Raw genomic sequence first — 128,977 nt, forward strand, 5'->3', positions numbered from 1 at the left:
ACCACCTGCTGGTTTAGGCTCGCTCCCCGGGGGGATTGGGCCTAAGCTGGCAGACATCCCTCTGGCAGCCCGGCAGCCCTCGGGGGATGTCCACTTGCCAGCGGGGAGCAGGCCTAAGCTGCAGTCGGACATCTTTAGCGCTGCTGAGGAGGCTAGAGAGGCTCCCATCACCACCGCTGTATTGGTAGCCGGCAGCCTGGCTTGTGGCTGAGCAGAGCTCCCCCTGTGGGAGCTCACTGACCAGGGGACAGCTCCTGCATTGAGCATCTGCCCCCTGGTGGTCAGTGTGTGTCATAGTGACCAGTCATTCCCAGTTGTTCTGCTGTTAGGGTCAATTTGCATATTACCCTTTTATTATATAGGAGTGCCTGGCCAGCCTGGGTGAGGGGCTGATGGCTGTTTGCAGGCTGGCCACAGCACCTTGTGTGGCAGTCCCCACTGGGGTGCCTGGCCAGCCTGGGTGTGGGGTTGAGGGCTGTTTTCAGGCTGCCCACACCCCCTTCAGGGTGGGGGGGGGGGTGTCCTGCTGGGGTGTCTGGCCAGTCTGGCTGAGTGGGTGATGGCAGTTTGCAGGCTGGCCAAGCCCCCCTAGCAGGGACCCTCACCCCATGAGCGTGTGGCCAGCCTTGGTGAGGGGCTGATGGCTATTTGCAGGCTGGCCAAACCCCCCAGCAAGGACCCTCACCCCATGAGGGTGTGGCCAGCCTGGGTGAGGGGCTAATGGCTGTTTGCAGGCTGGCCACAGCCCCTTCAGGGTGGGGATCCCCGCTGGGGTGCCTGGCCAGCCTGGGTGAGGGGCTGATGGCTGTTTGCAGGCTGGTCACAGTCCCTTCAGTGTGGGGGTCCCCACTGGGGTGCCTGGCCAGCCTGGGTGAGGGGCTGAGGGCCGTTTGCAGGCTGGCCACAGCCCCTTCAGGGTGGGGCGTCCTGCTGGGGTGCCTGGCCAGTCTGGGTGAGGGGCTGAGGGCTGTTTTCAGGCTGGCTAAGCCCCCCAGTGGGGACCCTCACCCCATGAGGGTGTGGCCAGCCTGGGTGAGGGACTGATGGCTGTTTGCAGGCTGGCCATGGCCCCCAGCCACCCAAGCTCCCAGTGGAGGCCAGCTGGAGGCAGGTATCTGGGATTTATTTGTCTTCTATAATTGAAACTTTGTTGCCATGAGCGGAGGCCACAGCCAGCTCAGGGCAGGCGGGAAGCTTGGCATCCTCCATTGCCCAGGCAACCAAGCCTCCTGCTTGCTCCAGCTCTGTAGCTGCCGGCCGCCATCTTGGTTGGGTTAATTTGCATATAGTCGCTCTGATTGGCTGGTGGGCATGGCTTGGGGGTGTAGTGAAGTTACGGTCAATTAGCATCTTTGTCTTTTATTAGTGTAGATGTTACTTAATCCTTTTAAGAACTATGTCAAAATCCCCACTGTGCACATATTTTTAGGAAGGTAAGACATTTCCCAGATTACATAGCTACAAAATGTCAGGATTCAAACCTAGGGTGTTTGGCTGAACCACTAACCAAATTCATAGCAAGTCCTCTGAGTCTGGAGCAGAGGAAGAGTGTGGATGAGACAAGTTTGGAAGTGTTTGGAGAAATGCAGGAAATGGGGGAAGAGAATTCCAGTCTGATGGCCCCTTCTCTGGGATTGAGTCCCATGAATTGAAAATACCATCTCACTCCACTGCCTTCTTTCCTTCTGAATGAGGTCATTAAAAAGTTTTCAGCGGCCCTAACTGGTTTGGCTCAGTGGATAGAGCGTCAGCCTGCGGACTGAAGGGTCCCAGGTTTGATCCCAGTCAAGGGCATGTACCTTGGATGTTGGCACACCCCCAGTGGGAGGTGTGCAGGAGGCAGTTGATCGATGTTTCTAACTCTCTATTCCTCACCCTTCCTCTCTGTAAAAAATCAATAAAATATATTTTAAAAAAAAAGTTTTCGCCAAAACCGGTTTGGCTCAGTGGATAGAGCGTCGGCCTGCGGACTGAAGGGTCCCGGGTTCGATTTCGGTCAGGGGCATGTACCTTGGTTGCGGGCACATCCCCAGTGGGGAGTGTGCAGGAGGCAGCTGATCGATGTTTCTCTCTCATCGATGTTTCTAACTATCTCGCCTTTCCTCTCTGTGAAAACTCAATAAAATATATTTAAAAAAAAAGTTTTCAGCGTACACTGTATAGCTATATAAAGCGATGTTGCAGGAGCTTTTATGACTAGGAGAAATGCATGTGTTATAATGTAAAAGTGAAAAACTCAGCAAAATTGTATATACGGGATTTATTTTTTTTAAGCATTAAACAAGCCCTGGCCAGTTGCTCAGTGTTTAGAGCATTCAGTTGACAAAGTGAAGGATTGCAGGTTCAATTCCTGGTCAAGGGCATGTACCTTGGTTGCAGGTTTGATCCCCGGCCCCAGTTGGGGCATGTGCAGGAGGCAACCAGTCAGTGTATCTCACAGTAATGTTTCTCTCCCTTCACTCCTCCCTCCCTTTCACTCTTTCTAAAAAATCAATGCAAAAATATATTTTGGGATGAAGATTGAAAATAAAGCATTAAACGAGAATGGAAGGCTAACAATGGCTATCATTTGGTGGGATTATGGGATTTTTTTCTTTTCTGAACTTTCCACATTTTACCCAATCAGTCCATTTTGTAATAAAAAAAACTTTAAAAATATCTTAAGTTATTAACATATGCAGTCAATACAAATCACCTGTCTGGTAAAGATTTGTCCAGTGATCATGCCTCTGCTCCCCCAGATTTCTGGGACCATTCCCTTGAATACAGAGGCACCTATGTGATCTGGGCGGGGCCAAACTAAGTTTTTCCTGGAATCTTGCATATGCTCCTGCCGGGGTCCAACCCCAGCAGGTCCAGGGGTCCCCAAAGGTGTGGATGGAGTCGGCGAAGAAGGAATGACACGGAGACAGTGTTCAGTTGATCAGCAGCCCAGCCAGGATCTCTAGCCAGGATCTCCAGCCAAGTTCTGTTCAGGATCTCCAGCGAAGTTCTGCTTAGGATCTCCAGCCAGTTTCTGTGTCCATGTTCTCTTGCTAGGTTCTCCAGGTTCTCCAGCCAGGTTCTGTAGCCATGTTCCCTCGCTAGGTTCTCCAGCCAGGTTCTGTGCAGGTTCTCCAGCCAGGTTCGGTCACCAGGTTCTAGTCAGGTTCTCTTGCCAATTTCTATAGTCAGGTTCAGTCCAGGATCTTTTGCCATGTTCTCCCCAGCAAAGTTCTTCTGTCTCTAGAGAACGTTCTGTGAAGGTTCTGTGCCTCCTGGTTCTGTCTTCTGAGTTTTGTGTTGTTACATCTGTATTTATACCAGTTGATTCAAATCCTATCAATCTCTATTACAAAGGTTAGGGCGTTTCTTATCTCCATTCCAGGGAGTAAAGATTATGTAGCTTAAGCATGATTGTTCGTAGTTAAAGTGATTAATTACCCGCCTGGCACTTAGTTAAGAGGTATTATTCCCTCCCTAACTTCAGGGGAAAATCCCTACCTGGGGAAACAACCTTTCTCAGAGACCTTGGTTAAAACACATAGTGCCAAGAAGGTGAGCAAACATATTAAGAACAGTATGCCATATATGCCAGGTCCCTTGAAACAGCAAGCATGGACCGGCTCCCGGCATGCTCCAATTGCTATGTTGGCAAAGATGGGGAAGCCAAGCTTCCCACTGCTTAGAAAAGCCTGTGTAGGAGAAGAGAATGAATCAACACAGACTCAGCATTGAGAACAGAGGAGAGCATGATCTGACAGTGTATCAGTACCTGAAGCCAATCTTGGTTTTATGACTATATTCCTCTTTTTGGGCATAAGCTATGTTGAGGTGAGTTTCTAGTGCAATGTATTTCTCTGAACTGGCAGCCTTGAATTAAATATTCTAGATCTTATATGACTGAGAAATGTATGCCAAAGATCCCAGGATTCATGGTAAAATCCCTTGGTTGGGGCTTCTGCTGAGTCAAGATTCCCCAGCATCTCCTCCTGGCCCACCTCTCTGTCCTGGTTACATATGGTTATAGCATCCATTTTCTAGTGACTACTTTGTGCAAAGCACCACACACAGCTGTTCCGGAAAGAATTCTGCTGATAGACCTTGACCTCTGCAGAACAGGAGTAGGGACCACACAGTTCCATTAACAGCGAAAGAGATGTGGCCAGTGATTTGGACAATAATTACAATGTGCACTTTGTTTTCCTGTCTGCCTCATGCTATTGCTCTGTCAAAGGTGCTGTACTTAAAGAAGCTGGAGATAAAAACCAGTGAGGAGTCTTGGATTTTACAAATAAATTTGGAAAAAGGTGGTATTTCAAACTTCTTCATTCAGAGGGGTGGAGGGAATAATGAAGTTGGAGAAGGCAGAAAACCTAGTCCCACCATGTGCTTTCCAAATAGGTTCCTGGCTCCAACACTGAATGGACTGAAGTATAGGGTAGAGGTACACCCATGTTTCCTTTGTTGGTTGCATTCCTTGATTCATTTTTTCAATCAACATGTATTTTGAGGATCTACACCAGCCGTGGGCAAACTACGGCCCGTGGGCCGGATCCGGCCCGTTTGAAATGAATAAAACTATTGAAACAAAAGACCGTACCATTTTATGTAATGATGCTTACTTTGAATTAATATTAGTTCACACAAACACTCCATCCATGCTTTTGTTCCGGCCCTCCGGTCCAGTTTAAGAACCCATTGTGGCCCTCGAGTCAAAAAGTTTGCCCACCCCTGATCTACACTGTGCTAGGGTTTATTAGCTAGTGATAGGCAGTGAGATACAAATATCCCCTCTCCATTGCACACAGTTATGTGGAGGTATTAGAAACAACTAACTAGTTACAGTAAGTGCTCTTTTAGAGCACGCGTAACTCACTGTGGGGACCAAATAATAAGCAATCCAACGGGTAGAGGTAAATGTTGCTGTTCCTAGGAGAGGTGACACTTCATCAAGGACTTAACCAATGAATGAGAGTTTGCCAAACGAGTAAGGTAAAGTTTCCTAGGTAGAGGGATTAGCATGAACGAGGCACAGAGAAATAATAGTGGATGGGATATTAGGCTGGTGAGAGCATACATGTGTGTTAAAAGGGAGGAAGTGAGCTAGTTTTGTACAATGGTATTGGGAACCCAGCTTCACTTTGCCAGATTCATGTTTTCCATTTCTAAGGTTTCAATTCTGCGATAAACTGCTGAGAGATGTGAATTTTTGTTAATTCTTTTCCAGAGAGGAGTTGAAAATAATGATGAATGAACAAATGAAAGAAAAGCACATAAGATGTCCTAGGCCTTGTCAGTCAAGGAATATGAGTTGTAACAACTTAGGGAGGTGAGAAGAGCTATTACCACTACAGCTTTGGCCTCTTTCAAACTCCATCTTCTGTCAACTGTGGTTCAGGAAAGGATATGACACTCAGAAACTTTGGTACTTTCTGGAGCGTCCTCAGAGGACATCAAGTTTTAGCTTTACATGTGACCTTGCCTCTTCTCATAGAAAGCTTAATATCTGCAATAAAGCAGAATTTGTGTCTGAATGCTTACCCAGACTCTGCTCCAGACTCCATGACTCAGGTCAACCGCCAACCCAAAACGGGCAGCTGACCAAGGCCCAGCATTTCCTCCCGAAACCATCTGTATAAGAAGAAACCACAGTTGAGCAACTCAGGACTTAAAGGGCAAGATTATGTTCACCAACTTGCTGAATGAAAAGAATGATTGGAATATTTTAATGCATCTTAAATTTGTAATAGTAAGTACTGTTCAAGTTTCCTTTTCTATCCAGGGGAGAGGTGGTATCTGCTGGTCTTAATATAGATTCTACTATTTCACACAGGGTATATAATGTCTTAGTGAAGAGAAAGGAGAGCTCAGGTTATAGAACAGAGTTCAGTTTTGGATGTGGTGGGTTTAAGGTCTCTGAGGGGCACGCTGGTGGCAACATCCAATGGGTTATCAGCTATACATCAATGCCCAAGATTCAGATTTGTGCACCATCGTCATTTGAGTAGTTACTGAAACCTTAAGTTGTGAGAGATAATCTGAGAAAAATTTGTAAATAGAGAAATAAACCCAGAGCAGAAACCTGGGAACAATACTATTTATGGGGTTGATGAGGGAAAATGAATTATTGAGGAAGATGGAGAAAGAGCATCCAAGGAGATGGAAGAGAATGAGAGGTGTCTGTCTTGGTAGCCCTAGGAGAAGAGAATTTCAAGAATGAGGAAGTGGTCAATATAGAGAAGAGGACGAATAAGATAAGGACTGAAGTGTCCCTGTAGTTTAGCAACATGAAACTCTCTGGTGACATTGGAAAGAGCAGCTTCAATGGTGTAGAAGAGAGAAAATCCAGATGTCAGGGGATTGAAACTGGAGACCCTGGCACCAGTCCACATTGTTGTTATCTGTTTTCCCTTCTTCCTGTCTTTTATTCAGTGACTATCAAGTACTTACCATGTGATAGGCACTGTTCTGAGCCCATCAGTGAACAAAACATACCACAACCCCTGCCCTCAGAGACTTACAGTCTAATGGGGAGATACAGATAATACACAAAATAAACAAGTAAAATGCATATATCTCTTTAGGTAAAGTGGAAAATCCAAAGCTTGGAGTTGTTGTGTCTTTGACTCTGAGAAAGTTGTTTTGGCTTTTGAGTAAAGACCTGAAGGAAGTGAGGCACAGACCACACGGATAAGGGGAGAAGCATTCCTGGCCGAGGAAACAAGTCCACAGGCCTGTGGGCAGGAGCCTGGCGTGTTTGAGGAGCAGCAAGGAGGCCAGGGTGACAGAGAGGAGTGAAGGAAGGGGAGAGTAGTAGGAGAAAAGGTCAGAGAGGTGATGGGGCCTTTAGGGCATGGTGAGTTTTTACAGCTAATGGATGGGGAGACAAGGGTAGAAGACTTTAGTAGAGAACGTAAGTGACCTGACAGCTTTTAAGGGAAAGAGAGGGGTCAAGGATGACTCCAAGTTTTTGGGCTGAACAAACAAAAGACTTGCTATGAACTGAGATGAAGTCTGTTAGAGAAACTACTTTGTGGGGGTAGGGGGTGTTTTGGGGAGGAGGGCTGGAGAACAGGTGGGCAGTATTGGACATAAAAAAAGTATGACATCCATTTTGAGAGGTCAATAGACAGACTGATATTTGAGTCTGGAGTTCGGGGCAGAGGTTCTGTTAGGGATCTGTTTGAGAATCATTAGGATAGTGATGATATTCAAAGCCACAAAACTGGATAAGCCCACTCAAGGCTTCTTTTTGCTTTTACTTTGAAGACACTTTTCCTGAACTGGAGCAGTGCTTTAATTCATATCATTAGATCCTTTATTTAGAAAAGGACCGAGTGTGCCTGGTTGGTGTGGCTCAGTGGTTGAGCATTGACCTATGAACCAGGAGATCACAGGTTGATTCCCTGTCAGGGCACATGCCCAAGTTGTGGGCTGGATACCCAGAGGGGTGTGCAGGAGGCAGCCGGTAGATGATTCTCTCTCACCATTGATGTTTCTGTCTCTCTCTCCCTCTCCCTTCCTCTCTCTGAAATCAATAAAAACATATTTAAAAAGAAAAGGACCGAGTGTGCTGAAAATGAAGTGCAGCATTTCATGCCGGCTTGACTCCAGCTCTGAGAAGAGGATGGGGTGAAGCAATCTTGTTGCAATGTCACCTTCCATTGAGGCTAAAGTTTTGTTAGTTTAGTGAAGAAAAAATAACAGATATTTGATTATATCACTTTAGCTCAATAAATTCATCATTGTCCTCCTATGTATATAAAGTAAATAAATGGTTAAATATTCAAAGTACTACTTCACGCCTAATTTAAAAAAATTCAATGGCATTCTACTGGGGTCATTAGTAGAATCTTCTATTAAACAAAAAGTTTAATAAAGTTTTGATCTATTTAAACAAGCAGCTGTAACTTATACATTTGAGGTACTTTCTGCTTGTATTTAGTGCAAACATTTTTCTCAAACCTTTTTTGCCTTTTAAAACTCCTGTCCAGTTTTTATATTTTTGAATTTTAGTCTTCCTTTGAAGTTTCTTCTGTTGTTTCAAAGCTGACATTTAGCCATAAATATAAAACTGTTTATCCTACTTATATAGTGTTTCTACGACTGTTTTAAAAAATAATTAGTATTTTAATCCACTTTGAATTTATTTTGAAGTATAATACAGAATTTACTTTTATCCTCCAAAATTTCTTTCATTTACCTGAGTGTGCTATACTGAGTAATCCTCCCCCACTGCTGTGTTTGGGATGCTACTTTACTGTGTGTCTCATCAGGATTATATGTACACGAATGTTTGCTCAGTCTTGTTCCTTTCAGTTGATCTCACCTTCTATTTTTGGCTCTGGTGTCAGCCCAGCCCAGCAGAACCAACGGAACATTTTGCCCCCTGCAGGCAGGCCGCCCCTGTCCCCCAGAACCTGGAAGTGTGGGCAGATCCCCAGGGGCGCTCACCTCCGAACGCGGGTGAATGTGTCGTACTGTCCCCACGGGAGGATTTCGGGCGCCTTTGGCCGGCCTCCTTCTGTCCAGGTCTCCTGGGGCCTCGAGCTTCTCCAATCCCATGTCTCCTGTAACCAGTAGAGCCGGGCCTGTACCCAGCTGTGGGGTGTGGACTGTTCCCTGTGGGCTCTCCCCTCGGGCATTTCCACTTTCCTGTCCCCTAGGCTGGCGGCCGAGGGGTTTGACACTCTGCGTGGATTTCCGAGACGTTGCGCCTGGAAAGGGCGCTGGACTTCCAGCTCAGAACTGCTTGCGGGGCCCGCATATTTCCCTCCACTTCCGCAGCTGTCCTCCATCCTGCCCAGCAGTGCTGACGGCACCCACTGGGGGAAGTGTTGGAGCAAACACGGTTCAAACATGAAAAATAACAGATGTACACATACCCACTGTGTGTGCCAGAGACTATTGTCAAATGAGCCAGGCACTGAGCCTGCCTGGAGCGCCTAGAACCAACCCGGTTCGGTTGCCAAAGTCGAAATCAGTTCTGAGCATCTCGGAGATGAGTGGAGAGCCAGGGGGTATGGTCCTGGGAAGATCAGTGATGGGGAATGGAGGATGGGTTGGGCTTTGCGCCCGCCCCTCCACTCTCTCTATCTCCCCATTAAGCTGCGAGCCGCCCTGCGGAGGGTGAGGGACCGCATAGCCTGGGCCCCGTGTTGTCCAACCCGAGGCCGATGCGGTCCAACCCGAGGCCGATGCGTGCGGGCAGCGGAGCCTCAAGCGCTGCGGCCGCCACCGCGCACTGCGCGCCCCTCGTGCCCGAAGGCGGTGCGCTCCCCAGGTCAGGGCTAAGCTCCCCCGCGCGCCCGAGCGAGGGAGCTCGAGGGCAGGACATTCTGCGGGTTGCGGTGGCGGGTGACAGTCGCCCACGCCCCCCCCTTGCGCCCCCCCCCCCCCCCCCGGCCCTGGGGACACCATCCAAAGACGCTCACCCGGAGCGACCCCAATGACTGTATGTCGCGCCCAGCTCAGACTGTAACTCTTTGGACACGCGCTGACAATCTACGTCCGGAAAACCCGGTCATAAATGGAGAATAAAACTTTAAACACATGTGCATCAGCCAGTGGTGGCAGTATTTCCGTGACAACTCTCCCCGCCCCTCCGCCTGAAAAGCCGGGGTCCTCCCAGAGCCCTGCGCCCTGCAGAGCCCGGGCCCTGGGGCAGAGGAACGGCAGGCTGGACCCACTCTCTTGGAAGAGACGCTGGGAGATAGGCTTGCTGCAGGGACAGGGGACCCCTGCGATAGGAGACCCCTCTTAATACGCTCCTGAACCTGCACAGGCGTTTACTTTTTCTCTGGAGGACATGCATAACAACACCAAGAAGTCTCTGACTTCCGTATTTCTTTTGAGTGAATTTATATCTATCACAATCCAATCAACAGATTTGGAACAATAACGTACACATTGTATGCATCTTATGTAAGACATTGTATTTATTGAAGCCCAGCAAGATTCCTAAAGGGGGGCGGGGGAGAGGTACAGGGACAAGGAGGTGGGTCTAGAACTCAGGGGCTCCGTGGAAACCCTGAAATTGTCTCAAAAATGTGGGTCCATGTGCATTTTTCTGGGAAGAAGTTCCATAGCTTGTATGATGACTGAAGAGTTTATAACAGTTTGGTGAAGAAATGCTGGCCTGTCCATCAATGCTCAGTGGTTTATGGTTTCAGAACCCTTTGCACCAACCCTGAGGCTCCACTGAGGAGCCTGAGGCCCAGGAATCTGGACCCCGTGGAAGAGCTTGGTTATCCTGTGAGTGTCACTATAGCCCGGACTTGACTCTCCCTCCTTACAGACTCCCTCCCCGTCCAGCCCCCCCTCACAAAAACTCCATGGCATGGTGGGTTTCGTTTTAAAACCAAATTAGGCTCAAGTAGATTTACTTCTGCATTTCTCTGAGCTTAAATAGAAACAGATCTCTGGTGGTTTCCCCTCCCCCAAGTTAGTCATGCAAACGCTCTATGCTTCACTTACCACTCAGAAGTGCATGGGCCTGGCCCAGGACCCCTCTGCCTCCCATGGGAGTCTCTGGGGGAACTTGGGTGCTGACTTCACAGGGCTGGGATTTTCCTCAGCCAATGTGCCCAGGGAGCTAAAACATGTTCCTTTTATGGAAAAAACAATACAGGACTTTTTTTTTTTTTTTTTTAATTGTGAAGAGAAAAAGATTACAAAACCACCTATAAGCCCACTAATAGGCCTAACACAGTTACAAATTTTGTTTTAATATCAACTGTCCTTTGGTAGGTAATCACATTTTGCAAAATATAATCACATTTTGCATTGCTGTGATTATAGCGGTACAGTAATTTTATATTAAGAACTGTTCTGCCCTAGCCAGTTTTGCTCAGTGGATAGAGAGTCGGCCTGTGGACTGAAGGGTCCTGGGTTCGATTCTGGTCAAGGGCACATGCCCAGGTTGCGGGCTCAATCCCTAGTAGGGGCCATGCAGGAGGCAGCCAATCAATGATTCCCTGTCATCACTGATGTTTCTAACTCTCCCTTCCTTTCTGAAATAAAAAAAAAATAAAAAAAATAAAAAGAACTGTTCTGTTTTACAATCTACTTTTCTTTACCATACCATAAATATTTTGCTGTATTCATAATTAATGTTTAATGAATGCATACTTTTCCACCCTACAGGCACACTTAATCATTTCCCTTTGTTGTACATTTGCAGGAGTTTCAGGGTATTGGTGTGTGTGTGTGTGTGTGTGTGTGTGTGTGTGTGTGTGTGTGATATTGCCATGAATATTGTGTTCAGAGAGTTCATGCTGAGGTCTCTTTTCTCTGGCCAATTTCTGTTGTCATGATAAACCTTTAAGCTCCAGAAAAGCCATGTTTCATTCACTCATTCATTCATCCATCCAGTACATATTTAATGACTGTCTACTACATGACAGTCTAAGCACTGAGAAGACAGATGTGAAGAAAACAAACTCTCTGCTGCTATGGAGCTTGTATTCTGGTTAGGGAAGACAGACAACAAACAGGCAATGATAAGTCAACAGAGAGAAATGAAGCAAGATGAGGGAGATTGAGTGTATTCCTTTTTTCCCCCTTTCACGCTTCCCCACTCATTTCACTCCTGTCACACTGGCCTCCTTTGACATGCAGAGCATACTCCTGCCTCAGGACCTTTGCACTTGTGCTCCTCTGCCTAGAAAGTCTTTCCCAGAGCAAAAATGTTGCTTCTTCACTTTCTTCATGTTTCTGCTTAAATGTCACATCAAAAAGGTGTTCCCTGCCTGGCCAGCGTGGCTCAGTGGTTGAGCATCTACCTATGAACCAGGAGATCACGGTTCCATTCCCGGTCTGGGCATATGCCTGGGTTGTGGGCTCAATCCCCAGTAGGGGGCATGCAGGAGGCAGCCAATCAATGATTCTCTCTTATCATTGATGTTTCTCTCTCTCTCTCTCTCTCTCTCTCTCTCTCTCTCTCTCTCTCTCTCTCTCTCTCCCTTTCTCCCTGAAATCAATAAAAATACATTTTTAATAAATTGGTGGTGAATGGGGGCTGGGCAACAAAATCAGTCAGTTTCAAGGAGATCCTGCAATTGAGTACTCAGTTTTTGGACTTAGACTTTCAGCAAGTGAGACTTATTTTTAAAAAAGGAATATAGAGGCCGAAAACACAGACATGCAAATAAGCCAGCGAGTGGCTTGGTTTTGGCCTCCGTGCCTCTCTCCAGGCCTGTGAACTCCACTAGGGCAAGCCTGTGGTTACTGTCTGATTTCCAGATAGGACATAGTGCCTCCAGCTCCCAGCACAGAGTGGCCAGTCCATCAGTGAATATGAACCATGGCAACAATCTCTTGTTGGTCTCTCTGACTCTAGTTTTACGTGTGTTGCTAATTAAATTCAGCAAAGATTACTGGTGCACCTACTATAGGCCAGTATGTGCTGATTTTGTCTTCAGCCAGAAGTCTTCAAACTTTTTAGCTTCTGTATTCCCCAAATCAGTTTTAGAATTTGTATTATACTCTATAATAATAAAAGCGTAATATGCTAATTAGACTGGATGACCTTCTGGACAAAACCGCGGAGGCGGGGAGCCAAGCCAGAGCTGGCCGAGGCAGCAGCAGTGGGGTTGAGCCCTTGCACGAATTTCATGCATCAGGCCTCTTTCGAAGGTCCGGTTGGTGTGGCTCAGTGCTTGAGCATCAACCTATGGACCAGGAGATCAAGGTTCGATTCCCCATCAGGGCACATGTCCAGGTTTCGAGCTTGATTTCAAGTAGAGGCATGCATGCAGAAGGCAGCCGATTAATGATTCTCTCTCATCATTGATGTTTCTATCTCTCTCTCTCCCTCTCCCTTCCGCTCTGAAATAAATAAAAGTATATTAAAAATAATTTCAAAGGGTGTAATTTCTGGATTATTAATATATTATCATTTAAATCCTTTGTAACATTTTAATTTATTTATTTTTTATATATATTTTATTGATTTTTTACAGAGAAGAAGGGAGAGGGATAGAGAGTTAGAAACATCGATGAGAGAGAAGCATCGATCAGCTGCCTCCTGCACATCTCCCACTGGGGATGTGCCCGCAACCCAGGCATGTGCCCTTGACCGGAATCGAACCTGGGACCTTTCAGTCCGCAAGCTGACGCTCTATCCACTGAGCCAAACCGGTTTCAGCAAGGGCCATATTTTTATTCTTGGAAAGTCTGTTAGTGATTATGTTATTAGTCTTTTCTGTAATAAGAAAATACATATATATGAATTGAAATAAAAACTATCTCCTTTGATCATTAGATTATAGATGTTAAATTTCTTCTGGACTGAATTAGAATTTTTATAATCATTAGTAGTACATATTTGATCAAAACAATAGAAATGTTTTTATCAATTATGATAAATAATTATTAAACATGAAAAAATTTTCAATGAAAATGTCTCTCTTAATGAGGTGGATAGGTCTTGTGGACCCTGAGAAAGAAGAAACCTACTGAGAAGGACTTCCAGTGGCTTAACTGGGTTTACATTTAAAGAAACAGCCTATGCCCCAGCTGGTTTGGCTTGGTGGATAGATCGTTGGCTTGTGGACTGAAGGGTCCCAGGTTCGATTTCAGTCAAGGGCACATGCCTGGGTTGCGAGCTCGATCCCCAGTGGGGGGCGGGCAGGAGGCAGCCGATCAATGATTCTCTCTCATCATTGATATTTCTAGCTCTCTCTCCCTCTTCCTTCCTCTCTGAAATCAATAAAGAAACAGCCTAGTGCAGTGGCTCTCAACCTGTGGGTCGCGACCCCTTTGGGGGTCGAACGACCCTTTCACAGGGGTCGCCTAAGACCATCGGAAAACACATATATAATTACATATTGTTTTTGTGATTAGTCACTCTGCTTTAATTATGTTCAATTTGTAACAATGAAAATACATCCTGCATATCAGATATTTACATTACGATTCATAACAGTAGCAAAATTACAGTTATGAAGTAGCAACGAAAATAATTTTATGGTTGGGGGTCACCACAACATGAGGAACTGTATGAAAGGGTCGCGGCATTAGGAAGGTTGAGAACCACTGGCCTAGTGCCCCCTATTTCTACATAGGGGCCTCTCACACAAACTGCAGCCTGCACTAAACCACCCCCCTGCACTGTGTTCCTTCCATTTAAGCCAGTGCTTATAGAGGAGTTCCTAGAATCCTATTTCAACCAATAGGACTGAGGCTTTCCCCATCCAACTGGAGCTATATTCCCATCAGTATCTTCACCAACCAATCAGAGAGCCTCCGTTCTGACCAATCAGGACAGTACCTTTTGGATCACTCAAACTTCAAGGATTTGGAGTCCTCATTTGCATGGGAATGGACCAATCGGGGACCAAAGATGGGGACTTCTGTCTACTAAGCCAGTTCCCCTCTGGCTCAGAGAGTGCACTTTCCTTTCACCAAAAACTGAAGAGTGTGTTTTGCTTCCCAGGTCGCAGCTAAAACATCTCTAGGAACCAAGCTGCCTAGCCAAACAGGGGACCCAGGGCCTCTTCACAGCCGTGCTGCTTTATAATTGAGCTATAACATTACTGAGTTACTGTACAGCCATACTGTTTTCATGGCCGTGTTGTTTTACAATGGAGCTGTTTTGCACTGATACAGTTTCCTTCTTCGTCACACCCCAAGTTGGGGATTCCTGTTGGCGTTGAATTGGCACCAATGACCATCAACTGATAGCCTGTGTTTTTATTACTCCATGTGGTTAAATATTACTTTGTTCAAATAAATGAGAATGGAAGGAGTTCTGTGATTATAGACTTTCTCAATTACTTGAGCCCCTTCTGAGTGATATCCAAAAATCACACAGCAATCTATTATCAAAATTTATTTTTAATAATCTGTTGGCTGACAACTCAATTTTCTCTTTTGTTGAAAGCAAAGGAATTAGAAACCAACTGACTTTCAAAAGGATTTGTTACTCAGACTCACTCCCTTTTCAGTTTCTGGGAAGCATACCAAGAAAGGCTTTAGCAAGACTTAACAAATTAATGTTACTTATATCTTTTATTCCTTCATATAGAGGCACCTTATTTAACCAAATATACTCAGAAAAAATTTGGAACATAAAATAATAACTTTAGTATGCCTTGCTAATATAATTATTTAATGAAATGCTTTTATCTTAGTAAAGGACTATGTATAACTTCTCAAACTTTGGAGCTGCAGATTTGACTCATCCCATCTAAACCAGTGTATTATCAAATTAATTTTCCAATCAGGTTTCATTTTTTGATTTTGATAAATATATTGTGCCTGGCCAGTATTGCTCAGTGGTTGAGTGTCGACCTATGAACAAGATTATACCAGTAGTTTAATTCCTGGTCAAGGGCACATGCCTGGGTTGCGGGCTTGATCCCCAGTAGGGGGCGTGCAGGAGACAGCTGGTCAATGATCCTTTTTCATCATTGATGTTTCTCTCTCTCCCTCTCCCTCCCTCTCTTTGAAATCAATAAAAATAAATAAATATATTGTGTTTCCCGGCAACAAACATATCTCGTCTGAATTCTAGTTCTAAACTGAATGGCTAGAGGAGGCAGAGAGCCTTGCCCTGGGTTTACACCTGGATCGTATAAGGTGCTGCCCCTCTTGGGATTTCCTTCTGAACGTCTCTTTGCTTTGCTCCTACAGGATTCTGTTCCTGAAGCAACACATTATTTCACAGCATCTGGAGATGGAGGAAGGACTACAGCTTGTCGTTATTCCTTGGCCCCGCTCTATCATATGTCTACACGGGAACATCTCAGCAGGTGCCATCTGTCCCTGTTTCCAATGTGATGCACACACTTAACAGCAATATTGCACAAGACAGGGACAGACCGGAGCCGATTCAGGTGTCTTTTTAAAGAGATGAATTCCTATGCCCTGGGTCAATGTGTAATATAAAATTCAGGACGGGTGAGAGAGGGATCTTTCTTTTGTAAAGAGAAGGGGGATTGTGAAAAGGATGGTGGGAAATAACAGCAGGCATAGTGGTAACCCTGATTCCAGCCTTAGATCCATTTTAGGCAAAAGTACCTCTGGAAGTCAAGGATCCCCTTTAAATGGATCCCTTCAAACTGTCCATGCCTGCACACCCCGCGAAGCCCCAGCTTAAAGACCACTATCTTAAGTCACCCTTCTGATCACCACCTTGCTGGTTAGAAGCAACATGACAAGGAACAGAGGCAGTTTTAAGAGGGTGATTGAGGTTCCTGGCTGACAGCCATCAAGGAAATGAGGACCTGAGCCCTGTAACCACAAGGAGCTGAATTCTGCTAACAACCTGAGTCAGCTTGGAAAAAGATTTATCTGTAGAATCTCTAGGAAGGAATGCAGTCCCATCAGCACAGGATTTCTGCCTCTCTGGGCCTCTGCACAGAGGACTCCATTGAGCCATGCCATTACCTGGATTTCTGACCTGCAGAATGATGAGATAACCAGTGGGCGTGTTTTTTTAAGGCACTTAGTTTGTGGTAATTTGCTATGGCAACAATAGAAAATAAGTACAGCACTCTACAATTATTTGACCTTATTTTCTTTCATTTTTTTTTAAAAATATATTTTATTGATTTTTTTACAGAGAGGAAGGGAGAGAGACAGAGAGTTAGAAACATCGATGAGAGAGAAACATCGATCAGCTGCTTCCTGCACATCTCCCACTGGGGATATGCCCGCAACCCAGGTACATGCCCTTGACCGGAATCGAACCTGGGACCCTTCAGTCCGCAGGCCGACGCTCTATCCACTGAGCCAAACCGGTTTCGGCTTTTCTTTCATTTTTAATTAAGACTCTAGCCTGCCATTATAATTGTTCCCTTATAAGTATCCTCGGCCATCTTGTTCTTTCCCTTTTATTGCAGTGTTGCTCAGACTTGACTGGGCATAGCTAGCACCAGACCCACAGGAAGGGCTTGTTAAAACACAGTTTTTGGCGTGGCTCAGTGGCTGAGCATCGACCTATGAACCAGGAGTTTGTGGTTCAATTCCCAGTGTGGGGCGTGCAGGAGGCAGCCGATCAATGATTCTCTTTCGTAATGTTTCTATCTTGGTTACCCTCTCTGAAATCAATACAAATATTTTTTAAAAACCCCCACACAGTGTTCTGGCCCCACTTGCAGAGTGTCTGACTCAGGAGGGCTGTGATGAGGCCTGAGCACTGGCATGTCTTCCCAGTTTTCAATGATTCTGTTGCTGCTGGTCTGGAGACCCCACACGGAGAACCATTGCTTTGCTCCAGCTACTGTGACTGCATGCGACTCTGTCTTTTCTGCACCTACAACCAAGCAGCTGGATGCTGTTCAAGAAAAATTACCGACTGGGCTGCCTGCTTCCATTTACATGGGCCTCAATAGCTGCCTAGCGGTCCTCTCACATTTCCCTAGTAAGCGCTCTATCTTTCTCTACAATCTGCCTTTTCTCTCTCCACAAACCTCCAATACCTATTCTCTCCTCAGCAGATAACCTCGTCTCCCACCCGTCGGTGAGGAACTAGAAGCCAGGAGAAGGGAACGGCCTCATAGTCCCACTGACGAGGCTCTGACTCTGCTGGGAGCTGCTCCTGCCTCCTGTCCAGTGGAAGGATAGATCTCTGCCCATCTCCAGCAGCCTCTCCTCCCATGGTCTGCATCCTGCTCTCTCCTCTCCAAGAGCTCTACTTCTTTAACCCCTCCTTTCCCCCATGCTATTGATTGTGTCAATCTGGATTATTACTTGTATCCCCATTTGTAACCCGCCCTTGACCCTATATTCTCATCCAGCCACCATCCCATTTCTTTGCTCCCATTCACAGTAAAAATTATTGAAAAAGTTGTTGATTTCCCATTCATTATTTTTATTTTTTTTATTGACTGATTTCAGAGATGAGAGAGAGAGAGAGAGAGCGAGGGAGAGAAAGAAAGAAACACGAATTTGTTGTTCCACTCATCATTGGTTGCTTCTTGTATGGGGATGGAACCAGCAGCCTTTGAGTATCAGGACGATGCTCTATCGAACTGAGGGAGCCAGCCAGAGCCCCCTTCACTCTTTTAAGATATGTGTGTGGGGTGTATTTATTTATTGAATAAATGCTACATTGGATACTTGATATTTGCTGAGCATTGTTCTGTGGCCCTCGTTCTCAAGAGTTTGTGGACAAATTCCTAAATATGGTACTGAGAAGTACTGTGCAGAAAACAGAGGGATGTGGAGGTTTTCATGATTCATAAATTTAAGAAATACATATTGGGCACCCACAAGGCACCCAGAACAGAATCCATCCATGAAGAAAGTAGATAAAGGTTCCTGCTCACATGGAGTTTACATTTTAGTGGCAGAATATAGAAAATAAGCCAAGACAACAAAAAGATAAATATATATACTAAATAGTGATACATGATTGCCGGGGTCCAGCCCCAGCGGTCCAGCGGTTCCCAAAGGTGTGGACGGAGTCGGCGAAGAATGTGTTACATGGAGACAGCGTTCAGAACTCTCTAGCTCTCTTTAGTCTCCGTGGATCTTCCTGCGCCTGGCTGAGACCACAAAGAAAAGATCCCGAGGCAAGCTGAGCCTTTATTTTATAGTCAGAGGTAAACAAGGTAATGGTTACCATAGTTACACAGTTCTTGTGAGTTTCACTTGTTTTGACCATAGTTACACTTCCTGCACTTCCTCAGCCCATTAGCTTCCCAGGTAAGATCTAGGGAGTGTTATAAGGTCAAGCCTAATTGTGCTAAGAGGACTGTGCCCTCTAAGCTGGGACTTGTTTGTGACTTTGCCAACAGTTCAGTCCGAGGCTTAACCCTCTATCGGTTCCCCACACATGATACAAAGAAAAACCAAAAAAACCCCAACAAACAAATCGAGAGAGTTAGGGAGCGTGTGCGGGAGGGTTGTCATTTTACATAAGGTGATCAGAAAAGGTCCACTTGAAGGGCCATTTGAGTAAAGACCTGAAGGAAGAGAAGGAGGCAGCCGGGCAGATAGCTGGGAAAAGAACATTCCAGGCAGAGAAGACAGCAGGGCAAAGACCTCAGGGCAAGAGCATTCCTGGCTGGTCGGAATAACCTCAAGAAATGGCAAGAAATCACGAGTTTTCCTGGAGCCAGGTGCACACAGGGAATGTGCAAGGGTAGGAGATGAGCCAGGGTCACCAGGGGCCAGACTATGCAGGGCAGAGGTTAACAACCTGTTCTGAAAGGGCCAGAGAGTAAATAGTTCAAGCGTTGCCGGCCATGTATGGTCTTGGTGAGTGTTTTTTCTCTTATCTTTTATTTATTTGTTTGTTTATTTATTTTTAAATGTTTTTATTGATTTCACAAAGAGGAAGGGAGAGGAAGAGAGAGAAAGAGAGAGAGAGAAAAATATCAATGATGAGAATCATTGATCGGCTGCTTCCTGCATGCCCCTCATTGGGGATTGAGCTCACAACCTGGGCATATGCCCTGACTTTGAATGGAACCCCGACCTCCTGGTTCATAGGTTGATGCTCAAGCGCTGAGCCACACTGGCCAGGCTTATGTGTTATTTTTAAACAACCTTGAAAAGTGTAAATTTTCTTTTTGATGGCACAAGGATTTGCCCAATTGTTTGCCACCTCTGGGGTCTTGAGGCTGTCATAAAGATTTTGGTTTTATACAGATGATGTATTATAGAATTGTACCCCTGAAACTATGTAATTTTATTAATGAATGCCACCCTGATAAATTCAATAATATTGTTTTTTTAAAAAAGATTTTGATTTGCTCTAGCAGGTTTGGATCAGTGGATAGAGCATCAGCCTGTAGACTGAAGGGTCCCAGGTTCGATTCCGGTCAAGGGCATGTACCCTGGTTGCAGGCATATCCCCAGTGCGGGGTGTGCAGGAGGCAGCTGATCGATGTTCCTCTCTCATTGATGCTTCTAACTCTCTATCCCTCTCCCTTCTTCTCTGTAAAAAATCAATAAAAAAATATTTTTTAAAAAAGATTTTGATTTTACTCTGAGTCTGAGAAGAAGCATTGGAGGATTCTGAGCAGAGGAGTGATGACATCTCATATTTTATTTATTTATTTTTTATTTTATTTTATTAGAAATATTTTTATTGATTTCCAAGAGGAAGGGAGAAGGAGAGAGAGAGATAGGAACATCAATGATGAAAGAGAATCATTGATTGGCTGCCTCCTGCACGCCCCCTCCTGGGGATTGAGCCTGCAACCCGGGCATGTGCCCTTAACTGGAATCAAACCCGGTACCCTTCAGTCCAGGCCGATGCTCTATCCACTGAGCCAAACCCGTCAGGGGGATATCTCATATTTTAAAAGAATCTCGCTGGCTACTGTAGGGAGAAGAGGCTGAAGGGGTGTGTGTGAAGGAGGAAGCAGGGACACTAGAGTATACTATAGGTCAGGGGTCCTCAAACTACGGCCCGCGGGCCACATGCAAATACAAATAATGTATTTGTTCCCGTTTTGTTTTTTTACTTCAAAATAAGATATGTGCAGTGTGCATAGGAATTTGTTCATAGTTTTTTTTTAAACTATAGTCCGGCCCTCCAACGTTCTGAGGGACTGTGAACTGGCCCCCTGTTTAAAAAGTTTGAGGACCCCTGCTCTAGGTTATCTATTGGGGCAAAATAAACTACTCTATAACTTAGAGGCTTAAGCAACAAACTTTTATTATTACTCATGGCTCTGTGGACCGTGAGGAACTTGGCCTGAGTACAGCAGAGCCAGCAGCTCCTGCTGGGCCTGGAATGTCCTATATGTTCACAAACAGCTGGGGGCTGGCTGTAATGGCAACGCGGGGGTCATATTCTCACAGCTTGGTTCTTGCTGTTGGCTGAGTTTCTCGGCTGACCTCCAGGTTGCCTCTAGCCTCTCCCTCTTCATGCGCTCTCTCCAACAGGACAGCCAGACTTCTTATGTGGCAGCTCAGGACTTCCCAAAGTGCACACGTGGAAGCTGCCAGAACTTCTTAAGGCTTAGGCTATTCACTAGCAAGCATCCGTCCTGCACCTTCTCTTATTTAAAGCAGGGTACCAGGCCCGGCCAGGTTAGAGGAAAGGGGCCGCTCAACACCATGAACACAGAAGCTATAGTTCACTGCGGGCACCAATGTGGCAGCCCAACACCACTGAACGGAAAGCTCTTTCAATAATTAAGGCAAGACGTGATGGTGGTTGGGACCAAGGTATTAGCCATGGAAATTGTGAGCATTCACTGGTTTCTGGAATATGTGGTGTTTTTGTTTTATTTTTGGTTTTTTATTTTATTTTATTAAATTTTTATTGTTGAAGTTGGATATGTTTTGAAGGTAACGTTGGAAGGATTTGCTGGTGGCATTGAATGTGAGACAAGGAACAGTCAAGGGTAATTCTGAGATTTTCAGATTGAGCACCTGGAAGAACACCATTTACCGAGAAGCCAGAGGCTGAGGAAGGGGCAGATTTAGGGGGCTTATCAGGAGTTCTGCTTTGGAATTTTGAGGTTGAGATTTCTAATGGACACACAAGTGGAGAGATATCAAAGAGCAGTTGAATATGCAGGTTTGGAGGGTTCCAGCGTGGACATATAATTTGCAGGTTGTCAGGACGTAGATGAAATATGAAGCTATGAGACAGGATGACATCACTACGGCAGCTTGAAAGCAAGAAAGGGAAATTCTCAGGTGCCAGAAACCAAAAAGGAGCCCATTAAAATAAGGGCTAAACCAAGAGGAAGGGAGAATAGGAACCAGGAGACCAGGTCTTCATCACAAAAGAGAGGAAATCCCCAAAGGATGGTGATTGGAGAATCCAAGATGACGATGCCGCTGGCTTAGAGGACAACCAGTTCACATGGAGCAAGTCAGAGGCCCCGGGGAGACTTGTTCGAGTAGATGAAGAGGTAGAGCGCCTCACCGGAATGAATATGCCTGAGCTGGTGGGAAGTTTGAAGATACACTAGACAGTAGTCGGCAAACTGCGGCTCTTGAGCCACATGCGGCTCTTTGGCCCCTTGAGTGTGGCTCTTCCTAAGCCTTAGGAGTACCCTAATTAAGTTAATAACAATGTACCTACCTATATAGTTTAAGTTTTAAAAATTTGGCTCTCAAAAGAAATTTCAATCATTGTACTGTTGATATTTGGCTCTGTTGACTAATGAATGAGTTTGCCGACCACTGTCCTAGGGTAAGAAGAACAGAGAAAACTGAGCAAATAAAATTGTAGACTTTTTCAAAAGGGAAAACAAAATGAAAAATAAAAGTTGCCAATTGATTGTAATATGCATCATGATTTCAGAGATGTTAAAATGTGTTAGAATCAAAGCTCAGTAGTTCATTTAGTAAGGGCTTTTAAGTTATAAGAATTTCTTAAATTTTTTAATAATTTATTAAGATATAGTTCGCCATCTCACACCTGTCAGACTGGCTATCATCAACAAATCAACAAACGACAAGTGCTGGAGAGGATGTGGAGAAAAAGGAACACTTGTGCACTGCTGGTGGGAATGCAGACTGGTGCAACCACTATGGAAGACAGTATGGAGTTTCCTTAAAAAACTGAAAATGGAACTCCCATTTGACCCTGTGATCCCACTTCTAGGAATATATCCCAAGAAACCAGAAACACCAATCAGAAAGGATATATGCACCCCTATGTTCATAGCAGCACAATTCACCATAGCTAAGATCTGGAAACAACCTAAGTGCCCATCAGTAGATGAATGGATTAGAAAACTGTGGTACATCTACACGATGGAATACTATGCTGCTCTAAAAAGGAAGGAACTCTTACCATTTGCAACGTCATGGATGGAACTGGAGAGCATTATGCTAAGTGAAATAAGCCAGTCAATGAAGGAAAAATACCACATGATCTCACTCATTCATGGATAATAGAGACCATTATAAACTTTTGAACAATAATAGATACAGAGGCAGAGCTGCCTCAAACAGATTGTCAAACTGCAGCAGGAAGGCCGGGGAGGGTTGCGGGGCAGGAGGTAGGGGGGTAAGAGATCAACTAAAGGACTTGTATGCATGCATATAAGCATAACCAGTGGACATAAGACATTGGGGGGTAGGGGAGGCTAGGGGACTGTCTAGGGCGGGGGGATAAAATGGACACATATGTAATACCCTTTGTAATACTTTAAGCAATAAAAAAAAAAAAAGAAAAAAAAAAAAAGAAAAAAAAAAAGATATAGTTCGGCTGGTGTGGTTCAGTGGTTGAGCATTGACCTATGAAACAGATGTCACCGTTCAATTCCTGGTCAGGGCACATGCCTGGGTTACGGGCTCGATCCCCAGTGTGGGGCGTGCAAGAGGCAGCCAATCAATGACTTCCTCTCATCATTGATGTTTCTATTTTTCTCTCCCTCTTCTTTCCTCTCTGAAAATAATAATAATAAAATATATATATATCATACTTTCAATAATAAAGAATTTAAATATATATAAAGAAAATAGATACATTTCTTACATATTCACAAACAAGCAAATTCAAGCATATATCATTTAATCTTTTTTTTTAAAAAGGTTTGGCAACCTTTCATTTGAGCTGTTTCTTGAACCCAACTATTTTAAAATTGGTTTCTTTCACAGTTTCAGTAAATACTTACAGCGATGCCTTATTATTATTCTAGATAACATGAGATGCTTTTCACGGTTTTAGAAACAACAAAGCTCTTACTATTAAACCTCATTAGAGCTTTAGATGTGTGACCAATATCACCATAAACCTGGATATTTTAAACTAATTAAATCTATATGAAAATAAACAATATTTCATTAATACATATGTCAAAAATAAATAAATTGCAAGTTACACATATGAAATAGGAATAAAGAGGCATATATACTGTGTTCCTTTCAGTTCCATCCTAGCCCTAAATTCTGTGAACAGGAACCGCCTCTTCGACCAGTGCATGAGGAAACTCTCCCTGACTTCCCCAGGGGTGGGACAAGCTGCTAGGAACTGGAAGTGGCCATGGAAGGAGAGACAGCCCTGTCTGAAATCCTGGCTTGGACTCTCTTCATCGTGCAAAGCCCCCTCATACTGAGATGGGAAAGAACTTGAATCAGTCCCATGAATCTTGGTCAGAGACTCCAGGGCTTGTGTTTTGGTGGTTTTAGCACGGGCTCCTGGGCCCCATGGGAATTCAAATTGTGCAGGATCACTTTGGCCACCTGCTGGTACTTCAGGTATTTTTCTTTCATGAAATCTTTGGTGATGAGCTCCGTAGGCTCTCCAAAGACGAAGTGCTAGAACTCCCCAGACTTCCTCCTTGGTGGCACGGTTCCCCTTCAGGAGGATCACACCAGGACAAGTATCAGGATGCGATCTTGGGCACACCCTTTTCACCATGCAGCATCCCCTCAGAGGTGAGGCCCGTTTTGATGAGGAGGCCATAGTAGTGGATGGTGGGATTCACTCCCTTCACATCAAGGCCAAAGATCATCTCCATGAGCTCACAGGCTCTCAGAAAGACCTCAGCGAAGTGGTCTTTGTACTTTCTGGTGACAGCCTTCAACATATCTGCCTCACTTATTGGCTCTTTTATGAAATTCACCGACACACTCCTATCTAGAGCATCCATGGGCACATTCTTGGGGCCTGGTCCGGCCTGTGAGGTGCTGTCTTCCTCCTCTTGGCTACCGGAGTCCTCATCTGATCTGCTTGATGAGGTGGCTGTGATGGTGAAGAAAGACAAGCAGAAACTCAGAGGTATTGGGGATACCAGCATCAGGAGCCGCCTTCAGATTGCCAGGCCTTAAAAGATGGGAGAAGCCAGGTCTCCCCCAGAGCCTTGGAGAGCAGTGCAACCTCCAGGCCCAGGATCTCACTGTGGGTCTGAAGGAGTTGATGAGGTGAGCATTGTGGATTTTTCTGACGAAAAGGCATGACGGCTCTGTGTGTGGCAGTGCTAGACTCTTGTGGGTGGGAGTGTGAACAGGAAGGGGAGCACTGGGGAACCACTGCCTGACCGGGTCAGCACAGGGACTCTTCCCTCAGCTGACCAGCATCCCCTGGGCCTCAGATCAAAGCCTCTGAGCCCGAGTCTGCAGGAGGAATTTCTTACTTTCTATACCTGAAACTTCCCCTCCCCCAACATCCTTTAGTAGTAATTTGGCGGAGTGTAAATTTCTCTCATCCCTAAGGCTTTTTGTTCAACTCTGGGGTGGGTGGGGGGAGTCTTCAGCAATTTCTTTCTCTAGAACTCCTATTATATAAACATTTAAACCTTTGAACCTGCTTCCCATGGTTTTAACTGCTGTTTCTTTTGGTTCATCTCATGCAATATTCTGAGTGAATTCCTCAGTTCTCTCACCCAGTTCTCTAGTTTATCCTTTGAGCTTATTCATTATAGAGTTTCTTCCGTTTGTGGCCTTTTAGTTTTTAATTAGGGTATTTTTTCATTTCAAGGATTTCTAATTGGTTTTCCTCCATGTTAATTCATTTCGGCTTATTTTTGCTTAATAATTTCCTTTTGAAATGGAAGGTCTGAACATTTCAACCTTCTTTTTTAAAGTCTTTTTATACTTTTTTTCTGACTGATCGTTTCAAAGGCTATTTTTTTCACCAAGTAGGTTTTTCCATGTTTTGGAATTGTGGTTCACGAGCTCTTTTTGAGCGAGAAAATATTTGTTTTGTTTGATTTCTCTCTCTTACTTTCTTCTCACCCCTTTTCAGGGTGCCTCCATCTGTCCCTCTGGGCCTCAACCTGGAACCAGATCATGGCGCTCCACTCAGGATGCCAGGGATATGGCAGGCAGCTTGGTAATTCCTGCTAGTAAGGTGTTCTCTTTGTTCCTCCCCTCCCTGGGCTCCATGAAAGCCAGACTTCACAGACCGACAGCTGTTTTCTTCAGCTTCGTTTCACCAGCAGTGGAGCCCCATCAGCCTCTTGCATCAATCCGGGGAGCCCTTTTTACCCCCACAGGAGCTGAACTCTTGGCCTGCTGTCAGGGTCCAGCTTCCAGACTTAGAATCCACAAGCCTGTGACTTCAGCCCCACGGATCTTACTGGGTTTCTATTCCATCTGGTTCGTGGAGATATGGAAGAGTCCGGTTGTGCTTTTTGAAAATCATTTTCATATTTTAAATGTCATGGCTGGCTATGTGTTTGGAGCCAGGGGGTTTTTAGAGACGTAAACTCACTTCCTTGTGTTGACTTCAACCTCCTCACACCTGCTTTCTGACCCCACCCTTCTAGTGAAACCACCAACTCAAAGTCTCTGGTGATCTCTAGGTCACTAAACCCGATGGACATTTCTCTGTCTGAATCCTATTTGACTGCTCGGAAGCTTTTGGCGTAACTGCTCAGCTCTTTAAACATCACTGTCTGTTCGGCTACCCAGCATCCTCCTGGTTCTCATTCTCATTGTCCTTCGCAGCTCAATAGATCAGCAATTCTGAGATCTCCCTTTGTCTTCTGGCACTCACTGTTGATGAGTAGTTTGCTGAAGTTTGTTAGTCTTTTGTAGGCAGTCTCATCTTTGTTCATAAGTTGCTTTGAAGATTTTGTTTCTTATATTTGCTGTTCTCCAATTTTACCGCACTGTCTAGGTATGAAATTTTTATCCTTTGCTCAATATCTTGGGACCTGCGCCCGAAGGACAGTGTGAGCTCAGGTCCCACACTGATGTAGGCACAGGCGTGGGGTTCCAGATTAACCCAGATGACTCATATTCTCCTGGGACACAGGCCTGTGGCCAGCTTCCTTGCTCCGTCCCAAGCTGGTTAGCAGAGTTGTTCTGTCCTGTGGGGAGTAGACAGGACCTTTGTTCCAACTCCCCGTCTTCTCAGGGCTCAAGGCCTCATCTTCTGTTGCCACATCAACATTAAAATCCCTCCTTAATCCCTAAGACCTATCCTGTTTTAGTGAGGATTCTGTTCACCATGCTCATTTGGGGTTCCCTTTTGATTTTTGGCACTTGGGAATTTCCCTTTCTTGCTTTCAATCTCAGATATGTCTTAAAAAAAATTTATCTAGCATTCTCTTTGTGTGAGAGGCGAGTCCTGCTTCGGTTCTGTCAGCTTGTCTTGGTTTTGACACTATTGTGGAACTCAAAGCCAAGAATTGGACTCTTTCCTCTCACTGGCTTCTTTTGAGTCCCTTTCCTTGGTCAATAAACCAGATCCCTAAGATCTACTACAACTAAGTGGCCAAAATTGAGTTTCAGTCAACGGAAGCCAATTTTTATTTTTATTTTATTTTTTTACCACCCAGCCGGAAGCCAATTTTAATACAGTAGAGTTTGGGAATATCTGACCCTCAGGATAAAGTTCAAGTTCTGATCCTAAATTTGGTTTTAACTCTGTTTCCTGTTATATACCAATACCTTTTTAAAAAATAAATATTTTTATTGATTTCAGAAAGGAAGGGAGAGGGAAAAAGAGATAGAAACATCAATGATAAAAGAGAATCATTGATTGGCTGCCTCCTGCAGGCCCCCTACTGGGGATCGAGCCTGCAACCATGGCATGTGCCCTTGACTAGAATTGAACCTGGGACCCTTCAGTCCACAGGCTGATGCTCTACCCACTGAGCAAAACTGGCCAGGCTACACCAATACTTTTAACAAACCAAAGCCCTTGCTATTGTCTCTGTACCCCCTGAGCTTTCTCATACCTAGGACTTTGAATATGAGGCTGCCTTTAGCTGTAACACCTTTGCCAACACTGCAGGCCAAACCCAACCTGTCTTTCCAAGTCCAGCTCCACAGGCGTTCCACTGAAGCCTGGCTAACCTTTCAGCGTGAGGTCACCTGTGCTTTCCTCGGGGTTCTGTGCCTGAGGGAGGCAGTTGTGGGGCAAGGGACAGTCTGCCAGTTGATGTCAGGACCTGATTCTGCTACAGCTTAGTATGTTTCTTTTACCTCTCTGAGCTTCAGTTTTTCTTAAGCAAAACAGAGATGAAAATAGCTACCTCTCAAAGTTAAAGTTTCTTTCATCATTCTTGTGGTTTTGAGTTGACAGAAAACCCAAACCAAATTGGCTTTTGACAAAAGGGCACTTATGGGTTTATTCAAGTGAAAAGTCTAGGTAGGGGCAAAGATGGCTTCAGGCATGGGTGAATTCAAAGCTCAAATAATATTGCCAGGACTCTGTACCTCCCCTTCTCTCAGCTCTGCCTTTTGTCTTGTCACCTTCAGACTTGGTTCATTTTCTTTTTCCTTTTCTAAAAAATATATTGATTTTAGAGATGAAGGGAGAGGGAGAGAGAGAGAGAGAAGCATCAATGATGAGAGAGAATCATTGGCCACCTCCTTCACGCCTCCCACTGGGGATCGAGACTGCAGCCCCTGGCATGTACCCTGACTGGGAATCGAACTGTGACCTCCTAGTTCATAGGTTGACGCTCAACCACTGAGCCATGCCAGCCGGGCCAGTCTCCGTTCAAAGAGCAGCAAGATGGCTGGCAGCAGTCCCAGAACCAGGCTTTGAGCTGCTGTGCGCCTCAAGGCCTGAGGCGCACAGGAGTTCAAAGCCTGATGAGCTTGAGATCCACTTTGTCAGTAGCCCTCGCTAAATTCTGTTGCCCTCACTGGCCTGGAGCACTTGATGCTTGAATTTGCGGGGGCCCAGGAGACTTGTTCTACCCAGGACCCTGGGGTGCATCTGTGAGGGCAGCACATGACATGAGAGTGAGTGGGGGCGGGGGGGACCTTTCACTGTGGGCATAGGTAAGTCAGCTCTCCCTCTTTTCATAGGGGTGGGGGGAGGTACATTATTTCAGGAAGATGTGTCCTTGCATTGATTGATTTGTTGACCTAGCCAACCTAGGCCATTCAGAGAAAAGTCCTTCTGGTTTGTTTACTATTTATGTGCTTATTTAATTTCTGGTTAACGTTCCTCTTCCTGCCCTCACTATTAGGGGTGCAGACTGAATGAAACGGTTTCCCAAAGGCACTGACCATCAGGGTTGGCGTGGGGCTCCCTCCCTGAGGCCTGAGCTTCCAGGAAGTTTTGAGTTTAATGAAAAGCTGGAAGCCCAGCCAGGGAATCTGCTCTCGTCTGTGGGGTTGTGTTCACTTCTTTCTTTTTTTTTTTTAAGTGTATTTTATTGATTTTTTTACAGAGAGGAAGGGAGAGGGATAGATCAGCTGCCTCCTGCACACCTCCTACTGGGGATGTGCCCACAACCAAGGTACATGCCCTTGACTGGAATCGAACCTGGGACCTTTTAGTCCGCTGGCCAACACTCTATCCACTGAGCCAAACCGGTAAGGGCTGTGTTCATTTCTTTAGATTTCCTATTTGAACATGGAGCCTCGAGCTACGGGGGTCATCCAGGAGTCTGGGAAACAAGCTCTTAAAGGAGAGCGTCAAGGGCCCAGCTCGCCGCGTCTATAGGTGGCCCCACTCCAGAGCTGACGGGAGCTGCTTTGGGCTGTATTGCAGTAGAGACACTAACGCTTCTCAGCCACAGTGTTAAGTAGGAAAGGCGCTGTGGCTTAACACACAGAATACTGAGGCTGCAGGGACCTGGCAGTTTCAACCTGCCTCCTCTTAAATTGTAGCAATGATTCTATTCCTGGGACTGGGCCCTAGCAGGGTAGAAACAACAGGGACACTTTCTTAGAGAAGGAAAGGTCCCTGATCACAGGTATCTGAACAAGGACATAGTAAGCACTTAATTAAGTTGCAGAATCCTTGTTGGAAACTGTCTCAGCCCCTGTCCCTCGAAGACAATTGCTGGGGGGGGGGGGGGGGAATGAGAATCTCTAAGTGCACGTTGGCAGGTCAGGAGGCACCAAAGGAAAATCTGAGCGGGCCGTCCGCGGCATCCAGCCTGGTGCTCGGCAGGCTCCGCAGCAGGGCTGAGTGTGGCTGAAAAGGAACTCCCTGTTCACTAGCTGCACTTCCTGGACTGGGCGTCAAGGCAAGTTCCTTTCTGGAGGATATCCCTTGACTTCCAGGTCTGACCCTTTGGTGTCTCAGTCATTTCCTGGTGGACATCTTACCTCTCTTCCTGCCACTGGTTTCCACTGTGGGCCTCAGCAATGCTCTCACCACTCTTTTGGGATAGTGTCCCCTTCCCTGAGCCTGCCCTTTGGTCTCTCTTCCCCACAAGTAGCCACGGGTGCTCTGCCCAGGGACCTGCAGCAGCAGGGCCCCATAGAGAGCCACCCAGAGGCGAGTTCCAACCCTCGCTGTCATTTATTAACAGGGCGAGCGTGAGCCGCTTACTTCACCTCTCTGAGGTTCAGTTTCCTCATCTGTAACACGGGGATAATCGATGTGGCTGGGTTTCTATGAGAATTGATAAAATAAAGGACATAGGACAGTGAGCAGGCTGCCTCTTTGTAAATGGCAGCTCTTAGTAAGACTGAAGATCTGGACCTGGTCACTGTGGCTCAGTTGGGTGAGCATCATCCCAGGTACCAAGAGGTCCCAGGTTAGATTCTGGTCAGGGCACATACACTGGTTGTGGGCTCGATCCCCAATAGGGGATATGTATGAGGCAGCTAATCGATGTTTCTCTCTCTCTCTCTCTCCCTTCTTCTCTCTCTCTCTCAAAAACAAATCAATAAAAAAACTTTTTTTTTTTTTTTTTTAAAGAGTGAAGATCTGGCCCTGGCTGGGTAGCTCAGTTGGTTTAGAGTCCAGGGGTGGGCAAACTTTTTGACTCGAGGGCCACAATGGGTTCTTAAACTGGACCGGAGGGCCGGAACAAAAGCATGGATGGAGTGTTTGTGTGAACTAATATAAATTCAAAGTAAACATCATTACATAAAAGGGTACGGTCTTTTTTTTTTTTTTAGTTTTATTCATTTCAAACGGACCGGATCCGGCCTGCGGGCCGTAGTTTGCCCACGGCTGGTTTAGACTCTAGCGGTTCTCAACCTTCTTAATGCTGCGACCCTTTAATACAGTTCCTCATGTTGTGGTGACCCCCAACCATAAAATTATTTTCGTTGCTACTTCATAACTGCAATTTTGCTACTGTTATGAATCATAACGTAAACATCTGATATGCAGGATGTATTTAGGCGACCCCTGTGAAAGGGTCGTTCGACCCCCAAAGGGGTCGCGACCCACAGGTTGAGAACCGCTGGTTTAGAGCATCATCCCAATATGCACAAGGTTGAGGGTTGGATCCCTGGACAGGGCACATACAAGAATCAACCAATGGGCCCTGACCAGTTTGGCTCAGTGGATAGAGCATCAGCCTGCGGACTCAAGGGTCCCAGGTTCGATTCTGGTCAAGGGCATGTACCTTGGTTGCAGGCACATCCCCAGTGGGGAGTGTGCAGGAGGCGGCTGATTGATGTTTCTCTCTCATTGATGTTTCTAACTCTCTATCCCTCTCCCTTCCCCTCTGTAAAAAATCAATAAAATATATTTAAAAAAAAAAAAAAAAAAAGAATCAACCAATGAATGCATAAGTATAAGAGGAACAACACATCAATAATTCTCTCTCCCCCTTCCTCTCTTTTTTCCCCTCTCTCTCAAAATCTATCTATCTATCTATCTATCTATCTATCTATCTATCTATCTATCTATCATCTATTTTTTTAAAGAAAGAAATCTTTTTTTTTTTAAATATATTTTATTGATTTCTTTACAGAGAGGAAGGGAGAGAGATAGACAGTCAGAAACATCGATGAGAGAGAAACATCGATCAGCCGCCTCCTGCACATCTCCCACTGGGGATGTGCCCGCAACCCAGGTACATGCCCTTGACCGGAATCGAACCCGGGACCTTTCGGTCCGCAGGCCAACGCTCTATCCACTGAGCCAAACCGGTCTCGGCTAAAGAAAGAAATCTTAAAAAAAAAAAGTTCTGTGTGCCTGGAGCAGGCACATGGCACAAATACCAGCTTCCCACCTCACCACTGATAGCATCGACCAGGAGAGTCGGGTGTTTACCCTGCGGACAAATCCTGCAGAGATGGAGCCTCCACTTCCCCATTGGCAACCTGCTCTAATGTTTCACAATCTGTTAGTCAGGACAGTGTTCTCAACATCTCACCTAAGTTCCTCCTGCTACAATGTGTCATAGCACTTATTTTAAAATACTGTAACACACAAATAGACCCATGGAAATGAGCAGATTTTTCTATGAGTCAGACACATTCACAGGCCTTGAGTTTATGCTTATCTTCAAAAGACCAGGCCGGGGGAGGGGGGAGGGAGGAAGAGGGAATATTTCTTGTGTGACTACTGCAGACAGGGCTACTGGTGCTGGCTGTGCCGGGAAGCTGCGAGAGGTGTGACAAGACCCTCCTGAGACTCGTGTTTCGTTTGGACTAGCAGTCTCTCTCTCTTATTTTTTTCATTTGCAACTAAATGACTGATCCTAATGTATAAAGCCTAGCAACACAGCAAAGAAATTTAATAGAACTGATCACATTGCTGGCTAACCTGATAGCAAATTGGTTCTGGCAAGGATTGAACTGAAAATTGTGTGTCGGCTTCCGTCTTTTAAGCAGACGACACTAGCCAGCCTCGTGCAACAGCTATCATTCAACTGTGCAGGTGCACCTGGCAGCTAATCCTCCTTGCTGGGCGATCATTATGAATCACGAACCTTCAGCTATGTGGTGCAGAATGCGAGTGTCTCAGAGGCTCCTGTGGGAGGAGTATGTTTGCCTTGCCTGGCACACAGGCAGATGTCTCACCTTTCTCGTGTGCCCACTCTATGGATGTGCTCTGAGCCTATGGGCTGAGGGTACAATGGCGTCCTATCGATGCCTATTTTCTTTTGTTTGCTTGTTTTTTTTTTAGTTGAATTGGTTGCCCTAATCTAAAGCTTGATTAATAGACTCACATGATCCAGGTGTCAGGCTTTCTTTGAAAAGGGGAAGATCTGGCAACACTGAAGTTGCATTTTCTTACAGTAACATCTGGGTCTGAGCGGAGATGCTCCTTGTGGGTGGGACCACCACTTCCTACTGCCTCTGCCCTGCTCAGTTTACCTGCCTGGGCCCTGATGGCCTTTGAACTGGGGGCTCTAGGCCTGTGAAGTCCCTCCCCTGTGGTCACTGATAGCACAGCTGCCAGGGATGTGTTCCTTTGGGCTCTCTAACCTCCCTCCTTCCACCTGAAACAACACAGATCGGTGTTTGTGATTCCTGCAGATATGCCTTCCCTGAGTTTATATTTAATGCCACAGTTGAAGACATGGGTCATGCTACCAGTAGGTTCTTATATGGGGATCAAGGGGATCACTCTCTCTGAAATTCTCTGCATGTTCCAAGGTTCTTTAAAATCCCCGGGGCTTGCCCTAGCCAGTTTGGCTCAGTGGATAGAGCGTCAGCCTGTGGAACAAGGGTCCCAGGTTTGATTCTGGTCAAGAGCACGTACCTCGGTTGTAGGCTTCTCCCCAGTCAGGGCAACCAATTGATGTGCTTCTCTCAAATCAATATTTCTCTCTGTCTTTCCCTCTCTCTTCCTCTCTCTCTAAAATCAATGAAAAAAATATCCTTGGATGAGGATTAAAAAAAAAAATCCAGGGAGCTTCTGTGTGTGCAGAGGAAATCACTCTACAACTTCCAGTATAATTGATGCTCAGATGATCAAATATATATGCCTAATAAAACTTTAAAAAAATTTTCTTAAACGACATTTTACATTTACATCCTGATTACAAATTATATTTCTTTTGGGTGAAAATAACAGAAAGCCAAATGGCTTCAACAGTAAGGAAATGTATGATCTCACATATCCCCAAGCCCTGTGGTGGGACTGTGGGCGCAGGGTGCCGGCTCCAGCTGCACTGCTCGCTGCCTCTCTTGGTCCCGCCCTTCTCCATGACTGGCAGTGCCCTCAGGCTGGTAGCACTGTGGCTGCCGCAGTCTTATCATAGGAAGACACAACGATTCAGAGGAGGAAGTGGGACTCTTATTTCTCTTTTTTGGGGACTGTGGAAATCTCTCTCAGTAGCCCCACACTGGACTTTTACTCACATCTCATTGGCCAGCGCTGTGGCACGGCCCATTTCTAAACCAATCACCGGCAAGGAGAATGGGCCTGCCAGTTGGCTTTTCAGAATTGCCCAAAGTGGAATGAATGTTGGGGAGTCCGTCATATTGATCACTACATAACTTAAATTCCCATAAACAATCCAAGTTATAATCATAGGTCCCCCCAAAAAACTGATTCCTTGAACATTTCAAACATCCTACCACACCAAAAAGCAGACAGAAACATGAAAATAAAATAATCACAAAGGCTAGAGACACATTTAAATCTAATTTAAACATATTAAAACCATGGATGTAATTTCTCTTTCATTAACTCCATACTTATTCTTATAAGTAATATTAATGTCGACAGTTTTCTAGGATTACAGTAATTTTTCTACACCCCAAATTAAAATAACACCATCTCATACTGGCCAAGATTGTGGGTTGTTCATTTCAGGTTATTTTAAAATATATATATTTTATTGATTTTTTACAGAAAGGAAGGGAGACGGATAGAGAGTTAGAAACATCGATGAGAGAGAAACATCGACCAGCTGCCTCCTGCACACCTCCTATTGGGGATGTGCCAACAACCAAGGTACATGCCCTCGACCGGAATTGAACCTGGGACCTTTCAGACCACAGGCCAACACTCTGTCCACTGAGCCAAACCAGTTAGGGCCGGATATTGATGTAGATCGGGGTTATTGATAATGGGTTCTTGGCTGGAGCAGGGGATTTGGTGGGACCTTCTAAATCTGAGCTACATGCATCAAGCTGCTCACCCATTGTAGCAGCTTTCAGATAAAATTCACATAGCATACAATTCACTGTTTAAAGTACACAATCCAGTGGTTTTTAGTTTATTCACAGAGTTGTGCCACCATCACCACAATCCATTTTAGACATTTTTGTCACTCCAATAAGAAACCCATTCGTGGTCACTCTCCATTTCCCCCTTACTCCAAGCCCTAGGCAGCCACTAATCTACTTTCTGTCTGTATGGATTTGCCTATTCTGGACATTCCGTACAAATGGAATCATATACTATATGGAGGCTGGACCCCTTTTATCATTAAACTTTACTTGTTCTATCAGTGGTACTTGTCATACCTATAACTTTCAGAGATTTCCTGAAATGATGTTTTTTGTTTTTTTAAATTATTTTTATTATTAATTTCAGAGAGGAAGGGAGAGGGAGAGAGAGAGAGAGAGAAACATTGATGATGAGAGAGAATCATTGATCGGTTGCCTTCTGCGTGTCCCCTACTGGGAATTGAGCCTGCAACCTGGGTATGTGTCCTTGACCGGAATTGAGCCCAGGACCCTTCAGTCCGCAGGCCGATGCTTTATCTACTGAGCCAAACCAGTTAGGGCTGAAATAATGTTTTTTTTAAAGTTTTGCTCAGTTAGTATTATATAATTGGTTGTACTGCCCCTGTTTTATACTGACCCAATTGTTTGAAGTGACGGAAATATAAAATGTGTCTTATATATTAGGCATGCCCTCCCTCTCTCCCTCCCTCCCTCCCTTCCTTCCTTCCTTCTTTCCTTTCTTTGTTTCACAAATAAGCATTGAGCATCTTCTCTGCATCAGGTATTATACCAGGTGCAGGGATACAATGATGAACATGCAGGTGGGCCTTTCCTCTCCTGGGCCTATAGTTGGGTGGAGGTCCTGCCCCTTCTGCAGATTTGAGGAGGCCAGGCCCTGTGGGTGCTGCTAAGAAACGATTTAGCACCCTTGCTGGTTTGGCTCAGTGGATAGAGTCTAGGCCTGTGGACTAAAGGGTCACAGGTTCAAGTCTGGTCGAGGGCACATGCCCGGATTGTGGGCTCAATCCCCAGTGTGGGGGCGTGCAGAAGGCAGCCAATCTCTTATCACTGATGTTTCTCGCTCTCTCCCTTCCTCTCTGAAATCAATAAAAATATTTTTTAAAAAGAAACCATTTAGCAACTGTTCAGTGGGTGCCCAGAGTAGCTTCCTGTTCTTTCCCCATCTCTCCCATCATCTAACCCAGCGGTTCTCAACCTGTGGGTCGCGACCCCTTTGGGGGTTGAATGACCCTTTCACAGGGGTCGCCTAAGACCAGCGGAAAAACACATATATAATTACGTATTGTTTTTGTGATTAATCACTATGCTTTAATTATGTTCAATTTGTAACAATGAAATTGGGGGTCACCACAACATGAGGAACTATATTAAAGGGTCGTGGCATAAGGAAGGTTGAGAACCACTGATCTAACCCTTGACATACTAACTTCAGGTATATAATTACCGTCATTTATGCAAACTTTTCCCATACATGCTTAATTATCTTATTACAATAACAACTCATAAAATATGTATCAGATTTGCTTTGTTATCAATTTTTATTTGATACAACACTAAACTGTGCATTTAGTTTATATTTATACCTAGATTCTTCCAAAAAAGGATTACAATTGAAGCAGAAAACAGGTCATTTATAAATAGCTAAGTTATAGAATAGAACAGCTAACTGGAAAGTCTTTCTTACAGTTGAGCACTAAATTTATCTTGGGCCAAAAAAAAAAAAAAGAATGCAAACAAATTTGCATCAATGAAGAGATTTCGGAATGATGATAGATGATTTAAATAGAGATTTAAAGAAAAAGGTTACAAATCATAGATTTGGTGAGGAGTTAAAAATTAAGGAAATATGTGGTATACTAGGGAAGTATATTTTTATATTAGAACAAAAATAATTTAAAGTTGGATAAAAATGGAAAGTTTTGATGCAAAATGATGGGTTTAAAAAATAAAAATATTCTTCAGGTTTATCACCTGGAAACAACTTTACTCACTACCAAATTTATTTGCACACGCAACAACCAGATTTTTTATTCTAACATGCTCCTTAAAAAGAAAACAAAGCTTGTAAAAGCACAGCCAATTCCATGTCTGGGAACTGGGAAAAATCAGGAAGGGCTTGTCACATCAAAGAAAAAGGATGTTTTCAAAAAATGTTTGAAATAGTGTGTACAATGAAACCTGTATAACAGCATTTTTACTGGCCATGAAACAAAAAATTTTGAACATAAAAAAATTTTTGAACATTAAAAAAGAAAAAATAGCCCGGCTGGCATGGCTCAGTGGTTGAGCATTGACCTATGAACCAGGAGGTCATGGTTCGATTCCTGATCAGGGGACATGCCAGGTTACAGGTTCAATTCATAGTAGGGGACATGCAAGAGGCAGCCAATTAATGATTCTCATCATTGATTTCTATCTCTCTCTTCTCTCCCTTCCTGTCTGAAATCAATAAAAATATTTTAAAAAGGAAGAATAATTAAAGTTAATTATAACATTTGCAAAATTCCATGTGTCAAAGTAAAAAGTTTTGCCGAAACCGGTTTGGCTCAGTGGATGGAGCGTCGGCCTGCGGACTGAAGGGTCCCAGGTTCGATTCCGGTCAAGGGCATGTACCTGGGTTGCGGGCACATCCCCAATAGGGGGTGTGCAGGAGGCAGCTGATCGATGTTTCTCTCTCATCGATGTTTCTAACTCTCTATCTCTCTCCCTTCCTCTCTGTAAAAAATCAATAAAATATATATTTAAAAAAAAAAAGTAAAAAGTTTTGAAAAAGTATATGGGAAGGTAGTTATAATACAAAAGGAGGATAAATGTAAGATATATTTCAGTTCTTATTAATTTTCAAAGTAGGTGTTAATATTTTTGGCTGTTTTGCTTCTTCTGTTTTTTTATATGATGTTTTAAAATTTGTATTTATCTATTTATTTATTTTTAATTTATATATATATATATATTTTTAGAGGGAGTGGAAAAAGAGGGAGAGAGAAAAACTGATGTGAAAGTGTAACTTCGTTTGGTTGCCTCCTGCATGCACTTCAACTGGGTATGTGCCCTTGGGTATGGGCACCCGAAACCTGGGCATGTGTCCTGACCTAGAATCAACCCGCAACCTTTCGGGGCACTGGACAAGGCCGACTAACTGAGCCACACTGGCCAGGGCACTGCTTTGCTTCTTCTGTTAAGTACATTTTGTGTATGAAGTGCACACCAAAAGGTCTCAGGTTCAATTTCGGGCCAGGGCACAAATCCAGATTGTGGGTTCACTCCCCAGTTGGGGTGTGGGTATGTATTATCAGGGCACATACCCAGGTTGTATGTGTACAGGAGGCAACCGATTGATTTTTCTCTCTTTCTCCTTCAGTGTGCATACACATTTTTCTCTTTCTAAAATCAATATATATATGAATTAGCTCAGGAATGCGGGGCATGATGAAGGGAGAGTGGGCCTGAGAAGGGTGCTAGGAGTTGGGGCACTTTCTCAGCCTCTTTCACGAACCTCTCTTTAAGCCACTCCTTAAGTTTTGGTGTTTGCTGGGATTCTACGCTAGTTTTAGCTTACTTTCTACTTTCTCTTGCTCATCTCATCTACTTGTATGACACACCTGGGCTGGACATTACCCATAACCCTCAGACCACACTCTGCTTTTGACCTCAGGCACCAGGTACAAACCAGGCCCCTTTTCAGGCTCTGCCTCCCACCCTTGGTTTTGGACTTTGTTCACTTTCTCTGATTTCTGCAGATTCCTCTCCTCTCTGTCTAGTCCTTTCAGATTTCAGTACTTATTTAGAGGGTCTGCCTGGCTTTTGGATTTAGTTTCTCCTGAAAATCACCTTTCTCTTGGGTCAGCTTTCTGACTGCAAAGACCAGACTTCTTAGCCTATGTGTCTGACACCAGTTCTGATGTGCGGGTCTTTTTCTCACACCAAGCAAGTCTCCAACACCAGCGGGAGTCAGCTCTGACACTATCTGGCTGTAGCATCAGCTCGCACAAGGGAAGGGCTCAGTCTCACAAGACTGCCCAGGGCTCCAGATGCCAATCGCATCTAAGCACCGGTTATTATTATCTGTGCTCCTGCCCGACCGGCTAGAAATCAGAGGTTCCCAGGGCCAATCTTTGATTTGCTGGAGCAGCTCACAGGACTCAGGAAACCAGGTGACTTATTAGGTTACAAAGGATATAATTAAAGGGTAGGAAGGAACAGCCAGATGGAGAGATGCATAGGGGAGGTCCCAGACACAGAAGCTTCTGTTTCCGTGGAGTTTGGGGCCTGGCACGTGGAAGTGTTTGTTGTAATGTACCCCGCGAATCACAGAAGGACGCCTCAAGAAGTCGAATTAAAGAGTCACATTTATTGCAATCCAGGACTATGAGGGGTCATTCCCAAATCTCATAGTAATAAGATGGTTGAAAAACCAGGTTTATATAGGCAAAAATCACAAAGGTATTGATTACATCCCAGGGTTTGGAATGAGGAACCTGGTTCATAAAAAAGCAGTTTACAGAAGCAGAATTAAGCATGTTAATTACAGTTTTGGGTCCCCGGATCACTGAGATGATAGAAACATATTATCTGGGACCGCTGGGTTGACAGGAACACATTATCTAGAGCCCTTGGGTCTCGAGACCACTGAGTTGTCAGGAATTATAATTGTGCTGTCCTGTTTCCTAGGTACAGAAGAATGTGCTTTCTAAAACCAGTAAGATAACAATCAATGGGATAGTCATTCAATCGAATGGGATGATGTATACAATTCAGAAAATCAAAATAACTTTTCTATTGTTAAGCCAAACAGCAGGGTTAGTTAAACTACAGTTTCTACCTGAGATGGTTGCTACCATACTTCATGTTCAGTCCACCAAGCCAGAAGCTCTCTGTCTCGGATTTCTATGGAGGCTTCATTACAAGGGCATCATTGATTACGTCATTGGCCAGCAGTGATCGATCCAACCTCCAGCCCCACCTCCTCCCCAGAGGTCAAAGGGGTGGGACTGAAAGTTCCAACCCGTAGTCCTGGGTTACTCCCGTCAACCACCCCCACCCTTAGGTGCTTCCCGAAGCTACACCATTAACATAACAATAGACACCTTTATCCTCTCACCACTTAGGGAATTCCAAGGGGTTTGGGAGATCTGGGCCAGGAACAAAGATGAAATATATTTCCTATGATAAATCGCAATATCACATAATCAAAACCACCATTGTACATTCCTCCTCCTCCTTCACCTCCCACATGCTTTTTCCTCCCCTTTCTTTCATACTACTGCACGCGTCACTGCCTCTTTCTGGAACGCCCTTCCTTCTCTTCGACAGCTGCCCACGGATTCTCAAGACTCCACTCCGCCTCTGAGAAGCCTACCCTCATCGCTGTCCTCAGTGGGTCAGGATGACGGATTTCCATGCCTCAGATCTGGCCTTGGTGTTGTTACCAGAAAGGGGACCTGGCCCTAGGGGTCGGCCTCGGGCTGGCGGGCAGTGTGTGGCTTCTTGACTGTGCAGGAAAAATTTCATGAGTCCAGTTGAATTTTAGAGGATGTTTAGTAAAGCTGGGGACCCTGACACAAGGAAGGGCCCAGGGTAGTAGGAGAAGGACTAGGTGGGGAAATGAACCTAGGCTGGGCTGCTTTGGCTCACTAAGTGGTAGAGCATCCAACCGTGAACCAGGAGGTCACAGTTCAATTCCTGGACGGGGCACATGCCCGGGTTGTGGTCTCAGTCCCCAGTGTAGGGCATGCAGGAGGCAGCGAATGGATGATTCTCTCTCATCATTGATGTTTCCATCTCTCTTCCCCTCTCCCTTCCTTTCTGAAATAAATTTTTTTAAAAAGTCAGAGAAAAGGGGGCCTTGAGGACAGGTTCAGGGGGTTGCCCAAGATGAACTGCCACTGCCCATTGCTGCCCTCCCTGGTTGCAAGCCTTGTGGGGTCCCTTGATGGTTAGGAGATGCATGAATCCTGTGGGGGAAGAGGAGCAGAAGGGGGAGGGAAAGGCAAGGGCATGCCCCTGGGAGAGACCTTCATGTTGAGGGGAGGCCTTAGGGGGAAGGTCTCAATAGACTATTCATCAGTTTTATGCTGATGTGCCAAAATTAGATGTACTTCCTTAACTTCCTCTGTCCTTGGGCGTGGTTGGCAAATGGCACTAATTGCATTTCTGCTATCTGTCTCCCTGCATAGGGTGATTTAAGCTATTTACCTGCTGATTGGGGAGAAGTGCAAACCATTTACTCTTTTTTTTTTTTTTAAACACACACACACACACACACACACACACACACACACACATTTTAGAGGGAGAGAGCGAAGCATTGATGTGAGAGAAATATGGATCAGTTGCTTCCCGCATGCACAAAGCTCAGTCAACTGAGACACACTGTCCAGGGCCAAACCATTTCCTCTTAAGTGTCCTTGTGTTTAGGGAAAATGGTATTTACTAGCGGGCTGCAAACTGCTGTCTAACTATCTGTCTCGGTTTCCCTATTCTACTTGCCAAGGAATTTTCCTAGCTTCTTCCCATCCTGCCGCAGTCTCAGTGAAAGATCATTAAACTGGGATTTTCCGTAAAACGCTGGGCTCAGCTAGTGAAGTCTGAGAGGCTTTCAGAGTGAGCCCTGTCACACTGATAATTAAAAGGTCAGATTTTGCTGCTTTTGCATCTTGAGCAAACCACCCACCCCTCGGGCCTCAGAAGCTTTGTCCTAATCGGCATCAGAACTCAATTATTCTCCTCCTTCTTGCTCATTCCCACTGCCCCGCCCACTTGGATGGGCTTTAGTGATTACACGTTCACAGCTGTTATTTGTTCCTCACAATAACCCAACCCCGGGAGGCAGACAGGCCAGTTGAGGAGACTGCAATTTCACCTGGCTCTGCGGACACGCGGCAGCCCCGACTCTTGGAGGCTCTGCTTAAACCCAGGGGATGGGCTTATGACACTTCCTGTGGAACCAGAAGCTCCCTCTTGTCCCTGGGAAAGCTATGGGTAATGGTAGCAGTGAGGACGCTATCAGCTCCTGAGTGGCCAGTGTGGGGGACACCACTCCCACATCTGCCCACGCCAGGCATAATCGGTCAGCGTGTGTGCTTCTTGCTGCCAGATTGCGCCCACTGATTCCCGGGTATTTCAGACCCTGGGGGGAGGCAGAAGCTCTGCAGAGTTAACTGATGAGCCCAGAGCTCCTGTCTTATGAGGCCTCGGATGCTTGACCTCTCTAATTTCTCCTCCCAGCTCAGCATTGTTCTCCACACTCCAGTCATACTGGCCTTCCCTTGGGTTTCTTGACTAAACGGTGTTTCATCCAGGCTGTTCTTTGTCTGTAGGTTCTTCCTCGATTTTTGCCTAGTTAGCTGCAACCCACCCTTCAGGACTCAGACTCACTGTCACTCTGTTAGGGCTTCTGTCCCTAACAGCAGCATGTTCACCTGTGTACACTCACTTACCAGTGTTATGCCCAGATTTCAAGATTCCCAAGAGCCAACCAGGGAGCCAGCGAGTCTGATGCAAAAGCAAAGAGTCCTTCATTTCGAACTAGTTCGGCTCCCCGACCACACTCACTGATGCAACGGTAAGCCCAGTGGCAGAGAGAGTGAAGCCTGATGGGACGAGGAGTGTTATAGCGGGGTGGAGTAAGGGCAGGAGAGGGGACTGTGGGCCCCGCCAATTGGCCAGGCGTGAGTCGGTGTCTCATTACACAGGATGTGGTCATAGTGATGGCGTGCACTTCCCTTGATTATCATTGGTTAGTCCAGAGAAATCCTGGGTGTGGCTAGCAGAGGCTTCTTCCAGAAAGAAGCCCCGCCAAGCACATGGCTCTGCCCAAAAATGGAGGACCCAGGGCAAGATGGAGGGCGCAGTCCTCGCCCTTTCAACCAGCCCATACTTCTTTGCATCATTAGCAGGAAAACACAGGATAGTCTGAAATGCAATCCACAGGCGGAGGGGGAGGATGCCATTTATTTGTAAGACGCAGAAAGCCGTAAATGTTAGCCCTGGCTGAGCTAGTCCTGAGTGAAAGAGCATAGGCCGCCCAGCCCAAGGAATTACCTTTCAAACATAGTAGAGCTGCTAGTCTCCCATGAGATCTCCTAGAATCTCCCTTTTCTCACCCTCTGCCTTCACACTCTACAGCTGCTTTTCCTTTCTTCTCAACTGTCCCTTCCCCTAAAAAACCTGCATTGTGGTCTTTATTCTCTCCTCTTTTCTTTCTAATTCTCCATGACAAACAACAACAACAGCAATAACAACAGCCCTGGCTGGTGGCTCAGTTAGTTTAGCATCGTCCATGCACGAAAAGGTCGCCAGTTCAATTCTCTGTCAGAGCACATACCCAGGTTGAGGGTTTGATTCTTGATCGAGGTGCATATGGGAGGCAATGGATTGGTGTTTCTCTCTCATGTTGATCTCTCTCTCTAAAAATAAACAAAGACATATTAAAAACACACGCCAAAAAAACAGCTCAAGAACTGGTCTGGTTAGGTAGGACTCTTGTTCGAAGACAGGGGAGGGGAAGAGTCTGAGTAGGCTAAGCTAGAATCTTCTTTGATGGGTTCCGGAAGGAAACATTACCTTGCCACTGTTGTTTGGTTACCTAATGCTACATAACAAACTATTCAAAACTTAGTGGCATAAAACATGAATGCTTTTATTGGGCTCATGATTCAGTAGGTGGGAAGTCTGGGCAGGGCACAGAGGGGATGGTTTGTCTTCATTTCCCAATGTGTGGGGCTTAGCTAGTTGGCTCAAATGGCTGGAGATGGCAGGGACAGCTTGACTTGGGTGATATGTCTGGAGTTTTGGTTCTTTGCCATGTAGTGTCTGCTGAGACCAGAATGTCCAAGACGGCTCCTTCACTCATTTGTGCGATGTCTGGGCTGGTATGGTTGAAATAGCTGGGGTCTGGACAGCCTGTTCTCTCTCTCCACATGGCCTTTCCATGTGGGTTGAACTTCTCACAGCATGACATCAAAATTCAAAGAGTGGGAGTCCCAAGAAATCTTGATGAAAGCTGTAAAACTTTTTATGACTTGGCTGTAGAAATCCCAGGCTGTCACTCCTGCCAAATGACACTAAGTCCAGCTCATATCCAAGAAGAGGGGAATTAGACCTCACCTCTTGGTATATTATGCAGCGTGGATCTATGGGAGGGACACAGTTAATGGCAGGCATCTTGGAGACTATCCACCACAGTCCTCACCAGCTCCCAGCTACCACAAATCATGAACCTTTCATGGAATTCACTTGAAGCCAGTGCCTAAGGGCTGGTGTGGCTTGGTGGTTGAGTGTCGACCTGTAGACCAGGAGGTCACAGTTTGATTCCTGGTTGGGGCACATGCCTGGGTTGTGGGCTCAGTCCCCAGTGTGGGGACGTGCAGGAGGCAGCCAATTGATGATTCTTTCTTATCATTGATGTTTCTATCTCTCTCTCCTTTTCCCTTCCTCTCTGAAATTAATACAAATATATATTTTTAAAAAATCATAGAGCCTTTTTGTCTAATTGGGAGTGTATCTAAAGCATACTCTTCAATTTTACATCTGTTCCCTGAGCTGAAAAAAATCTTGAGGTAATTTTTATCCCGACGTCATACTTTACTTGAAGTGTGCCAAATTTAATCTTTGCTATTAGTCCCTATCCTGCTTTGAGAGTCTTAAACTGGGAGAGACTAGGGATTAGAAATAGGTCTATTTTTGAACTAGCAATTCTTGGCTCTTTTATAGTCCCTCTAAAGTCTTCCTGAAAATTGAACAATTTCTTCTTTAATTCAACTGACTTCTTGTATTTTGTCTTAGACAAACAGAAAAAGCCAGTGGAAAGCAATTTCAGCATTCTGATTGGACATCTCCTTAGTCACATCCACAAGATCATTAAATAGCCTTTCTATTTTTCATTAGATACCCTTTCCAATTTTAACATTACCTCAGGCAACACTGCTGTCAAATGTTCTGCCACTATATAACACGGGCCACCTTTTATCCAACTGTATTAATTTCCTTAGGGTGAATAAGATATCTATTTTCACAGTTCTGAAGGTTGACGTTCAGCCACTGAGGATGGCCCCAGTGATTTTTGCCTACTGGTATTCATGCTCTTCTGTAGTTCCCCTCCCACATTAACTAGGTCTGACTGAGCACTTAGTAGAATGTAGCAGAGATGCTGGTGAATGACTTTCAAAGCTGGATCATAAAAGACATTGCAGCTTCTACCCTTCTTTTTCTAGGATCACGTGCTGGAGGAGGGAGGCGGGGAGCCGGTAGCCATGCTGTAAGGGTACTCAAGTAGCCTGTGGGCAGACCCATAGGGAGGAACTGAGGCCTTTTGTGAACAAGTACTTGTGGGTGAATTATCTTGGAAGTGGATTCTCCAGCACCAGCCTAGCCTTCAGATGACTATAGCCCATACCCTGACTGAAATCTCCCAAAAGACCTCAAGCCAGAACTATGCAGCTAATTGGCTCCTAAATTTTGGACAGATAGAAAATAGGAGATAATGTTATTATAGCTTAAAAGCTGTTAAATTTTGGGGTCATTAGTTACATAGTGATAGATAACTAATATAAACTGTTAGGTTCCAAAGCACAGCTTTTTCCATGACATATTTTTAACAAATTGGTTTGGATTATGAGGATGGATATGGTGGAAGAAGTAGGAATTTGGGGGTTCAGAATGTCCTGGTTATGTGATTAAAAAAAAAAATTTGAAATATCTGTTTGGGCTTCTAGATCTTGAGAGAAGGAGGTGTGTCATCTAGTGGTGAAGCTGAACCTTGGGAATTAGGAGGGTTTTTTTTTTGTGTCACTACCCAGGGAAAGCTGAGTTGACATGAAGAAAATCAGAGGTTAAGTCATGTGCTTCTGCTAACTAGCAGACTTGGGCTGGATTTGGGGAAGAAAACTGAAAGAAACTGTATTCTGGCAGGTCAAGTGAAGGACTGACAGTCCCTTTGCTTCTGCCCCTTCCCTTCAACTAGGCTATCCTCTCCTCTGCCTCCCTCCCATCCCCCACTCCCCCACCCCCCCATGTTCCCTTCGGCCCCAAGCTCATCCAAGCAGCCCCTTCCTTTCCTGCTCTTTTCAAATCCCTTTTCCTTATGGTGCTCTTTTCTGTTTTTATAACGTACGTATGCACGTGTGCAGTTAGGAACACAAAAGAGGAAAAAACCCCCAACTTTTTCTGAGAACTGTCTCCTTTTGCAAATTCGTGGTATTTGTTCTCCTCTCCATATTGTTCAGATTTGGTCTTGGATGGGAGAGGTGAGGCACTGTGCCTGGTGACCTAATCAGGCTGGAACCACCCAGCAGTAGTTATCCTAGCATGCAAGCACCGTAAGAACCTTCCCAGGACATCCGGCAACCAGGTTCATGGAGTACTAGTATGTGGGACATTTGGAGCACAAAGAGCTCAAGTTGCTATTAACAGGCATTAGTGGAACCGTGACAAGGACGCCTCTCTTCCGAAGTTGGATAAGTTTAAAAGCTCCACCCATTCTGATTAGTAAGATAGGCGGAGTGATTGGCTGGGGTCCTCGAGATTTCATGCAAGCTCAGAAACACCAGGAAGAGCCCCATAACCCAGGTCAAACCCTTCCTAAATTGCAAACTGACCTTCAGTAGTTGAGGGTTAAAGGAAAGGTTGCTGGCCCCAGCCGGTTTGTTCAGTGGTTAGAGCATGGCCTGCGGACCGGCCGAAGGATCTCGGTTCCATTCCAGTCTGGGCACATGAGGGAGGCAACCAATGGACGTGTGAGTGTGTCTCTCTCACATTCATGTTTCTCTCTCTGTCTCCGCCCCTCCCTTCCACTCTCTAAAAATCAATGGATCGGGTGAGGATGAACAACAGCAACGACTTCTAAACCCGCTTTATGCCTCGTCTCTTGCCCCAGAGCCTACTACCTGGTAGGCATCCAAAAAAACGTTTGTGAAATGAATGAATCAACTTCCCTCAGAAGCCCTTCCCTGTCCCCCCCCGCCCCCCAATCCTCTCCCTCTAGGGACTGCACTGGCATTTGAACTCCCGCCGGCGACACTTCGGGGTCTTGCCTAGTCCCCTGGTGACCTCGCCCCGGGATCAGGACCAGGCGCCCCCTTTCACTGCGGGGCGCCGCTGGAACCGGGCAGGGTGCTCACTCGGACTCTCACATTCTCCCTCGGGATGGAGGCTCTGGTTGGAGGGGCACCCGAGCACCAAAATGGCCCGAGCTGGCCTGGGGAACACTCGGGGGCTGCGGGGTGCTGCTCCTGGCTCCCGCCGGGACGGAGGGCCGCCCCGCACGCCCGCCGCAACCCGCGGCTCCGGGAGGGCGCCCGGGGGGCGGGCCCCGGCGTGGGCGGGACCTGCCGGGGTCAGGTGACCGTCGCGGCGGCGGAGGCCGAGGGTGTGGGACGCGGAGAGGCTGGCAGCGCAGGCTGGGCAGTCGGGGAGCACGGCCGCGGCCATGGGGGGCTTGAAAGACGAGCTGCTCAAGACCATCTGGCACGCGTTCACCGCCCTGGACCTGGACCACAGCGGCAAGGTGTCCAAGTCCCAGCTCAAGGTGGGCGCCCCGCCGCCCCTGCCCGGGCCTCCCGGTGCGCGCTCCTCCGCGGGGTGGAAGCGGGGTCCGCCGGGATGACTCCCGGGAGGGGCGGGCGGGCGGGCGGGAAGGCAGCCCCGCGGCCGGCGCAGGGTTCGTTTCCCACTTGCCCTCGGGCAGGTGCGCTGCGTTAGTCCCCGCTGGGCTCCCGGGGAGCCGCGTGGGGTCTCTGAGCCGCGAGCCCGGGTCTCTGTTGGCGCGGGAGGCCCCCAGAAGTTTCAGACTCGCGGAGGGCGTGGGAAGCCCCCTTGGGGAACCGGCCCAGAATCTACCCCTTTCTCTGGGAGAGGAAGGGACTTGCCCACGATCACCGGGCAGAGACTTTCCACAGCGGGGCTGTCCTCAAACCGGTCCGCTGCGCCCAAGGCCACGGCGCAGTTCCGAGAAGGCAGTGCCCCAGCGCCCGGCCTCGGTCGGCCCCCTCCTCCCTCGGGGGGCTTTGGCGATGGGGGGCGCTGTGTGGTTTGTGCGGAAGAACTCCCCACCCAGCGTCCTCGGGTCTGGAACTACTCGAGCGTGCGCGGTGTTCCCCAGGGACCTGAGCTCCCGGGAGAGCGCTGATCTTTCTGGCACCCTGCAAAGCCACTGCTTTTGCAGACTCTGCGGCGACTGCCAGATATCCCATGGCTAAGTGAGAGTGTAAGGTATAAATAAAGGAATGCTTGTAAAGCGAGCCACCCCCAGCAGGGGAAGTGGCGCTGGGCCAGGAGGCTTTGGCAGCGCCTTGAAAGTGTAAAATATGGAAACGGACAAGAAGAACCATTCACAGGCGTTTTCAAATATACACATTTTGGATCAGAAGGTCGGGTTTTCTTAGCCTCTTCTGGGAGTTCATGTCTGAAGGTTGGGTGTGCTTTGTATAGTCTGTGCAGTAGTCGGGAGGTTCTATGAGTAGTGGCTTTTGTGCCGGTAGGATTTAGCATTCTCCCTGGGTTTCTTTCGCACGCCTCTCTTCTTCTCATTTATAAATTCATACTCTGAAGGATCCACGGAAGTCTGGGAGGGTCCACAGAAAGCATCCAGTTAATCTTTATTTTACTTGCTTTCTTAAATTAACACAGTAGAATTGACATTTTTGGTGTATAGCTCTGTGAGTTTTAACACATATAGATTTGTTTAACCCCTTCCCAAGTCAGGTTGCCATCAGTCCTCTTATCCCAAGAAGCTCCTTCGTGCTGCCCCTCACCCTCAACTGCGGGCAGGCAGTGATCCGTTCTTAATTGCTGTAGTTTTGTCTTTTCCACAGTGTCATATAAATGGAGTTGTACAAGTATGTAACCTTTTGACACTGGCTTTTGCTTTTTAAAAAATATTTTTATTGATTTTTAGAGAGGGAGGAAGGGAGTGGGAGGGAAACATTGATGTGCAAGCCGAACATCCATTGGCTGCCTCCTGCAAGCTCCCTACTGGGGATTGAGCAGGCAACCCAGTCATGTGCCCTGACCCAGAATGAACCAGTAATCTTGGAGTGCTGGGGAGGACACCCAACCAACTGAGCCACACGGGCCAGATGGACACTGGCTTCTTTTTCTTTAAAAAACCCCCAAAACACACCATTTAAAAAATTGATTTTGAGAGCGAGGAAGGGAGAGGGAACGAGAGATAGAAACATTGATGAGAGAATCATCTATTGGCTGCCTCCTGCACACACCTCACTGGGGATAGAGCCCACAACCCCTGGCATATGCCCTGACCGGGAATGGAACCATGACCTCTGGTTCATAGGTTGAAGGGAGCTCAACCACTGAGCCACACTGGCTTCTTTTACTCAGTGTAATTCCTTAGCGTTTAATCTATGTTGTTGCGTATATCAATAATTCTTTTATTGCTAAGTAATATTCCATTGTATGGATGTACCATAGTTAATCCTGTCACCCTTGAAGAACATTTGTATTATTTCTAGTTTTTGGTGATCATGAAAAGAGCTGCATTTTGCTCTTTACCGGTTTTATTTTTATTTTGAGAATACTTTTATGAAAGCTGGGACAGTGAAACAAGGAAGGGCTTACGATAGAAGAAGCTACAGGAGAGAGAGGCAGGGTCACTGATAAGTCAGAGAAAAGGGGGCCTTGGAAACAGGTTCAAAAGGTTAGTCTGAAAGGAGCTGTCGCTGCCCATTGCTCTTCTGATTGCAAGTTTCATGGGGACCCTTAGAGTTTAAGAGATGCTCACCTGAGAGGGAGGGAGAGCATGCCACTTTTTACTTTTAATTTACCTGAATCCCTCTATGTATGTGTGTATGTGTGTATGTATGTATGTATGTTAATCCTCATTAGAGGATCTTTTTCCATTGATTATTAGAGAGAGTGCAAGGGAGAGGGAGACACACAGAGAAACATGGATGTGAGAAAGACACATCAATTGGTTGCCTTCCCCAGGTACCTTGACTAGGGTTGGGGATTGAACCTGAAACTGAGGTATATGCCCTTGACTGGAATCAAACCTGGGACCCTTCAGTCTGAGTACTGACTCTCTATCCACTCAGCCAACCAGCTAAAGCTGTGCCACTATATTTAAAGTAGTTTGCTGTAGATGTTATATAGTTGGGTCTTGTTTTTTAATCTATTTGGATAGTCTCTGTCTTTTAATTGGTGTATTTGGACCATTTACATTTAATATAATTATTGATATGGTTAGATTTAGGGCTACTGTTTTATTGGTTTCAGTTTGTTTTATCTTTTTTATCCTGTTTCTCTTTTCCTTACTTTTATTATTTTATTTTTATTATTTTTTTAAAAAATATATTTTTATTGATTTCAGAGAGGAAGGGAGAGAGATAGAAACATCAACAATGAGGGGAAAAAAAAAGAGAAACATCAAAGATGAGAATCATTTATTGCCTGCCCCCTGCATGCCCCCTACTGGGGATCAAGAGCCTGCAACCTGGGCTTGTGCCCTGACTGGGAATTGGACCGTGACCTCTTGGTTCATAGGCTGACTCTCAACCATTGAGCCATGTGGGCTGGGCCCTTCCTTCTTTTAGATTATTTGAATATATTTTAATATTTCATCTTATTATTTATTTATTGGTTTTAGAGAGCAAGATGAAGAGAGAGAGAGAGAGAAAGAGAAAGAGACAGAAAGAGGAACATCAATTTTGTTGTTCCACTTATTAAAGCATTCCTTGGTTGATTCTTATATGTGCCTTGGTGTATCCTTGGCGTATCAGGACAACCCCTAACCAACTGAGATACCTGGCCAGGGTTTAGGATTCCATTTTAATAATGAGTTTTTTACTATTTTTATTTGTATAGCTTTTTAAATAATTGTGTTAGGGATTATAATATATGTACCTAACTTTTTATAGTCTATTTAGAATTAATATTTTACCACTTTAAGAGGACGGTAAAAACCTTATCACCACATAGGCCACTTTTACCTCCCTGCTTTATTTGTTGTTATATTGATTAATTTTCATACATTGAAAACCACATCAAACGATGTTAAAAAATTTCAACCATTGTTTTTATTTTAAAGATCTTTCAAGAGAAGAATAGTATTTTTTCTCCCAGATACTCCCAGATTACTTCTTAATTTTATAGATAAGATAGATAAAGTTTCTGAGATGTTTGGTGACTTGCCCAAAGTCACAGTTGTAAGTAGTAGCTAAATTTAGAACCAAGATTTTCGAACTCTTCTTCATTTTTTTTCTCTTCCAGTTGATTGCACATGAGATATTTTCGGTTACGTTTGTTACGCTCCTTAATTGTCCTTGTGGTTGCTATTAGAAGAAGTGTTCAGATTATTCTTTTTTTTTTTTTTTAAATGTAAACCTACAGCATTTGTTTTTTGTGTGTGTTTTTTTTAAATATATTTTATTGATTTTTCACAGAGAGGAAGGGAGAGAGATAGAGAGTCAGAAACATCGATGAGAGAGAAACATCGACCAGCTGCCTCCTGCACATCTCCCACTGGGGATGTGCCCGCAACCCAGGTACATGCCCTTGACCGGAATCGAACCTGGGACCTTTCAGTCCACAGGCCGACGCTCTATCCACTGAGCCAAACCGGTTCTGGCTTCAGATTATTCTTGACTGCAGGCTTGGCAGGAAGTATTCAAATCCCAGTTCATAGTTTTCATCCACAAGATGCTGATAATGCAACTGTGCAATTGTATTTTTTCTCTTCCTGTCTACTTAACTGAGAGACGTTGGTATTGATTTAGTTCTGTTCATCTTGCTAATGTTCCTGGATTTGAACATATAAAAAGAACAACAACTTTTATTTATGTCTTTATTTGTTTTGACTGTGACATTTGATGTTCATTGATATATTGGCTAGGCCTAGGGTTTTTGCCTTAATTTGTTCATTCATTCATTTGTTCATACAACAACCTTTTGTGTGTTTACTCTGTGTAAGGTACCATGATAATTTCATAAAAAGATTAGTATTTGTGAGTTATTCATAGTTAATATCTCCTGGGAGGGTATATAGTAGGGCCTCCCCCCAACTCCCATCTGTGGTTTAACTTTTCATGGTTTCGCTTTCCATTGTTTTGGTTACCAGTAGTCAACCATTGTCCAAAAATAGTAAATTAAAAATTCTAGAAATAAACAATTCATGTTTTAAGTTGCCTGCCGTTCTCAGTAGTGTGATGAAATATGATTGATGTCATGTCTCTCCCCCCCCACCCCATCCAACCCAGTTCCTCCCCCCACCATCCAGCCCAGTCCTGCCCTGGACATGAATCTTTTGTTTGTCCAGCATGTCCACGCCATATACACTACCTACCTGTTAGTCCACGTAGGCGCCATCTTGATTATCAGATCAGTTATTGAGAGAGACCACATTCAGAGAACTTTTATTACAGTACTGTTGAAGTTGTTCTACTTTATTATTAGTCATTATTAGCTGTTCTATCTTATTATTATATATTTTATTATTCACATCTCTTACTGTGCCTAGTTTATAAATTAAACTTTATCATGTGTATGTTTGTATAGAGAAAAACAGTATATATATATAGAGTTTGGTAGCATTCATGATTTCCGGCATCCACTGGGGGTTTTGGAATGTATCTGCTAATTACAGGGACTATTGTAATTGTTTCATAAAATAACAGACTGAAAATTACATATCCAAAATGATATTACATATCCATTTGATCACTTTGGAAAAACTATGGGCATTCTAAAATAGTTTGACACTTGTCAATTTTTGACACAATGAATGGATACATTTACTAATTATTTAATGAACATTTAATGTGCTAGATACTGTGCCGAATGCTAACTGTAAAGGTGGAGGGAAAATAAATAAATATTCACCTTTGCCTTCAAAGAGTTTAAATTTGGTAGGAAAATGATCAACTAATAGAGAATGCTAGATATTTATAGATATAGATAGATAGATATCAGACAGTTACCCTATCTTTAAGAAATGTAAAGTCTGGTTATAGAGATAAGAACTACAGAAATATTGCCCTAGCTGATTTTTTAAAAAAAATATATTTTATTGATTTTTTACAGAGAGGAAAGGAGAAGGATAGAGAGTTAGAAACATGATGAGAGAGAAACATGGATCAGCTGCCTCCTGCACACCTCCCACTGGGGATGTGCCGCAACCAAGGCACATGCCCTTGACCGGAATCGAACCTGGGACCCCTCAGTCCACAGGCCAATGCTCTATCCACTGAGCCAAACCGGTTAGGGCTGATTTTTTGTTTTTTTGTTTTTTGTTGTTGATGATGTTAATTCTCACCAGAGGATATTTTTCCATTGTTTTTTTTTTTTTTTTAGAGAGAGTGGAAGGGAGGGGGAGAGACAGAGAGAGAGAAACATCGATGTGAGAGAGAGACACTTCGATTGGTTGCCTCCTGCATGTACCCCAACCAGGGCTGGGGAACCTGCAACTAAGGTATGTGCCCTTGACTGGAATCAAACCCGGTACCCTTTAGTCTGCAGGTCGGCACTATCCACTGAGCCAAATCAGCTAGGGAGAATCAGCTAGAGCACCCTGCCCTTGCTGGTTTTCTATATGATTTTTGTTTTTGAGGTCTTTGTTGGGTGGATATTTAACTGGTACAGGATCTGGTAGTTGAAGCTTGGAAAAAGGAGAGAAAAGATTCATCAGTGTCCTTTGGGGAATGGCTACAGTAGGTGGTGAGAGAAAGAATAGAAGATAGGGGACTAGAACCAGAAATAAGAACACTTTATTATTATAATTACTAGAGGCCCATTTGGCCGGCCTGCCCCGATGGATCGGGGTGGGGGGTGAGGGGGTGGGGTGGGGAGGGGCCATGTGCGGTTGGCCGGCCAGTCCTGCCCCTGGTCTGGGTGTTGGCGGCCCACAGGGGGAGGGGCCGGGGGAGGTTGACTGGCAAGCCCCACCCCTGATCAGGGTGTTGGGGGCCAATCAGGGGCTGGCCTGGTTGGGGGGAGGGCCAATCGGGGCCAGGATCAGGCTGGTTGGTTGCAGCAATGTGTGTCATAGCCACTGGTCATTCTGGTTGTTCTGCGTTCTGGTCGCTGGACTTTTATATATGTAGATTATATACATATATTTTGGAGATTGTAAAGTAATGAAATAGATTTTTCCTTGCCAAAGCTCATGAACTACATATTTCTTCTCTAAAAGAGAAATTGTGAGCCTGGCTGGCATTGCTCAGTGGTTGAACCAGGAGGTCATGGTTCCATTCCGGGTCAGGGCACATGCCTGGGTTGTAGGCTATATCCCCAGTGTGGGATATGCAGGAGGCAACCAATCAATGATTCTCTCTCATCATTGATGTTTCTATCTCTGCCTTCCTCTCTGAAATAAATAAAAATATATTTTAAAAAATAAAACAAAAGAGAAGTTATGAAAAGTTTGGGGTATTGGCTTCATCTTGGAAATAACTTTGGATTGTTGGAAGGCAACACATTTTATTGTCATTTGATTTGGTTTTAGTCTATTTTTTAGGCGGGAATACAGAGAATGAGACACTAAACTAAGTTATTGTTTTAGGTTAAGCTTTTTCTAATTGTGTCGAGATCTGGTTTTCACAGCTGCTGAAGTAGATAGCAATAGGCTAATGGTGGGGAAAGAAATTTTTAGAAACACATTCTTCACTTACTTTTGCTTTTATTCATGAATAGTCCTTCCTTAGAACAAACTATTGTTTGTTTTGAATACAATTTTGGTATATTCTATGAGAGTATTAAGAACTACTGAGAGATTGATGAAAAATTCAAAAAAAATCCATAGGAAAGTGCTAGGTAGCTGAGTAAATATTATTGAGTTTAATGTCAGAAAATTTTTTTTTAACTGTTTTCCTTGGTTTGGTTTTGGTGTTTGTGCTCTTGTGAGTGTGTGTGTGTGTGTGTGTGTGTGTGTGTAATGAGGATATGTGTGGATTCCATATTTTAGGAAACCTTACTAATATGCCATTTGAAATAGACATACTTTTAGGTTATGATATAAATTTGCAGAAGTCATAATGGAAATAGGTATAGGGCATATTTAAAGTAGAGACAATAATTATTTTTTCCACTGATGGTTATAATAATCTTGAAATTATTTAGAATTTTAGTATCCTTGCTGAAGGGTACTAAATCTCCAGTGTTACTCAGAAATACATGTAATTCCAAGAACATAAAAAGATGAAACCTATTTATTATTTAAACATGTACATAAAAAATAAACTTTTTGAAGAGTTTACATATCTACATGGTACAGAAATTCATAAAGTTCAAAAGGGCATTCACAAAAGTGAAAAGTTTCCTCCAACATCTGGCCCTCCCAGTTTCCTGTCCTGGAGGTAACCATTATTAGTAGTTTCTTATGTTCCTTTCAGAGATCAAAATGTACCTTAGCAGTACTCTTGCTATTGTAAGTGTCCTCATCCTCTCAAGTATAGCAAAATCCAGTGATATTTTTGCAACTTCTATTATAGCTTCACTTTGCAATTGTGGTTGCAGGGTGAATTACATGTCCGTGCTGGAAATGTCTTGAAATAATCTTATTGGCTCTGCACTTTATCCTGCTCTTTTTTAAAACCCAGGGTTTGGTTTTGTTTTGCCCTTTTGAAGTAAAAGGGCCTACAACGAGTGAGGATCTAAATAAAAAAAGTTTTTTTAGGAACAACAAGGGTAGTTTGAATCTTATTTGTTTTTCAATGATAGATTTTCAACGAAATGGTTTTATTCTTTGCTTTGTTGATGTTTTATGTATCTTGTGAATAATGCCCTGTGTTCTGTTCTCATGTAGGCATTTAGCCTCAACATTTTTTAACCTTGCTGGTTACAAAAGTAAACGAGCCAGGCCAGCGGTGAGTGGAAAACACAAAGGAAGCAAGAGGCAGTAAAGAGCTTTTATTGTGTGAAGCACAATGTAAAAGATATGGTTGATTTTTGTGAACTTGGCATGTATAGTATTCCCTCTCTAATCTTTAGTGATTTTGTTTCTGTTAACCCCTGCTGTAAAAGTGGTTTCTGTTGAGGAACGAAAAAATCTAATTTAAAAAAGTGGGGTTAGGGGATTGGAGTCATGAGTGAGCCATTACAAGTCTGTAAATATTTTTTTAAAAATATATTTTATTGATTTTTTACAGAGAGGAAGAGAGAGAGATAGAGAGCCAGAAACATCGATGAGAGAGAAACATCGATCAGCTGCCTCCTGCACCCAGGAGGCATGTACCGCAACCCAGGTACATGCCCTTGACCGGAATCGAACCTGGGACCTTTCAGTCCGCAAGCCGACGCTCTATCCACTGAGCCAAACCGGTTTCGGCTGTAAATATTTTTTTATATTTCACCGAAACAAAACAGAAAAAGATAGCTCTCCAAATAAAGGGCATTTATAAGAGACGTTAAAAACATTTTAAATAGTAATCATGGCTCCTGGGTTGTTTCCTTTCTCCATTTCTTACTTGCTGGAAACTTTATGTGGGAGAGCTTGGAAGTTTTTTTTTTTTTAAATACACATAAACTTTTGCTTTAATCAAAGGTAGTATGCAACCGTGAGGCGCTTTCAGTAGTGTGCAGCCCTGTCTTTCTACTCTTGTGACTCAGAGCTTGTAACCGTCCTGATCCCCATTATGTGTTTCCTCTGGGGTCTCCCTGCAGTCCCAGAGGTGCACAGCTGGAAGCTAGAGATGAAAGAGGCTTTGTGTGACCTTTTCCCACTTACCGTTCGCCCTCTCCATTGAGTAGGTACTCCTCATTCCCTCGCCACAGGAGGGTTATTATAGTCCCCTCAGTGGAATTCAGCACATGGGAGCTCGGTGGACCCCCACTTGCATCCTCAGTCCTTCTTACGTGTGCCCCATTCCCTCCTACCACATAAGTCTAAGGTAGCCTTTTGCCTCAGCTTTTTTCGTCTTCACAGAAGCTTCATTTCATAAATGTGTTTTTCTGCTCTGCTTTATTCTTCTCATTCTACTTTCAGGTTGTTTGTTGTTTTTTTTTTATACTCAAAATCTGTGTCTACTTGAAACTGCAATCCTCAGCAATTAATTAATTAATTGTAGAAAGGTATTTAGGAGTAAATCTACATGTACATGAATTTCTTAAAAGGGGATTTTGTAATTAGAGAGAGATTTCTGCAACATTAGAAGAACCAATTTTTTAAAAATATATTTATTGATTCAGAGAGAAGGGGGGTAGAGAGAGAGAGAGAGAAACATCAATGATGGGAGAGAATCATTGATCAGCTGCCTCCTGCAGGCCAATGCTCTATCCAATGAGTCAAACCGGCTAGGGAGAAGAACTAATTTTTTAAAATCTTAGGTCTCTCTCTCTCTCTCTCTCTTTAAAAGAATAGCTTATTGATTTTCAGAGAGAGAGGAAGGAACAGAGAAACATCGATGTGAAAGCACAGCATTGATTCACTGCCTCCTGCACAACCCCCACTAGGGATCGAGCCCGAAACCCGGGCATGTGCCCTGACCAGGAATAGAACAGGCAATCTTCTGGTGCACGGGATAACACCCAATCAACCGAGCCACTGGCCAGGGCCATCTTAGGACTCTTCTATGTCCTCTATACTGTTTGCTTCTGTAGGAATGATTAGCTTTATGACTATGTTGGCTTGGGACCAGGAGAGTGGTATATGTGGGCCTGGTGTACCAGCCAGAGTGACACCAGTTAGTGGTTCTGCTCACATGGATAACTGGCCAGATGGTAGAAGCTATTAATGCTTCACTGGAAAACAGCTCTGGGAGGATGGAGCAGTCTTTGCCTTACTAGGCAGCACATCCCATCACTTCTTTCAGCTCACAAGATGATGGATATCTCAGCCAGATTGCTGTTAATTGGGAGTTGAGAGCAGGAGCTGGTGGCCAGCTGACTTAACTCTCATTGACTTTCTTCAGTGATGATTGGAGGAAATGCTGTTAGGTAATGGGACAGCAGACTGTTAGTAGATAGAACTAGACTGGAATTCTGAGATTCTGTGCCTCGGTGACTTTGGGATATTTGCTTCTTGTGTGTTAAGATTATCTGTTAAATGGGAATAAGACGACATTTAACAACATGCATGCTTGCACAGATGCAGCTCACAACCTTTATGTGTGACAACAGAACATTTGCTAGCCACCTATTTCCTACCTAACAATAATGTTAAAGAAAATTGATCTATAAAACATTTTATGAATTTGAAGGTTTTAATTTACTGAGCACCTTTTGTTAGGGACTCTGGGGAAGAAATAAATATACAACCTTGTTCCTTACCTCGAGGAGTGTATGGCTTAATAAAGAAGATAATATATGAAATGACTCCAATAAGACAACATAGAAGCAAATTCTACAGAGAGTGGAAAACGAGTGCTCTAGACCCTGCTGTCCAGTATGTTAGCCATTAGCCACATTTTGCTATTAAACATTGAAAAGTGGCTGGTCAGCCCTAGTTGGTTTGGCTCAGTGGATAGAGCATTGGCCTGTGCACTGGAGTGTCCTGGGTTTGATTCCAGTCAAGGGTACTGCGTGGGTTGCAGGCTCAGTCCTCAGTAAGGGGTGTGCAGGAGGCAGCCAGTCAATGATTTTCTCTCATCATTAATGTTTCTATCTCTCCCTCTTCCTTCCTCTTTGAAATCAATAATATATATATATATGAACAGTCATCTGTTAAAAAAAAACAAAGAAAAGTGGCTAATCAGAATTGAGATGTGCTGTAAACAAAATATACACTGGATTTTAGAGACTTTCAGTACAAGGAAAGAATGTAAGGTATCTTTCAGCAGTTTTAAAATATTGATAACATGTTGAAGTTATAATATTTTGGATATATTATTAAAATTAATTTTACCTGTTCTCTTTTACTTTTTAAAAATGTGGCTATTAAAAATTTCTAATTTCAGCCATAGCTGGTTTGGCTCGGTGGATAGGGTGTTGATCCATGGACTGAAGGGTCCTGGATTCCGGTCAAGGGCACATACGTTGGTTGCAGACTCAATCCCCAACCTTGGTTGGGGTGTGGGTGGGAGGCAACCAATCTATGTGTTTCTCTCTGTGTGTCTCTCCCCTTCCCTTCCACTCAAAATAATCAATGGAAGAATATCCTCGGATGAGGATTAACAAAAAAATAAAACAACCATATATTCATAAATAAGCTTAAATACCCTCATAAACAGAATAAAAAGCCTCATTTCTCATTTGGAAGACAGAGCATTGTCTTTTTTTTACAACAAACAAACATTTTTATTGATTTCAGAGAGGAAGGGAGAGGGAGAGAGAGATAGAAACATCAATGATGAGAGAGAATCATTGATTGGCTGCCTCCTGCATGCCCCTACTGGGGATCGAGCCTACAACCCAGGCATGTGCCCTGACCAGGAATTTACCCTTGACCTCTTGGTTCATAGGTTGACGCTCAACCACTGAGCCACGGGGGCTGGGCGACAAAGCATTGTCTTTAAAAATTTTTTTAAAATTTCATATGTGTTTTGCATTATATTTCTATGTAATGCAATATATAAAGCTGCTGTAGAAATAGAGAAAGAAATGAAGACAGTTGTAGACAAGGAACGTTTCATGGAGGAGATAGAACATCAGCTGTTTCTGGAGGGAATGGGACAGATCTCTTGTCTAGTAGAGTCACAGAAGGATGGCAAGTATGGTGGTGGCTTTGTAGATAAGAGCAAGAGCCCAAATCCAGAGTATTTGTGAGCAGTGAGGAAATACTCTAGGTGTAGAATGTTTGTTTTGAGGCGTAGTAGAAAATATGGATTTATAGGGAGGTAGGGTCATATTTTAGATGTTTTTTTGTTCTTGCGCAGAATAAATTGTTAATATAGGGTGTCCTCAAAAAATGTATACACACTCTGAGTGATTATAAAGTCAGTGTTTATTAACATGCAGTTTATTTTAAAAATTTAAAAGTATCTACAGGAACGAATAAATTCTTTGTCAATGCCTGTTTTCAAACCGATGACCGGTCGGTCCAGGCAATGCTGATAATGCAAACATCAAGAATCATTTCTTTCTTAATTTGTGCACCCTCAATTTGCCAACTGGTACTAGTTTTGTACTGTAAACTTTATCTTTTGTGCATCCCCTTAAAAGTCTAGTGGATAAATTTTCTTTGTTCAAAGCTTAGTCTGACTTCACCAATTATTTCAGATCAGTTAAACCTGAAAAGGAGTGAAAATTAAGTAAGTTATCAGCTGTGAAAGTGTGTATACATTTTTTTGGGACACTTTGAATAATGTTTGAAGGTAGTTTTCAAACTTCCAGTAGTATTTTAGGATGAATTTTCTTTGGTCAAAGCTTAGTCTGGCTGAAAAGAAAGAAGCATCAATTGAATTATCAGCTGTTAAAGTGTGTATGCATGTTTTTGGGACACCCTGTATATATTTGTTGACCGACTATGTTAGAATGAGTAGTTCAGAACTGATCCTGTAAAGGGGAAGTTAAAATTTTGGGGTAGATATAGGACAAAGGTAGAGTTTTGAGATTATTTTGATGATGTGGGTGTGATGACTAGAGGTGAGAGGCTGGAGGTGGAGAGACCAATTGGGAGCTGCTATGAAAATTGAAGAGTAAGTTGACGAATGCTGGACTGGGATGGTGGTAGTGGGAATCAAAACAGATACGTTCCCTACCCTTATAGAACTCAGTCTTGTGAGCGATACAGACCAGCAGTTCACATATAGTGAGATGAGGCAAGTACACAGATGAGGCAAAAACCCAGAGGAGGGGCACCTACCTCGCCTGCGATGAAGATTGGAGGAGGTAGGTCAGAGAATGCTTCTAGAGAAAGACACATTTGTCACTGGCCTCAAGGGATGTGTGAAACTCCTCTGTAAGAACACTTAGGATGAAAGATTGGAAAGTAAATCGGAGGAACAAAAAAAAGTGTCAGGAGGGAGCACTGCTTGGAGAGCCAGGAGACTTGGGTGGCTATGGAAGTTATTTCTCCTTGCTGGGCTTCCGTTTCCTCATTTATAAAATATGGATAGAGGATGAGATCTTCAAGGTTTAGCCTTCTGATTTCACTTTGTTAGTAAGCTCTTTTTAAGAAGAGAATGAGAGAAAGAATCCAGGGCTGGAAAACTGGGCTTTAGGAAGTGTCCAGATCGGGAGCATGAGGAGGGCAGGAGGTGGCCCCATGAGGGCACCTTGGTAGGGGCAGGAGGAGAACTGAGAAAATAGTATGGCCTGGGACCAAAACAGTTCTAAGATGCGGGGATGACCCCGATGGCGAAGCGCCAGAGGTCTGGGAGCGTGCCTTGTTCAGAGGTGTGTGTCCTAGTTGCGTTCCTGGGAAGCAGAGGCTGAAGCAGTGTTGAGAATACCAAAGGGTTACTGGGGAGAAACACTGACGGAAAAAAGAGAGGAAGCAGGATTGGGAAAGCTGTCAAACCGCAATGTGTACTTGACAAAACTGGGAGCCCTGGAATGCAGATGGCCTGTTAGAGGACCCCGTGTTGGGGAGAAATGATACCACCACTTTGCTCAGTCCTTGGCTGAGGTGGGCTCTGGAGGCGCTAATAGCTGGCGCTCTCAGCTAACCACAGTCCTTGTAGCTGGGCTGCAGTTCCTTTTTGTTTGTTTTGTTAATCCTCACCCGAGGATATTTTCCATTGATTTTTAGAGAGAGTGGGAAGGGAGGGGGAGAGACAGAGAGAGAGAGACATATCGATGTGAGAGAGACACATCAATTGGCTGCCTCCCGCATGTGCCCAAGGTACATGCCCTTGACCAGAATCAACCCAGGGCCCTTCGGTGTTTGGGCCGGTGCTCTATCCACTGAGACAAACCGGCTTGGGCTGCAGCTCCTTTTGTGAGGAGGGGTCTGAGGAGTGCATCTGTGTTGGCCACAGAATCCTTTTGAGAAAGCAATTTCACAAGATTGATAGGGATAGAGCCATATTACGCCCTGCACTGGGGATCGAGCTGCAACCTGGGCACGTGCCTTGACTGGGAATACAACTGTGATCTCCCGGTTCACAGGTTCGTGCTCAACCACTGAGCCACGCTGGCATGGCTTTCATCTTTTTTATGGCCCACTAGTGTTCCATTGTATTTATTGGCCACATTTTCCTTATCAAGTCAAAGGAGACTCAGGTTGTTTTTATGTCTTGACTACTGTGAATAATGCTGTAGTGAACATAGGGGTACATATATCTTTACAAATACAAGTGTTTTCAGTATTTTTGGGTAAATACCTAGAAGAGATTTCTGGGTCATATTGTAGCTCCATACTGATTTTCATTATGGCTGCACCAATTTACATTCCCGCCAACAGTGTACGAGTGTTCACTTTTTTTCACATCTTCTCTAACACTTGCTATTTCTTGTCTTATTGATGACAGCCATTCGAACAGGTGTAGGGTGGTATCTCACTGTGGTTTTGTTTTGCATTTCTCTTATAAGTAGTGAAGTTGAGCGTCTTTTCATATATCTGTTGGCCATCTGCATATCTTACTTGGAAAAGTGTTTATTCAGGTCGTTGGCCCATTTTAAAATTGAACTGTTGTTTTTTGTTGTTGAGTTGTATGAGTTCTTTATGTATTTTGGATATTAGCCCCTTAATGGAGGTATCATTTGCAAACATCTCCTCCCATTTGGTTGCTTGTCTTTTTTGTGTAACCTATTTTTCTTAAACAGTGTGTTAAGGTATCTTTCCATATCAATGCACGTAGCTACAGACACCATTATTTTTAATGGCTCTAGACTAGTTCACTGTGCTGATGCATCGCGCTTTGTTTAACCATGTTCTTATCCACAAATATTTGAGATGTTTTGATGTTTTCAACCAGGGATGCTGCTGACCATCCTATAATACATAGGACACCTCCTCTTGCTCCCTGAACAAAGAATTATCTGACCCAAAATGTCAATAGTGTTGGAGAAAACCTGCTCTACACTTTCTCCAGTGTTAGGGTGTTGGCAATCTTTACTCCCCTGTGTGTGCTCAAACACCAGTAAAAAAGTAATTGCTTTTTAAATTGGCATTATTTTGATTACTAGTGAGGGCAAGCATCTTTTCCTATCTTTATTAGTCATTAGTTCCTTTTGTGAATTTTCTATTCCTGTCTGTTGTCCGTTTTTTTATTAGGTGTTCATTTTTTACTTAATAATTTCCAAGGGTGATTTGAATATTGGAGCCACTACACTTTTGTTGGTTTATGGTGTCTCTCTCTCTCTCTCTCTCTCTTTTTGGTGTCTCTTTTTAAAGGGAAGTTTACAATTTTTTATAATGTGAAATTTGGCAGTATTTTCTGAAGAGGGCTAAGTTAATGAGTTATCCAAAATAACTTAATAAAGGCGGTTCATTAAGTATGTAATCCATTGGCATCAACTGTAATTGAGAGGCATATATTCTGTGGGCAACATCGCAACAGATGGTTTTGAGTTAGATTTCTGCCTTAATCTGTCCGTAAGTGTTATGCTCCAACCAAATTCTCCCTTAGCTCTATGCTGGTCACTGTGAAGGGTACGGAAGAAAAATATTAGGCAGGGTTTCCTCCCTCACTGAGCTGTAGTTAGATATTTGAGATATCGCCAGCACATGAAACAATTTAAATGCTGAACAGGAATTCAGTGCACGGGGTGGGTGGTGGTGGGGCAGCGAAGGTTTCCCAGAGTTCGTGAGGTTTCCCAGTCGTGAAGGATATGATGAGGCAGAAGGGAATGTTTCCAGCACAGGGCATCATGTGGGACAGGCACTTAGGAGACCTGGGTTCTCCTCCCTGCTTCGGCACTAATCAGTGTGTGACTGAGGCCAAGTCTCAGACCCCAGTCTTTTTATCTGTGAAATAAGGAGATAGCAGTAGGCTGTTTCCTAAGATTGTTGTCATTATTAAAGTACTAGAGGCCCTGTGCATGAAACTCATGCACTTGGGGGGGGGGGGCGGTCCCTCAGCCTGGCCTATGCCTTCCCAGAGTTTGGGAGCCCTTGGGGGATGTCCGAGTGATGGCGTAGGCCCGTTCCCCACGGACATTCTTTTTTTTTTTTTAAGTATATTTTATTGATTTTTTACAGAGAGGAAGGGAGAGAGATAGCCAGAAACACCGATGAGAGAGAAACATCGATCAGCTGCCTCCTGCACACCCCCCACTGGGGATGTGCCCACAACCCAGGTACACGCCCTTGACCGGAATCGAACCTGGGACCTTTCAGTCCACAGGCTGGCGCTCTATCCACTGAGCCAAACCGGTTACGGCCCCACAGACATTCTTTGCGCTGCTGTGAGGCTCCTGCCACCGCCACTGCACTCGCCAGCCATGAGCCCGGCTTCTGGCTGAGCGGCGCTCCCCCTGTGGGAGCGCACTGATCACCGGGGGCAGCTCCTGTGTTGAGCATCTGCCTCCTAGTGGTCAGTGTGCATCATAGCAGCCGGTCGTTCTGCCATTTGGTCAATTTGCATATTAGCTTTTTATTATATAGGATTATGGCTTTACTGTTTATGGAGAATTTTTGGAATTAATTTGTTTGACATTTATTGAAAGTCTTCTGCATTCTAGATAGCATGTTAGGTGCTGTGGGAATGCAAGGATGGGTAAGGCATGGGCCTTTCAGAAATTTATAATCTTATGGGAGAGAAAAATTATGTGTGGTAGTGTAAAAAGAAATACAGAGTGCTTCAGAAATAATATTTGGGTGGTGGAGGCTTTAGAAAGGCATGGCATTTATGTTAGGTAGGGGTAGGAGCAAAGGGCTGGAGGAGGAAGGAGGGTGGTGCAGGGTTTGTTTGGGGTACAGTGGAGTCAACTTGTTTGGCTGGATTTGTACAGGAGGTGCAGAGGTTAGGAAAAAAAAATAAGGCTAGAAAGGTAAATTGGGGTTGGCCTGTTGAGTGAGTTAAATGTGGGGCTCAGATACTTACTTTGTCACTGGAAAGGGACCGAGCTGAAGTGGGTGTGTCCTGGCCTGGTCTGGAAGGTGTGGGTTCTTGACTTCGTGGAGGAAAGATTTCACGATTTGAGTCCAGGTAATTTTGAGAGTACATTGATTAAAGTTGGGGGCAGTGAAACAAAGGAAGGGCTTAAGAGGCAAGATCCTAGCAACAGGAGTGGGCCCACGAAACATGAGGAGGAGTTGAGTCTATGCTAGGTGCCTTGGGCCTTTAGAAAGAAAGTCATGGAGGCAGACGAAGTGCGCCAGCTGAGTTTCGTGGACTCTGGAAACAATTACAGAGGCAAAAGGAGGCCCTTGGAGACAGATTCAGGGGGTTAGCCTGGGACAAGCTGCTGCTGCCTGCTGCTCCCCTGCTTGCAAGTCTCCTGGAAGCTTTAAAGCTTAAGAGGAAGAAAGTGAAGAGACACTCCTGAGAAAAGAAGGTGCCGGGGAGGTGCAGGTGTGCTCAGGGGAGAATGAGCCCTGGCTTCTTTGTCTTAAGAGTTTTTATCTGTTTTCTAAAGGCGGGAATTTTATTCTCATTCAGAATATTCGCCAGCTTTCCAGCTGTGTCCTTTGATATACTGATGCATCAAAATTAGTGTGTGGAGGGATCAGGGTCATTCTCTGGTCAGTTTTGCCTTCAAGGAATGTCACTGGAGAGGGACCACCGGGATGTGGAACCCAGGCTGGTCTGCCCGGCAGGGTCTGGAATGTGTAAACCACTTGCTCCTAAGTGTCTTTGGTTCGGGAAGATAAGACCTTGCGATTTATGGTCTGGCTGTACATTGCTCAGCCTTGGTTAGTTATCTGTCACAGTTTCCCCATTCCCCTTGCCAAGGAATTTTCCCAGCTTCTTACTAACCTGCCTCACTTGGGTTTTACTTTTGTAGGCTTTTGATGAATTTTAAACCAGAAGGTAATGTGGTATAAACAGCAGCTGAAGATGAATTTGGTAAAAGTGTCTGGAATGGTGATTGATGGCATTCCCATAGCAAATAGCCTGAGTGAGCAATGACTGAGATTTCTGAGGCTGAATATAATAAAGATTTCAGGGTGGGGCAAAAGCAGGCTTACAGCTGTGAGAACGTGAAACACAGTGTTAGTATTTAGTAATTATTATACTAATACTGTGTTTCACGTTCTCACAGCTGTAGACCTACTTTTGCCCCAACCCAAACTTAAAGCAAGCAAGCAGGACTTAAGCAGTGACAAGCAGGATGAAGGATATGATCAGGAAAGGGAAAATGACTCCCTGAGATAAGGGGCGGGACTTCTGCGAAGACAATGCTCTGAAGGCAGGGCCTAGCAAGGGTAGGAAATGGGTCATTCTGGCTCATTGTTAGGAGGAGTTTTCTGGTAACTTGCCATTAGCTTGAAATTTTATAAATCAGAAAGGAATTTTCATGTTTTAAAAAAAGATTGCCCATTATGAATTATTATTCTATAAGTGTGTCCGTTCAGATAAGCTTGTTGGATTAGAGATCTCCGCCCCCCTCTTTTTCAGTGTTGAATTGTGCCCATTACGCACATCCTGTAAAGGGAAACTGTGACTAGGGGGGCACGTTTCAGAGAACCTTTATAATCTGTACATCTTTGGGAAGGAGGAGGGTAAAGATTATGTACTCATGTGTGTGAAAACACTGTTAGCTGTTCATCATTCTTGATTTCATTTTCATGATAGTTGGAGCAAAATGCTTAAGAAGGGTAAATGGCAAACCACCGAACAGGAACAGACCACACAAGCAGGGCTCATGCAGCTAATTAGTCATCTCTTGTCAGCCCAGTCCCTGCAGAGCAGCAGACAGCTAGGAAGGAGCTGGAGAGATGAATTTCTGGCATGGTGATGGATCTATTGTAGTAACAAGAGTTTATTCTTCAAATCAGGGGAATGAGAGCAAAGTTGCTTAGCAATCACGTGGGTGCTAAAAGAATGGCCTTTGGAGGAACAGGCATTTAAAGTGGGATATATTGCCCGGCTGGCGTGGCTCAGTGGTTGAGCGTGGCCTTATGAACCAGGAGGTCATGGTTGAATTCCTGGTCAAAGCACATGCCCGGGTTGCGGGCTCGATTTCAGTGTGGGGCGTGCAGAGGCAGCCGATCAATGATTCTCTCTCATCATTAATGTTTCTATCTCTCTCTCCCTCTCATTTCCTCTCTGAGATCAATAAAAATATATTTAAAAAAATTAGCATCAACTGCTGTTTAAGCTTATGGAGTGTTTGCTTCTTGTGACTAGATTTTATTCTGACCTTCAAGATTTTGGTTTTTTGATACATTTTACATTTTATTTTAGAAAAATTTGATTTACTGTCTAGGCTTGTTAAAAAATGCTGATAAAAATTTTTAAAAAGTTTTAAAGGTAGCACACATTTTTTCTCTCTCCTAGTAACAAAACCTTTTCAGTTACCTATTCTTCAGTTTGTTGTTTTGTTTGAAGAAGACTTCCCTATTCTAGGCCTTACTAACAATGAAGAAAGATGAATTTCTGATCTAAATTATAGTTCTTTTGTTGAATTCATGAAACATGTTTGGGTTGACAGTTAAGGATTGAGCTTTTAAAATTTTAGAGATGAGTCCAACTCATTTTGCAGTGAGTATACAGAGACCAAGTGATTAAGTAGCAAAATATTAAAATATTTAAAAAGGGAAAATGGCAAACCACTGAACAGGAACAGACCACGTGAGCAGGGCCAACACTCAGGTCTCCTCAGATAGGAGGTTGTGCTTTCCTCAGAATTTGCTTAACTAGATGAAGGTGGTTTAGAAAATTGTCACTGAATTCAGCTCTCCCTGTATTTAACGAAAGCACTGTCTTATTGTCCAAGGCTGAAGTCTGAAGTTCAAATCTAAATCTTTTTCAGTAAGGCCAGTGAATTGAACTACCTACCTACGAAAAACGATGTTCCATATTACTAGAGATTGTTGCACTAGGGATGAAAAAAACCTGCGTTTTAGTCTCAGTTCTGCTAAGTCCTGTAACCTTAGTCAAGAAAAACAAATTGAATCTCTTTGAATTTAATCTCTTTGGCCAGTACTCACCAGCTGTAAGGTAACAAGGGTGACAATATAGTGTTCAAGGCCTCCTGCCAAGACTTTAAGTATGAGGATCTATGAAACCCAAAAGCAGAGAGAGGGGTGGGCATGGGAGAGATTGGTGTCCCCTTTTTGTTTCCTGAGGATTTTGCATTAATCAACTGCTTTCTCATATTCTTCTATCTGGAAAGCCTTCTGATTTCCCCCAAACCTTTTCCTATCTAAAGCTCTCCTTATTTTAAGGCCCGTGTTACTTTTCACTTCCTCTAGGAAGTCACTGTAGCACACACAATTTCTCCTTTCTGAATTCATTTATTGCCCTTACATCTCATTCATCTGTTAATCATGGTTCATTGCTGTGGAATATGTCTTCCTTTTATATCTAATCTCTAGGGAGTAGGTTAATGTAGAAGAAAAAGTATAGATTTTGACGATAGATTTAGCTGTGTGATCTTTCTAGTATATATTTACCCTTTAAAATAGGTAGTATATTTTTTAACAGGTTTTTTTTCTTTTTTTGGACAATAAAAGGGCAAGGCACAGTGAAAAGTCATCTATCCCTAGTCTAACATCAAACTAGTCTTTCTCCCCTCTGTTAGTAGTTTCTTATATATCCTCCTGGAGTTTTCTTACATTTTCTTCCTTTTCCTTTTACATATAGAAGACACACTAATGCTTTTTTTCACCTAATTTATCTTGGAGATCTTTTCCTATCACTACACAGTGAGTTTCCTCATTCTTCTTAAAGTTTTATGGATGGACTATAATTAACCAGTGGTTGGGAATTTTTACTTGGGTAAAGCCCCAAATGATTTTAAAATTTGAATGACCTTTGAGCCTTATCTGAGAAATATACTTTTCATTTATTTAAAACTTATATTCCTGCAGTACATTACAATTTTTAAGCACTTTACATTCTTAAAGTTAATCTTCACAAAATCTCTTTGGGGGTAGATAATTACTTTATAGGTTTTACCAGATAAGTAGAGCTAGGAAATACTAGGGTTTTGCTGACTAGGGTGTAAGGTTCCTCAGTAAAAGCTTCACCGTGTGCTCTATTACAAATAGAGGGTTTGCTTGAGAAACACAGCCTGCTTTGTAGGGGCCGATAAAAGTCCTCATTACTTCATTTATAACCATTTGCGAACTTACTTCCTTTACTTTACCTACTTCCTTAAAACCAGTAGAGCGTGTAGAAAAGGATCTGCACAGAAATGAAGCTTTGAGAAGCAAAACAAATGTAGAAAGAAGCTATGCAAATACTCTTTTTATAGATTCAATTTTTTAAATCTTAAAAAATCCTAACTGAAATACATTTATGCAGAAAAACGTGACTTGCTTAATAGAATGGAAAGTCTTCTTTGAGATGAGTGTGGCTCCTTAAGTGATTAAATGGGTAGGGCTGAGAAGAACAGGAAATTTTAACCTGGGAATTAACACTTAGTAATAATCTCTGTTAAAGGAAGTACAGCCTTAGCTATGTAATTTGACCTGTTAAGAATGCACGGATGACATGAAAGGAATTTAAGTTTTCTTTTTAAATTTTCATTTAATGTGTAACAAGATTAGTGTTGAGATAGAGCCCAAACTGCTAATTCAATGGAATGTGCAAGTGTGTGACTTAGGCTGTCACCAAGGCCAGCAATCCTTTACATATGGAATGCAAAATATTTTGACCGTTTTAGTAACTCCTGAGGTGTTTTTGCTATGACTCTTTCCATATTTATAAACTGGGCCTTTGATGTCTTTCTCTTTTTACATTTACACTTTTAAATACTAACGCTGAAAACAGCGTAACATCATAGATTTTTAGAGATGTTTGACATTTCGAGATTACCAATTAACGTTTGTTATATTTGTATATTAACTTGGCCCTTCCTATGGAACAAATGAGGAAATGGCAGCCCCGAGAGGTTGTGATTGGCCGGGGCCAGGCACCTTGCCCAGAGCCCCAGCTGCAGCTGCCCAGTCAGTATGAGGTTCTTTCTTTATTTCTTTTCTTTTTTAATATATTTTTTATTGATTTGAGAGAGGAAGAGAAAGGGAGAGAGAGATAGAAGCATCAGTGATGAGAGAAAAACATTGATCGGCTGTCTCCTGCATGCCCCCTACTGGGGATTGAGCCCACAGCCCGGGCATGTGCCCTTGACCGGAATCAAACCCAGGACCCTTTAGTCCACAGGCTGACGCTCTCTCCACTGAGCCAAAGTGGCTAGTGCCGAGGTTCTTTCTTACAGCTCTCATTGACTGACCCTGCTCTCCTTGGGGAGAAGTTTAATTTTGAACACATTCTCTTGCTCTTTCCCCCCTTTTTCTTTCTAACGTAGGACAATTAATGAAAGACTACAAGTACTGTAGTTGGGGGTCTTGCATGGAGCCTAGCTCAATGTGGGCATGTAAGAGACTCGATTGAAGTGAACCACAGCTGGGGGAGGAATGAGAGACACTCCTGGGTAACAAGTGAGGAGCTGGCAGCTGAGCAGTATTCACCCTGCAGTTGCTGGTTTATTCTCCCCCTTCCTCCCCCTAGAGCAGGGAGCAGCCAGTTGTGTTCAGGCAGTGAAGGTGCCAGGAGCTGGTTCGTGGAGGCCTCTAACGCCGCCGTTCTCTCCCTCCTAGGTCCTCTCCCATAACCTGTGCACGGTGCTGAAGGTTCCCCACGATCCGGTGGCCCTGGAAGAGCACTTCCGGGATGATGATGAGGGGCCCGTCTCCAATCAGGGCTACATGCCCTATTTAAACAAGTTCATTTTGGAAAAGGTATGAGTCCAACCTCTTCTTGCTTACAGCGTTGTTTGATGTGCATATTTCAAGTGGGCCCCAGAGCCCCTGCTTGGTGAGTTCACTTGTGAAATTTTGTAGCAAAGATTGTCAAAATTAGTGTTTTCACTTATGAAGTACTCTTTGTAACTATATCTGTAATTTCCTAGCCAGTTCCATAATACATTTTCCTTGTAGAAATGATAACATTACCTTGACCATGCTTTAATTAGAAAAAAAGAGAGAGAGAAACCACACTATAATGAAATAAGATTTAATCAAACTCAAAAGCCAAATATTGTATGATTCCATTTATGTGAAATGTTCTAAATAGGTAAATACATCTATAATAATAAAAGCGTAATATGCTAATTAGACTAGACATCCTTCTGGATGAAGCCAGGGCTGCAAGGGAAGCCTGGGTCTCGGTGCCAGAGGGAAGCTGGTGCCGGCAGCTGGGGGAAAGAAGGCCCACTCTTGCACGAATTTCATGCATCGGGCCTCTAGTCTATATATATAAAAGCCTAAGTGACTATTTGACCATTCGATTGGTAGCTATGATGTGCACTGACCACCAGAAGGCAGACGCTCAATGAACAGGCATGGAAACATGGAACAGACTGATGAATCTCAGAGGGACCGGGGGAGAGGGGAGGGTGGGAAGGGATTAACCAAAGTTCTTATATGTATACTAGAGGCCTGGTGCATGGTAAATTTTGTGGAGTTTTTTCAAAAGATTAAAAATGGAACTACCTTATGACCCAGTGACTCCACTTCTGGGATTTATCTGAAGAAACCCAAACCCAAAACACTAATTTGAAAGAATATTTGCACCCCTATGTCCATTGCAGGGTTATTTATAATAGCTAAGTTATGGAAGCCACCCAAGTGCCCATCAATAGACCAGTGTATAAAAAAGCTGTGGTGTGCCCTGGCCGATGTGGCTCAGTTGGTTGAGTGTTGTGACCTGCACTGAAAGGTTGCTGGTTCGATTCCCAGCCAGGACACATGCTCAGGTTGCGGGCTTGAACCCTGGTAAAGTGCGTGCAGGAGGCAGCCGATCGATGTTACATCAATGTTTCTCTCTCCCTCTGCCTTCCCCTCTCTCTTAAAATCAATAAAAAAATATTTTTAAAAAGCTGTGGTACATTTATACAATGGAATATTATATTACTCAGCCATAAAAAAGAATGAAATCTTACCATTTGCTACAGCATGGAGGACTTAGAGAGTATTAAGCTCAGTGAAATAAGTCAGTCAGAGAAAATAAATACCATATGATTTCACTTATATGTGGAATCTAAAGAACAAAATAAACAAACAAAAATGGAAATAGACTCAGATACAAAGAGGGAACTGGTGGCTGCCAGATGGGAGGGAGAGTTGGGCACCGGGTGAAAGAGGTGAAGGGACCGAGAAGCTCAGATTAATTGATAGTCACGGGGAAGTAAGTAAAGCGTGGGAACGATAGTCAGTAATATTGTGTATGGTGTCAGATAGACACTGGAAATACTGAGGGGAACACTGTGTAAAGTATATGATTGTCTAACCACTAAATGAGCAAGCAAACAAAGAACCAACCAACAAAAAACCTCGTGAGTATACCAAAAACTAGTGTATCGCACACTTTAAAGAGTGACTCTTATGGTTCATGAATTATCTATATATATAAAAGCTTAAGTGACCGTTTGACCATTGGACTGGTTGACTGGTAGCTATGATGTGCACTGACCACTAGGGGGCAGACGCTCAACGCAGGAGCTGCCCCCTGGTGGTCAGTGCACTCCCACAGCGGGAGCATGGCTTAGCTGACCAACGGGCGCCAGACGCTGGGTTCATGGCTGGTGAGCCTCTCCTGTGGACACTCCTGCTGCCTCTCACCCATTCACTCTGGGACAGGCATCAGGACTGACTGAGCGTGAGCCTGCAGTCGCTTCTCAGTCATGAGTGTGCCAGTATTGCTCTAGGATGGGAGCGCGGAGACCACAGAGGAGCAGCAGCGAGCCTACTGAGTGGTGGCAGCGGCAGGAGCAGCGGGCTAGGATGAGCGGTAGCGGCGCCCGGCCCAGTCTCTGGCTCCTCCCGGCCGCCTGCCACTTCGCACACTACTACATCTCTTGGGGGATGTAGGACGGCCTGTTTTGGCTGATCCCCGCAGGCCAGGCCAAGGGACCCCACTGGTGCACAAATCTGTGCACCGGGCCTCTAGTATCTGAATAAAGAAGATTTAATCACATTGTACAGAAACTGATCTGTGAGCTCTCAAAACCTCAGTTGATGCTGTGCTATCTTCTGGAGCTTTGCTTGGCTGCTGTTCTGTGCAGGTAGCTCACTCGTGCTCTATCGATGCAGTATACGTAAACATGTCTCGTATTCAGCAAATATTTGATGACCTGCTGTGTGCGTGTGTTTAACATTAAAAATTAAAGACGATAATGTCTATTATTAAAATATAGAACATGTTGGGAAAGCCTCAGAAATCTGGAAATTGCTTTGTTTTTCAGGGCTAGAATTTGTGTGTCTGGGCCAATAGATAGAGAGATATGGTTTAATATTTTTTTTGTTATTGGTAATACTCACCTGAGGATTTTTTTTCATTGCTGTTTTAGAGAGAGTGGTAGGGAGGGAGAGAGAGGGGGAGAGAGAGACACACAGAGAGAGAAACATTGATGTGAGAGAGACACATCAATGGATTGCCTCCCTCACGTGCCCAACCAGGGCTGAAGATTGAACCTGCAACCCAGGTACATGCCCTTGACTGGGAATCCTACCTGTGATCCTTCCTTGTGAGGGATGATGCTCTAGCCACTGAGCCACACCAGCCAGGTCATGGTTTAATATCTTAAAGTGCTGTGCCCTAATATTGCATTTTGTTTTCCTGGGTGTAACTTTATTTAAGCATTTTGAATTTTACATTTTAAAATGTTCTTTATTTTAGTATTTAGGGTATTTTAAAGTTTTGTTGCCGGGGAAGAAAATATAGCAGGATTTAAAAAGTCCAAAATTAGCCACTAAATTTGGAGAAAACCTTATTCACAGAGCGGGTGAGGATGTGATGAAACAGTGAGCCCTTGTTTACTATTGCTTAGCCACCTGGAGTGGAATCTTGCCAGTCCTTCAATCCAAATAAAGCTGCCAAGGATTCCATGGTGTGGGCTTAAATTGAACAAAGATTAGTGCTTTGTTTTGAAACTTAGTGGAAAAAAATGCCAATAGCGGCTGAAGCATGATAACATAAAATCGAGAGATTGTTATCAGTCATGCAAAGAAAAAACATAATAATGATTAAATATTTGCAAGAAGTGCTTTCATATATAGACTGTCTCATTTGATCCTCATGTTAATCCTGTGATGTGTAGCTGGAATTCTTACTCCCATTTAACTCAGGAGGAAAAAGAGCACAAGGTTACCTAGTGAATAAGAGGTAGATAGTTTGTGAACTTAAGCCATTTAACTTCTAGACCAGTGTTCTTTTTTTAATATATTTTTTTATTGATTTCAGAGAGGAAGGGAGAGGGAGAGATGGAAACATCAGTGATGAGAAAGAATCATTGATCGGCTGCCTCCTGTTCCCCCTCCCCTCCCACCCTACTGGGGATTGAGCCCATGATCAGAATCAAACCCGAGACCTTTCAGTCCGCAGGCGATGATCTATCCACCGAGCCAAACCGGCTAGGGCTAGGCCAGTGTTCTTTTAATTGTACTATTGAGGGATTAAAATGATTCTCTTCTAGAATTACTGTTTCCCAGTTTGGATACATAGGGCAGCGGTGGAGCAGCTTAAAAGCCACTCTGATCATTTCAACTGACCTCAGCCTCCATTTAGTTCTCTTAGGTTTCCTCTCAAGGGCTTTAAGAGGATTCTTTTCTCTTCATTAGTATGTGGTGTTCATTAGCGTTCATTTTGGCCATTTCTCCTCCCAGGTTGTTTTAGTGGTTTTCTGCCTTTGCTTAGGAGAATTATTCTGAAGAGGTTGGGACTGAGAGATAAATTATTTGAAACTTGCTTTCCAAAACATAATTTTTCCATTTGGTTTCTATATTTCTGTCTTCACAGTTAATCATTCCTGTTGTTCTTCATGTTTTTTTTTTTTTAATTAAATCTTTATTGTTCAGATTATTACATTGTTCCTCTTTTTTCCCCCCATAACTCCCCTCCTCCCAGTTCCCGCCCCACCCTCCGCCCTCACTCCCCACCCACTGTCCTCATCCATAGGTGCACGATTTTTGTCCAGTCTCTTCCCGCATCTCCCACACCCCTTTCCCCACCAAGAATAGTCAGTCCATTCCCTTTCTATGTCCCTGATTCTATTATGATCACCAGATTATTTGTTCACTTGATTCTTAGATTCACTTGTTGATAGATGCATGTTTGTTGTTCATAATTTGTATCTTTACCTTTTTCTTCTTCTTCCTCTTCTTAAAGGATACCTTTCAGCATTTCATATAATACTGGTTTGTTGGTGATGAACTCCTTTAGCTTTTCCTTATCTGTGAAGCTCTTTATCTGACCTTCAGTTCTGAATGATAGCTTTGCTGGATAAAGTAATCTTGGTTGTAGGTTCTTGGTATTCATCACTTTGAATATTTCTTGCCATTCCCTTCTGGCCTGCAAAGTTTCAGTTGAGAAATCAGCTGACAGTCGTATGGGTATTCCCTTGTAGGTAACTGAGTTTCTTTCTCTTGCTGCTTTTAGGATTTTCTCTTTGTCTTTTGCTCTTGGCATTTTAATTATGATGTGTCTTGGTGTGGTCCTCTTTGGATTCCTTTTGTTTGGGGTTCTCTGTGCTTCCTGGACCTGTAAGTCTATTTCTTTCACCAGGTGGGGGAAGTTTTCTGTCATTATTTCTTCAAATAGGTTTTCAATATCTTGCTCTCTCTCATCTTCTGGCACCCCTATAATTCTGATGTTGGTACGCTTGAAGCTGTCCCAGAGGCTCCTTACACTATCTTCGTATTTTCGGATTCTTTTTTCATTTTGCTTTTCCAGTTGGGTGTTTTTTGCTTCTTCGCATTTCGAATCTTTGACTTGATTCTTGCGCTCCTCTGGTCTGCTGTTGGGTGTCTGTACAATATTCTTTATTTCAGTCAGTGTATGCTTAATTTCTAGTTGGTTCTTTATCACAACATCAAGGGTCTCATTAGATTTCTTGAGGATCTCACTACATTTATCGGCGGTCTCACCCGTCTTTTCGAGGGCCTTACTAAGTTTATCGGCAGCTTCTAGACAGTTCTTGAGAGACCTTAAAAGTGTGGTTTTGAGCTCTATATCTTCCATTTCTAACATTTGCGTCCTGTTTCTTTGTCTCTGCATTTTTTTATCTTTTCTTGGTGCACCCCCTAGTGGTCTTTGTGCGCAGTCTTGTTGTAGTTAAGCCTTGATTGTTGTCGGCATTACCGGGGGTGATTTGACCTCCAGGCTAACTGGCTATGAGAGTGTTCTTCATGTTAATAGAATTTATTAGGACTTCAAATGAGTAATATATCTGATGTTCTTGTATCAAATATTTTGCCTCCTCTAAGTGTTAACTTTTTTTTGTTTGTTTGTTAAATTTCTTCTTTAGTAAAGAATGGAATTCTGTAAGCATCTAGGAACAATTTATACACACACACACACACACACACACACACACACTAGTGGCCTGTTGCACGAAGATTCGCACAATAGGCCTTCCTTTCCCTGCTGTTGGCACCGGTTTTCCTCTGGCACCCGGGACCCAGGCCTTTGGTCCGGCCACAGCAGCGAGGCTTGGCTTCTCCGCTCCGGCTGCTCCCAGCCCCTCCTTTTTTTCCCCCCCCCAGCTCCTTGAGCGGAGCCCAGGCCCCCAGCCCCTCCTTGCGCGGAGCCCAGGGCGGGTGGGAAGCTTGGCTTCCTCCGTTGCCGGAAGCAACCCAAGCCTCCATGCTCGCTCCAGCTCCGTGGCTGCCGCCATCTTCAGTCATCTTCAGTCTTCGCTCTGCGCCTGCGTATGCAAATTAGCCACCATCTTTGTTGGGTGAATTTGCATAGTCACTCTAATGGGCTGGTGGGTGTGGCAGAGTGACGGAGTGATGGTTAATTTGCATGTTTCTCTTTTATTTGTGTAGATATTTTTTTTATTGATTTTTTACAGAGAGGAAGGGAGAGTTAGAAACATCGATGAGAGAGAAACATTGATCAGCTGCCTCCTGCACACCCCCAAATGGGGATGTGCCTGCAACCAAGGTACATGCCCTTGATTGGAATCGAACTCAGGACCCTTCAGTCCGCAGGCCAATGCTTTAGCCACTGAGCCAAACCGGTCAGGGCTAGGAACAATTGTTTAAAAAAGTTTTAAAAACATTGATTTTAGAGAAAGGGAGAAAAACGATTTGTTGTTCCACTTATTTATGCATTTATTGATGGGTTCTTGTATGTCCCCTGATCTGGGACTGAACCCAAAACCTTGGCCTATCATGTCTCCTGCATGCCCCCTACTGGGAACCGAGCCAGCAAATCGGGCATGTGCCCTGACTAGGAATGGAATCATGACCTCCTGGTTCGTAGGTTGACACTCAACCACCGAGCCACACTGGTCAGGCCTCGGAAGAATTTTTTGTGCGCTCTCCTTCACTGCCTCCCCCCACCCCCTTTTGGCAAAGAGACACTATACCTGGATTATCTGATGGAATAAATGAAGAAAGTGGTACAGTGTTAGCTTTTTACTATTGAGTCCCAGTAGACTACATCAAAAACTAGTTCTGCTTCAGCATGTTTACGAGGCAATCCAATTCTTTTGTGAGACTTAATTACCCATTAGTTTCTTTGGTTCAAATAATTGTCAGTTCTTTTCCCTGATTCTACACGTTAAAGGTTGGTCTGGACTCTGTGATTAAAGCCAATATTCCCCTGGTAATATGCTAAGTCCTAACTGGGGAAATCTGCTCCTTTCTAACATAAACCGTTTTGTTGTTGTTGCATTTTTTTCTGTTTTTGTCTTTTTTGGAAACACATACATGCAAAGGATAAACACACCAAGAGAAATATTTTAGTTCAATACAGCGTCCCTTCTCTTGAGGCCAGCAGCCTCTATGTTCCGTTTTCCTAGGCTGACATTTGTACTCTCTTACCAGATGCTTGAGTTCATGTGTCAGTTGTAGCTCTTCCATAAAATGAGTTTTCATATTTCTGTTAGTTGAATGAATATACCTTCAGCACTCAAAATGTCTTCAAAACTTCTGAGTGAATAAAGAGGTCCTATGTTGAGTAGGCAACCATTAATCTACTTTCTGTGTCTATGGATTTGCCTATCCTGGACTCATATCATATGAATGGAATCATAAATATGTGGTCGCATTGTAGCATGTAACAGTGCTTCATTCCTTTTAATGGCTGGATAATATTCCATTATGGATATACCACATTTTGTTTGTACACTCAACAGGTGATGGGCATTTGAGTTATTTCCACTTTTTGGTTATTATGAATTTGTTGCTTTGAGCATTCATGTTCAAATTTTTGTGTGGATGTGTGTTTTCAGTTCTCTTGGGCATATACTTAGGAAGGGAATTGCTGAGTCATATGGCAACTTACGTTTAACCTTTTGAGGGATTGCCACGCTGTTTTCCAAAGCAGCTGTGAAGTTTACTTTCCTACCAGCAATGTGCGAGGGTTCCAGCTGTTTCATATCGTCACCAGCACTTGCCATTTTCTGTCTTTTTGATTATAGCCATCCTTGTGGGTGTGAGGTGTGGGATCTTACTGTGTTTTGATTTGTATCTCCCTGACAATTAATGTGAAATACTGTCCTTAAAGTGTTTTTCTTAATTGTAAAATGGTTTCCTGTATTGTAAATACAGACTTGTGGTTGTAAATTTTTTAAAAAAGGGACTTATTCAGAAAATATTACCCTTACCATCTTGAGGCAGTCACTTTTAAAATTTTGATCTGTTTACTTTGAGTTGTTATTTTTAAAAATACATTTGTATGATTTTTCAAGCTGGGATCTTATTGAATACTTAACATTAATATTTCCTTTCCCATGTTATCAAAATATTTTTGAAAACATTAGTATAAAGATAAAAATGCTAACATTTATTTAGTCCACTGTGTATCAGACACTATGCTAAATGTTTTAAAGAGGCGTTACTAGCCCTAGCTGGTTTGGCTCAGTGGATAGAGCATCGACCTGTGGACTAAAGGGTCCCAGGTTCGATTCCAGCCAAGGGCACATGCCCAGGTTGTGGGCTCGATCCCCAGTGGGGAGGGTGCAGGAGGCAGCCGATCAATGATTCTCTCTCATCATTGATGTTTCTATCTCTCTCGCCCTCTTCCTTCCTCTCTGAAATTAATAAAAATATATTTTAAAAAAAGAAGTGTTACTAGTTGGTATGAAAATTTTAATTTAGAAACATGAGTTTAGTTTTATAAATACTTTTAGTACTTTGAGTCAGAATTGAGGTCCATAACTACCATCTTATTCATATGTATGGGTTCATATGTATTCATATGTATGGGAAAAGCAAACATATGTTAAAAATAAGAAGAACTCAGACCCAACCTGAGCTTGCTGTAGCAATACAGTCTAACCTATTCTGGTGCCTGTCCTCTGTGAGACAAGCCGTTACATAGACTTAGTGTTAAAAAAAAACAACCAGAAAACAATTCTACACATTTTTTTCTAGGAAATTATCTTCCATTTCGACATCCTGAGATCAGTGACAGCTGTTGTTAGTTTTCCAAAAGATGTGAGACTGTCAGTTTAATGTGTCTGATATAAATTGGGATTTGGGAGCAGTTCGTAACCTTAGATGAGATGGAGTACGGAGCCATAGATTCCTAGACCCTTTATAGTTAGAATGAACTTAGAGAGGATCTCACAGCCCAGCGTGCTCATCATGGCTCGCAGGGCTGTGTTCTGTTTGGCCTCTGCCAACCTCTCCAGCCTCCACGTTCTCCACTCCCTTCTTGTTCACTGCAGTGCAGCCATGTTGACCTCCTCTCTGTTCCTCAAATTACGAAGACCTCTGCTGCCACAGATCCTTCAGACATGCTGCTTGCTCTGCTGTAAGGCTTCCTGTGCCCATAGCATGCAGCTGATTCCTGTTCATCCTTTTGGGTCTTTGCTTGATCGTCACTTCCTCAGGGAGGTTTCTGTAGGTAGCGCCCCACCCTCCCCAGAGCTAACCAGCTCTGCCTCCATGTGTTCTCAAGCATCCTCTGCTTTTCCTTCAGAGCACGCACCACGGTTTTTATCACGTAGGTGGTTGTGCTTTTGCTGTATTGTTTCCTACCTGGTGTGTAAGTTCTCTGATGGCAGGGACTGGCTCACCGTTGTCCAACGCTATTGATTGTTTCCTTTGTGGGCAGGAGTTTATGTTTGATATAGTTTCATTGGTCTGTTTTTGCTTTTGTTGCCTGTGCCTTCAGTGTCCTATCCAAGAAGTCATTGTCTATTCCAATGTCAGGAAGCTTTTCCCCGATGTTTTCTTCTAGGAGTTTCAGGTCTTCCATTTATATCTTGACGCTGTTTTTGAATTAATTTTTGTATATGATATAGGGCAGTGATGGCGAACTTTTTGAGCTCGGCGTGTCAGCATTTTGAAAAACCCTAACTTAACTCTGGTGCCGTGTCACATATAGAAATTTTTTGATATTTGCAACCATAGTAAAACAAAGATTTATATATATATATATATTTTTAAATATATTTTATTGATTTTTTACAGAGAGGAAGGGAGAGAGATAGAGAGTTAGAAACATCGATGAGAGAGAAACATCGATCAGCTGCCTCCTGCACACCCCCTACTGGGGATGTGCCCACAACCAAGGTACATGCCCTTGACCGGAATGGAACCTGGGACCTTTCAGTCCGCAGGCCGACGCTCTATCCACTGAGCCAAACCGGTTTCGGCAAAGATTTATATTTTTGATATTTATTTTATATATTTAAATGCCATTTAACAAAGAAAAATCAACCAAAAAAAATGAGTTCGCGTGTCCTAGGTTCACCATCACTGATATAGGGCAAGGGTCCATCTGAATAAGATTCCATGTGAATTTTAAGATAATGTTTTTTGTTTCTGCAAAAAAATGCCATTGGGATTTTGATAGGGATTGCATTAGATCTAAATTGCTTTGGGAGTATGGACATTTTAACAATATTGTCTTCTAACCCACGAATATGAGATGTCTTTCCATTTATTTGTCATCTTTAATTTCTTTCAGTAATGTTTTGTAGTGTTCAGTGTGCAGGTCTTTTGCCTCCTTGGAAAAGTTTATTCCTAAGTACTTTATTCTTTTTGATGCTATTGTAAGTGGGATTGTTTTCTTAATTTCTTTTTCAGATTGTTCATTATTAGTGTATAGAAATATAACTGATATTTGAATGTTGATTTTATATCCTGTAATTTTGCTGTATTTGTTTATTTGTTCTAACAGCTTTTTGTAGACTCTTTAGAGGTTTCTACATACAATAAAAAAAGCAGCTCAGCCGGTGTGGCTCAGTGATTGAGTATTGACCTATGAACCCAGAGGTCATGGTTCAGTTTGAGTCAGGGCCCATGCCCACTTTGCAGGCTCAATCCCCAGTGTGGGGCTTGCAGGAGGCAGCTGATCAATGATTCTCTCTCATCATTGATGTTTCTCTCTCTCTCCCCCTCTCTGAAATCAGTAAAAATATATTTAAAAAAATAAAAAAGAGCATATCATCTGCAAACAGAGATAATTTTACTTTTTTCTTTCCAATTTGGATGACTTTTATTTTTTTTCTTGCCTAACTGTCTGACCAGTACTGTGCTGAAAGGAAGTGGTGAGAGTGGGCATCTTTGCCTTGTTCCTGATCTTAGAGGAAAGCTTTCAGTTTTTCACCGATGAGCATGATGTTAGCTGTGGGCTTTTCATATATGATCTGATTCTTGTACTTTTAAAAAAGATGTCAGTGCTATCATTTAATACTCTTTTACCTGAGTATCATTAAACTAAGGAATAGTGGAGTAGGTTTTAGAGGAGGAATGAGCCGAACACACAACTTATTTCCTAGGATAACTAATTTATGGAGAATTTTCTTGGTTTCTGATCCCACTGAAATCTTTTACCCACACTTTTCAGCTGTCTTGAAGAGAACTAGAGATCACTGAAGTGCATGCAGAACCAGTGGTTTTTCAATCAGCCCCTCCTTAGTTTCCCACTGCTTATCAAACCTTCTCAACTGTTTCCTCGCCCAGTTCTCATATCTTTGTGGTTCTCCTACCACTTTGAGTGCTTTTTCAGTTATCCCAAGTCCTCTTCCTCCTCTTGCGTTACCAATGTGTGTATCCCCCGAGGTCCTGTTTCTGATCTCCTCTCTTTTCTCCCTTTGTGGTCTCTCTCCGTGGTCTCATAGGCCAACATGGTTTCAGTCATCACTGGTGTGCAGTTGATGCACTGATCTGCCTCTCCTCTTAGCTTAGTTTCACCTCCCTGATTGGCCTTGGACACCTCCATCAAATGTCTTGCCAGAACTTCCCAAACGGAAAACTTTATCTTTCCTTTGCCCTTGTTTCGGTGTCCTTCCTCCTGTGACTGTTTCCCAAACAGGGAGGGTGGGCTGCTCCTGCCATGCTTTTTTGCTGATGCCATTTCCTTTCTGTCCTTTGGAATACTTTACCTTGAACTCTTCAACATAATCCAAGGCTCACCTTAAATACCGTCTTTTCTGCAGAGTAGTAATCTGGGCTGCAGATGGCCTGCTCATTCTCTGCTCCAAAACCCTTCAACTGGGGGTTTCCTATAGACTATTTTAAAAAAAATTATGAAGCTCTCTGTGATTTCTGTGTTTGCTTTTCCAGCCATAAATTTAGCCACTCCCCGCCAGGAACCCTACAATTCACCGCATAATCCACACGGAATCTCTGGTTCCTCAGAGCAAGACTGTGTGCTTTCATGCGCCTGTCATTTCCCATGTGGCATAGCTTTCACTTACGTTTTTTTAGGGGTGTGGGTGGATAGAGTTGATGCTGGTGGCCTTTGAAACTAATCCTATAGAGATGTCTTTCATCATGTAGATGTCATCCATCTACTGAGTTCTACAGCAATTTGGCATAGTATTAACAGACAGCATTTAAAGTTTGATTTAGACTCTGTTTTTGTTTTTTAAAATAAATTTGTATTGATTTCAGAGAGGAAGGGAGAGGGAGAGAGAGATAGAAACATCAATGATGAGAGAGAATCATTGATTGGCTGCCTCCTGAATGCTCCCCACTGCGGATCAAGGCCATAACCCGGGCATGTGCCCTGACCGGGAATTGAACCAGGACCTCCTGGTTCATAGGTCAACACTCATCACTGAGCCATGCCAGCCGAGCTTCATATAATATTATTAATTGAGCCTTTAAAAGTGTGGTACCTAAGCATATACACTGAAAATGTATTGGTGAATTGGATTGGTTAAAATGGAAGCCTATAGTGAGCTTTGTTTTTTGGTTTTACTGGGCTTATGTTATATTACTTATTTTGGATTGGTTCATTGGAATTTTTCCTTATTCCTTTTTAGGTCCAAGACAACTTTGACAAGCTTGAATTAAATAGAATGTGTTGGACCCTCTGTGTTAAAAAAAACCTCACGAAGAGTCCCCTGCTCATTGAGGAAGAAGATTCATTTAAAGTGTGGGTTATTTTCAACTTTTTATCTGAGGACAAGTATCCATTAATTATTGTGCCAGAAGAGGTAAGGTGTGGCTCTGGGCCATCTTCGCATTTAATAGATCGAACTTGGAAGTGTTTGTGTTAAGTCACTGTAGATATGAAGCATTGGACTAGACTTTTTGGATCAGAGGCAAAACGGCTTGAATCTAAAAAAGGTCCAAAACTTAAGTGATTTGGGGTCATGTAATGTCCCTGGAGACTTGCAGACAGGGTGGGGCTCTTCCTCTCTAAATTGCTGTAATTATAGACAAATCCGTCCTCATGTCCAAAGAATATTTATTCAGTACAAGTTACATCATAATTTTTTGTCTACCTGCATATTGATAAAACCATAAGAACTGGTCAAGTGATGCTATATGGGCAACATATAGGATCCAGAATGTTTTCAAGGCTGTTTTATGTAAGGAAATACTATTCTTTTTCAAAGTCCAGGATGGTGACTTTTAACTGTACTTCCCACAGTAAAGGAAAAAGGACATTGCTTGTTTTGTTCTGAGTTATTTTTCCTAAGGTTCCAAAAGAAAACAAATAGAGGAGTAAGGTTTTGTGAAGTCTTACTGCCCTTTAAAAATTACACCGGTAGCCCAGCTGGTGTGGCTCAGTGGTTCAGTGTTGATTCATGAACCAGGAGGTCACGGTTTGATTCCTGGTCAGGGCACATGCCCGAGTTGCGGGCCCCGTCCCCAGTAGGGGTTGTGCAGGAGATGGCTGATCAATGATTCTCTCTCATCATTGATGTTTCTATCCCTTTCTCCTTCTCTCTTCCTCTCTCTGAAATCAATAAAGACATATTTTAAAAAAATTATACCTGCAATACATGCTTATTACAGTAGAAAAGCCTTATAATATGCAAAGTTAAAACCAGCTGTAGTCCTCCCCTGAAAAACAAGTTATCTGTAATCCCTTAACCTTGGACAAATTATTTAACCTCTTAGGCTTTAATTTTCTCATTTATAAGATGTTACCTCTAAGGGGTGTGAGAGTCTGCATTTAAGTACCTAGCTCAGTGAGCAGCATGTAATATGTACTCAGTAAATGTGTTGACTCTAATGACTACTATTATTGCATACGTTAGCCTGTGTGTTTGCTGAAGATAAATTTCCAGCCGTGGAATTCCGAGTTCTAGGAAATGCACAGTCTCAAGGTATTATTAGGTGAACAAGGCAAAATTGCTTCCAGAACTGCTGTACCAATGTATACAGTGTATACTATACACACATCAGTGGTGGTTGAGGGTGCCCTTTACTCCCTATCCTGCCAATACAGAGTCTAGAATATAACTTCTATGATGCTTGTTCATGTTAGGAAAACCTTTTAAAAACTTCATACTACAATATTTTATTTAAAATCAGCAAGCATTAATTAACTACCAACAATAAGGGAGGCACCAAGAGGAATACAAAGTGAGAAAGAAAGATTACTTCCTGCCTTCAAGGAACTTACAGTCTGCTGGAGGGGAAAAAATAAATCAAGTGTCATTCAAAGCAAAATGGACTACCTGTTCTCAGAAAGATGCAAATGCCATGCAAATTCAGAGAAGGCAAGATTTATTCCAGCTTGGGGGAAGTAAGGGGACAGGGCAGCTTTTTCAGAGAGGCAGTGTAATGTAGTGGCTAAGAGCAGAGTCTTGAAGGGTAAGACAGTCAGTATGTGAGGCTTTGTGGACTTTTTGGGCCATCCTGTCTGTCTCTGTCACAGGCACTCAGCTCTGCTGTTGAAGCATAGAAGTAGCCACAGACGCTACATTGCTGAGCTTCAGTGAAATGGATGTTGAAGTTTGAATCTCATATAATTTTCATGGGTCAAGACATTTTTTTGGACTTTAAAAAACTTGTTATTCCCAACCACTTTAAAATGTAAAAACTGTTCTTCCTTGGATCATGGGTGTGTAAAAACATGCTGTGAACCAGGTTTGGCTGCTGGGCTAGCTTTGACTCAGGGGCCACAATTGGCTGTCCCCTGATGAAGAGCAGGGGTCTGGAGTCAGATCTCTGGATTTGAATTCTGGCTCTATCACCATTCACTAGATGCATGACCTTGGGCAGTTTTCTTCATTTGTTTTTGTTGCATTTTCCTCAACTGTAAAATGGCGCTAATTAAAGTATTTACCTCCCACTGTACTTGTGAAGATCAAATGAGAAGAATGCCTGGTCCTTAGTGCTGATCAAGTATTAGCCATTATATCTATGGGGAAAGCAGTACTAGTGCTGGGTCTTAAAAGATTGGAAGAGTTTTGACTAATAGAGAAGAATTCTGGATGGAAGAAACAGTGGGCAAGGTTCTGTGGGGCAGGAAAGCAAAGGGCATGTGCTGAGATGCGTGAACGATGCTTACTTGGAAACACCAGGACTAGATGATTTAGGGCAAAAATAAATGTGTGAAAAGGATGTTGGGTAGTTCACAGAATTGCCACGATGGCCTAAAAACCAGGTGTGGTGGCTGGAACTATACTGGTTGCTCCAGTGAGGACTACAAGGGAAATGTTGTACCAAGGAACACCTCTGGCCCTGCACCCTGGGTGCTGCCCAGGAACTCAGGTCTTCCTGCAGCTTTCTTGTTACCAAGGAGAGTTCTCTATGGTGCCCACTATCCAATTCACATTTGGGATGATGCATCTAATTGGCGGCCTAGGTCACGTGCCATAAGCTAGCTGCAAAGGAGGCCTAGAAAGGGTACATTTACATTTTTACTCTTACATTGGGAGGTAGGGGATTCCCCAGACATACGAAGGGCTTTAGATGCTGGGCCGTCAAGAAGACTGATACATATCCCGTCTAAGTGAAACATGATGGCTGTGACGAAGAGTGGTAGTAGATAAGGCTGTGCATAATTTTGATTTTATCCTGTAGGCAGTGGGGAGCTGTGAGCCACTGATTTTTGAGCAAGAGAGTGACAGGTAAATAGATGAAATATGGAGAGGTGGGAGATGGGAAGTTAGGAGAAGGTAAGTGGTATTAAGGACTAAAGAACAGTAGCATCAGTGAGAATGGAAAAGAAGGCCAGATAGGAGGGACCTGGAGGTCACAGAACCAGGCGCATAGTGCCTTGCTGTGCGAAAATACAGACAAGTGTCAGGCTGGGCAATTAGGAGGTAATATAGTGTCGTTTAAAGCATGGTCTTTGAAATCAGACTGCCCGGTTTGAACCCTGACCCTCCCACTTTTTAGCTGTGACTTTGAACAAAGTAGTTAACCTCTCTGTTTGGGTTCCCCCAGCTTCAAAATGGGGATCACTATTCTCTTCGTTGGACTCTTGTGAGGGTGTAGATAGTTGATGTATGTGAAGCATTTAACGCAGTGTCTGGTCCCAGTGTAAGTGCGCACTGACTGGTGTGTGTGTGTGTGTGTGTGTGTGTGTGTGTGTGAGAGAGAGAGAGAGACAGGATGATGGGTACATTGGGGATACAGTGGATGCTGATGTGTTTGATAGATTTGGTACATTGGTACATCCTTGTGGAGCTGTCCTGTATTCAGTTGAAGTGCACACCTAGAGCTTGTGAGAGGCCAGGGCCAGACACAGAGATAGGGAAGCCGTGGTAATAGGTTAGATCAGGTAGGAAGAGACTGTAGTGGGAGAGGAGAGGCTGAGGACAGAATCTTGGGAGCGTTTTGACAGCGGGAGGAGGAAGTAGATTTGGTAAAGGAAGCTGAATTGAATAGCGGGTGAGGTGGGAGAACTGAGAGAATGTTGAGTCATGGGTACTCAAGAAAGAAAAAGTTCTAAGAAGCAGAAAAGTAGTTCCTGGCATTCACTGTCACAGAAAAATTGGATTTAGCAATGAGGTGGTCATTGGTTACCAAGGGAAAGGCAGATTCACTGCAGGTGGGAGCAGTTTCTTAGTGCTTGGTAACCATAATGATGTAATTGCCCATGTATGTAAAAGGGGAAATACAAAATAAAACATGCTGTGGAATTTTTGTCCACAGAAATTGTCTAGCTTGCCCTGGCTGGTGTGACTCAGTTGGCTGGGCATGATCTCGTGCGCCAGAGGGTGACCAGTTCAAGTCCCGGTCAGAGGGCATATACTCAGCTTGTGGATTTGATCCTTGGTAGGGGGATTGTGGAAGGCAGCCAATCGATGTTTTTCCCTCTCCCTTCCTCTCTCCCTAAAAATCAATTTAAAAAACCTTAAAAAAAAGAATAGAAAAGTTAAACAAAATGTCCAGCTTAATACAGAGAAATATACCAGTGGAAGGGGATAGAATATTTATAGATAGAGAAAAAGATATGCCAATGGTATTATAAAAACCAAGCTGCTGCTTGGCCAAATTATGCTAGTAAAATCTCCAGTATCATCTTTTAAGACATTTTGTAGTTACACTCAGTGCTTCCAAATTTGTTAGTGTTTTCCTTGGAACTGGAGGAGGGGTGGTCTCTGACCTGTGATGTTTTGGTTCTTTCCATTACTAAAATATTCATGGTGAACTTGAAAGTGACCTTGTCCTGATTTCAGAATTAGAAATTAGTGAGTAAGGAGACTTACCTTATTCCTCGGGGCAGCACTTGATTGATGTGAAGGACTTGTCATTGGCTTTAAATCATCACGGAGCCACAGGCTGTGAAGGGAGCCAGTCAGCATCACCTTCCTGACTGCCCTGCTTAAACTCGAAAGATTTCTTTTCCAGGTGGCTCGAAGAACTGGGGCCCACGTGACTATCGTTTCAGCACCCGGGCCCAGCCAGAACTCCGTGGCAGGCTTACCTTCATCTTGGCGGGCTGACAGGGACGTCTTGGTCCCCTTTCCAAACAAATTAGTCTCATTTGGGAAGGGAACAGCCTGTCTTTGATGTGACAGAATAGCCAGGCAGCCTACCTTGTCATGTTACTGTTTGGACTTCCTCTGTGTTTTGACCTCCTTAACTCCTTCTAGTTAAAAGGAGAATTGGTTTTACAGATTATTCCTCCATGTACAGGAGTACTTGTGTGGGGAAAGAAGGGGTCGTTAAAACAGATTTATGTGGAAATGCTTTGTCTGGCTGCTGAGCCAGTCTCCTGGAGTTTGAATTTTTTGTACTCTCAGCACATCTCCTGTCCTTTGACCAAGCACTGCAGACTCGAGGTCACACTGTTTTATGGGAAACACTAGAATCATAATATTTCTTAAGGTGGCCATCTCTCTTAGATTTTTTGCTTTCTTCCTAAATACTTTAATAACATTTACAAAACTGTATTTTGGTACAGTTTTAGACTTAGAGATTTAATAAAATGTAATGTGAAAAAAGATGTATTTAAAATATAAGATTTGAAATGTCTTTGTTATGTGTATATACTAAGTTTAATTGTAATCTTTTCAACAGTTTTTAGACTTCATATAATTAATTTTTTAATTTTTCTAATACTCTAAGTACCATAATGATCATTTGCATTTTAAGTCCAGAATATTTTTAAGTAAGATTTTGTTCTCTAGCTTTGATTAATGCTATAAAAGTAACAGCTGTAATTATATGAATAACATAAGTGCTATAAATAAGTTTGCTTTTGACTTAGTTTTCCATCACCCAGAAACTAGTGTCAAGAATATTGAATAAATATTTAAGTTACTTACTATGCAAAAGTCAAGACATGGCACGTCCTTATTTGAGATGGGTTTGTAATTTTTGTCATACGGTATTCCTGGAAACATGTGTCAAAGTATAGTTTTTACATTAGTATTCACTTCCCACAGAGCCAAGAACAAAAACAGGATGTGTCCGTTGTGAGCTTGTTTGGAAGAGTTGCCTAGAAATAAATATCAAACCTGAAATAGTTTTAAGAGACCCTCCGTGAAATAAAACCTGAATTGTTGTTACGCCAATAAAGGCCCTTTTCAATGATGACAGGGAAAGAACATTCAACAAAATAAATTTTGGAACCAAAGGCATTGCAAATCACATGCAGTTTAAAAGTTTATTCTTTGTTATTTTTGGTGAAACTTGCTTGGAAGGAGGAAGTAAGCTGCTTCCTGAAACTGAATGAGCTCCTAGAATTGATGCAGGTCACTCCAGACTCACACGCAGCACGTGATTTATTAGTTAGTATAATTGAATAGCTGAGAACGCTTGGCCCAGTGTAATGATTTAAGAGGTCCTTAAGTTACTTGGTTATGACAAGTAAATGATTGTGTCGAAAGTCAGCAGGAAATGAATCTAATTGGTTGTCTGGCACAGTTACTGGCAATGCTGAGCAGATGCTGGTGCTGATGACCAACTCAGAAAGGTTTGGGAGGTCACCTTCAGAAAGGTTTGCTCGTAATAGGTCCTTTCTGGGTTACAAACATTATAAAAGGTCGTCCGATAGGCAAGAAGAACTAAAGCTCCGACTGTAGGCTGGGGTTCATTCACTAGGGGCAGGTGAGGCAGAGCTGAGGCTGGGTGTCCACAGGTACAAATGGTCAGTTGGATGCACCTCTTTGCCACGCCCACTTTTCCTCATGCTTGTGGCCATATGCATATATTGACCTTGGCTTCCTACTAAAAGTTCTAGTTGTGCTGTTACTACACTTACCCCAAGTTGTGATCAGGCAGGTTATGGGCCCTTCATTTTGCTGCCTTGGGGCGATTGCATTTCTGTACCTGTTAATGCCTCTAAGTTAGTTTACCATGGGCAGTTATTTATTTTAATGTTCTTTCTTTCTTTCCTTTGTCTTTCTTCAATCTCTTCTTGCCTTTATATTTTCTCTCTCTTCTCTTTTGTCTCATTCTTTCCTTCCCTCTTCCTTTGTCTTCCTCTTAATATGTCCTTTTTCTCTCTTTCACTGACAATCCCTGCTACTTCTGTTGAAGAGCCAAGAAAATAATCTCTGATAAGCTCAATAGTAGATTATAGATCTCCAACAAGTGAAGGAAAGACCTGAATGTGTCTTTCTCCAACAAGTAAACATATGTTAGATTTAAGGGATTAAGTAATCTCCATACTAGAGGATTTTTACAATCTTATCAAATTAAATCGTAGAACTCATGATCTTTTTTGACTTTGTGATATTTTATGAATGTACATTTCTTTGCAAATATGTTTTTCAATTTTTTTTTGGTTAAAGTTTATTTCACAAACAATGTTTTAACCAAGTTAATGGAAGTGTTAAGAAGAGAAAGAAAGTCCTAGCTGGTTTGGCTCAGTGGATAGAGCACCGGCATGCAGACTGAAGGGTCCTGGGTTCAATTCCAGTCAAGGGCACATGCCTGGGGTTGTGGGCTTGATCCCTGGTAGAGGGCAGGCAGAAGGCAGCCAATCAATGATCCTCTCTCATCATTGACATTTCCATCTCTTTCCCTCTCCCTTCCTCTCTGAAATCAATAGAATATATATATTTTTTAAAAAAAGAAGACAAAGAAAAATATAATTCACAATCCTATCTGTAACAGACTTGCTGTTTCTATGTTTTGTACTAGTATTTGTCAAAATATTTACATAATCTTTATGGAGTATAAATCATAGGTAAATTTAATTTTGCATTCTTCTTCACTTTATGTACTTTCATAAATGCTTTCTTTTTTAAAAAAAACATATTTTTATTGATTTCAGAGAAGGGAGAGGGAGAGAGAGATTGAAACATCAATGATGAGAATAATTGATCAGCTGCCTCCTGCACACCCCTACTGGGGATTGAGTCCACAACCCAGGCATGTGCCCTTGACCGAAATCGAACCGGGGACCCTTCAGTCCCCAGGCCGACGCTCTATCCACTGAGCCAAACCAGCCAGGGCTATAAGTGCTTTCTTGAAAGTAATTTTAAATGGTGGTACAATAGTCCACTCAATGCCGAAGGGAATTAACATTGATGGAGTACCTAGTATGCCTGGCACTGTGCAAAATGTCCTGTATTTGTTTCATTTTATCTCCATAGTAGGTATATGTGATGAATGTTATTTTATTTTTTAAAATATATATATATTTTTTATTGATTTCAGAGAGGAAGGAAGAGGGAGAGAGAGAGATAGAAACATCAATGATGAGAGAGAATCATTGATTGGCTGCCTCCTGATCCTATTGAGGATCGAGCCTGCAACCTGGGCATGTGCCCTGACTAGGAATCCAACTGTGACCTCCTGGCTCATAGGTCAAAACTCAACCACTGAGCCACGCCGGCTGGGCTGATGAGTGTTATTATACTCATTCATTTCATGAGGAAATTGCGGCTTAGCTTAATTTATTTCAGTTTAACTAACATTAATTGAGCTCTACTACGTTCTAAGTACCATACTGAGTTCTGGGGATTCAAAGATGAGTGGGACATGGTCCCTCCTGTATGGAATTCATAAAACAGTGGGGAAGCCAGTTAGTAAAAAGATCATTTTAATTCAGTCTGCTAAATGCAGCAGCATAGACAAACACCTGCCCGGGTTAGGGTTGGTCAGAGCAGGTTTGCTTCTCAGACCTTAGTGTGCCTTTGAGTTCCTGGGGCACTTGTTCAAAGGCAGATTTTGGGTTTTTCGTGGGATCTGAGACACTTAATTTTAATAGGTTTCTAAGTGCTGCTGCTGCTGGTCCACACATCGCATTTTGGGTGGGAATATCTTAGACGATGTAGGACGTGAATAAATATCTGTTAGGTAGAGAAATGGGTGAAGGTGTTCTAGACAGAGCAGCGTGGGGAAGGCATTGGAGCATAAGCAAGTGTGTCATGTGGGTAAGCTACTTATAATCTATGGCAGGTATTGGCAAACTATGGCTCGCTGACTGAAGCCAGCCCATGGTCTGCTTCATATTGTCTATGTGCTAGGCATCGTTTTTACGGTTTTCAAAGGGTTATTAAAAAAGACACACACACACACACACACACACACACACACCAAAAAACCCCAAAACGAAGTAGAAAATAAACGGAGATGCACAAAGCTTGAAATATTTACTACCCAGTCCTTCAAAGAAGAAGTGGGGCCCCTGCCCAGTGGTGTTGGTAGCACTGGGGAGTGTAAGTGTGTCATGAGCGAGACAGCAGGCAGGGCGAGGGCCACCGATGGATGCAGAGGAGCTTGGCCTTTATCTTTGAAGCAGGGTTTAAAGACAAGGGTCACAGGCTCAGGTTGGGTTTTAGAAAAATCTCTCTGGCAGAATACAGATACCAGGGGGCGATGCTGGAGGCCGGGGCACCAATGGGAGGCCCGAACCAAGGCAGATGGGGTAGGAGGAGACGGAATTGAGAACTGTCTTGGACAGTTTTTCAATCCCTTTTGACTGCGACCTACAGGAAGATAAACATTTATTTCATGACCCAGCACACACAGATACATGCACACACCAAGCAAGACTTGTCACTCAAAACATTTGTCTTCATTGTGGATAAACTGAAATATTTTTTCATTTCCTTAAAGAAAATGCTACTTACTGCCCACTAAGTTGATTTCATATTGAGTCATAACCTGCAGTTTGAAAACCTCCTGTCCAGGGGGGTAAACACCGTGGGATTTTGTCGCCGATTTGATGTAAGGCCGTAGGGAATAAGGATCCTGCCATGGTGAATGGTACTGCCCCAACCAAAATCAGTAATAGAAAGGAAGCCATTTGGAAGGTGGAGACGACTCAGTGTTTCAGGGTTTGAGAAGCTCTTCCAGGCCAAGCTAGAAAGTACATTGTTTACAACATTGTCAGCGTTCCTAACGGGAGGAGGCAGCATGAATTTAAAATAACTGCCTTATATCGAAAATGTGTAAATTGGGGAGTAACTTGTACATTTTACTTTGAGATGCTTATTTAACTGGGTGCTTACATATTAGAAAAAGATGAATATTCTTTTTTTTTTTAAAAATGAATATTCTGATGTATTAAAATATTTATCCGAGAGAGAGTAATCAGATCACATTAATTAGTTTGCGTATGGCAGTGTATGTGTGCAGTTTGCTTTGGAAACGTATGCAAATACACGATCAGAGGGTTACCAGAGTTTGCTTCCGTTACTTATTCTAGGTCAATGTAGAACCAGTGGCATTTGTCCACACCCTTCTCCCTGACAGAATCATGATCCGCTGTTGGAATTGTAAAAGAATATCTCTTAAATGGACCTTATCAGTGTACATAACGTAGATATGTACCTAAGTTAAAAGGTTATTTTTTTACTAGTAAATAATGCCTTCTAAATTCTCTCTGTAGATTGAATACCTGCTTAAGAAACTGACAGATGCGATGGGAGGAGTTTGGCAGCAAGAGCAATTTGAAGATTATAAAGTCAACTTCGATGACGGGAAAGACGGCCTTTCTGTGTGGGAGCTGATCGAGCTCGTTGGAACCGGGCAGTTCAGCAAAGGCATGGACCGGCAGACGGTGTCCATGGCCATCAATGAAGTCTTCAATGAGCTGATACTAGATGTGTTGAAACAGGTAAGACTCCTGTAACACCGTGTTTCTTCTCACCTTTGGAATTTGACATGTTTGAACTCAGACAAATTTTCATCACAAAGATGAGTATAAGTCACTTAAAAAAAAAAAATATTTTATTGATTTTTTACAGAGAGGAAGGGAGAGGGATAGAGAGTCAGAAACATTGATGAGATAGAAACATCGACCAGCTGCCTCCTGCACACCCCCCACTGGGGATGTGCCTGCAACCAAGATACATGCCCTTGACCGGAATCAAACCTGGGACCTTTCAGTCCACAGGCCGACGCTCTATCCACTGAGCCAAACCTGTTACGGCGAGTATAAGTCACTTTTACTTTAACACGGATTTAGAGCTGAACAAAGTCTTATTTTCTCAGGCTTTCCTTTTGCAGACTTACAGGTGCATTTCTGAAGTATGGTTAAGCATTGGAGTTGCTATTTTTTAAAAATATATATTTTTATTGATTTCAGAGAGGAAGGGAGGAGAGAGAGAGAGAGAGAGAGAGAGAGAGAGAGAGAGAGAGAGAGAGAGAGAGAGAGAGAAGAGAAACCTTAATGATGAGGGAGAATCATTGATCAGGTGCCTTCTGCCTGATTGGGGATCGAGCCCCCAGCCCGGGCATATGCCCTGACCGGGAATCAAACTGACCTCCTGGTTCCTAGGTTGACGCTCAACCACTGAGCCACTGTGGCCGGGCGGAGCTGCTATTTTGAAAGAGCTGTTTAAACGATCACATTCGCAAATGATTTTTAAAGGACTCTCATGTCATGGGTACCTCCACACCTGTCCATCTGAAAGGTCCCCACGGCGTGTTGGTGAGCAGCAGCCTTGCAGTTCCTTTCGCAGTGTGAGGTGTGGGCACAGAGCCGTCGGGAAGGGCACTCAGTAGAGTGTTGGAGAGATCACCTCTGGATTGTGGAAGTTCTGCAAATTTTATTTTCTTCTTGATTCCTTTCTTATTATTGGACTTAGCAACATACATGAATTTATGTATATGGTTATATATTATTTTTGTAAAATCAGAAAAATGCCCTTATTTTTGGAAGAAAACCCCTTTACATAACAAAATTGCATTTGTCTTATTAGATTATGATATTTATTTTCTCAGCACCTGCAAAGCAACTGGTAATCATATGGGGAGATTAATGCTTGTTAAATGGAACGTATATATTTATTAGTGGATCTTTCAAATTTCTTATCCTATATAGTAAAAGGCTAATATGCAAATTGTCCCCTCCACCAGGAGTTTGACTGGGAGTTTGACTAGGGGGCGGGGCTGGCCGGCCAACCACCCACAGTTCCTCCCCCCACCCGGCCCATCCCTGATCAGCACCCCTCACCCGATTAGGGTGGGCCAGCTGGACCCCACCCATGCACAATTTGTGCACCAGGCCTCTAGTATTATAATATTGAATAATAACTCCAATTTGTGATTTCCTTACTTTGGTCCTTTTTTTGTTCAGTGGGTAATATTGTCATCCTTGCTCTTTTTCCCTAGTGGAGCCCATCAATAAACAGTAGTTGAGGCTTAATGTGTATAGATTTTTGGAGCTTCGAGGAGATATAAGACATGATCTCTGCGAAGGAGCACTAAGCCCATCAGGACGGCAGGATACGGATTACGGATGAATTTCAGTGTGGGATAGCTTAAAAATATTAGAAAAACTACAGTTTACTTTCAGCATTATTTTGTATTGGTTCCTGTACAGCATAGTGGTTAGACAGTCATATATTTTACGAAGTGTTCCTCCTGATATTTCCGTTACCCACCTGGCACCACACATAGTAATTACAACATTGTTAACTCTGTTCCCTTTGTTTTACCTTACATCTCTGTGCTTATTTTGTGACTACCAATTAGTGCTTCTTACTCCCTTTGCCTTTGTTGCTCCGCCCCCTGTACATTTAATATTTAAATGCCAGCTATTCTTGAACAGCCTTGAAAGGCTATCATCAGGTGTAATTTTGTTGAAGTAAAAGTTTGAATTATACACCTTTGAGGCTGATATATGGGGAGGAAGTACAGACTTACAAGTATGCATAGAAGCTACACGTAGAAGCCAGTATCCTTACCTATTGCTTCATTCTTTCTTTGCTCATCTGGAGCAGAGTTCATCTTCCAGAATACTGTGAGATCAAATAGAAAGGTAAGTTGGTGTCAGAAGGTGATTGGCTGAGTAGTATATCTGGCTGTTAGCACCTTTTAGCATTTTTATTGACGGAGGGTTTGCTTTACTGAGAGTACTGTTGGTGTGTGTGTGTGTGTGTGTGTGTGTGTGTGTGTGTGTAAAGTAAAATAGACTGCATAGTATAATGAACTCCAATATATCCACCATCCAGTCCCATCAACCACTAATACACGGTGAATCCTATACTACCTACTTTTGCTTCTCCTGTATTGTCTTGAAACAAATCTCAGATATTTCATTTTATAAAATTTATAAATATTTCTTTTTTAAAAATATATTTTTATTGATTTCAGAGAGGAAGGGAGAGGGAGATAGAAACATCAATGATGAGAGAGAACCATTGATTGGCTGCCTCCTGCACGCCCCCCACTTGGGATCTAGCCCACAACCTGGGCATGTGCCCTTGACCAGAATTGAACCTGGGACCCTTCAGTCTGCAGGCCGACGCTCTATTCACTAAGCCAAACCAGCTAGGGCAATATTTATAAATATTTCAATAAGCATCCCTAAAATATATGGAATTTTAAAAAACTACAATGCTATTAACATCAGGGATTCTAAAATCTACTATCTGCCTGGCCGGCATGGCTCAGTGGTTGAGCATTGACCTATGAACCAGGAGGTCATGGTTCAATTCCTGGTTAGGGCACATGCCTGGGTTGCAGGGTGAACCCCCAGTGGGGGGTGTGCAGGAGGCAGCTGATCGATGATTCTTTCTCATCATAGATGTTTCTATCTCTCTCCCCCTCTCCTTTTTTCTCTGAAATCAATACAAATATATATATTTTAAAAAGTCTATTGTCTATTTAGCTTTGCAGGGAGGAGAGGGGTGTCTAAAATTCTGCATAGCCTTTTGTTTGCATGTGCTTATGTGAATTTGACTAGGAATAGTGTCCCTGGCTTTCATAGATCCTCAAAGGGTTCATGATCCACAAAGGGCAAGAACCATCCATCAGATAATGGAGTAGGTAGGAATATCAAGGAAGAGAGACACAGGCATTTATGTCAGATTTAATCTCTTATAGGGTTACATGATGAAAAAAGGCCATAAACGGAAAAACTGGACTGAACGCTGGTTTGTACTAAAACCCAACATGATTTCTTATTATGTGAGTGAGGATCTGAAGGATAAGAAAGGAGACATTGTCTTGGATGAAAACTGCTGTGTGGAGGTAAGAGCCTACTGTTACCTCTTTGCGGTGCTGCCCCCTGCTGTTCAAGTAGCTTATCTTCTTTGTAGACTTCAGGTCCTCAAAATAATCTTAAAACTTAATTCCCAACATAATATAGGCTAAAGTTGCAATAAAAATTAAAGATACCTGACAGAATTTTTTCTAATGTGAATTTGTCTTCTATCTTATACTCGTGAACAAAGGGTAGGGATTGAATTGCATTCGTTTGTACATTTACGGAATCATTATTGAATAAAACTGAGTCATCAAAAGAAAATAAAGCAAAAAAATCAGTTGAAATAATGAACATACCAGCAACTCTGGGCCATTTTGAGTGCAATGAATAAAACGGAAGAAATGAGCAATACCTTTGAATACTTTCAGCGACTTTCAGTACATTTTATTCATAACTGTTCTGTCAAGAAGTGAAGTCCTCAAGAACATACATTTTTGAGTATTTATATCTGAACTGTTACCAGGCCTGTCTTTGTTGAAGAACATTTCGAATACCTACGATCTTACTCATAAATGATAATGTATTTTGATGGATGAAATGGTATAGAATTAATGTTCTAGGGTGTGCAACGCCCATTAAGGTTTTTTTTTTTAGATTCAGCTAAACATGGAAAATCACAAAGATTACAACAGGCCATACCAGTCTTCTCATAAGGATGTAGGTCAGGAACCACAGCTTGCCAGCACCAATCCAGGTGCAAGGAGAGGAGAGGGGTGCACACCTCTGGCAGGCGTGGAAATCACTCTGGCTTAGAAGCCTCATTGCTCAGAGGAGTGAGTACTTGTAGTAGCTCCGTGGGTGTACCTGCCAGGGTTCCTGTAAGGGACGTGCTCAGGTCCGAGTCTCTGTGCCAGGGAAGCCCAAAGCATGGCATCCCCATCAGGTGGTGGTTCTCCTGGTCAGGATTTGGTATACTGATCAGGAGTCATTGTTCCCATAAGTAAAGTTGCCCAGGGGATAGAATTAGTGAATCAGTTACATGCATTTAGAGGTATTTTTCATTAACATTGAATTCCAGCCAGATTTGTATAAATAATTAAGATCGAATTTAATTTAAAAACTTAAAAATAATATCTTAGCCTTGGCCAGGTAGTTCATTGGTTAGAGCATTGGCCTGATGTGCCAGGGTTGTGGGATGGATCCCAGGTCAGGCACATACAAGAAGCAACCAATGAATGCACAAATAAGTGGAACAACAGAAGTCTGTGTTTCTCCCTCCTTCTCTCTCTCTCTCTCTCTCTGTAAAAAAACAAACACAAAGAAATAAAAAACAACAAAAAAGAGCTAACTTGGCTTTCTGTTTTAGTCTTTGCCTGACAAAGATGGAAAGAAATGCCTCTTTCTCATAAAGTGTCTCGATAAGACCTTTGAGATCAGTGCTTCAGATAAGAAGAAGAAGCAGGAGTGGATTCAAGGTACGTGACTTTTCCTGTTGGTCCTGGTGTCTCTCGGAAGCTCTGACTTTCTATTTTTGAAGTTCATGTAAGATACCGAGGCCTTGTTCCCTCCTTGTCTGTGTTAATACTGGGTGTGACATGGTAGCTTAAAGAAAAACAAATCAAGAGCAGTTTCCAAATTTTTTAGTCGATTTCATTTTTGTAATCATCTTACGGGAAAATTGTAAACTGGACGTTTTGAGTGTTATTCACTCCTGCTATTTGAAGAGTGTGGAATTTCCCCTTTTAACAACTGTGGAGAATTTTAAAGTGACCGTCAAAGAATGAGACACTGTATATTAGATTTTTAAAAATGATGGGGAGATTTCTGAATATGATATTCTTGGACTTAGTTATGTTACTGGGACCCCAATTTTATTATTTTTTTTTTTAGTCCACCTGCCTGTGTGCACTGGCCCGAACAAATGCAGGCGCGGGAGTTTGCAGAATAGAAAGAAAAATAGTTTAATATTGAAGTGACCAATCCAGCGATGGGGAGCTAATGCTAAAAACCCGACTCCTCTGTGGCACATAGGTTAAGATTATATAGGGCAAAAATCACAAGACACTGAGGGGTAGGGGCTCAGGGTCCTGCTGGGAGCTGACTGGCTGGAGGTGAGGTAAGGTAATGAATCATTTCTTCGGGTCTAGAGGACAGTGCTGAGGTCTGCTCAGGCGTCCCTCTGTCTGGGCTCTTGGGGAAGTAGCTGGGCTTCTCCACTTTAGGGCTCAGGAGCCGAAACATAACTTAGGTCAAGATGTTATCTTTAGTCTGGACCTTGTGACCATTACTCAGGTCTGGGCTGTCTTCTGCTGCCTCGGGGGCGGCTGATTATCCAGGGGAAAGGCTAGGTTTCTGAGGGGTATACTGAGAGAAATAGTATTTTTAGAGCTAGGATTTAAAACTAAATGTAGTCAAAGTCATAGGGACCCTCAGTGTCAGGCGAGAAAAGATTGCATTGCAAGCTGTGCTCTTTCTTTTTTTTTTTTTTTTTAAATATATTTTATTGATTTTTTACAGAGAGGAAGGGAGAGAGGTAGAGAGTTAGAAACATCGATGAGAGAGAAACATCAATCAGCTGCCTCCTGCACATCTCTCACCGGGGATGTGCCCGCAACCCAGGTACATGCCCTTGACCGGAATCAAACCTGGGGCCTTTCAGTCCGCAAGCCGACGCTCTATCCACTGAGCCAAACCGGTTTCGGCTGCTGTGCTCTTTCTTGATGTGGTTTAAGAGTGTGAGGCAAGCCCAGCTGGGTTTGAATCGTCTTTCCTGAGTCATGTAGGCTGAGTTACGAATTCTGTAGCTGCTCTCCTCTCCTGTGGAATGGGAACAGTAACAGTACTGCCCTCTAGGGTTGTTGTAAAGGTTGATAATTAAATAATGAAGTTATACTCGCATATTTAAAATGATACATCCTTGCAGAAATGCTTGTGATACGTTGCAAGCAACCTAAATGTCCGTTAATTGGGAAGTGGTTGAATACATTACGGTACAGCTCTGCAGTGGAGTACTGTGCAATACTTTGTGTAGTGATATGAAAGCTCTCAAGGATAAATTAAATGAGAAAACCAGGGCTCAGAAGAGTGTGCTATGCCACTGTTCATGTCAAAAGGAGGCGGAGGATGTATATACATATTTACTTGTATATTCTTAATCTATTTCTGGAAAGATGCCCAAGGAACTGTTAGCAGTGGTTGCTGGTGGAGAGGGGAACTGGTACTTGGGGATAGGAGTAGGAGAGAGACTTCCTCTATGTCCTTTCATGCTTTTGAATTTGAACAAAAGTGTTAACTATTAAAAAAAATTATACAAGTGAAACCATCAGGAAAGAAATTAGGTTTTACATAAAAATTAGATAATGCACGGAAAGGGTATACATATAGTAAGGATTCAGTAAATGGAGGCTACTATTAACATCTCAGGAGGGAGGCATATAGGGAGACGGTCTCAAAAGGCATAGATGTCGGGCAAACTCAACACAGCAGGTAGCAAATCAGATACCAGAACTTTGAATCTCAGCCCTTACTATGGCTAAATCTTAGCCTTTTGACAAGTATGGGGAAGGGAGTGGAAAGTGTTATTTATTTGAAAGTGTTGTTTTAAATAAATTCTTCAAATGTATGTGGTATTCCTGAATCAAGCATCTATTTAAGCACAGATATATAATTTTGGAATATGGGGGCTAAAAGTGACTTTAGAGATGATCTCTCTCATTTTAGAGGTGAGGAAACTGATGCTTAAGCCACAGTGTGACCTTGGTGACTTGCTCAAGGTCACACCGATACTCAGTGGCAGAGTCAGAATCTACACTGAGGCCCGTCTGGCTTCCTTCCCACTGTGCCTTTGCATGTTAGGGTTACAAAGAATAACAGGCGTTTCCTGTGTTCTCTCTGCACCTTTCACAGCCATTCACTCTACCATCCATCTGCTGAAGTTGGGCAGCCCCCCACCGCACAAAGAAGCCCGCCAGAGTCGGAGGGAACGCCGGAAGAAGCTGCTGGCTGAGCAGGAGGAGCTGGAGCGGCAGATGAAGGAGCTCCAGGCTGCCAACGAGAACAAGCAGCGGGAGCTGGAGACCGTGAGGAAGGTGAGGAGAGGGGAGCGGACGCTGGGCTGGGCCCGGAGGGCTCTTTGCATCGCAGGAGCCACAGCTGCCTCACTTCCGAGCTTTGGTTTTACTAAGACCAGGTTACTGCAGTTTTGTGGAGATTTTTTCGGCGAACTGTGTTCCCAGGAAGTGTATCTACACTCTCAGGACACCCTGGTTTCCCCAGCCTGAAAGGATGAGGGCCTCAGGACAGCAGGGACATTGCATTGACCAGAGAAGCATATTTATAAGAAAGCACACTTGAATTTTGTCAGAGAAGGTTGAGAAATGTTGTTCCCCTAAGATGTCACGGTGACTTTTGGCGACCTGGGGAGAGTCTGTTGCTTTTTCAGTTTTCCCCCTTTGCTCTCATCTTCACTCGTGAGGACCTTATAAGACCCTGAGTGTAGAATTGTGGGTTTTACTTACTGTTCAGAGTCAGAGGTCCAGTCTGGGTCAGCTTCTCCTCCCATCTCAGGGCTAGGGGTCAAGTACCATAGGCTGTACAGCTATGGTAGTTGTTGACGGTCACAGGGCGATCTTGTTCCTTGGTTATGTCACGGTTTTGGGGGGGTGGGGAGTTGGTGGTGAGTGCCCAGCGTGTGGCCCTGGTCTTTACCTGGGATACCTCTGGGTTGAGCCCGTCTGCCTGAATCACTGAGCACGTGTGAGCCATGAGCCGAAAGACCTGTGTGTCCTCCTCTGCAGCACCTTTGCCCTGGGATGTGGGGGTTGCTTATAGTATTGTTATCGGTGGAAGGGGGATGTCCTTTCCCCGCTGAGTGCTTTGGGTGGAGTCCTTACGACATCTCAAGAAAAAGAATTTTCTGAGACTCGCATAGGAAGATGAGTGATTTTTATTTGCGTGGAATTACATCTCTGGGTTTCCAAAGTCCCATTTCCCTTAGTCCGGTCCTGGAAGGAGGGCGGCTGGGGACTCAGAAGAGCTAAAATCAGAGCCAGTGGCCAGAGTTTCGGTTGCATGTGGCAGCCCGGTCCAGTTCAGCATCAGGCTAGTTGTAGTCCTTTAGTCCTTTGTGGGTGAGGTCCACATGGCCATGGGCCATCTGGGCTCCAAGGGGAGCCAAGAGAGGATTCCCCCTGCAACACGAGTCCCAAGGGAGCCAGAGGCCAAGAGCACAAGAGAGCAAGAGAGCGGACTTCTTTGTTTAGGGGATTCAGTGTCTCAGATCTACCCGCGCTTGCAGTGGCCACGCCAACTCTGGCCAATGATCTGTCCCCAGGTGTGACTGACAGGAGAGCACCCTGCCTGTTTCATCCAAACTTTACTGGGCCTGTGTCTATGTATCAGCCCCCCCCCCCCCCCCCCACCCCCCCCACCCCCAGACATGCAGGGAATAGACCAGACCAGAGACTCCCTGCAGGGTGTGAAGCTGCAGCTTCCTGGCAAAGCTGCACAAATGACCTGCCCATGATGTTTGGCCTTCGCTTTGCTCCTTTCCAGTTATTCATAACTAGGTTAATTACAGCCGTATCAGGATAAGGCCCCTCATTCCTGGTGAGGTTCTCTCTTTGCTACCCATGGAAATACCACACTTTATGCTGATTTCCTCCTCGTGGACTCCCAAAGAATTTTTTAATATACTTTTATAATAGTAAGAACCACGTGGACATGCAATCTTAGAAATAGCTCTTCCACCCAGCACATCGACTTTCTAAAAGCAGCTCTTAAGGTCTTGCTGCTCTTCTTCCCAAATCACTCCTGCGTCTCCCCTCTTTGGGCTGTCGTACGTCTTCTTTAAAAACTCCCTTCACAGGCTCAGATGAGCACCTGCAGCATGAGGTTGCTGCTCCCTCCTCCCACTGTGCACAGAGTGCGGTGGATGTTACGAGTGGGGACTGGACATGGTGCCCCTCCTTTATAACTTACAAAATGGGTCATACCTACAAAGGAGAGCACGCAATATGTGTATGCAAATACAGCGACTATTTCTGAAAGTACCAACCAAGTTAAGATAGAATATTGCCAGGAGCTTAGAAGCTCCTGTGTTCTGTCTTTAAAAGAAATTTGCAAGCAGCAAGTTTGTGGTTTATGTTTGGTTTCATGAGTAATTTTATACACGCCTAGACTCCTGTAATTACCACAGACAGAGTACAGACGAACTCCAGTGCCCCAAAGAATTTCCTCACCCTGCTCCTTGTATTCAGACCCTCCCTCACCCAAACCCCTAGAAGCCACCAATCTGTTCCTGTATTTTGGCCTTTTCCAAATTCTCATATAAATGGAATAAGTCAGCATGTGTGTTTTCGGGAGTTCTTTCACTTAGCGTCATGCATTTGACATTCATCCATCTGGTGTCCCTTTAAATTCTTTTGAACTTGGTCTCCCAGTGGCGTGTAGGTCTCCCTTCCTGCTCTGTTATGTGCGTGCCGGCCCGAGTTGACAGGGCCTCGGCCATTTGGACAGCTTTCTTATTACATAGCTTCACAGAATTATTTTTATTTATATTGTTATTGATTTCAGAGAGGGAGGGAGAGATAGAAACATCAGTGATGAGAGAGAATCATTGATCGGCTCAATCCTATTTGGGATTGAGCTCGCAACCTGGACATGTGCCCTGACCGGGAATCAAACCCCTGACCTCCTGGTTTATAGTTGACACTCAACCATTGAGCCACGCTGGCCAGGTTTCATAGAATTATTTAAGCAACTGATTCGGGATTTGATGGATAGGTGTTGAAAAATTGTTACAGATCCCTTAACAATCTCTAATTTTCTTTTTCTTATCAAGAAATAAAATTCTTGCCCTGGCCTGGAATTAGGCTACATATTTGTGAATTTTGTAGGACTTGCTAGGCCTTAGCTGATTGAGAAGAAGCTATAAGAAATCCTGGTATTGCCTTTTTAAAATATAAATTAATAGATTTCTTTAAAGGCTTTACTTAAATAATTTTTTTAAAAGGCTTTATTTTTGTAGGGCAGTTTTAGGTTCACAATAAAATTAACTGGAAGGTACAGAGATTTCCCATATGCGGTCTGCCCCATGCATAGCTTCCCCCATGCTCAACACCCCCCACCAGAGTGTGTACATTTGTTACAATTGGTGAGTCTACACTGATACTCATGATCACCCAGAGCCATAGTTTATATTAGGGTCCACTCTTCGTGTTCTACATTCTGTGGTTTGGACACGTGTAATGATGTACATCTACCATTAGAGTATCATCAAGAGAATTTTGTTCTGTCTGTTCATTCCTCCTCCCAAAATAATGTTTCATTTCTACTGTTGTTTCTTTAAAAAATATAATCATTTGCGTAGGTAATATAATTATATGGTTCAAAATTAAAAATTACAAAAGGATTTAGTGAAACTATTTCCTCCCACTTCTTTTCTCCCTTTGCCTAGCTCCCACCCCGTGCCTAAGGTAACGATTATTTTTTATTTCTTGTGTATCCTTCTAGGTTTATTTAGTATTTATAAGAAAATATGAACATATATTCTTCTCATTCTTTTTTAAAAAAAATATATTTTTATTGATGTCAGAGACGAAGGGAGAGGGAGAGATAAATGGAGAAATCCATTATGAGAGAGAAACATCAATCGGCTGCCTCCTGTACATCCTACACTGGGGATGGAGCCCCCAATCCAGGCATGTGCCCCAACTGGGAATTGAACCATGACCTCCTGGTTCATAGGTCAAGGCTCAACTACTGAGCCGCCGAGGCTGGGCTTAAGCGGTTGTTTCTAATTGTTGTTTCACTGGGGAAAGAGAATTTGGAGCTCCTCAGGCCGCCCTCTGGAAGTTGGGCTCATAAGTGTTAAGGAATAATGTGTAAGATGACAACACTGTACAGTCAGAACCCAAGAAGTAGATCTCGAACTCATGAATGCATTTGTACACGAATGTGACTCAGTGACTCCACTGCAAAATGCTGTTCAGACTTATCAGTAGTCATTGATTTAACGAATTTGTTTTGTATGTTGGCTGGGAAAATTATTGGAATGGAAGTCCAGCAGATCTAAAAGTTTTTGTTCTGTATTTGTGGAACATCAGGAAAGTGTGGATTCTCGCACATGTTTAAGTGTGACCATTTCTCTCTCCAAATGCATTTCTGTGGATGGCTTTCGATTGGGTAGAAACTGGAAGAAGCAGCATCTCGGGCAGCGGAAGAAGAAAAGAAACGCCTTGAGACGCAAGTGGAACTACAGGCCAGGTTCAGCACGGAGCTGGAGCGAGAGAAGCTGGTGAGTACCGCACGCCTGGGGAACGCTACCGGCGCCGTTGCAGGGCCAGCCTGGTCGGTGGGGCGAGGGCCTGGGGGGCTGCAGTGAGGCCATGTTGTCAGCTTGGCTCTGCTACTGGCTTGCAGTGGGCTGTTGGGGAAGTGATGTGTCTGTTCATGCATCCATTGTTGGTTTATTGAGCACCTTCTATGTGCCGGGCACCATGCCCAGAATGTAAAGGTACAAGACATAAACCTTGCTTTCAAGACCCTGAAGTGGAAGTTTAAGGAATGGGGCGGTAAGGGCTGTGGTTAGGGTGACTATGTCTTGGTTTGACATAGTGGCAGGGACAGTCTCTGCCACCTCGGTATAATTATTACCAGCATCCCTTTTCCCTCTCAGAGTATTCCTGGCTTGGAAAATAAATAGCTATGGAAAAAGTGCACATTGGTTCCATGACATTTCTCCTCTGTAATGAGCCAAGTCGGAGGTCCTGAAATCATGAAAACATACGGATTCTGGTCTGCTGCCCTCAGCAGCTCTGATTCATCTAAGAGGCTCCCATCCCCAAGATGCCCGTAGTTAGCAGGTCTTCCCACATTGAGTTCTGACCGTGTGGGAGCGTGCTGAGCCCAGCGCCTGTTAGATGCGCATCACATTGCCTTTGGCAACGTTTTGTCCCTTAGCGTTGAAATGGACATGTTTGAGCTGTGAGAGAACAGCGCACAGAAGAGTGATGTAAACGGGTGCCCCCTCACAGCCAGGGGCCTGGGTTTGTTTCCTCTCTGCTCCCTCTTCCTGAGCCCAAGTTTCTCGTCTTTAAATTAGGGGGTTATCATATGATCCGTCCTGACTGTTATGACGATGACGTGAGCTAATGCCAGTGCAAATGCTTTATAAACTGGATATGCTTGTGTGCGCGCTATTATATTTAGGATTCCCTTGTCTTTTCCTTGTTAAGGCAGAGATTCAAACTCTTAAACCCAGAAGGGAGAAGCCATAACCTTGTCAGGGCACTAAATTCCCTGCCTGAGTCTCCCCAGGGCTGGGGGTGCCCTAGGGGGCGGGGGAGGGGCGGGGGGGGGGGTTGCTAGGCTGCCAGGTAAGTGCAGGAGGCTCTGCACATCAGTGTTTCCCTTTGCCTTCGGCAGTTCCGACTGGGGAGAGGTCATTCCTTTCGGAGAAGACTCTGTTGGCAAAGGGCTTGTAGCTTTAAGACAGAAAATAATCTAAAGAGAAATTCTACAGGGAAACGTATTTTTTTTCCTCTTGACTTGACTGTAAGGCGTGGAGCGGAAAGGATGGAGAATGTACTGGGGCAGGAACACAGCATCGGGGTTGTAGTTTGTCCCGGACTCTCTGGGTGTGGTTCTGGTGTTGGTACTGGGAGGGGGTGCTCGATTCCTCTGTTTTTGCGTCAAGGACGAAGGGCAGGGCCCCGCCATCCTGCGGGGCTGCAGCTGTGGGCAGTGGCAACCCCTCAGGACGGTGGTGGAGTGGGAGGGTTTCCCTGAGGGTGAGGCCAGCCTGCGACGGAACATGACCCTTTTCTACCGTCAGATCCGACAGCAGATGGAAGAACAGGTTGCCCAAAAGTCCTGTGAACTGGAACAGTATTTGCAGCGAGTGCGGGAGCTGGAGGACATGTACGTAAAGCTGCAGGAGGCCCTTGAGGATGAGCGGCAGGCCCGGCAAGATGAAGAGACTGTGCGGAAGCTCCAGGCCAGGTGCCCATCCGTTTGTTACTCGCCTTTGCATAGTTTCTAGGAATGGCTCACGCTGGTGGAGAGGGAGAGACCTGGAGGCTTGGTGGCTGCGTTGTCTATTCTCAGTCGGGGCGCTGGGAGAGCCTCGCTTCCGGGGGCTGCGGCTGACCGGTATTTCAGAGCAGTCTCGGGGTGCCCAGCTAGAATGCCCGGGGACCCAGGATCAGCTCTGGCGAGACCCTGGCTTCGCCGGCATGATCCGGACCAGAGAAGAGCCCTTGGTATGGAGACAGGGGCCTGCTTCACGCCAAGTTGCAGCCCCTTTTTGGGGAGAAGGAGGAAATCAGTTTTCATTTGGTCATTTGGGATTAGTGAGATTCTTTAAATAATTATTATTCAAAATCTTAACTTTTAGAACTTCTTAAAAGCTAGACTGTTTTTTCCCTTAGAGCAGGGGTGGGGAAGGTCGGGCCCATGGGCCGTACAAGGCCCGTGAAATCATTTGGTCTGGCCCTGCCAAGGCAACCGCAGGTGGGACTCGAAATTCAGTAAATCTAGGAGCTTTCGTCATAGCAACATACGTTTATAGTAAGTGAATTATATTAAGTGGATGATGTTATAAATATCTAAATGGCCCTTGGCAGCAAAAAGGTTCCCCACCCCCGCGTAGAGCTTTTAAAGCCAGGTTTACTATTTGTGATAGTCATGTTCTCGGATGAGAACTCTGCGTTTTTGGTCTTTGTAGCAGCAGGGAGGACGGGGTAGAATGAAGACCCGAACATGAAATTGGAGCTCTCCGCTTCATCTCCCACTTGCTTCCCTTTGTGTTCTTTACGATGTCTTGTCCCCACTAAACACACTGACCCCAGTGGCCGGCTGGTCGGCGCTGGTGCACGCAGGCTTCGAGCTGTGACTCCGCTTTGGGGAACTGCTGCGGGACGGCCCAGTAGACTTTCCACGGCTGCCGTTCTCATGTGGAGCGGCAGAGGAGGCTCGCTTAATATTTAGGCAGGAAGAGAAGAGAGGAGGTCTTCGTTGTATGCTTTGCCAAAATGATTTTAAAAATAAATAGGTTTTGAAAATTTTAATTCTATTAAGGAAAAATGATCTTCTAAGTAGAAAATCAAATGCTTAGCATATTACCTGGCATTTACAGTCCGACAGGTGTGTGCTCAGTGCCCTGTGATGTTAACTAGATTCTTAGAACTGCCACCCAGTTGCCATTGGCCCCGATGTTGGCACAAGGTTCACTTACCGGGAAGGTTTGAGTCCTATGTGACTTCCAAAGAGAGGCATTCTATGGGCACAAGATGGTTTGGGGCCTCTTTATTATTTTTGGTGTGCTGGGAGTTTATAGATTACCCTGTGCAGAGAACTCACAGGAGAGCTATGATATATATTTTACTTCCCTGCAGTTTGGAGAGAGGTTGATTCTAACACAGCAGAGTTTGGTTCACAGAGTGAACCAGATATCTCTAGAAACTTATTAAAATACTAGAGGCCCGATGCACGAAATCCGTGCAAGAGTTGGCCTTCCTTCCCCCTGCTGCCCTCTGGCACCTGGGATCCGGGCTTCCCTCGCAGCCCCGGCTTCATCCGGAAGGACGTCTGGTCTAATTAACATATTATGCTTTTATTATTATAGATTAGTTATTTTTTATTTATCAATGAGTGATCTTTGAATAAGAGATAATTTTGGATAAAACTTGTGGCTTTTAACCAGTGATAAACATTAGAATCACCTGTAAAGTTAAAAAAAAATACACATGTAGGGCCTGTCCCACATTTACTGAATCAAAATATCTGTAGGTAGGAGCCAGGAATGAGTATTGCTATTTAAAAAACTCTGGCTAATTATTTTGTACATTCTGATTTAAGTACATAGCAAAATGGTTTTAGCCTTTTGAATGCAAATGTAGCTGTTACATATGTACAGATTTGCACCAATAAGCTGAAATTACTGCACAAAAATTAACTTTTTCTTTTTTTTTTTTAAATATTTTTATTGATTTTTTTACAGAGAGGAAGGGAGAGGGATAGAGAGTTAGAAACATCGATGAGAGAGAAACATCGACCAGCTGCCTCCTGCACACCTCCCACTGGGGATGTGCTCGCAACCAAGGTACATGCCCTTGACCGGAATCGAACCTGGGACCCTTCAGTCCGCAGGTCTACGCTCTATCCACTGAGCCAAACCGGTTTTGGCGAAATTAACTTTTTCTTGATGTGCAAAAGCCACTTTATGAATATACGGTATTTATTTTGCTACTTTAAATTATTTTTCTTTTAACTTATGTTTTGGAACTTGAAATGGGTAAACTGACGCCCTCTGGTGGTCATTTTTAAGCACGGCCAGTCCCTCCCTTGCAATCCCGGAAGGCGGGGCCTGGTTCAGAGGGTCATTTTGTCAGATTGACAAAGGGGTCATTTTGTCAGATTGGCAAAGGGGTCTTTCTCCTTGCTCCCACTCCCAGAACAGGCCGTTCTCGGTAGCAAATCAAGGGAAGTCCTCATGGAGTTGAGATAGAAACACTTAAGGCTCCCTCTAAGGAAACGAAACAGCCTTAGGTGAAGGGTAGATGTCGAGGGCTTTTTAGTTAATCCTCCCGCCCTTTCTTCCAGCAATATTACGTCGTTCTTGGAATAGGTGGCATCTCGTTCTTCCACTGGATGACCCTTTCTCTGTCAGTGTCTTGACATTATCTCACTATGTCCCCAGCGATACTTTATTTACTTATTTATTTTTGAATATGTTTTCATTGATTTTAGAGAGAGAGGAAGGGAGAGGGACAGATAGAAACAATGACGAGAGAGGAACATCACTCACTGGCTGCCTCTTGCGCATCCCTCACTGGGGATTGAGCCCACCACCCAGGCATGTGCCCTGACTGGGAATCCATCTGAGCCACTCCAGCCAGGCCCCCCAGAGATACTTTATATAGTAACTTGTTTAAGTGCAAGAACTTTGACTTGAGCCATCGGGGTCTTGTCAATTTTTTGATATATTAAAATTGAAGTTTATTTTTTTGATGTGTAACCTGAAGGTTCGCTAGCCTCTTCTGAATGGGAACTCAGAAGAAAACTGTTCAGTTGACACTGGGAAAACCCAGCTATTGGAAAGTACTTGAGGCTGAGCCATCGCCTGTCCCATTATAACTTCCTCCCACTACGTTTTCGGGCCTGTGAGGCCTGCGGCACACTTCAGTCATGGCTGCAGCCTCAGCAGCGGGTGCCGCGCCTGGCACATGGCAAGTGCCCACGGGTGTTTTGTGAATAACTCAGCGGATCCAAGTTCTACTCACGGGGGCCTCTCGGAACAACAGTCTCTTCCGCGTGTGATACTTTCCACGTATGTGAAGGCAGTGAGGAACCAAGCTCTGGAGTGAGGTCTGGGTTTGGTTCCCAGCTGCTTTCTAGCTGTGTAACTTTAGAAAAGCCATTTCACTGCGTTGAGCCTTCAGTTCCTTATCCATAGACGGAGGCTGACTGCCAGCCTTGCAGGGTTGAGGAGATGACGCGAGATAATGCTTGCAGACTGCTTGTGCAAGGCCTGGCGTTTGCTAGTCGCTCAGTGTGGGCTTCTGTTCCTTCATCTCGCTTGCAGATGAGGAAGAGAGATAATATGTAGAATGTCAAAATAAGAACTCGTCAAAAGACACTGACAGGCTGGAATGATGGTTTGATACCAAGAAGATAGTTGGCATGGCTCAATGGTTGAGCCTCGACCTATGAACCAGGAGGTCACGGTTCGATTCCTGGTCAGGGTACATGCCTGGGTTGGGGGCTCAATCCCTAGTGTGGGGTGTGCAGGAGGCAGCTGATCAATGATTCTCTCTCATCATTGGTGTTTCTATTCTCCCTCTCCCTTACTTGCTGAAATCCAATAAAAAAAAAATATCAGCAGAACAAGTACAGGATCCAGGAGACCTGGCTGAATAGAAATTCATTCGAAAAGATTCGGAGTTTTACTTTCCTTGTGAAGTGATTGCCAAAAACCTCATCTACTCTCAGGTTAGCCTGAGTGAATGTGAGAATCCAGAGCTAATGAGGCAATAATTCCTCCATAATAACAAAAGCTGCCTTAGTCAGCATTTTCTATGTGATAGATGCTGTTCTAAGTACCTTACACACATTGTCACATTTAATGCATCAGCAAACCTTTGATGGTGGGTGTCGTTCCTATAGCTTTTCTGTAAATGAGGAAACAGAGAGGTTAGATTCTTTGGTCAGGGGCTTGTTTGCAAACCACAGAAACAACTTGCGTTGGCTACAGTAATCAAACAATTCCTGGGAAGGTTCTTAGGTAGTTCTCCAGTTCCACAGTACAGCAGGTGGCCAGGCCTGGGACCCAGGCAGGAACCAAACCCCAGCCCAAACCAGGCCACGGGAAGAGTCCAGTCAGGAGGTTGTGGTGCCGACATTGGCACCATGTCGGTGGCTGCTCCTGCCACCACTGGATCGTGGCTACGGCTGCCACGATTAATTCCCCACTGTCTCTGCTTCTTTGTGTCCGTTGCCTCAGAGGCGAAGATCCAGGAGGGGCAGCTGCTTAGCAAGCCCAGGCTTCCCTCGTGTCCTGGCTGCCAAGGGGCAGGGAGAGCAGGCGTCGCCTGCGGCTTCTGTAGCGGGAGGTGTGCCCTGCTTTCCATCACGACACCTTCTATGCCGGCTTCTCTAGACGTGTGAAGGGGATTCAGATGCTGGGCAGCCACACGCTGTCAGTGTCCTTCCCCCTCCATCCTCTCACCCTGTGGTGAAGAAGCAGGCCCTCCAGTCTTGTTCACTGCTGTGTCCCAGCACCTAGAAAGGACCACGGGAGGGGGTAATAGGTCCACGCGAGCGGGGGAATGGACTGCGCTGGTCAGACCACACTTGCAGGGTGTGCAGGTGTGGACATCGCAGCCCAAGAGACATCCCAGGGGCACCGATTGGCCTTTGTGGAGCTAGGGATGGGAGGTGGGAGGGCTCATCTTGGCTGAGGAAGACCTTTCCCAGGATTGAGGTTGCCCACAGAGCAACGGGCTCAGTCTATAATGCAGCGAGTGGCCCATCAGACAGGGTATTCGAGCCGAGTTGGGTAACCACCTCGCAGGGTGTTGTCGAGGGAATTTTGACAGAGCTGTGGTTGGGGGTTAGGGTCGAGTACTTGGGGGGGGGGCGTGGTTAGGGGTGTGGAGTCTGTTACTTTACTTCCTTTGCTGTTGGTTTTAGAAGAGCAGATGTTCTCGGGTAGTAACTGGCCTGCTATATGGCTTGTTACTGATGGTCCAGACACTAGCGGTGCGTCCTGTCCTGGGCTGGCATCTGACCAGTGTCTGTGCTTTCGGTACAGGTTTGGGTTGTCTGTTGGTTTAGCTGATTTAAATACCTAAGTATCTGGAAGTACTCAGACAGGTAGCCTATTATGGTAACACTAGGGGCTCAGTGCACAAATTCGTGCACCTTGAAAGGAACTGTGGGCCACGAGGCTGCAGTGGGCACAGGGGCAGGTCTCGGGCCCATCCTCTGCACCCCCGCCCAGCCCCTCCCACTGCAGCCCCGTCCCCCCATTGTCCCCTGTTTGCCTGCAGCCCCGCTACCGCCACTGCCTTTCCCACACACTGATGGCGCCGGCCCACTAGCACCTGCTGACGCTGACAGCACAAAGTGATTGGGGTGGCGCCATCAGCAGGTGCGAGTGGTGGCTGCTGCCTCCATCACCCCTCAGGAGTAGGGGGAGGTGGAGAAGCCCTCAGGGGCGATTGGGGCTGGCAGCCACCACTCACATTCAGTGATGGCGCCTAGTGATCGGGGCCGGCGTCGGGCACTGGCAGCGGGTGCAAGCAGTGGCTCCAGTGCCGGCAGTGGGTGTGAGCAGAGCCGGCACCGGCAGCAGGTGCCAGTGCCAGGCGGGACCGTGTCGTGTGGGAGCAAAGAATTTTCAGTAACCACCAGAGGCTCGCCCCGATGACAGTGACCGGCGCCCCGCCTTGGTCTGGTGCCCTCGCTCACCTGCTCCACCATCCCACCACAGCTGACGCCTGCCATATTCTGTGCATGCCCCCTGGTGTTCATCACACATCATAGCGACCAGTTGTTCAGTTGTTCCGCCATTCGGTCTATTTGCATATTAGCCTTTTATTACATAGGATTTGGAGTCACACAGACCTGGGTTGAAACCCATTGCTATGTGTTTGCTTTTCAGTGGCTTCATGTATAACATAGAAATGATAGCTCCTTGTTTGTGGGGTTGATGATGAGGACGGTAAAGTGCTTGGCATGTAGTAATTGTTTAGTAAATGGTTTCTATTATTATTCTACCTTTTGTTAGTTCCTTCTTCCCTCACCTTCATTAGTTTCTCAGCTTTTTCCTCTGTAATAGGTTTTTACAGATGAAAAATGTTTGGATGTTGGAGTAACCAGGCAAATTTCAGAACGTGGCCCTGCCACCTGCCAGGCAAATGACCTGGGTCAGGTCACTTAACCTTTGTCCCTCACTTTCTTCATCTTAAGCTTATTGTGAGGATTAATTAGGAATATACTTAACTATTGGCCCAGTTCGAGGCACAGTAAGCCTCCTTAAATGTCATTAATTTTTTTTCCAAAAGAGGGTGAAACAGTTTGGAGCAGGACGCGTGGGTCATGTCCTGTGAACACGGGCCTCTCTGGGTCCGAGTTTCCTCCTTGCAGCACGAGAGAGGCGGATGGGGTGACCTTGGAGAGTCTCCTGCTCGAGTGCCTCGTCACGTGGGGGGTCAGATATGGAGGCCCGGGGCCCCCACGATCCTGAGCTCCCACATTGCAGGTTGCTGGAGGAAGAGTCTTCCAAGAGGGCAGAGCTGGAGAGGTGGCACCTGGAGCAGCAGCAGGCCATCGAGACGACCGAGGCGGAGAAGCAGGAGCTGGAGAACCAGCGCATCATGAAGGAGCGGGCCCTTCAGGAAGCCATGGCGCAGCTGGAGCAGCTGGAGCTGGAGCGGAAGCAGGCGCTTGAGCAGTACGAGGTAACCTACGTGGCAAATGTGCATTTAAATGGTTAAAAACAAGCTTTTTCTTTTTTTTTAAATATATATATATATTTTATTGATTTTTTACAGAGAGGAAGGGAGAGGGATAGAGAGTTAGAAACATTGATAAGAGAGAAACATCGATCAGTCACCTCCTGCACGCCTCCCACTGGGGATGTGCCAGCAACCAAGGTACATGCTCTTGACTGGAATCGAACCCGGGACCCCTTAGTCCGCAGGCTGACGCTCTAGCCACTGAGCCAAACCAGTTAGGGCAAAGCTTTTTGTTTTGTTGTTAATCCTCACCCAGGATGTTTCCATTGATTTTTAGCGAGAGTGGGAGGGAAGGGAGAGACAGAGAGAGCAAAACATCGATGTGAGAGACACATCTATTGGTTGCCTCCCGCACATGCCCCTGCAACTGAGGTGTACGCCCTCGACCGGAATCGAACCCGGGACCCTTCAGTCTGCAGGTGGACGCTCCATCCACTGAGCAACACCGGCCGGGCAAACACGCTTTTTTAAAATGAGAGAACATTGGCTTAGCGGCAAGAAGCCAGAGTAGGAATTTTGCTTAGCTGGAAGTAAGAAGAAAGGTGGTGAGGTGTATCGGTTAGAGTCCTCTCAGAAGATGGAACCCACACAGTAACTGGAACAGGGAAAATTGAATATAAACAAGTATTAACTATAACCGGATCCCCTATGAAGTGGTAGAGAAGACTCTAAGAGCATGGGAATGGCAGGTGCAGGACTGAGGCAGAGCACCCAGGAAGGACATGCCTGGAGGGTCCCCTGTGGTCACTGGACGGCAGGGAAGCTCCCCGAGGTGCTGTGCCCACGGAGCTCACTGGGGGCCGCCTCTGGGGCCCTGGCCAAAGCTGCCACAGGGAGGTGCCACAGAAACCCCTTGGGGGGCACCACGGGTGTCCCACATGCCACGGGAGCCGAGCCGCCAAGAAGAGCCCAGTGGAACTGGGAAGCCAAGCCCCTTCCCCCTTCAGCCCCCTCGGCTGACAGAGCCGAGATGGTGCCCGCTGGTGGGGAGACTTACCCTAGAGCCACGGCTGGGCAAGGGAGGGTGGACTTGGAGCCGAGAGGCAGGCACCCGGGACTTGACCCTCACCTGTAATCAGTGTGGATTAGGTCCTCGGTGTGACACTCAACTGCTCTGAATCCTAGTGTCCACACCTGCATATGGGGCGCTGCGGGTTCCTGCTGCTTACAGTGGCTGTGAGGGCTCACAGAGAAGACCGAGCTGATGGGAAGTGGCCAGTCATTGTGTTTGGCTCTTCAACTACCAGTGTGTGTTGCCAAATCCAAAACCTGCTCTGTTTCAGGGCGTTAAGAAGAAGCTGGACATGGCAACTAGTAAGACGAAGAGCTGGAAGGACAAAGTGGCCCAGCACGAAGGGCTCATCCGCCTGATAGAACCAGGTAACAGCTGTGGGTGTATTCGGTCTGTCCTTCTGTTTCATTATGTGCATCAGGCTTGTGCAAAGAGACTTCTTCAGCCCCAGTGTGCAGAAGCCAAGCTGCTTAGGGCAAGCGTCTCTTGACTTACTTGCCCCTTGAACAGACGCGAAGGCCCGATGATCCCTTTGTGCACAGCTTCTAGTTCAGTGGTTCTCAACCTGTGGGTCGCGACCCCTTTGGTGGTCGAACGACCCTTTCACAGGGGTCGCCTAAGACCATCCTGCATATCAGATATTTACATTACAATTCATAGCAGTAGCAACATTACAGTTATGAAGTAGCAACGAGAATAATTTTATGGTTGGGGGTCACTACGACATGAGGAACTGTATTTAAAGGGCCAGAAGGTTGAGAACCACTGTTCTAGTTGCTTTGGCTGCTGTGGCACTCACGGATGTTCCTCGGAGAAGAAATCAGTGGAAAAGTCACTGTTTTGTCTGTGGGAAAATGATCATGTCAGTGGAAGAACACAGCGCTTCCTGTATTTAAAGCCTGTCTGTCTTTCAGGTTCCAAAAACCCTCAGCTGATCACTCACTGGGGCCCTGCCGCGTTCACCCAGGCGGAGCTGGAGGAGCGGGAGAAGAGCTGGAAAGGGAAGAAGGGCACCGAGTGACCGCAGCAGCGTCCCGGCCGCCCCTGCGCTCCGCGTGCCGCTGGAGGGCTTGATGCAGAAGACAAAAGGAACTGGCTTTGCTGCTTCTAACCCTTCTTCCTTCAACCTCCCATTCGGTCCAGATACTGCGGAAGCCTTGGTCCTCTTCCTGCAGATAAGGGCTTATCTGGAAAGGAGAAAAGTCAACACTTTCAGGCTCTTTCTTTGAAAACTGCCGCTTCTGGAAATTCCTTTGTAGCTCACATTCTTGTCAGCGTCACCGTCGTCCTGTTGGGGGGAGGGGGGGCGCGGGTTGGTGCTCTGGGTCCCTGGATGCTTGGACCTCTGTGGACTTGGGTCCTCATCTCCTTCTGCAGCACGTGTCCTCCTCCCAGTACCTGTTTCTAAGCTAGATTGGCCAGTTGCCGGCACTTCACACGGGATGCCCTTGACCGTGCTGCTCAGAGACGGAAGCCAGCAGCTGCCCATGGACCGTGCCTCGACTGAGCGGCCACAGTCCGCGGGTGTGGCTGTGCAGGTTTCTGTTTAAAGCATGGTGCCACTGACTGACATCTGGCTTCGGGGCAGTACACATCCTTTTAAACAGTGCTTTGGCCCAGACAGATACAGTAAGTCCCCACTTAACATTATCGACAGGTTCTCCGACCCTAAGCGAAGAGACGTATGCAGCAAAACCAGTTTCCCCGCAGGCTAATTCATAAAGACCAGCGTGAAGTTTTCGTGGTATCTCCTCAACATTGTAACAAATCAGTGTTGCACAAAACTATGTTATTCAAGGACCTGCTGTACTTATGAATCAAAGCCCATAGATGAAGTGGATCCCGTGTGGAATGATATTTTGAGAGTAACTGGATTCCTCCTAAGATTTAAAATGGTTTCAGTTGTCAACGAGCTGACGGACCCCTTGCTTCACTTGTAGTTACTGTACAGACATTCCAGGAGTGTGGGAATGCTTCTCCTAACCGGCCTTTTACTTAATAAACGGGGGGATGATCATTTATAGGAATTACCTATGAAAACATTTTAAAAGTGTATTTTTGTCATGTGCTGTCGTAAGAGGGAACAAAATATTTATAAATTTTCAAACATTCTTACCTAATTGTACAATGTAATATGCTGAACAATCTTAATTTTTTTTGCTAATTTTCTAAGATATAGTAAACATATTTTATATGATTTTTAAAAAATGGACTTAGAAAGAAAATAAAAAAACAAACCCAGAACAACATATATCTAAAACTGTCTGACTTAATAAAATAGTACCATGAAGTTGTGTGTGTGTGTGTGTGTGTTTTCATACAAGGAGGTGGACTGGGAGAGGGCTCCTCCTGAAAACACTGGGTTTGCAGTGTGGACCTCACACCCGTGTCACCAAGTGAACTGTGGCCTTGTGTTCGGTGTCTGAGTCACTGATGTGGTTACCGTGTCTGCTCACAGACGGGAACTTACAGAGATAATTTCTCCCTCATTGTTGCTCTTACCTCCAAGTCCTCTTACCTCTGCTTCCCATATTCATGTGTCTTTCAGTTTTCCCAGAGTCAACAGTGTGGTTTTTCTTGTTTTGGTGCCAACATCTGTCCTGTTTTGGTTGCCAGGAGTAAAACTCCTGCTGCGGACACAGGCGGCCACGCATCCAACCTGATGGAGTCTCGGGTAGCTGACCTCCCCCTTCGAGAGGGAGAGGGTGCGCTGGCTGGTGGGTGTTTAAAAACTGGTCTCCCTGCTGCAGTGGCCCTCCACCAGGCGTGAGTTTGCCCCTGGGGACATTTGGCAATGTCCGCAGACGTTTTCGGTTGTCACAGCGCGGGGTGTTCCTGGCATCCAGTGGGTAGAGGCAGGGATGCTGCCAAACGTCCCTCAATTCACAGCCCCCTGGTCGCTAAGAATCGTCTGGCCTAAGATGTCAGTAGTGCTGAGGTTGCTCTACAGAAAGGCACGTTCTATTGCCCAGACCACGACAGGCCCTGGGAGGCAGGGTTTCCCTGTAAGGCGCCCCGGGAGTTGGTATAAATGGGGTGCAGCACCTGGAAGGCAGAGAGGCCGTTTGCTATGTGAGCTGGCAGAGAGCGGTGGGCAGGAGCTTTGGCACCTGCGTGGGGCCCTGTCTTCAGAAACGCTGAATGCCTTTTGCACAGAGGTCGGAGGGAGTTGCTTTGGGTCTGTCTGAAAGCCTGTGAAGCAGGCTGCTGAGGCAGGAAGCGGAAGAGCTGCCGTGCGTTGGTTTCTCTGTGAGTGGCTGAGCTGCGCACCCGGCAGGCCCGGCAGAACCACCCAGCAGCTGGTGAGGGTGTGTTCTGTGTGCCGCCAGCCGGTGATGTGCCTCACGGAGCCGAGCGCTGGTGCAACGCCTTCCACAAGGCACAGCGGCCCCAGAGGAGCGAGGATCGGCGAAGGTCCGGCCGCAGGGAGATTTGTTTAAGGAATGTTCCTTTCTCTCCGCCCTCTATGTCCTTCTTTATATGTTCAGTTGGAGACCTGCAGAAGTCACCCCTCCACTTCGGGGAAACTAGGTGGCAGTATCTACTAAAGACAGCAGCCGCCTTCCAGGCCAGTGGCTCCACAACCAGGAGGAGGCACGAGTCCACCAGAGCCCCAAGGAGGGTCACCACAGCCTGTAGGATGGCCCCAAGCCAGAGGCCCATCAGCAGAGAGCAGACGGTGAATCGTGGCATAGTCAGGAGGTCATACTAGTTGAAAGCACATCGCTGAGAGGGGCAGCCTCGAGGATGGAGCTCAGACATTATGTTGTGCAAACAGGCGAACCAGAACGGAATGATTCCATTTGTATTGACTTGCAGGACTGGCCCAGCTAATCTGTGGACGCTGAGGTCAGAATTGTGGTTACTCAGGGGGGGTGAGTGGGGGAGGGTGTTAACTGGAAAAGGGCACAGGAGAACCTTCTCGGATGCTGGAAACGGGCAGTGGTTAAAGAATAAACTGTCAACTTTATACTCAAGATGCGTGCAGCTTGCTGTCTGACCGCAGGGCTTCTCGGCTGCGGCAGCCGGCTCGCCCCGAGGGGTCAGCGGGCCCAGGCCCCTCAGTTTGCAGAGAAGGACCCGGACGGGGCAGATCAGATCCTGACCGTTTCCAGGATGAGTTCATCACACCCCCTGCCTCCTCGCAGGTCCTTTAAATACATGTGGATGTCAAACCTTTTACCTCTGTTTCTATCCCCCACCCCCCAGCTGACATGTCCACGCTCTAGTCCCAGGCTCAGCTCCCATTGACCCTTCTGAGGTGGCTTGAGCCTCTGGCCCTGGGTTGTGGGTAAACTGTGGTGGATGCTAAGTTCCCACAGGGCTAGCCTCAGATTGCTTCTGTGCCCACGGTGTTGACACAGCACACTGTTCTTAGGGCTGTGCGCCCACAGGAATGAAGCCTTCCTCCCGGCTGTGTCTGCCTCCTCCACAGCAGGCACGGTGCCCTGCCGAAGGCCAGGGTGTGAGAGGTGGGGAGAGGGAAGCTTGTTTAGCAAACCCCCTTCCGGTCAGCCCCCAGCCGTAGCCTGCCCCTCTCCCCATCTGAATCCCTCATTTCCTGTCCCGTGTCATCCGGCCTCTTCCCCTCAGCCAAACCTCTCTGCTGTGTCCAGCAACCCACACTGGGTCTCTGAGAGCAGACCTGCCTGGGCCCCACCTTATACGTCTCCCCCCCCCCCCCCCCCCCGCCCCGTTCTCATGGTCTCCACCCGCCCTGATGGGTCAGTCAGTCAGGACCCTGGGCTCGCTCCCCTGAGGAGACACACTGCCCTCAGACTGGTTTCGGGGGTGCCAGGACCGCTGCCACCCTGCTTATCTGTCCCTCTCCTCCCTGCGGAAGCCCAGGCCCTACCCGTCCTCTCATGCAGCCTCTGTCCGACGCTGCCCGCTTGGCGGGGTTCTTGTTCCAGCATTAAGAAGGGTTCAGGAAATCTGGAGAAGGCTGTGTGTAGATTAAATAGGAGTCCAGAGACGAAATATAATTTTAAAAGGCATTTGGAGGTCAGAGGAGCCTAGTTTAAAGGAAACTAAGATTTCCTGGTCTCAGGACCCCATGCTTTTTATTAACACAAATTGTCCTGAGGCGAGGGGGAGATATACACTTCAAAGGGTCAGGTTTCATAGACACAGTCCATTGTCAGATTGGGGAGAATTAGCCTACCGCTGTTCAGGTGTTTGGCCAGTAGGAGGCAATAACATGTAGATTAAGATGCCCTGAGCTGTCTGGCAGCAAACAAACAATTTAATGTATCCTATTCAGGTTTGGGGAAATGCCATCAGCCATTCCCAGATTCAGCCCTGCTGTCATGCTGGAATTGGCTTCCGGCACCCACTGGGCTCCCTGTTCCCACTTGGAGGGCATTTGTGTCTGAAACATTTGTTTACAGGGAACACACAGGCTGTTCAAGAAAGGTGTGCGGGTCAGTCAGAGAAAGGCAAGCATCACAGGATCTCACTCACAGGTGGGATCGAATGAACCAAATAAACTGATGATCAAAAACGGGCCCAGAGACATAGAAGCATGAACAGAGTTGAACCTCAGAGAGAAAGCAGGGGAGGGTGGGTGGGAAGAGATCCACCAATGCACTGTACGCATATATGTAGAGCCCGTGGACACAGACAATGCCGTGGTGCGGGCCTGGGTGGGGGGGAGGATGGAAGCGAGCTGGATGAGGTTAATGGAGGGAAAGGAGGACCTATGTAATGCTTTCAACAATAAAGATTTTTTTAAAAAAGGAAGGAGTATGGGTGGCAGCTTTCATCCTGAGTCCGAGGTCCGCACTCCCCACGGCGCAGTGAGTGGGAGGAGGGCTCAGTGGGCAGCGCTCGGCCTTCAGAAGCGCTGAGCTGGGAAGGAGGAGGTTTCAGTGACGCACACCTGGGTCCTGCCTCCTGTGCCACCTGCTCAGTGAGCTTCGGGTCTGCACAGGCCACGGGTCCCCTGCGTGTCTCGCCGGGAGGCACCCGGTGTCCTCCAGGTTTCTCACATGCAGAGACACGCTTCACCCCCGAGCTTTCATCGCGTCTCATCCTGTTGCCTTTTCTTCAGAAAGTCGTGATGAGGGGCTTTCCATCTTGGCCGGGCCAGTCCTCAAAATGGGGATTTTTGGGTGGACGGGCAAGTTCTGAGGAAACCCCACAGGTGACCGAGGCAGGCCAGCCATGCAAGGCGACTGGAGAGTTTGGGAAACACCGGCTGCGCTTTCTGCACGTCCGCAGGCAGGCGCCCTGCAAAGGCAGGTATTGGACACGTGCGAGTGGCTGAGTGAACAAATGAGTCCCAGGGTGGGGGCTCCCGCCCAGAAAAGCCCCACTCCCCCGGCACACCAGCCCTCTGGGGGCCCAGCCGGACATGAAGTGGGTCTCAGAGGCCTGTGACCACGGCCTCCCAGCGGAGCCCGAAGGACCCGGCCTCTGCTTTCCCCTCAGGAATGCTGTGGCCTCCTGGTGGCCATCACAGCTTTTCTGGGGCCAGAGCGGTTCACTCCACTCCAGGGCCTCGCCCAGCAGCTGCGGGTCCCACGGCCACTTTCGAGGCTCTTACTGACTCTGCGTCAGTGGCCGCGGGGGAGGCGCCCCGGGCACTGCAGCTCCATGAGCCCCCTCAAGGGCCAGCCCGGCGCGCCTCAAGGATGGGACATGGCCTCACGGCTGTATTGCCGGCCGGCACGTGGCACCTCGCAGGTGCTTAGTAGATGCCGCCCTTAACGGCCCCTTTCTGAAATAAGTCCGTCCTCAAACAATCCTCCGTACAGCGGCGTCCTCAGGGGTAACAAGGAAGCAAGCTCTGCTCCCTTTGGAGCGTCTCCTCCACCCCACCCTGAGGCTGGGGACTGTTTTTCCTTCCTTCTTTTACTTACCGATTTCTTTTGAGAGAGAGACAGACAGACAGACATCGATTTGTGGTGCCACTTATGTATGCATTCACTGGGTGATCCCTGTATGTGCCCTGGCTGGGTATCAAACCCACAGCCCTGCCTATGGCCAGGACGCTCGGACCAGCTGAGCGGCCGGCCAGCGCCCTTCCTTCCTTCTTCAAGACAGTCGGTCCCAGCGTGTGTGAAGGATGATCATCAATCCCAAAGCCTCAAGCCCCCGGCCCCGTCCGCCCCCCAGACTTGATGCAGACAGAGAGGCTAGAAACCGGGCCCCAACGTGTGGAATTCCTGTGACGGTCAGTGAGACCCCACGTGATTCTTTAAAAACGCGGTTTGTAGGGTTTTTCTTAGCAGAAGCCACACGCACATGGCCAAGTGGGAAACAGGAAAAGCAGGTGCCCAATGAGAACAGCGGGTCGCTCTAACCACCTCCACAACCTGCCGGGACTGCGCAGCCCCCAGCCGCATTTCGGCTCCTTTACAAGAGGAGCTCGCCCGCCTTCATCAGGGACCATCCCGCCACCCCGCGCCTGCACGGCCGGTCCTGAAACGCCGGGACCTGGGCAGGGGAACGGTCACAGCTTTGGGGGGAAAGGAGGTGCCGCAGGCTCACAGGGCGGGGCCGGGGCCGGCGACACAGCAGGCGGCGGGGCGAGGCCGGCGGGGGCCGCCAGGTGGCAGGCGTGCGCCGCGGGTCCCACTCGCCCAGGGCGGCCTGAGGGCTGCCCTGCTGTCCTGCTGTCCTGCTGTCCTGCTGTCCTGCTGTCCTGCTGTCCTGCTGCCCTGCTCCGGGCAGGGCCTCGTCCCCTCGCTCCTCTGGCCGGAAGGAGGCGGCCGCTCTGGGGCCAGGAGGGGGCAGCGGGTCACAGCGAGTCTGCCAAGGGCTGATGGGACCCACAGCCGCGCCGAGCTTTTTTTTTTCACCTTCAACAACCCAGAACGCTGGCGCTATTTTACAGATGAGGAAAGTGAGGCTCAGAGAGTGAGGCAATTGCCCAGGGGGACACAGGCAATGACAGATCTGGGGCAAAACCCATGTGTCCTGACTCCAGGGCCTCTCCCAGCCATTCCTGGTATGTACGGGGGCGGCAAGTGCAGGCCTGCGGGGGGTGGGGTGGGGGGGGACCTAGGGGGCGGGTGTGTGTGTGATGGGGGCAGCCCCTGTTCCTCCTCAGCCCAGCATTTCCTCTTGGGGCCAAAGGAGGGGCTGCTGGCACCTTGAGCCTGTTGGTTGTGATTCATTCCCCCACCGCCCCCCTCCGGCCTGGGCCCTGTTTCTGCAAGTATCTAGGAAAGGGACAGCCCTGTCCCCCCCGGAGCCTCTGGGGCTGCTGGCTGGAGGCGGCGAGAGTGAGTGAGGAGCAGGGGCAGCCAAGCAGCAGGGGCCGTTTCCTGCTTGGTTTGACCCTGGCTGTCCCTGTGGAGGCCCCAGCAAACAGAGCAAGGTCATCCAGGGCAGAATTCCAGCCCGAGGCCTGAGCCGTGACTGCAGTTTTCCCGATAAGGCTCAAGAAGGGACATAGAGTGTCCTCCCCACACCCACACCCTGTCAGCACCTCCACTCTTGTGAAGCGTCGGCTGCAGACAGCCTGCCTGGAGAAGAGACAGAGATAGACGGGGACAGATAAGGAGACAGACAGCCAGGGAGAGCGAGGGCAAGGCACCCAGAGGGAGAAGATGGGGGGCCGCTGGGGCTGCCGCCCAGGCAGGGGGTCTGGAGCCTGGAGGTCAGAAGGGGTCCCGGGACTGTGCTTGCTAGGGCTACGCCTGGGTGCAGATATTGGGGAAAGGCCGACCTGGGAGCTTGGGTGAGGTGATGGAGGAGTCACTGTGGGGCGTGGCCCCCCAGCCTCCAGGAGGCCAGGCCAGAGGGGTTGAGAGGCGGGGCCCTGTACCTGTGGTGGAGGGGCAGTAGGGGGTCTCAGGGGCGAACGCAGCGGGGCCCAGGCTGCAAAGTCCCTCCTGCTTTCTGGGCTCCCGGCTGGGACGTTTCCCCTGTGCGCTGTGATAGAAAGTTTGCACCCAACACTGACTGTTTGGCAAGTGAGCAGGGCCGTAAAGTCACAGCTGGCCTGTGGGCGCCCAGTCGCTGTATAGAGCTGAGTCAGTCACAACCGATTCCCCCACCCCCTGGGGGGCAGGAGGCTCTGCGGGTGCCGGCACACACAGACGCATCCGCACAGGTATGCACAGACGCGCGTGCTGCTGAGTCATGGCTGCCTCCCCTGAGAGCACGTGCCTGCACGCACACACACAGGTACCCACAGATGCCCTGCGCACCTGACTCTGAGTCACCAGCGCCATCAAGCCCTGAGGGAGGGCACCGAGGGTGATGTTCTGCCATTAGTATTTAGACACAGATGCCTATATATGTACATACAAGGGCCCCCTACACCCTGCTGTGCCAGCTCCATCGCACTGGGAGATCCATACATATTTGTGGAATGAATGAAGGAGTGAACCAACAAGTGAAAATGTGAGCAACACCCACGCTGCTTGGATGCTAGGTAACATCGGTTGGGGCAGCGCGGCAGGGCGGGTCTGGAGTCTGTGTCTGTAGGGAGTTGTCGTGCTCCCAATATAGCCTCCGTGGGCGGGCAGGGAGCTAGGGCTGTCTCTCAGGCCTTGACTTCACTGGGCTGGAGGCCCAGCCTCTGCGGAGGTGGAGAAAATTAACAGAGAAGAGGCCCTGGCGTTCCGCAGCCAGGGCTGGGATGGGAGACGAGCTGGTGGGCGCCTGTGTACTCTGGAAACGTCGCTTGCTCAGGGGCTTGAGCTGAGGGCAGAGGACTCTGCAGATGGGTCCAGAAAGAACTGGCTGTGGGTTGGGCCTCCTGGGAGCTCCTGGGAATTCCTCGTCCTGGGTGGCGTGGGCTGAAGGTATGGGGGGAGCAGCCCCGTGGAGAGTGGGGCAAGCACAGTGCCTGGGCCCACCCGCGCTCCTAGAAGCGTCCTTCCTCTAGCTGCCACGCCTCTGCCCTCACTCACCACCTGGAATATTGCACTGTTGGCCCAAGCGGTCTTCTTGCGCTTAGACTCCCCCCACCCAATCCGTCTTGTTCATTGCTGCTGTTACTTTTCAAAAAACACGGATAGGATTGTGCAACATGTCCGCTCCAAATCCTTCCACAGCTGCCAGGGTGGAGTAATGATGTTGGAGTCTTAGCCTGGCGCTCAAGACCCTTCCTCATCGGGCCGCCCTCCCCCACGTGTGTTCGAAGGGCTGTGGTGGGAGGGAGGGTTGTTTGGTTATGTGCTGAGGGGTAGATGGACGGACGCTGGGCTGAGGGATGCTCATGGGGATGGAAAGTTGGATTTGTAGGCAGATGATTAGATGTCGAGGTGACTGGGAGGCTGGGGGGAAGATGGTGACGTGGATGGGTGGGTGGTTGCAAATCAAGGCTATTTTGGTGGCAAGGAACATAAACCTGACTGTCACCAGAGAAGGGGTGGGAATTCCCAGTTGTGAGGCTATGACGTACAACCTCGCAGACCTCGTAGACACTCAGGCCTTGTGGAGATCGGTTCTGGCACGGCAGAGATGGCGGCTCTCCTCCCGTCTCTGGAGGAGCTCGGTCTGCATCCCTCCCCCCCACCCCCCATTCCCCTGCCGCTCCCCGTGTGCTCTTCCTCTCAGCTGGCCTAGCTTTCCTCCTCACGGCCCAGCAGCCATCCCCGCAGTCACCTTGGCCCCTTTCGTCCATGCATTTTTATCAGGGACGGATTTATGCATCTCTTTGCACCTGGACAATGGAAAACAACCTGGGAACAGAGCAAAGTTACTACCTCCATAAAGCACACTGCCCAGTGGGGAGAGACAGTGTTATCTGCGTGTGTATATGTCACATGGAAGCAGTTGCATGTGAGGTGGTGATACATGCTACGGAAATGGCGGAGCAGGGCCTGGAGCATGGGAGGGGCATGGAGCAGGCGGTGCTGTTACCTGCAGGGGAGACATCTCTGGTCAGGTAACATTAGATGGAGATCTGAAGAGAGTGAGGGTGAGCCTGGACATACCCGGGAGAGTGTTCTGGAAGTGCGGTGGCCTGGCTGATTCGGGGTGAGCAAGGGGCGGTGGCAGGAGCTGAGGTCATTGTACGGCCCTGACTCCTACTCCCAGAGGGACAAGAAGGCATCAGAGGATGCCCACAGGGAAGTGCCACCCCCTCACACTTTTTGTTGTTGTTAATCCTCACCCGAGGATATTTTTCCCATTGATTCCTAGAGAGAGTGGACGGGAGAGAGGGAGGGAGAAGCATCCATGTCTCACATGGATTGGTTGCCTCCTGCAAATGCCCCGGCCAGCCCCAGAGATGAACCTTGCAACCCAGGTATGTGCCCTTGACCAGGAATCGAACCCGAAACCCTTCGTTCCCTGGGCTGACACTCTAACCACTGAGCAACCGGCCAGGGCTCACCCTCTCACATTTTATAAAGGCCTTTCTGGCCACTGTGCTGAGAACAGACAAAAGGGGCCAGAGTGGAGATCAGTTAGGAAGTTCCTGCAGGAATCCAGGTAGGACACAGGCCCTGGGGGCTTGGACCAGGGTGGCAGTGGCGAGGGGGTGACAAGCCCTCCAGTTAGGGTGTACATTGAAGGTGGAGTTATCAGATTTGCTGGTGGATGATGGGCTGTGGGTGAGAGAGAAGGAACACTCTGTCAAGGGCGATGCTAAGACTTTGAGGGCCACTGAGACCATGGAGTTGCTGAAGAACAGGCCATTTTCTATTTTGGAGGGATGGAGTGCAGGGAGAGGAATTCCATTTTTGTCCTCTTCGCACTGTGATGCCTCCGATACTCAGTGGAGCCCTTAGGGCAGCTGGAGATGGGGAAAGAGGTGTAAGCTGGAGTCCAGGTGGGACTTTCCCCAGCTGATGGCATTTAAAGCCACGGGACCATTGAGATGCTCGAAGGCAGTGGTCGGCAAACTGCGGCCCCTTGAGTGTGGCTCTTCCACAAAATACCACGTGCGGCTGTGCACGTACAGTGCGATTGAAACTTTGTGGCCACACTCAAGGGGCCAAAGAGCCGCATGTGGCTCGCGAGCCGCCGTTTGCCGACCACTGCTCTAAGGCAGTGGTTCTCAACTTTGGCTGCACGTTAGAATCACCTGGGAATCTTTTTAAAATCCTGATTCCTGGGCCCCATCCTCCGGAAATTCTGTTTCTTTGTTATGGGGTGGGGCCACAACACTAGTTAACAAAGAAACAGAATTTCCGGAGGATGAGGCCCAGAAATCAGGATTTTTTTTTTTATTATTATTATTAGTTAAGGTATTACAAATGTGTCCTCATCCCCCCCATTAACCCCTAACCTCCCCCTCTCCCCCCCCCCCCCCCCGCCCACTCATGCTCCCATCCCCCTGTTGTCCATGTCCATTGGTTTGGCTTATATACATGTATACAAGTCCTTCAGTTGATCTCTTCCCCTTACCCCCGCCCTCCCCTACTTTCCTTCTGGGGATTGATAGCCTGATCGCTGTTTCTCAGTCTTTGGATCTGTCCCTTTTCATCAGTCTATGTTCTCTATAATCCACAAATGAGTGAGATCATGTGGTATTTATCTTTCTCTGACTGGCTTATTTCACTTAGCATAATGCTCTCCAGTTCCATCCATGCTGTTGCAAAAGGCAAGAGTTCCTTTTTTTTTTTTACTGCAGCATAGTATTCCATTGTGTAGATGTACCACAGTTTTCTAATCCACTCATCTGCTGATGGGCACTTAGGCTGTTTCCAAATCTTAGCTATGGTGAATTGTGCTGCTATGAACATGGGGGTGCATATATCCTTTCTGATTGGCGCAGAAATCAGGATTTTAAAAAGATTCCCAGGTGATTCTAATGTGCAGCCCAGGTTGAGAACCACTGTTCTAAGGAGAGTGAAAACCAAGAAGGGTCCAACGAGTGACACCTGCGCCCAGCCCGTTGTGAGAGGTTTGGGAGAATCACCACACGAGAGCTGGCCAGCGAGGCTGGAGGAGAACCAGGGGATGGGGGCGTGAAGAAGGGGTTTGGAGCGGAGAGAATGAAAGCTGCCAAAGATGCCGATGGCTCCAGCGAGATGAGGCCGGAGTGACTGGAAGACAGGATTCTCCGTTCTCACTCACAACCAGCATCTCTACGGCTCCCTTCAGGCGCGGCGGCCGCTCAGATAGACCGCACCAGAGGACGCGTGGGCAGCGTGGCCACCAGCCCTGCCCTCCCGCAGGCGGCCCTGCACGCGCCCTGGATGGTGAGGGCTCAATGCCGGGGCCAGCTGTGCCCACGGGCCTGAGCCGCACAGCCGCTCTGGACCCCAGCTAGTTCACGGCCGGGCAAACAGGGGGCTTCATGGGAATCTCAGTGGAGCAATCGCTTACCACCCCCTGAGATGGAATCTGCAGCTGCAAGGGACCCGACTTCTCAAGAAAACCCACCATCCGCCCTCGGGGGGTGCGCCCTGGTCCTCAGAGGGAGGGAATGTGTGTGACGCGCTAAGTCTGTCACCTCCGATACAGACAACCTCGTTTGGGCAGAGTCGGATGCTACTCAAGTGGCGAGGTTCACACGTGTGTGGGTTTATACGCACACGTCTACCTCACACACTCGCTTGTGTGTGTTTATGACAGTGGGTCTCAGAATCAGCTCAAAGGTTGGTAAACGCGGTTGGACCCGCCCCGGAGTTCCTGATGCAGCAGGTGTGTGGGGCCTGAGGATTAGCATTTCTGACCAGTTTCCAGATGAGGGTCCTGGCCCAGGGGCTGCCCTCTGAGGACCGCTGCCCATGGCATGCCCGGACTGCCCTGCCCGGCAGAGCAGGCAGAGGGGTCAGAGATGCTGTCCAGCCGGTCTCAGGCGTCCTGTCACTGGCAGTGGGCCTCGTGCCCATGACAGGCCACTTGTCACGGCCGCCACTGTCTGTCCAGCTGTCTCCAATCCCTGCTCTCCACCAGGGCTAAGGGGGGCCCCTAGGTGCATGCACGTGGCCATGGAAGGTGCTGGACTCTGGCTGTGGGGCACATAGAGCCATCACCGGCCTGCAGGGCCCCCACCAGCCGAGTGCACGGGTCAGAGAGGTTCCCTCGGAGCCCCCAGAGCCCCCGCCCCTCAGAAACTGCCCTTGGGCCTGCTGGAAGCGGCTCCCACCTTCCCTAACCTCAGCGTCCACCAGCTTCCCTCTCAGGACAGACAGGACGGGTGACCCCCGAGGAGCAGGGCGGCAGCGTGGACAACAAGGCACCACCGGGCCAGGAGGCTGGGTTGCCGCTGCCTCTCGCTCAGCCCTGCCCTGTGGAGTGGCCCCGGCCGGCCCCTGCTGGCCCAAACCATCTTCCTGCCCCTCATCCCATTTCTCAGGTATTGTCAACAGGATCCTCCTCAGCAACGGATGAACACGCTCAGGCCTCACTTGCCTTAAAAACAAAACCCTGTCTTTGACTCCACACGCCCTCCGGCTGCTGCCCCAGCTCCTGCCCATTCCTGAGCGCGGCTTACACACATCGTGTCTCCTCACCTCTCAGCGCCTCCCGGCCTCTGCAGCCTGGTTTCCACG

At 45.5% G+C, this 128,977-nt stretch overlaps 1 protein-coding gene, 2 long non-coding RNA genes and 1 pseudogene across 4 annotated transcripts; 3 read left to right on the forward strand and 1 right to left on the reverse strand.

Annotated features, from left to right (window-relative positions):
* The first annotated feature begins 3,501 nt into the window (after positions 1-3,501).
* On the forward strand, positions 3,502-16,551 carry LOC118664811. The gene is made up of 3 exons (XR_004970412.1): positions 3,502-4,289; positions 5,210-5,731; positions 15,619-16,551. It is a non-coding gene; the product is annotated as an uncharacterized LOC118664811 (long non-coding RNA).
* A 143-nt stretch (positions 16,552-16,694) lies between these two features.
* Positions 16,695-17,778, forward strand: LOC118663433. Its single transcript, XR_004970040.1, has 2 exons — positions 16,695-17,350; positions 17,424-17,778. It is a non-coding gene; the product is annotated as an uncharacterized LOC118663433 (long non-coding RNA).
* A 5,950-nt stretch (positions 17,779-23,728) lies between these two features.
* Positions 23,729-24,808, reverse strand: LOC118665410 (annotated as a pseudogene).
* Positions 24,809-47,006: 22,198 nt separating this feature from the next.
* On the forward strand, positions 47,007-116,860 carry SWAP70 (switching B cell complex subunit SWAP70). Of its 2 annotated transcripts, XM_036325349.1 has the most exons (12): positions 47,007-47,185; positions 70,139-70,279; positions 82,771-82,944; positions 92,988-93,215; positions 96,431-96,577; positions 97,900-98,008; positions 100,440-100,621; positions 104,722-104,829; positions 106,369-106,535; positions 113,299-113,497; positions 114,838-114,934; positions 115,481-116,860. In XM_036325349.1, exons 1-12 carry the CDS (start codon positions 47,087-47,089, stop codon positions 115,585-115,587), a joined length of 1,758 nt encoding a protein of 585 aa, XP_036181242.1. In that variant the 5' UTR covers positions 47,007-47,086; the 3' UTR covers positions 115,588-116,860. The 2 variants fall into 2 exon arrangements, with proteins under 2 accessions (XP_036181242.1, XP_036181243.1); XM_036325350.1 differs by lacking the exon at positions 70,139-70,279.
* The last annotated feature ends 12,117 nt before the right edge of the window (positions 116,861-128,977 follow it).

This window comes from Myotis myotis, unplaced genomic scaffold (genome assembly GCF_014108235.1).
Source record: "Myotis myotis isolate mMyoMyo1 unplaced genomic scaffold, mMyoMyo1.p scaffold_m19_p_10, whole genome shotgun sequence".
NCBI classification, from domain to species: domain Eukaryota; kingdom Metazoa; phylum Chordata; class Mammalia; order Chiroptera; family Vespertilionidae; genus Myotis; species Myotis myotis.

What these genes read in the sequence shown, in the direction of transcription:
- SWAP70 (XM_036325349.1), top strand. Translation starts at nt 47,087, where the DNA reads ATGGGGGGCTTGAAAGACGAGCTGCTCAAGACCATCTGGCACGCGTTC. An exon ending in ACAAGTTCATTTTGGAAAAG is followed by an intron (nt 70,280 to 82,770) that starts GTATGAGTCCAA and finishes ATTCCTTTTTAG; the next exon opens with GTCCAAGACAACTTTGACAA. An exon ending in AGGCGCTTGAGCAGTACGAG is followed by an intron (nt 113,498 to 114,837) that starts GTAACCTACGTG and finishes GCTCTGTTTCAG; the next exon opens with GGCGTTAAGAAGAAGCTGGA.